The following is a 138,286-nucleotide window of genomic DNA, read 5'->3' as shown; positions in this document are numbered from 1 at the left end:
ACCAGACCGGATTAAGAAATGTCTTTCCATCAAAGAAACTGGACCAGTTCTAAATGCCTTTATATGCTGGCCAGCTAAAAATATTTTGTCTTAGAAATCACAAAACTCCTCTCTCATATTTTGGAAATCATCATTATGTCTTCAGTAAAGTATTTATTCCCAGTAATTCCATATTAATTAAGTGTACTACTAATTTTCATAGTAAAACAGTTTATAATTGGAACTAAACTATAATTACATTGTGTTCTTTAGCATTTAGTTGAACATGGACTATTTTATAAGTTTTCATTGTTCATGAGGTTAATTTAGTTTACTTTTCCCATCACATATAAAAGTATCTTTTTTTTTTTCCTTTTCTTTTTTATTCAGATGTTGAGGTCATGGTAATTAATCTACCACTGATCACATTCAAACGAGGCTTTACTCCCATTTGCAGTCATAGACAATAAAAGTGATACTAGCTATTTTCAATTCCATTCCACATGGTCTGGCCCAACCCAGCTATGGGGCTTACAGCTTCAGCAGCAGGAATGGCTGAATTAAATCTACTCCTTCAGCAGTCTGAAATAGAAAACTAATCATTTCAAAGATAAAACACGAAGGAGATCTCACATACACCCACTTGTAGCTGAAGTAGAGAACCCTACCTCCATTAAGCACTTTCTGCTCTAGGACTCTGGACTCCAAGAGAGGAAATGCATGTGAATAGGCTATCTCTTGAAAGTTTTTACAAGCAAGCTGGGGAAATTCAGACAATTGAGAAGCACCTGTAAATTAATGTCCCTTTTTGTCACAGCCGGTAAGCACCAGTAATTCAATTTATAGCCCTATCTCCAAGCCTAGGTTCCCCACATCTCCAAATTCCTGTCAGTATCAACTTAGAAATGTCTCCCTCTAATCAATGTTATGTGCTCCAGAATATTGATCCAGGCCAAGCTTTTCCTTGCTGAATGGAGCTTGCAAACTCCCTATATTACAGTAACAACTAAATCCACTTAGGACCATGAGTCAGATACAGCTCAAGCATTTCAGTATTGTCTTATGCATCAGAAACATGCCTCCTGAGTTGCAAGAGCAAAAGGCTAAACTGATCCAATTTTAATGTGGAATTACCTTTCTAATCTAACTTTCAATAGGTCATATTAAAAAAAATCAAAGTTATAAAGGTGCTATGTAATGGTGTAAGTTTGCTTCTTTCCTCTAAATAGACTTTTAATTTAACTGGAATTAGTTGCATAAAGCAAACTGGATTTAGCTCAAGTTCTCCTTTCTGATTTTTAGGTTTAAATTGGATGCTTTGTGATGTTTTCCCGTGAGTCTGAATATGCAAGATAACAAGTAAGAGCTATTGAAGATACTTCAAGAAGATCATTGAGATGGCAGGTAAACACTGGATTGAACAGAAGAACTTAACATGACATGGTAGACTGAGGAGGAATTGTTTCCCAGAGGTCTGAGCAGAGTTATGTTCCTGGGATTTCTGAAAGTAATCTCAGTTCAGGAGCATGAGATTGGAGGGGTCTCAGCAGTTATACATTTTTTAAAGTTGTAGCATATTCTGTATTTTCTATCAATTTCTATTTGCTTTCTTAGTTGTCAGCTAATTAATTTTATTTAGTAAATGAAATGTTCCATGTTGTTTTGTTTGTTTTGCCACGGTTATGTAATTGATCAGTTTGCTAAAATGGTGCTGTTCAGGTACCAGTGAGATGTGGACTGTATTGCTTCAGATTGCAGGGGTACTGTTCACCATCTCATGATATGGTTTGTGTTATGAAAAAAATGTAATTTGAGGGGGCAAGATGACCCAAGAGGCCTCTTCTCATTGTGGGAGTTTTTTTTAGTTTGTTTGGTTGGGGTTTTTTGTGTTGTTTGTTTGTTGGTTGGGTTTGGTTTTTGTCCCTTGGCAAAGGAACAATAAATAGATACTTAACTGGATTTGGACCTACATTTAGCATTCATAGACCTTATTCCCTTTACTTTCTCTGCTGTGATTCGCAGAGCTACATGGGTGTGAAAGAAGTTTGGGAGAGTTGTTCTCTCTCAGGAGGTGGAGGAAGAAAAACACTCAAATTTCTTCAGAACCCTATCAGAGCTAAGATCCAGCTTTTGGTCCTGATGGAGTTTTTTTGTCCTTTATTCCTTCAGAAAGGACTCTGTGACTTCTAGGTGGAGACATGACCTCTCCTTCACAAACTGGCAATTGCTGGAATTTGGGAAGGTACGAAGAGAAAGGGTGACTCAATACTTGCCCTGTTCTTAAGCATTTTAGGTAAGCACCTAGTAGTTTTGCTTTAGTCACTGTTCTATACTAACTATATAATAATGTTACTTGGTGCTTCTGTGACCAGCTCACTAGTTTTTATGATAACATATTTTGATACTAATCTAAAACTAGAATATAATTCAGTAATCAATATAAAATTCACAGAAGTATTTGCCAGAGGTTAGAAACCAGTGTGAAACCTGTAGGTAGGACCTTCCCCAAGTGATTTTCCAGGGCAAAGAAAAATCCAGCAGTATATAAACCAGTTAAAATCTTGCAGATATATCACACGGATCCATACAGACCAGGGGTCATAGTTTTGTGCAGAGTCCCTGTACCTGTGCACAGCACAGGCCCCAGAACTTGATTTGAACAAGTGTGTATCCGAGGCATGTGATTTGCTCAGCAAATAACAATTGAGATGCTATTTTTAAGAAAGATTTTCACCATATTGAGGATGCTACAGGAGAATCTCAGCTCTGGGCCTATCAGCATTTCTGCAGGGCTGGTGAAGGCTGCACTACTCTCCCACAGAACTGGTTAGTGGAAAGAATCACTGCTTCTGTTGGACAAAAGAATCACCAGATATCTAAGTCCTCTGTTCTACCTGCTCTGAGGCCATCTCCTTCCTTCACCATTCCCCTCAAATAATTATTTTTCTCTTCAAGGACTGAGTTATGGCACCCTGCCTGTGTCCTTGTTAAGATCTCAGCTAGAAAAATGCTTTTGCTTAAGAAAATAACATCATGGGAAAGGCCATGGCAACGCAAACACTTGTTTTGCCAGAACACATTTATGCTGGATGGGTGGGTAGTTCAGATGGCCATGAACACTTAATAAAGCTCATTTTTCTAGTAATTCCCCAAGGCAGTTTCTTCAAAAAAAAAACTATTATAGAGAGACAGGCATTTAAGTGGAAACTGCCAGACTTAAACAAATATGATTACCTTCCTTTTAATATTTTTTTTTCCTGTCACCTTAGCAATCTAGGGAAGGCAATTTCTAGTCTAAATAAATTGGATCATATTATGCCTTTTCAAGTCTTCAGTCTTTTCTGAGTTTTATTTTTGCATCCAGCAGCCTGTAACACATTTACATTCCTACATTCTTCCCTCTGTTTTGTTGGGTACACAGTATTCCTTTTTTTTTCCTTCCCCTCTCCCTTTGGTAATATAATCATTCTGCATTTTTCCAGATTTGGACAAACAGAAATGTTTTCAGTCTCCAGTTAGTGTTTAAACAACAACCAAAAAATGCTCCTCTGGCCTTCAGGCATAAATTTAAAATATTGAACTGAATGCAGAAAAAAGCAGTATGAAATCTAGGATGAGGAAGTCAAAGCTCTCTAAGAAATTTCACAGATTCAGAGAAATTAAAGCCAGGATGAACCAACAGATCTCTGACTCCTGCTTGACAAAGCCATTACATTTTACTCATGTACTAATACACAGGCATAAAACTGGATATAAACATTAGAAAGAAGGAAAAAGTTTCCATTAATTAGATAACATCCCCTCATTTAGCACAACAATAATTACATTTTTTGATCAAGGTAATGATTTATCAGTTCCTGAATTATGAAAATAAAAGAAGCAATACTTTTGTAAAATCACTTCAGCTCCCGATCCTGCAAGGCTGTGCAAAACCTGTCCATGACTTATGTGGGAAGCTGACAGTCTAGGGGCACAGCATTGCAGACAGTACCTCAAGGCAGGTCTGATAGAGATCCTGCCCTATGGGCTCTTGGTGCACAGCGTGAGTCCTTGTAATTTCACCTGTTCAATAGCTCCTGACATATGTGTGGAAATAACACACTTTTCCCTCAATCTACCAGAGTATTTAAGTCTGCTAGAAAGATAGAAGCATCTGCCACAGGGAGGGAAACTAACATTGAGTTGCTTTGTATTGTTCAAAACAGTTAGAAAAACCTGTTCTATAAAAGGTGCTCAGACTGAAATGTCACAGATTTGACCTTTGACATTTTGTGAGTAAACGAAGCAAGTAATGAAAAGATCGACTGAACAAACATAGGCATGCAATGGAGCAAATATTGTTTTGGCATTGGGACCTAAGTGAAGGAAGTGCAAAGATGGCCAAATTCCCTGTTTAATGACTGCTTGTCTAAATTTAGGACTATACAATACACTTAATCTAGAACAACATGCACACTGATAGCAGTGGGGTATTGGCATTAAGGGGATAAACTATCCTTTACTATTTCTTTACAGTTTTCCTTTTGTTGCTATTCATTCCCTTTCCATTCTCTTTTCCATCTTTTTCTCCTTTCCCTTGGAATTTTCTTCTGTGTAATAATTCCCTTCTTCTCATCCTTAAGTTTTATTGCCTCCAGCCAAATGGTTTTCCTAAGCATTCCAAGTCATGCCATTAGATTTGAAAATTAACTGTTCAAAGAAACTAACCATTCAGAATATTATTTGAAGTTGTCTATTTGTAGACTCCTGAAGAATATGCTGCAGAAGTTTACAAGGAGTTCATGTTTAGAATATTGTAATGGATTTTGTTCTCTCCAGGGAAAAGTAATGGGTGTAACCACCGTAGCATAAGCTGTTCCACAATAGTTACTCTTAAGTAAGTAGTTGCAGCTTTTAGGATAGATCAGAAATAGTTATGCCATGAGAGCTCTATCGGTCAATGTCCTTGGGCAGACAAAAGCTTTTGAAAACAGGATGGCTTGGAACATGACCTACTTTAATGTAAACTTAAGTTGTGGAGAAATTGGATATACCAGCGGTTTGTGCGGTACATCAGCTGGGGAAAATGGAAACACTCCACAGGCTCAGATAGGTCTTACTGTCTCTATTTTCTGTGAACCACACTGTTGGCTCTTCTCTGTCCCTAGTTGTTGTATTATGATCTTTCTGGACTCCAACTCTTTGTTCTAACGATTAAACAAGGGTAACATTTTTTGAGGTCATAGTGCTAATATGATAGTCCCTTTGAAGGGATTCAGTAAATGGAATAGAGCAGTAATGCACTGTGATATTACAAGAACCTTAATTTTGACTTTTGGCAATATTATCACTGAAGAAACTCTGGTTTAAAAAACTTCTAAAAATGTACCAGGCAGAAGAATCACCAATAATAAGCAAACCAGGTTTATAAAGCACAAGACTCATTGTCCTTTCTTGAGCACAGTGGGCAATTACTACAAGGAGTACAGTTGTTAAGTGAGTCCTTTAAAGACAACATTCTTACTACACAGTCTCTGCTGTCATCCAAAATAACTAAAGCAAGTCTGCCTCACTTTGAGATCCTTGGTAAGCAACTGATTTTCAGTAGTTACTGCTGGCCATGTGGTATTCAGCTCCTGAGAATTATTGACTCTAGGCACCTATGTGGAGATTAAAAGAAACTATATTTTTCACAGTGCTTGCGTCTTTTTGTGGGCTCTAAAGAATCTTAGAACATTAGTGTAGATTTAGACAACCATCTTTCACACATCTAGAATTAGGTCAGATAAGTTCCCATGGCTCAACTTGTCCTCCCTTTGAATTACACATACGCTAGATTGCTAAATAGAAACTAGAATTTAAATGAACACTGTATGCTGCCTAAGAAAAACACGCTATTGGACCAGACTTGAACTTGATAGCTGAGATTGCACTTAGATCCTGTTCTTGAACGCTGGAGTTCAGTGTACACAAACCTGTACATGTGTAGTTTGAACACTAGGTGGCTCTGCCGGCTCTTTTACGGACAGCACTTCCCAAGCCTGCACGAGCTTGGAAAAGGAGATGCAACCCAGAGACTTGCTCCCTTGACAGTCATGGCGCATGTAACTTTTTCTAGAAGAGCTTCTGTTGTGACTGATCACAAGGAAACAGAGAAACTATTTAAAATTAAAACAAAAATAAAAAAATATATTCAGCCTTTGAGCAACTTGGAACTGATATTCTCTGTTTTAATTATCTACATGTTTAGGGTTTAGATTTCTTTGATATTTCTGCTATGTAGCAAAAGGTTGTCAAAATTCAGAAACTAACTGTTAGAGGAGCCAGGCAATGACTTTAACAGCTCTTTTTTCTGCTTTTATCTAGATCTGAGCGGGCTTGCTGTTCTCCTCCTCTCTGCTTATGCCCACTGGATTGAACAGGACATGACAAGGGTAAGTCATTCAAACAGCTGACTAATCTAGCAGGTCACCTTTCATGTCATACTTTTTCTTGTCTGCTCCAGTTTCTACTGGCTACCTGAGTCTCAAAGAGGTTTGCCCACATTTGACCTACTCCCTGTGGTAATTAATTAATTAATTTGCAGCTGCATAATATAGCAGAGCTCATCACCTACATAGACTCTCCCCGCAGATCCTTTGTCTTTCCACAGCAGCACAGACTGTCTGAATGTGGTAATCTATGGCTCAACAGTGCATTGCCGTGACCTGTCCAAGCATCAGTTAGAGGATGCTTTTTCAGGGTAAATGTGACCTTACACTTCTTGGAGTCTTAACCAGCAAAAGTTGAGAGCTCAAAGAGATGTGCTATACCTGGTCATACAATATTTGGATCAAAGCTGGCTCACAGTCCCCTGGCTCAAAATGCACAATAAGGCTGTAGAATGAGTTCAATACCATAGGATGTTGTGGACACCAAAACAGACATGATTGAAAATGGAGTAGGACTCATTCTTGGAAGACAGTCACAGATAATTGATAATAATTAATTGGGATAGTCCAAATTCCACCTTCAGTTCATACAGAGGGAACCGGGTGCGGCATCAAGCACAGAAGTCCCAACAGCATCTATTACTATGTCAAAATATCCCAAATGTACACCACCTGATGATATTCTGCCTGCACATGAGGGGACAAGGGAAAGAAACAGGTGATGCTGTCTCCATGATCTGTCCTAACATCAGCTAGAGACAGACTATGGGGCTCTTTTGTCTAGTCCTGATGGCACTTAAGTGATTTGAAAATCTATCTTTTCACACAGACATTGGAATAAGGTCCTATGATGGTGGCAGCAGCTGAATCTTAAAGCCTGAAATTCATAGAATTTTATTTCCCTTTGTCCATGTTGGATTAAGTTTACTCTCTGCAAAAACTATGCAACAGTAGCCTTTTTCAGACTGCCAGAAAAGGGCATGAATATGGCTTAGGCATGTGTGCCATTTATTGGATAGAAACGGAATTTCCTCCAGGCTAAGGAAGAGATGAGAGTTTCACCAAATTGCCTGAATGAAAAGTACCACAGCAGCAAACAGGTCACCAAGTCACTTTGGAACCAGAGAGGCTACAGCTTGAACACCAACGCTGCTCGTCCCTCCTCTTAATGTATACGAACTATCTGACAGCAACGCACGCTTATGTAAGGTGAAATCTGCATCCCTTGCGTAACTGCTGTTTACATAATGCCGGCCGCCTCCAGGCGCGCTCCCGGAGCGGCCCCGTGCCCGCCGGTGCAGCCGCAGCCCGGGCTCTAACCCTGACTTGAGGGCCCCGGCCCCGGCGCCGCCCGGGCCGGAGCGCAGCGTGGAACGCTGCCGGTCAGTGCCAGGAGCGGCTGGCAGCGCGGCCCTCCTGTCAGCCGCGTGGTTTCCTACGCAGAAGTGCTGAGAGCTGTCAGCAGCTGTGAGTTCCCGTATTGACCAGTTTAGATGACCTCTGTGGGAGGAAGGCCGAGCCTTCCTCATCCGCTTTGCACACCAGCACAGGCCTGCCTACCGCATTTCTGACTGAGGCGTGTTGAAACAAGTAGTAATGCAATGCCCCCCGGTCAAACTTCCAGTTTCAACATGAGAATATGCACATTTGGGGTTGTATTTCTAGCCAACCATGCCTACTTAGCTCGGCACAAGCGATACAAGGAATGTCTATTTGAGTTGTTAATGGCCAGTGGGAAGCCTGTGTACAAGTGAGCTGTCTATGGAGGTTGCAGTTTCACTCACACCTGTAAAAGGAGAGGCTTGGAAAGTAGAGCTGTAAAACAAAGAGAAGATAGGCAATATTCTGGGGACAGGGAAGACTAAGTTCAGCAACACCCATCCCTGAGTTCATTTAAGGCTATGTAATGTTTGTGTAAGGTGATGCCTAAACCGTATCTTTCATTTTCCAGTTTCTGTGCAGTTACGTGCTCTGCCTGCATCACACAGATAGCTGTTACTTGGAAATGAAACTTCTGACTTGAGAGCCAAATAATCCAGATGCAAACCCTTATCATAGATCATTGTGAAAACCTTAACGGTTATGTCAAAGTAATACAGATGCAGAAATGAGCATTAATTAACAGAGCTATTTGCATTTCCACTGCAAACATAATATAGAAACCAATTCTAAGCCTACAGTTTAGATTCCAGTACTGATTTTTGCTGAAATGAAACAATTCAGAATATGCTTTATTTTAGGGTTTCCAAGACAGACCACAGCGTTCCCCCCTTGTGAGCTGTAATTACACTGTTTCATTATTTATCATGCACTAGCACTAATTTATTAGACTGTTGCTTGCTGAATGTTTTATTTTATGTGCATTCTGAGCAAATAGAATTCCTCTTAAAACAAAGCTGAGTAAACCAGCATTGCACATCAGAGTGATTAAAAACTATTTCATCTTCATGTCATGTAACAGATGTGAAATGGAATTTTCAGAAAATTCTCATTTTTGTAAATCTGATTAAAGGGTTTCCAGCTTGCATACAGGTTTGTCTAATACAGTCAGATCTCTCCTTGGTAGAATAGTTCCAGCATTTCAGATAAATTATGTATAATGTCAGAGCAAGGCAGCCTTCCATCAGGGATAAATACTTGCAAAGTCTAAGCTAAGTAAGTTTGAGATAAACTGGTTTTAAACCAGCATTTTAACATGGCTGTTGTGACAAAGCAACACAGTTAGTAGATGCCAGCAAAGAGTTTGCCAAATGGCTGGAAAGAAAGCCTTCCAAATACCCAAACGAGAGCTTGCAAATCCAAACACACCAAAACGTCCCATCTTGCTTGTAAACCTTTCTTGTACAATAAAGTCTTACAGTACATTCCATTTATAAACTCATGGAAAACTTCTGTTATGTTATTTCAGCCTCAGATTATTAGGAGATACTTTCCTAGTTTATTTTTAAATCAGTGACTGAACAGTCATGTCCTTTCATAATTTCTATAGTCCCCACTTCCATTTCAGTTTTTAAATAGTCAGATTTCTATTTGCATACTGTATCTTTTAATTTTATAATAATGTACTACTGTACAATTATACTTGCAAAAAGGAGAATGTAATTTGACTCAAGAAAACAAGAAACTGTATTCTAGACCTATGGAGTGGCAAGTCATTTTTAAACATTTTGCATGAGTTCTATCTTGTGTCTACATATACCAAATACCACAACTATCCAAGCTGGAGTTTATAAAACATTGGCCTAATTGAAATTTCTCCTCCTTGTTGCCTGTCTCTCATACTTACTGGAATGGCCTTGAGCAGTCTCCAAAACACAAGAAAATTTGCTGCTTGTATTCAGAGTAGGCACTAAACTTTAATATTTACAAATTCTAGTTTAACCCAATACTGAGACCAACCCTGTCATCTCTATCAAGAGCTCTTAACTGAGTCTAGTTAAAATAAAGGACTGAATACTCATATGCCAAATTTGTCCTGAAAGCTTTTTGAAAAACAGCAGGAAGAAGGAGGATGGGGTTTGATTTGACGACTTTGCAAATCAGACAGATTTTCTTTGCATAATTTCAGTCACTCTGTGGAATAATTTTCTCTGTTCTTGAATTGATACAATTTTCACCTATTGTTTTGTTTAAAACATTGAATAATTCTTTCTTTCTGTTAGAGAGTATTTGATAATGTAGTTTATATTACTGTGAACTTTTCCCATTTGCTTTCCCTCCAGCTTCAGGGGATTATTTAACTGTGGGTTTTTCTGCTGTTGGAATATCAGTAAGTAAATGCATGTGTGCCAAGCTATCATTAACTGAACTGGCCGCAGATCAGAAAAGTGAGTACTAGGTGCAATATTGTCTGGAGGCCACTAATGGGTATCTTATAGATGGAAATATTTCATTTGAGCCATTAGTTGTTTCATTGTTATCAGTATCACAGTCAGAAATACGAATTTGTTTTTTAAAAACTGAATTCAAAATCCATTAGCTTTTAAGGCACTGTGCACGTAACAAATAATGTTGTAACAACTGAAACAACTGCAAGTGAGAATGAGATACCATTTCATACCATTTCTTAATTTTGATGAATATAGATTCCAGATTTAACAGTCAAGATTTGTCAGTTTCTAAAAGTATTAATAATACTTCAGAGTTTTCTTTTATTCCAGTCCTCAGCAGATGTTGACATGCAAGCAAATCTTTAATATTTTTATTGCGTTTCCTTTTATTGAAACAGACTGACTATGAATAAGCAATCCAAATACCACATATACTGGAATACTCACTAGTTCACTACTGTCACCAGAAGAATAATCTCTCAAGCAGGGTTTAAAACAAGTTGAAAACGTAACAGAAATACAGAAATGAAAAAAAATATAGAATCATAGAATCACAGAATGGTTTGGGTTGGAAGGGGCCTCCAATAGTGATCTAGTCCAAACCCCCTGCAGTGGGCAGGGACATCCTCCCACCTTGTTGAGCCTCACCTTGATTGTCTCCACTGACAGGGCTCAACTAAACTGGCAGAAAGACTCCTTGCAACTGTTTAACATGGTGTTGACTGACAGCACTGAGGTGCTCTAAGTCTGGATGCAAAGTTTAATGCTTTATATTTTGCATCTGCTGATGGAAACACGTAATGCCTGCTGTTGAAAATAGGCTCTTTTCCCTGTTGTCACCTTAGTCTTACTTTCATTTCCAAAGATACATGTGAATTGTTCATTATGAGAGAAGAGTTGGGACATGAAACTGGACCCACTAGTCAAATGTATGTTCTGAACAGTTTGTAAAGTAACCGATCAGAGTAACTGCTTCTGCAAAATGTGAGAGGACTTTAAGTATTTTCTTGTTAATCTATTAACATTACCCTATTCCTACAATCCATCCTGACATTATTACAAATCTTGCCATACTATTATTAATGTTACGATGTATTTAATCTATTCAAATAAATGATGATCTCAGTTTGCCTTTACAAAAGTGAAACTCATTTAAATGGTCATAGTGACCTAGAACAGGTGTCCTACATCCTTATTGATTTCTACTTCAGTGTTCATAAAAGCTTTCACTATGTTAAGACGTTTCTGAAGGCTGTCTTCTCTGTGCATTCTCTCACACCACACCACACCACAATGTTTTTTTTTCACTTGGGCATACAGATCTGTCTGTTTCCAAGAAAGACAACTGTAGAAACTCAGTTATCTTTGAGACCGTCATTGTGGTTGGCAGAAAGACAGCAACAGCACAAGAGAGAACTCTTCAGGCTCTTGTGTTCCATAGTTAGAGATTAAATCAAGTGTGGAAGCAAGACCCGTTTGCCAAGCTGAGAAATTGAAGAAGCCAAGGGATATCTGTGCCTAGCAGACAGGGCACAATTATGATTAGAGGGCCACTAAGGAGCCCAAACTGCCGGGCAAACTCTGTGGTGGGGAGCGAGCAAGTTTGGGCAAGTTCAGACAGGTAGTTGGGAGAAGGACATGAAGAACAGGAGAAAGAAATCAAGAACTAACAGATAAGCAATCAGTGGGTGTACTGCATGGCCAGCAGCAACAGGTGTTTTATACTTATAGATCATGTGGGCAGGGCAACCGTGAGTCAGACTTACAGACACTTACAGTATGTAGTTTCCTGGGGTGGCAGACAGCTTGTCTGGGTGTAGCCTGGCAGCAGCTGATGAAGACATTCAGTTGCTGTGGGAGAAACATGCACACACAGCATAAGGCCTTTTTCCCAGGCTAAGAAACAACATCTATTTTTTTTAAGTAGTATTATTATTTTGAACCAAATTATTTTTTATGATTTTGGATGGCATTTTCAAATGCTCTGGATTGGTGCATGTCTTATACAACCGCTATGCCCATAATTCTTTGCTTTTTTACAAGCACATGAGGTGACCATGTTGACACTAGCATAAGAACTAAAATGTCTGTCCTTCCTTGCAACTCAAACTTTCTATGATCACCTACTTTGTTTTCACATCTGTTTCTTCATCAGCTGTGTAAAGTAAACGAATTTCTGAAGCCAGATCTCCCTGAGGTTTATGAATGGAACATTTCTTCATTTACCAAGCTGTGGGCATAACACACTTGCCACCGAACTATCATCTAATCTCTCACATTTTGGGGCATCTGTCCTCACCCTGCTTGTCTTTACACAAAGGAACTTGTTCTTCAGCCATTCCTAGTGCTTTCCTGCCCTGTAAAGATGCGTTTATGTTTAAATGTCTTCAGTTTAGACTCCAAGTACTGTAATCCAAATTAGCATAAACCAGCTTCAGTGCTCAAAATTTCTCAAAACAAGGTGAAGTTATTTTATGTATTCAGATTCCCATTCCTGCTGACTCTTGCCTGTTTTGACCTTGTTATTTGTCTTGGGCTCTTTATCTGGTAACTTTTTTTTTTTTTTTTTTAATATATGCGAGCACCTGAGCCGTGTCGCTGTACTTCAAGACGGGCATTGTTGCAGACACTGCTGATAACTAGACATCGTCAGCGAACTTACTTATTGAGTGACATGTCTAGGACGTTCCTCTCGAATCAAACTTCTCTACATTAAAGTGCTTTTTGAGGAGGAGTTTTGAAACAAGCGCTTGAGAAGGCGGCACTCGTCCCGCAGCTGAGGCGGGCAGGAGTCTGGCCGGGTGGCGCGCAGCGGGGAGCTCCCTCCCACACCGGCCAGAAGACGCGTGACAGTGCGACTTCAGTCTTGGATCTCCGACGGGGAAGGGGCCGCCGCGGCGCGAGGGAGGAAGGCTTCCCACAGATCTTCCGTCTCCCCCCGAGGCCCTGGCCCCCTGGGGGAGGCACCATCCCCGTCCTTGCCTCCTCCGCTTTCGTCGCCGCAGGTGCAGCCGCCGGAGGAGCGGCGCCGGACAGCGTCTGCCACGGCCCCGCCGCCCTAAGCGGGCGTCCCCTCAGAGAGGTACGGACAGGGCGCGCACCCCGCCCCGTCAGCACCACCGCTGACGGCCCCTCGCGCCGCTAGCCCCCCGCGCCGGGGCTGGGCGGGGCGGAGCGGGCGGGGCAGCCTCTTCTTGTCCCGTCGGACGCTGAGGCGGCGGTTGCCCCTCTACTGGCATCTTGCCCGGCTGGGGCTGCACCCCACTCCCGCCGTCCTCCTTCCGCCTGCCCGCGGCCCCACCTGCTGCGGAGCCGCCCCGGCCTGCGATGCTGCCGCCCAGGAGGCAGCTGGCCGTCCTTGCTGGGGTGTGGGCGCGGCGAGCTGGCACCTCCGACCGGGGCCCGCGGCGGCCATAAAGGGCCGGGGAAAGGGCGACACGGCACTGCAGTACTGGGGCGGCTAGCTAGCGGGTGAATGCGGCAGAGAGAAGCGGCGGCATCTGGTGGGGGTAGCTCCTCCCTTTCCCCGCCGCCGGCTTCTGACAGAGCCCTTCCAGCCGGCGAGAGGGCCGGTGGCGGGGCCTGGCCCTGCCCTAGCATGGCTTTCCCTGGGGCGCTAGGTAAGTCCCGAAGCAGGCGATAGTTCTGTCCCGGGGTGGTGCTGACCTTGGCCGCCGCCCCGGCGGGGACGGAGTGCGAGCGGCCATCCCCGTGGCTCCTGCAGCGGGAGCTGGGCCCGGCCCTGCCCCACCTGCTCACGGCGCCGGGATGCGGCTTCCGCGCTACCAGCTGAATGCCCGCGGCAGCTCGAGGCGGCGGCTGGTGTTGTTTTCTTGGCGTGTTGTCAGGCCCGCTAAATTGCTGATCAGTAACTGCTTCTTAAATCATCGTTCCGGCAGTTCATACGTGGCATGTTTCAGGAGAAAAAGCTTTCCTCCGCAAAGGTGCAGAGCTACTGAGTAACCAAAGCAGCCTTTCTGCGAGTGCGATGTTTGGGAATAGCACATTTGGTGGTGGCTGGATGGCATTCATGCCTCCTCGCCATCCCGTTCACATGTCTATCTGTCGCTCACCTTGGCTAAAGGACAGCACTTCTGTAGGAGGATAATGGATAGAAGATACTCATCTTTCTTCCAGTTCAGGATGGCTCAGCTCGCATGAATATTGCATAAAGTGCCTCACGGCTATTTCATGTTTAGTAAACTAATTGCAGGGGCACAAGCTAGCAATGATGTAGGTGAGTCTACCTTTCAGAGTATTTTGTGCCTTAGTCTCTTATTTGCTTAAGCAGAGAATTAGAGATCAGGTTCTGTAAGAAAGTAAGAACCCGTTTGGCTTCAAGTGAGGATTTTGCTTGTTTCTATACATTCTGACTCTTTGCTATCTCATTGTAATGATTTAAAACACAGTACAGTTTCTCACTCAATGTTTTTTCCTATTGCGTTTCTGTTCACAGTTCTCTGAGTTAATTTATATTGAGAAAATGCTTAGCCATTGCTAAATATACAACCAATTGCTTTTTTTTCCTGCCTTAGTCAGCTAGTACTGAAAAATCGTTTAATTAAGCAGAAGTAGAAACGGGTTTAGTCCACATTTTGCAACTGTTGCTAGCACTATTACTATAATTGAGTAACTATCAAGACTGTTCTTGCCTGGCTGAAGAGCCCAGAAGGCCCTTGTTGCTGGCAACTGTATGTATGGCAGTTACTGTTGCTGACAGCTGTGCTCACTGAGGTCAGTGGAAAGACTCCCATGACTTTATTGAGGGCTGAAATTAAGAAACTGAATCTAATTAAGTGCATTGTCATCAAATCATTCCTCGAAATGTGTATTTTTGTATTTTTTTTATGTAGTTATACATGATTTTTTGAAGACTCAGTACTAACTGCAAAACATACTCTCCAGGCAGAAAAATGGCAGAGAGTCAGTTCTTTAAAACCAGCCACATTTTTCCACTGGTCTGTAAGCTGTTCTTAGAAAATACACATGCAAAACAGTGTAGGTGATCACTAAATTAATATGTTGAGGTCCAATATATCCCTTGACACCTTTTTGTGCTTGATTTGTTCTTAGAATAAAAGCAAAAGTGTTCTCAAAGCAACTGTGGAAACAGGACATTAATTAGAATCTTTTAGGCTGAAAACAAGAGGGTCACATATCAAAAGGATCACATATCACCATGTGAAACTTGCAGCATGCTTGCAGAATTACTTTAATGAGGGCCCTGATAAGTTATGCCATGAGTAATTAAAACCAGCCATGCTTCATACTGATTTACAGCATACATTGTTATTTAATAGAATACTGTCTTACATGTTAGCATTTTTGTAACTAAAATGGATTCTGAAATGTCAGTTTTGAACCTGGACTTCCCATGCTGTCAGAGCTTGGATCTGTTTGTTGTGACATGTTCATTGCTATTTTTAACTCATGTAATACGAATTTAATCTTATTTGTTAGAAACTCCCATCATACTGAAGGCATTCAAAAAGCTTTACAGCACATAATAAATAATGCTGGTCAGTAGCTTACAAGAACTGTATTTTTTCCTCTCCAGAATGCTACCAGATATGTCAAAATTTGTATTTTGGGTTGTATGAGAGTGAAATATAAATAAAGCCATGAAACTACAGAAGAAACACTAAAGATTGTATTTTCAGTAGTGCTACTAAACCAAAATGGAAGTATTTTGTGCTGAAGGGCTACTTAAATAAAAATTTTAAACATTAAGTTTTGGGTTTTTTTGAGAAGTAATATTTATATGAAAAGTAGAAATTAAAGTACATCTTCTGTTTGCTTCCCACACACGATTCAAAGGCAGGATATTAAATACTGAAATCATTTACAAAATAAAAAGACACTGAGTTAACTAGACCATATTTACTTCAATTGTGCAACCATTTTACTTCCCAGCAGCTCTGTGACTTACTTTCTTTTTTGTGGACAGAATAGGGTGAGGTAGAAATGGGTAACATTCTTTTCTGATTTGCTCGTCTCTAAAATTGGTTTGATGTCACTGAGCAAGCAAGACGAGAGGCAACTGAGTGAATTGTGATTTCCAAGTTCAGTGCAAGTACATACAGCTAAGAGGCAATAGTTTCTTTACAGAATAATGTGTTGAATGATTCTGCAATTAAGGGGAATCTACTGACAAAGGTGTACTATATAGCTAAGGAATTTTCATAAGTATGACAAGAAGTTCCTCATTCACAAACTGGCACGACTCCACAAGTGAAGATGCTTACAGGGTACCAGTTCTAAACTGTGTTCCAGTTTAGGTTCTCTGTAGCAGTTTTACTTTATTCTGCTTTTGCTCCCAGCTCTTACTTTTGATAGGTATACCCCCAAAAACCCCATTCCTATTCTCTCATTTATTGTTCTTGTAGTTATAACTTTGTCAACTGTTTTCCTTATTAGCCGAGATGCCCAGACAGTTTCCAAAGCTGAACATCTCTGAGGTCGATGAGCACGTGCGACTTCTAGCAGAGAAGGTATTTGCTAAAGTTCTCCGAGAAGAAGACAGCAAAGATGCCTTGTCGCTATTCACTGTGCCTGAAGACTGCCCTATTGGGCAGAAAGAGGCCAAGGAAAGGGAACTGCAGAAGGAACTGGCAGAACAACAGTCTGTGGAATCGGCCAAAAGGTTTGTTCATTAGTTGTTTTCTCAGTGGAAAATTGTTTAAATTTTAAAGGTTTGATTGAAATATCTTGCAAATAACATTCTATCTCCTACTACTTCAGGAGAAAAGTCAACAGTAGGTACCAAGTGCACCTATGTGATGTCCTATACTATGCATAAGCTGTAGGGATGGGCCTAAGGAGCTTGGATTGTGGATGTTCTCAGCTGAGTTTCCAGCAATAGCATAGATAATACTTATGCAAGTTTAACAAGCAGTATAGCTGGGTAGAAGTGAACAGAACTCTAAGACTCTTTAATGTAAAAAGCCAGAAAAAGAAACACTGTCATGCCCCCCACCCCTTCCCTTTATTCTAGTTTCATTCAGAGAAATGGAAAATTTTAATGCAGCAAAAATGAGAACAGTATGATATTTCTTTTACTCTCTGTGGAAGAAAAAAAAGATGAAAGCAAAGACTTGACATTTAACATCAAGGGAGAAGGTGAATAGTGGTATTGGCATAATGAGGTTATTCACAGGTTTCTTTCCCTTGCAGAGATAAAATCTAACTACTATCAGCCATGGAAGTGCACATTCTGAGTTTTATAAAGATGATCTTTAAAAAAGTACACTCCACCTTTGCTTGATTCATGAAACTAAATTTGATTTGGTTTATGATTCTCTTTTATGAGAGAGCTTACTCTGGTGTCAGACTGTTCCAGTATCTTAATTTCAGTGGACTGGCTAGACTGTTTCCTAAAATGATGGGAGCTCAGCAGCAGTCTGGCGCCAAATGCTGTGGATGTGTATAGACTTCAAAAAGCAGGAAAGCAAGAAGCCTTTGAGAGCAATAGCTAAGGTCAGTAAAATGCTGGGCATCATGTCCCTGGAACAGAAGGAGACGACATGCTGATGATACAGGCTAAGACTTCCGGTTTTGAATTGTGCCGGTGCAAGGGTTTCCCATTTGGCATGTTCATAGACATAAACAAGCACAGAAGGAAAAACAAGGCACTTTCATTCAAACTGTTTGGTGTATCTTTTCCCCCTACACTACTAAATTTCACTTTTAATTTGGGAAATCATCTTGTGTTCTGCCAAACGTAACCTTTTCACTAGATATGTTACAATTCTTTCACTGAAAAACACAGCATTCTTTTTTAGTTGATTTGTCTCTCACAGTTCTGCTCTCAGAAAGGGCAAAAAAAAGGGGGGTTCGCCACTTAAGTGCCCTGAGGAGAGGAATAGACTTGCATAACAGAGTCATGCTATGTTATTACTCTGCCAACCGATCCTGGCTTTTTGTTCACATCTCATCAGATGTTGCCTAAGGACTAACTGTGTGCTCATCCTTTTCTTACAAGTTTAACTGACTGAAAATACATGAAATTTTGACACTAGTCTTGTGTGACAGTTAGATGAGATTTTAAATCCTGGGAAGAAGTGTTTGTAGTAGCACAGTAACTGAAAACCATCCCTGACACTTCATGAAATCTGATGTTATCAGTGTCTGTGAATCAAGTCCTACTAAACTAAGCACAGTGATCCCATTTTCCTTCTGTACAGTGACTTGCTGAAACTGAACTTGTAGGAAACAAAACAAAACCAATCTTAGGGCATCTTATGATGATTATAAATAAATGATGGCATAAGGTATTTGTGGAGGGTGAATGCAACGGAGTAATAGCTAAAATGACAAATGTTTTGTGGCTAGCGTTTTTCCTGTGGCATGAGAAATTTCATTTGTAAAATTTCTGAAGGGGTGATTTATTTTTTCTACTATATTTAATCCTTTATGCTATGGCTTATTTTATGCTTTATACCATGAATTTGTAGGAAGAAAAGTTTCAAGATGATTAGATCCCAGTCGTTGTCATTACAAATTCCATCTCAGGAATGGAAGTCACCATCAGCCAATCCTATCCTGTCTCCTGCAACGCCAGTTCTTCCAAGTGCTTTTTTGCCAGTCCAAGTGCCATATGATGTACCTGAGTTTCAGAGGGTTTCTATTAGTGGGGACTACTGTGCAGGGGTAAGAAACTTTGTTTTCCTCTTTTCTTTTTTTGCTGCTTCTTTCTCTTCTTTTTCCCCCTTTCTGTACCTAGAGGTGGGGAGAAAACCCCAACCAGAAGCAACTAATGTATACAAAGTGTGAAATGCCAGTATATTAAGGCACCTTGAAACAAAGTGTAAACTGCTTTGTGAGCACATTGATTTGTAAAACAGTTAAAGTCCAGGTCAGGTAATTTTAGACTTTTTATAATAAAAATTGCATTGAATAGCTGAAAACACATCCAGGCATTAAATAAATGAGTAATGTATGAGGGGAAAAAAAAAAAGATGTATTTTGCACATTGTATTTGGACTTTGTTTCAGCCATTGGCTTCCTGACATGTAGGGTAGGATCTTTATGGTCAAGCCACACACATGCACATTTCTAACAACTCGGTCTCCTTGTTACTGGTTAGGATTCACTTTGATGCTAAAACTGTGGTTTTATTTTTGTCAGTATTTATTTGGGCTTTCCTTTCAGGTTACAGTTGATGATTATGAACAAGCTGCCAAGAGCCTGGTGAAAGCTCTTCTCATTCGAGAGAAGTATTCACGTCTTGCCTACCATCGCTTCCCGAGAATAACATCTCAGTACTTGTGTAGCATGCAAAATGAAAAATGGAAGGTTGAAGATGAAGTGTATCCAGGTGAATAACCTTGTTCTTCTTTTTTAACTAGAGTTAAACCCATGAACTGCTGGAGTAAATGTAAGTTAGTTTATTACTTTTTTTGGGGGGGTAATGATCTCTTCTGATGTCTTTTCTACTGAAATTTATTCTGTTAGCAAGTGGTGGAAAATCACTGATGGACCTAAATTATAAATCCTGTGTCTAATCTGAAACTTCAAAGATGTCCAAAGTAAGAGGAAATGAAAAGGATTATGAGCTCATCTATATTGTAAATTGTAGGACAATACCGATAGGCCAATTAGCAAGCCCCAAATCAGTAATTTCATAGGCATAGTACACTTACTGGGTCAAGACTGGAAGTTGTATAGTCATACTTTGTTGGACATTCTGCCTGGGTTAGTAAACTGATTTCTCAGCAAGGCTTATTGGGTTGACTATATTTTCCACTATATATGTCACAAATTACATCTGTCATTTAGATGTCTTGTCTTAAACTTTGGTAGGTTAAACTGCACTGCTAGTTTTTGGATTAGCCTGTGAGAGGCAACCTCTAGTCTGCACAGATATGCTGCTGTGTATGTATCCATATTGTTGGCCATGTATTCTCAGCCATGAAGTGACATTTTAAATCAATAACCATGTAGCATAGTGGTTGAAAGAGGGTAAATTAACATGTTTTCAAGCCTTCTTTAGACAGCAAAAATGTAATATTTGACAGGAAAAATATTTTTAGAACATCTGCCAGGAAGCTATTTCCAACCTATTACTAGGTTAATAACTGCTTTACAATTACGATTTTAAACTTACAACATAAAAGTAAAATACCAGAATCACATAATCAACCAGGTTGGGAGAGACCTCCAAGATCATCAAGTCCAACCAATCACCCAACCTTGTCTAACCAACAAAACCATGGCACTAAGTGCCTCATCCAGTCTTTCCTTAAACATTCAGGTGCTCTAGGTGAATAAAAGGACTGGTTAACTACTTTGCTGTCTTGGCTTAATTGAACAGGGAAAAGAAATCTCAATGACAAGACTGTGTTGTTCAGCTGACATAAATGTAGTTGAATTATTTTATGCTACTTGCATTTTTAAGATATTGTAAAAGAAGTGACGACCACTCAGATCATGCTTGAGTGTTCACATAAGCTGAACCTCACAGAACTATGTGTGTTTACCTGATTCACAGAAAAAAATTAGCAATTTTATAAAGGAATTACAAAACCGTAGTGAACAAATCTCAACTGTGCTTCTGGTACTTTCAGATTCCAATCATGATCAGAAGGCTAAAGGGGAAAACTAGAATTGTGTTGTACTATCTCTGGCTTCTGCACTTAGCCTTTTTATTTAAAAAACCCTAAACAAATAAAAAGCAACACCCCCCCCCCCCCCCAAACCACCAAAAAACACTAAATGCAAATCACAAATGAAAAAACACCCATCTCAACATAACAAAACCAAGCAAGCAAACTCCCAGAAAACCTGCAAACCAATCACAACCTTGGGCAGAGTGAAAGGCACTAAGTTTTTAATGATTTCCTGCTCTTGCATGAGTCAATCGTATTCAGCAGTGGTTGAGAGAAAGAGGAAACAGTCCTAGTGTGTATGCACTAGCCCAGCTCATTGGGCTGTGGGAAGAGCAGAAGTGTAGTAGTAAGGCACAGCCTGTTCTTCCCTGATGTTTTACTATGAGAACAGCAGCATTATTCTGTGCTTAAGTACAACCTTCCAAAATTACTACAGTGAGTCAGAAGGCGAGAAGAAAATGAGAGGGTGTATGATGTCAACAACTGTTTTTATTGTTCAAAATTCTCAGCTGTACTCTCAACTCTCCCTAATTTAAATACTTCTGGAAACTTATTTTTAAAATTGTGCCATCATACATTAATGAAGGGATAGTATTAAATCTATTTATACATTGTTTCAGAGAACTCTAATAATATTTGAATTAAGGTAGACCTTTAGCTGAGAGAGGAAATGCAATTAAAGCCTGGCAGAATAAAGCTGTGTTGTAACATCAGATCTTTTATGGTAACTGAAAATGTGATTTTACTGAAAGTATTAAGATGTTAGAAATGAAACATTATAGCAGCAGAAGGTCCTTTTTGTAATTATCTTGTCTCTTGTGTAAGCTATTTCTTCTAAATGTAATGTAAATTTATTTCTAGATTTCCATTCGCCCCCAGAAGAAAATGAAGATCCTTACAATCTCAATGATGCTCCAGATAATTTGGATTATATTATCAAGATAAAAGGTGGCATTCCTTTTGTTTATGATAACAAGGAAATGATGGATCTCAATGAGCCTCACAGTCTGCCATATCCTGACCTGGAGACCTACACCCTTGACCTGAGCCATGTTCTTGCTCTAATTGCAGATGGTCCAACGTATGTTTCTTTCTTATTTGCCCTTTCGGGCTGCTGATTACCTTTAATTTAATACTTCTATTTTTTGTGATATTTAATTCCTCAACATACTTATTCTGCAGTTATGTTCTGTTTTGCCATTCTCAAACATTAATGCATCATGGAATGACTTAAATGGGAACACGCCTTAATCCCCTCCTTCCCAGCTATATTTAATTTCTTTAGTTTCTTTGTATCAACCATAGCAAAATGAGAAGCAGTTAACTGAAAGGCAAAAAACTAGACAGATGTTCCCATTCCAGTCAAAACTGACCCAACCTTCTTGAGGCATAGGAACTGAAACTTGAGCCTTGTCTTTTTAATTTTTTAAAATTTTATTTTTCCCAGAAACATCAAACTCCTGGTGAGTCTCCCAAAACCAGAAATACAGCAATTATGGCATGGTCACTGACACACTCCTGACAAAGCAGTGTCCTTGCCCAGTGCATAATGAAAACATGTGCATCCAGTTTTTAAATTTACTTCCCAGCTGAGGACTGGAAACATCAAGGTTTCTCATGGTTTAAACACCAGGGAAAGAAATTAATGCTCCCTAGGATGGAAGAAAGTAGAAATCTGGACAGTTGTTCTGAACCATCTGCAATGTCTGTCAGCAGTGCATTCCTAGTTGTTTTGCCTTGGAGAGAGAACTTCCAATGTGACAAGTTAGTCACACCTGATGCATTATTTCTCCTTTAAGTATGTTTCTGATACCTGCACCACAATCTGTCTCCTTGCACACTGATAGTGGCAAAGCAGATGTGTTGAATGGAACTGTCCCGATCCCTCAGCACATTTTGGAAGTGCAAAGCCCATGCTTCTACCAGAGTTACCAACACTTCTGCTCCAAATCAAAGCTAGCTTGACTATGCTTGTTTATACTATACAATGGATAAACTCATTTCAATTTCAGTCTGTTATATTCCAAGAGAGATACTGAGAAGATTAAAGGGCATGGAAGAAAAACCTGAAGAAAACTGAAGACCCTTCTTTTTCAGAGCTTCTGTTAAAAGTCTTTTTCAGGAAGCCCTAAGTAAGAAGGGCCTTTGTAGGACATATTTGAATGCACCTTTGCAAATGTAGTAGGAATCACCTGCTCCTTTCACTTCTTCAGGTTAAGTTTTCACAGGCAAATTCACACTCTGATAAATACCAAAAGGAAAAAGTCTTTTCAGTAATCCTGTTGCATAAGACATAAATGAGCATGATTACCTATCAAATGTGGGGCCACTTGGAGATCAAGACTCTATTGTTCTTTAATCTTTGCTGTTCTTAAACTGGTGAAATGTCACCCTTACTTTTCAGTCTTCAAGTCTCTTGAATACTAGTATAATCCAACAAAGACTTCCTGAAGGGGGCAAATGGGTCTTGATTAGTATCAGGTATAGTGAGCTCATGTTTGAATCAGACTTTCAAATACATGATGGGCTATGTGTCCCATTGAGGAGGGATTGTTAACAATAAAGCAGAAAAAAGAAGGCTATTATATGAATAGTGTTACAAAACTATTGTAGATACATTAGGAATTTGACAGATGGCGAAGAGAAAAACCATGTCACTGGCTAAAAATAGAATGAAAAACAACAGGAGACGAAAGGTAAGACAGGAGTAGGCAAGCAGGAACAACCCCACACAATTTGTCTAAGAAAAGCACAGGAAATTATTTTGGAAACAATGTACTTGTGCACAAAAGTAGTGTAATTTAAGGTATAAAATCCCAAGGTATATTTCATCTTATTCTGACTTCTTAAATTCACATTGAAACAGCAAATAAACTTTGGGAAAATATTCCCCCCCCCCAGTGAGTAAATATGGATTACAGGTTGTTTCTGCTGTATGTGAGGCAATTGCTCTACTGGAGGCATAGTTTCAGAGCAGTAGCAAGTTTTATGGTTTCTCTGGTCATCATTACTGGGAGAATTTTGGTTTATGGACAGATACAGTGACAGCTGTACTTGAGCAACTTAAAGGACATAATGCAGTTATGTAGACTTCTATTGGAAGTTTCACTACTAGTTTTGGTCTGAAATCATATTGGATATTGACTTACGTATTTGTTAACCAGTAGGATAGGAAGAATGGATTTGTATTGGTCTTAATTAGCATAAAAGTTTTCACAGTAAAAATAAATTGTTTCTGAACCTGAAATATAAATAGTTTTAAGTCACAGTTGTTTTTTGCTTTTTTAACAGAAAAACATATTGTCATCGGAGGCTTAACTTTTTAGAATCTAAGTTTAGTTTACATGAGATGTTAAATGAAATGTCAGAATTTAAAGAACTAAAGAGTAATCCTCATCGAGACTTTTATAATGTGAGAAAGGTAAGTGTGAAAAGGAGTAAAGGCATGACGTTGTTGCTGGTAGGAGTTCCAGCAAACTTGCTTTTCTTGTCTGAGGTGTGGATGGTATGCCTGAAGTGGCATGTGCATACCACTCAACTGAATTACATTCTTTTAAGCATATTAACATTTTTCTACATAGAAATGCTCCAGGAAAGTTAATTTGAATGTAAGTGTTTTAAATGGATTATGCTAAACTCATCTGTTTACTTATTCAGAATCAAAAGGACTTAATTGTATGTAGATTGCTTTAAAGGAGTGAAACAGAGTTAATTAAGTTCACTTGGATTAAGAATAAAAATATCCACATGGAGATGCAATTGATTTAAATTCATTTAAAGACAGTCAAGTGCAGTTTTCTCCTTTGATGTATGTAAGTCACACCAGGCTGTCTGTAGCAGGAATGGTTGTATAGACTTTGGATAAAAAATTCACTTCATGTTGAAAATAAGTGTTTAAATACATGTTGGAAGGAAAAAAGACCTCCCACAGAAACTGAACTCAGGGTTAATGCTGCCATCACTATTGGGTAAAAATGTCTGTGAAATATGAAGTAAAAAGGTTGTAATTTGACTTATTCTTATCTGCCTCTGAGATACACTGGGATGTAATTAGGAGCCAGGTAGGGGAGTAGGGGAATCAAGGAGGTGATTTCATTTCCTGGCATATTCACACCCAAGGGAGCTGCATTCACTTTAAAGTACAGAAGTAGCAGTGTTATGCTCCATCATTTGTTTCCCTTCAATTACAAATAAAGTCATTGGAGAGCTAATGCTTCCATTTGATAGGTGACTTTTCACAAAGCAGTGTTTGTTGCTGGTGGTTTGAACCACTTCAGGTCCATTTTGCCTTGTTTCATTGACCTTGTTTTGTAACTTCAGGTGTTTTAAATCTTTCTTATTGTGTTTTGGTTAGTGCTAGTACATCCAAAAATCATTTGGCTTTTCCCTATAGTGTGCTGGTTACTGAATGTTTGCTACAACTGTGTTAATAAATTGTCAAGTACAAAATGTGCTAAACAGAAGTGTTTGCTGAATGTATCCCTGTCTATCACAAGGTTAGAAGCAGATGGATTGTTAGGTAAATTGTAATGAATTTCATGCTTTTATCTGTTAAGCATATGGATGTGAGGATCTATTAGCTAATTCACTCAAGTAGGCCTCAAGCGGCAGAGACACAACTTCTAACTTGGCAGTTTTCTTGTGTAACCCTGGACAAGATATTTACTCCATGCCATATTCAGATAAAACATCTCACTAACTGACAGAAACAGGGAACTGCAATGGATTTGTTTTTCATACCTGCTGGAGGCACCTAAGAAATTGCCCATGCTTAAATCAGCAAACAACTCCCTAGATCACATCAGCTGCTGCTTTGGATTGTGTTCTAATATAGGCTGCTTAAACAGCAGCAAAAGCTTCTGAGCAGAAGAAAAGCAATTAAAAAAAAAAACCAAAATAAAAGCCCTGAAGAACTACTCTCTCAGACCTTCTGTGAAGCTTGCACTTCCTTTAGTGTGTGAAGATACCTGAAAAAATGAAAAAATCTGTCAGCATTATGAGTTGCTGCATTATAATTAAACTTGGGAAAAACAGTGACAAAATCTCTCACATGGACATTTTGCAGTTCTGATGACCTAGGATGTTTCATGTGGTTGAAATAGAAAAATTAATTATGCTTTTGGAAATAGCTGAGCATTCCCTGCCAGGCTCTTTTAGTCAGAGAGGATGGTTGTAACTACAGCCTATGGCTAGAAAGGCATCATTGAATCATGGATGAAATAAAAAGGATATTGAAGGATCAGAGTGCTCTTTAAGGAACGATTGAATTTAATCTGAACCCAGGTTCTGTGGCTGGCATTTATAATGTATTAACCTGTTGGGTATGTTCTTAGATACATAGGAAACTATTAATTTAGTGCTATTTTATATGTAGTTCAGCTTCTTGAACAATTCCTCCAAACTCAAAATCTCAGGGTTCTGAAACATTTTGACTTGCTTAGGCACTAATCCATTTGGTACTTTAGGAATATTTTAGAAGGTTTTAGTCATTGTTGTCAGTGACAAAGACAATTTGATAATTTAAGTTCATCAATATGGATGATAAGCATGATTAACCTTTTGATTTCAGGTTGATACTCATATCCATGCTGCTGCTTGCATGAACCAGAAACACTTATTGAGGTTTATTAAGCACACATATCAAACGGAGCCTGACAGGATCGTTGCAGAGAAAAAAGGCAAGAAGATTACTTTAAAGCAAGTTTTTGAAAGCCTTCATATGGATCCTTATGACCTCACTGTAGACTCTTTAGATGTCCATGCAGTAAGTCTATTAAAATGACAAAATAAACAAGAAAAAGCTATGTTCTCTAAATGTAAAATTCTGGTTTCTACAGTTTTTGTGTGCTACCTTATTAAATCAGAATTTGACCTCATGCATTACTTGTTGTGTTTGAAGTAAGTTAGCATTGGCTTTTTCTTTTCTGTGCCTGTTATTGCTAGGCAATTTAATTTATAAACTATTGTGTGTGCTTAAACTCATGGTTATTTGGGTTTTTGTCCTCCTTCAGGGTCGTCAAACATTTCATCGATTTGACAAATTCAATTCCAAGTACAATCCAGTTGGTGCCAGTGAGCTGAGGGACTTGTATTTGAAAACTGAGAACTACATTGGTGGTGAATATTTTGCACGTATGGTCAAGGTAAGTAAGTTTCAAGCTTTCCCAGCTGTGGAGAAATGAATGTTTATAAAATTTGTGGTCATAATTGTATCTGGAGCTAACACTGTGGGTAAGTGATTCCAACTATTGTGCTTACTTTAGCTATTAGTTGAAGAAGGGCCTCTGCTAATTCATCCACTGTTGCTTTCTAAATAGTTTCATGATTTAGAAACTCATACATGTAATCCGTGTGTGAGTTTAAAGCAGTGTTGTGTGTAGTTTCAAATGAATGAAGAGCAGGCAAAGGTCAATTCCCTGGCATAGTACTTTGTTAGGATGTAGCTGGTTAGTGGTAGCTGCCAGGGAAGGAGGAACTAGGGAAGCACCTCTGCTTAAATCTGTTTCTGCACAGGATTCGAATTAATTTTTTACAACAAAAGAATTAGTACTTAGACCTATAGAAGTGCTTGTCTAAAATTAATAGCCTTAACATTACTTACTGCCATGTATTCTGGGTAAGATTCTCCCTTGGTCTGCATATTTTATGTAGTCATTTACTACAGTTTAAGTACTTTGATTCGGATTCAGCAATTCTGAGCATATGTCTAACAATGTAATAACTGTACAAGAATTTTTCCTCTAAATCTAGGTGTTACAGTTAGTTATATTCAAACGATAACTGAGATGGGTTGCTAGTGGAATATTTAGATGCTTAAAATAAAATAATGGATTAATCAGACAAAAGAGTCCCTTTATCTTTCAAAAGTGGCAATACAGCAATGTCTGGTCTGAGGAAAATACAATGATAAATATATTACTAGCTGTAAATGATCTTCAGTATCCATATTAAAGCAAATATATTTATTACTCAATAGGAAGTAGCCCGTGAACTAGAAGAAAGTAAGTACCAGTATACAGAACCTCGCTTATCCATTTATGGACGGTCTCCAGATGAATGGCTGAACTTGGCAAAATGGTTCATTAAGCATAAAGTTTATTCCCCTAATATGCGCTGGATAATTCAGGTTCCCAGAATCTAGTAAGTAATCAGGAGCTCTTGGTAATTTCAAAAGTTTAAAATCATACCAGTGGTTTAACTCCTCATATATTTTAGATGGTTTATGAGCTGTCATGTAGTTCTAATTAAAAGCAATGCCCTGGGAAACTTATTGACCATTGCTGCAGTTTCCCTGACAGTCTGGGGCTGGAAGAGAGGAGATGGGGTTTGAGTCTGCTTTTTATGAAGCTACATAAAATTATTATGAATTACTTATAAGTCTGAAGATATTAAACCCAGAAATTACAAGGGGGTGAAATTAAGCTGCATTCAAGGCCAAGGTAAAATACAATTTAGTAATGAGAATAAATCCACTTTTTTTTCCATAAAGGAGTAGAAAATGCTCTGTAAAACTGTAATCAGCAAGCTTCCTCAAAATCAGTGACTAAATGACAGTGAACTAGAAAATGCAACCCAGATTGTTGATTTGCAAGCTTAAGTCAGTCTTTCTTTGTTTTTAAGCAGCCTTTGGGACTTAATTAAATGGTTCTTTCTTTCTAATGCTATATATTGTAAATACAGTCCTACATAATTTTGTCAGCCTTAAGATCTGACCTTCTTGTTTTGAAATTTCACAGCTGGAATGTGAGTAGGGAAAAGAGCTGTCATAGTTGCTCATAACCTCAGAGTGTGTTTCTCATTAGGGAAAAAGTCTCTCCTTTAATTCTTAACACAGCAATTTCTTGCATGGATGGTGGAGTCAACGCTTTCATTAAGTCCTACCTTTAAGGAAGTACTATCACACACTCAAGTACTGTCGCTCTTTTCTGCAAGGCTTGCTAAAGCAGAACTTTTTACTCTAATTTGGTGCAGTTACAACTTTAAAAATCAGAATAATTTCATAAGGGGTAATTCTTCATCTTCTCTATTAGTACTTGGATTGCTGTATGGCAAAGGGTCACTGTCTTGAGACAATCTACCCCTGCATACTGTCTCTCTTTTTGGAGCACTTGGGAGCTTCAGCAGAGCCTGGATGAAGCAGAGTGCCAGGCAGTGCAGGAAGTAGGGCACAGAGACAACCTCTACCCTAACATAAACTTCATTTTTGAATCTGGGTGGATCTGAAGTTGTAGAACATAAACAAATAAACCCCCAAACATGGAAGTAGAAGGAAAAATATAGGCTGACTAAAGAATGGTCACAACTGTGTATATTTTTTCCTTTTCAGTGACATATTTAGATCAAAAAATATTCTGCCTAGTTTTGGGAAGATGTTGGAGAACATATTTGTACCTTTGTTTGAAGCAACAATCAATCCCCAAGACCACAAAGAATTGCACCTTTTCCTGAAATATGTAAGTATGATTAGATTTTCTGTCTCTAAGGAAATTGATCCTCTCCTACTCATAAAGTTTCTTTGTCAACAGCTGTTTCCAGACACTAAAAAGCTTCCTTCTCCATAGATTACTTGTATTGTTTTCAAGCCATGACATACATTTTAATAAAAGCCTGGGTGAGGCCCTGTTGTAAATAGTTGCTGTTTATTTGTCCTCTCAGCAATAATTTCTATAAAGATTGGTCAAAAAAATGTTCACATGCTCCTGTGTAGAGGAAACATAATCTAGGGATGTGTACTTTGAACTTGTCTCTGGGACTGGCCTCCAAAATGGAGGCACTTGAAGGGAAGCATTGTATAGGTCCTCAGGAGAGTGGTGGGGATGTAGCTGCTGAGGAGTGATTAAAAGAGACAATTCTGAGTATGCCTCAGATAAGAACTCTGAGGCTTCCTGGGAGCCTCTGGCCTTCAGCTGCTCTTCAAATAACAAAACAGGTGAATGCAAAGGATTGCAATGTGGATCTGAGGGAATCTTAAAGGCATGTGTCACCCACAGGAATTTGAAGGCTTTTGTGCACCTGGGTCTCCTACTTGTCTCAGAATTTAAACAATGGTGACACTTCCTTTAAGAACACATTATTCCTGCTGCTTGCACAGCTGTAGGAGGGCAGAGCAGCAGGACTGGTGGCATAAGGAATGTGAAATGAGGACTAGGTGCTTCGTACAAGCAACTCCTAAAGTCAGAGTAAGTAACATTAAAGTTTGCTTCTTGAAAGCACTTGATTTCTGTGAATCTCTTCTCCCACCAGGTGACTGGCTTTGACAGTGTTGATGATGAATCCAAACACAGCGGCCACATGTTCTCGGACAAGAGTCTTAACCCTGACCTCTGGACCAGTGAGAAGAATCCCCCATACAGCTATTATTTGTATTATATGTATGTGAATATCATGTTGCTAAACAACCTTAGGAAGTAAGTAGTCATTTTCCTTTCATGAGCTTCCAGAAAGAAAAATCAATAATCTTGGTCTCAGTCTAGGTCAGTGTCTAGATCATGTCTCTCTTGAAGCAAAGATGATTTCAAATTATTTTGGAGTCCAAGAGGAGTACATGAGTTACTCTGAAAATGTTAACTGCAAAATGAATTCAAATTAATTACTCAGAATTTGTAAAGTCATCAGATTAATATTGTTGTTAGACTTTGGTATCTTTGTTTTGTGAATGCTGGACACCTGAATACATCAAACAAAAGAAACCCTACAGAACTGACTTGTTGATCTTTGCTTGGATTCATGGTAGATTTCCAAATATAATGTACCTGGTAGTAGCTTGTTATCTCCTGGTAATTTAGGAGATACAACATTATGTTGTGAAATATTGATTTAAGGGCTGCTGCTGTTGTTACTTGTAAACTGTACATCTAGCTACCTTAATTTAGCATGCTTCTTGACTCATTCAGTTTTACTACTCTTGAAACCAATGTCTAGGCAGGTAATGCAGGGAGTTATGACACTGAATGTGAGATCATGACTGTAAAAGCAGATTTTGTTATGGGGCTCAGTAAAGCATGGCATTCAACTTGAGTTTACATTCCTGACTCACTGAGTGATCTGCACAACTGACTCAAATTGAGGCACAGTAAAGTTGTCCATTGACAATATGGTGTCATCGCTTCCCTGGCATGGATTTGGTTCATTATTTTTTAGAGTAAGATTTTTGAGATTTTCTTATAGGAGGTGCACAGGTTTGTCATTTTAATAGGTTTTATCCAAGCTAACATTAAAAATGATATTCTCTCCCACAACTACCTCAAGCATTTCTTTCTTTACTACCCTATGTAACTGAAACTCATAATAAAAATATCCACCTTAGATTACCCTATACTCTCAATAAATAGTTGTTAGTTTCAGTTCCTTAATGGAACACAGTACAGCAGATATCAAAGTTATTCCAACTCCTGATTTCCTTTCCTTTACAATCTCTGTAGTTTATGCTTTTTTTCATTTCCAAAGACACAGATTCTGTCAGAATTTCATGTTTGTTTGTTTGTTTTTTTTTTTTTTTTTACTTTAAGAGAAAATCTCTCTAATAATTAAATATTCTTTGTGACACAATGAATCCATGAAAGCCTTCAGCCTGCTAACATACGGAGTATTTGAGGCACCACAGCCAGTGCATGACAAGAACATACTTTCGGTAGTATTAGCAAAGTCAGCAAGGACAGATTACATCTTCTCCTGAAAGTGGATGTGAAACATTACTAAATATACAAGCAGTCCTTGTTGGAGATGTTTAAAACAAAGAATTTCAAGTACTTATGGGACATCTGTTGGCACTGAGCAACAGGGTCCATTAGAACCTAAAGACCAGCATACTTTATACTATAATTTCTAGCACTATTTTTATTAAAAAGTCTAGTGTAATAACTAACACACTTGATCACTTCTGTGCCTCTGAGAGTGTGTTTTTTATGCTACACTTAACCTGGTGAGAAGGCAGGTTGTCATCAGACTAGATAGTTAGCTAACTCTTGGCAATATGTTTCATCTCTCCCTTCATTTTGAATCTGGGAATGACGCAGCCACAGGCTGCATGTGTTCACTTAACTTTCCATCTGCTATTTCCTTCAACTGAAATCAGTTCAATAACTGTTCACACAGTACCTAAATAATTGTTAAATGAGGTGTAACTGGGTAAAGAAAGAAGGAAGACACAAATGTATCAGGTGGTGGAAGGGGCCTGGGTAGAGGGACATGCCCAGAGCAGCCCATGGACAGGCCTGACTAAATGTCATGTCAAACTGTATGAGAATGTGTGACTTTGTAACTATTCCCATATTAATGATGACTATATACAAACTAGATGATGAACAGTGCAGGTTTTTGTCAGTAGAACTTGCTTTTAATCTCCTCAGGGAAAGAGGCATGTGTACTTTTCTGTTTCGACCTCACTGTGGAGAAGCTGGGTCTATCACACACCTTGTGTCAGCCTTTCTGACAGCAGACAACATTTCTCACGGATTGCTCTTGAAGAAGGTAATCTTGCTCATCTAACATTATCACAATTTGCTTAGACATCAGTCACTCATTCAAATGGCAGTCATCACACTGACATTATCTGGGCAGCCTAAAATTAATTTTCTTAGCCAGGCACAAGTAACTCTTCAATTTGATCAGAAACCCCACCTGGAGTACTGTGTTTAGCTCTGGGGCTCCCAATATAAGAAAAACATGGACCTGTTCGAGTGAGGTCAGAGGAGGTACACAAAGATTATCAAAGTTATAAAGAGTAACTGGGATCACCTCATCAAGAAAATTAATGCAGCTGTATAACACAGCAATATTTTATAGAGGGTTTTTTATGACAGGACAAACATTGGTAAGTGATAAACCAGGAATGATTAAACCCATTACTTAAGTCATCCCACGGCCACTGTTTTGTAATTAAAATAATTGGTCAGTGGGTGGCAGGCTTGCACTAAGTTTACAATAAACTTTGGTAAACAGCTCTCTGTAAGTTGAACTTTCTCAACGCTTGAAACAGTCTCTTTTTAAACAAATCCAACAAAACCAAAAAATGTTACTTAAAACCCTGTCTGATGCTATGCTCAGAACCAGCAATTCCTAAAATCAGACTGAGATAGAGAAGTACTAAGACTGTATTGGACTAAAGCATTCTCTTCTCTCCTGCTGGTGTGGTAACTTGGCACAGCAGATAATAATAATAATAATAAAGGCCCTTGTTACATTCACAGCTTTGCTAAGATAAAAATAGTAATAAAGATAAGGTGACCACAGATCATTTACATTAGCTGCAACAGCAACACAAATTCTAATAAATTAAAACTATTTCTGCTCCAAAAATTTACCTATTGGACTGCAGTTTTGAAAATAACAATTTGCTCAGCAGTTCCTACATATCTGTGGCTTTCAGGTTTTGGGGGAAGGTACACAGTGTCTTTAACAGTCATACATAGTTACTAATTTGCCATAATACTGGTCACCATATTTAGAAAAGATGACCTGTATGTTGAAGAACGTAACTTTATTAAAATAAGATTAGTAATATCTGAAATTCAGTCTTCAGAATATTTTCTGAAGAAGTAATTTTAGAGTCAACCTGCTTTTTTTTAATCTTAGTCCCTCCTCTGCAATGCTGTTTCCATTTTATCCAAGGGAAACCCTTTTTTTCATTATCTCATGGTACTATTAAAATACTGGTTGTTTTGTTTTGCAGAGCCCTGTGCTCCAGTATCTTTATTATCTTGCACAAATACCCATTGCCATGTCTCCGCTTAGTAACAACAGCCTGTTCCTGGAGTACTCAAAAAATCCACTACGGGAATTTCTACATAAGGGACTTCATGTCTCTCTCTCCACAGATGACCCTATGCAGTTCCATTATACAAAGGTAAGCCTTGCAGCAAACACTCATCTTTCCGTTTGGCAACAGTTCCACACAGGCCCAGAATGACCGGAAAGCTGGTTTATACCATTGTCTAGGATACAAAGTTTCATGTCTTTCAGTCACTTCATTCATTATTCTTCCTCATTTTCAGTCCACTACTCACTGTTAGGTTTCAGAAGGAAATGTCTGATTTCCTAATTATGTTTCTTTTGTACTCTTGCCTTTTCAGTGTTGGCTGTTGGAAGTATAGAATGAAGGATGAGGCTGAAGGGAGGTTTGAGCCTCCATAAACAATCCTCTAGAGAGCCAGGAAAGTCCAGTTTCCTTACTAACAAATCTGGGGAAGTACATTACAAACCCACAATGCGGAATCTCTGACGTATGAGCAGTTTGCTCAGCAAACTGAAACTGATTCTTGCCCTTGAGTGGCCCAGCAGGACAGAAATGCCCGGTCACTGATTTTGATGTTCACACTGCCTCTGAGACATTCTGTGCCTTAGAAATGGCCTGTACATTGCTCAATTGTGTTCTGAGGACAAGCTGAGCTCTGGTGTGCTCCACCCACGCTTGGTCCTGGACCATCACATGTCTCCTAGAAGAGACAACTTTTTTTGTGGGGGTTTTCTGTATGGATGTAATGCAGCACAAGTAGAGTTACTCACAGTGCGGTAGATATTCAGTTGTGACAGCCCACTAGAGTCAGAACCAACCTCTTTGTGTGGAAGGTCAGAAGTAAGAAACATCCATGCTATCTATGTAGGTATTCATTAAATATTTGTGACTAGATCCTCCAAAGTGTTTATATACACTGGGATCTCATTTGAAATAAATTCCTCTAAGGAACTGGATGCAGGTTGCAATCTCTTACAGTGGACACCCAGTGCCTATGAATTATTTAACAGTCATTTTAAGAAATCTGAAAAAACCCCAATTAAATCAACAATTCTGTTCATTAGTAATTGTGAAGGTCCTAAACCTCTAATTTTTCACAGCTGTTTACAGATCATATAGAAATTCCTTAATTACTAATGAGTACATATCTCCATTCATGTCTGTCTTACATATAATTTAATACTAAACATCTTTGGTGCTACAGGAAGCGCTCATGGAAGAATATGCTATTGCAGCCCAGGTGTGGAAACTAAGTACCTGTGACTTGTGTGAAATAGCAAGAAATAGCGTACTACAGAGTGGATTGTCAGATAAGGTAATTATGGTTGAAACCAAATCTCTCTTCAGAGCAAGTAGAAACTGTGTGTAGTATGAAAATTCCATATTAGCTGCTTATGTGATGTATTTGTGCACATCCCTATCCTGTTTTCCAGAAGTATTCACAATCTGCTCTGCAATTTTTAAAAAGTATTAGCATTAAATTTCTCCTCATTAGCTTTGTTTTGGAATTCCCAAAACACGTAGAGACACTAAGTGCCTGTTTATGGTCAGTTCTGCCTCCTGTCCCAGACCTTTAATTATCTGGGTGATACCCTTTCACCGTCTTGCATTGAGTAAAAAACTAGCTATTGTAAGCAAGACCTATTTTTCCTTGGAAGTACTACATAAAATATCCTGGTTTAGATAGGCAGTCAGGTTAGACTAAATTTCCCTTTGACTTCAAAATTCTATACACCATGGCTTTTTCTATGACTTACTTCAGAGCATTTGCTCTTACTTTGTCTCTTGTAAACATTCCTCTTGAGGAGCTGGTGTTCCTACCAATATTTTCTAGTGACAGCTACTCATTTTCCTCTTATGCAATGTTGACCTACAAAAGAAATCTAAGCCTCTTTTTGAACTTTCATCAAAGATGGAGGACTGAAGACTAGCACACAGGGTTTAGCAAACCAGAGTGAGCATATTAGTGAGCAATTTTATGTAGAAAACTTTGGCCGTAAAATCTCTAAAGCTGGTTAAGACTCAAAGGTAAAGTACATTGGTCAGCTGGTTGAAGCTCTTTTCACTTGCACTGGAGTTGTTCAACTAACAAAGACTCAGTTATACAATAAATCAAAGCTGCTGAACTGACTTCTTCCTTTTCATGGTTAATCCCATTCACAGGAAAAGCAGAAATTCTTAGGGGTGAATTACTGTAAAGAAGGGCCTGAGGGAAATGACATTCGAAAGACAAATGTTGCACAGATCCGGATGGCCTTCAGGTATGAGACACTGTGTAATGAACTTAGTTTCCTGTCTGATGCTATGAAAACAGAAGAGATTTCTACTCTGTCAAAGTAGTTACAGACTCAAAGAAACCAGAACATTTCAATCCTAAGCAGGATAAATTGCTAATTAACACCAAATTGTCTGTCTTTGATGCTACCAAGACAAGTGAACAGTATCCAGGAAAACAGAGAATCTATGGAAGGTAAAGAGAATTTGCTGCTATCTCTTACTGCATTATTCTCATGCAGTAAATTTCAGTTTCTACAAACATAAAGCTTTGTAAGATTGCTGTAAATAAATGCAAACTCAGAACCATGTAATATTTGCGTCATACTGTCTTAGCTGTGCACTGTATTTTAGCTTGGAAAATGGAGAATGCATCTGTGAAACACACCTTCTGCAGCTGCTGCCTGTACACATGCACCTGGATTTGTCCTGCTAGTCTCAGCAGCCATCACAGCACTTAGCAATTCCAAGTTAAATTCTTTATTCATTAGCAATTTGTATGGGGTGCCTATTTTTGAGGCTACCCTTTCATTCCGGAAGGTGTTCTGACAGAGTTTTTAATCTTTGTGTTTCAGCAGTTACACTGGAAACCAAGAAAAAACACAATCTGGTAGTCTTGTTTAGTCGCTAATTAATTACTTCCTGTTGTCATGTGGGATGTCTGAAGAACAGCAGATAAATGCTTTTTAATTTAGTAAACAGAAAACATCAAGATCATTGCTATTGTACATTTTAGGAGATTCTAATTATATCATGAGAATTTTGCCTTGGAAGTTGAGAGCACTTTTTTTAATGCTTTACAAGGGGAATATGTGGACATGCCAGTTCAAATTACTTGGCAATTTATGCAGATAACTTTGGTTGCACGTAAAGAAATTTTTTACTTGAACAAAGGAAGTGTTCTTATCAGTGGTAGAAACTCCAGACCTGGGTTCTGGTCCTACTTCTGACATCTTTTTACACATTTGTTAGTTTGTATTTTAGTCAATTACAGTTGAGTGAGATGTCAAACTGACTATTTATACAGAAGCTAGCCCACTTGTACTATGTCATTTCAAGTCATGTTCAACTTTTTAGTTATGATGGAGTGGCTAGCAAAATACAGCTACTGGAACACTTAGTGCTGTCAATCTTTTTTCCATTTGATCGTTTGTTAAGTTGCAGTACTACTCATTTGGAAAGGATTAAAGACAAAACCAAGATAGCATCTGTGTATTGCAGAAGCTGCATGTAGTTTCACACCAAAAAAAGGTTTTGAGGCTAGGGACAGCAGAGAATGTTGATGTATGCAAGTCCAACATTCCACTACTTCATTTGAAGGCCTAGTCCCTCAGCTCGGATCTTGAGTCCAGGGTCAGAGACCAGGGTATATAATAGAACACCTAAGGAGAATAGGCATCTTAGATCAGTAATTCAGAATTAGTGCATAAAAAGCAAACAGTGAATACTAGCCAAGCAAGCCTCACTAGACCTAGAACCATGCATGTTTTACTACATCAGATGTCTTGTGCCATCTGTATTTCTTAGGCCAGGCCTGTCTCCCAGGGGTTGGGCACATACATCCTTCCTTTCAAGAGCTGATCACTATCACTTCCGTTGTAAATGCAGTTAGATGTAGCAGCGTTGACATCACCAGTACCCAACAACTCATTAATGGCATGAATGTATAAACACCCTGAAGGCGCACACACTCTCCTCAGGCTGTGACAGTTCAAAGCAATACCTATAAGGACACTTTATTTAATAGTACCTGCTGTCCTGAATGGTGATTGCAGGGAAATAGCACCGAATAAAGGAAGAGGAATTAATTCCCTATTGTCTTTAATAGCTGTGCAGCCCTACAAGAGCCCTGTAGGAGAGATTAAATCTAAGGACCCTTAGGAAGCAGCCTGGCAGTAAGGCTGCTTTGAGGGAGGTCCAGGCACGGGAGCAGAGTTTGGGCCATCCAGTCAGCATTACACACAGTCAGTGTCACACAGGGAGCTGCAGCAACTGCAGACTTTCATTCAAAATAAGGCTGCAGAGAGATAGTGGGAGACTTGACTTTAGCTCTTTAGTGCCCTAGCCTAATGTCTACAGTGTTCAACTAGTGCTAGATTTTGTATTTCTTGTGTAGCTAAAAATAATGTGAAACAGTGCTGTGCTGCTCAGCTCTATGATAATAATGTTGTCCAAAGTTCTTAGTCAACAATACCTACTGGTCTCACTGTTAAAAACTTTAGCAGCTCACATAATGCATTAACAGGATTGGCAAGTGTAATTTTCTTAGGATGAAGCCCAAAACCAGTGATTCAAACAGTTTAGCTGCATAAAATGTGGCCATTTTGTTGTCATTAGTACAACTCATTAATAAATTATCAACGTAACATTTTTTACCTGAGGAAAGTGTCTGCATCCAGGTTAAATAATCAACATGCTTGAAGAATTTAAATACTTTTATCTGATAAACACTGCTTTACTGATGTCATTTCACCTGAAGATTGCTGTTGCTTTTGTTGTCACTTTAGGTTTCTTTCTTAGTTTTCTTAATGTTATACAAAATTCATGTATAATACCTTTTTAGCCTTCCTTTACCTCAAAACATCAGGTTCTATTATATCTGTAGCTTTTATCAAAGAAAAAAAAACAAACAACAAAACCAAAACTGGATTTGAATATTCAGCGTTCAGCTGATGGATAGATGGTTTTGACAATAGCACACCAGTGGCTAAGCCCACAAGTTCTGCTTTCTGTGCTTCCCTATGTGCTTCTTCTAAGGATGAATTAAGCTAATAGTGTTATATTTAGGGAAACCAATACCCTTTCAAGCTTCCACTACTACATCTGTTTTGTTAATCTTTTAACTAGGCAAAAGTTACTGATTCTCAAGCTCTGTTCTTATATTTCAGCTTATTACAGTTGCACTTTTGTTCTAACGTACAGCTGCTCAAAATAACTTGCAGTCTTAGGATATGTGTGCAATGAAGGACAGGCTCAGTGCTGAAGTGTTACTGATACCGGAATTAATGTTGTACATATTAACTCCAATGCAAGATAAAGCACCTGTTGATTTCCTGCCCCTCTGCCCTCAACAGTGCTGAGATCAGGCCTGGTTATGCCACAGCTTAGAACATCCTTGTAGCTGGTAATTGGAGTGAATGTTGCTTCAGAGCATAATCTCATTGGTGCTAAGGTTCTAACATTATTCAAGTCTTCCTCAAATCTGTTAGCTCAGAGCATTTTACACTTCCACCTAAAATGGTGAATCATGGTTATTTGATTGTTACAACATCTGAACGACTTCTAGTGATACTAGTTATGTTATTTAGCAAACTTAAGGCATTTGGTCTGCCACTGGATAATACAATTCCCCCCTCCCCCCTGGTTTACTTGTGGCTAAATCCTTTCTGTTTGCTTAGCTAGAATCTAATTCTGAAAAAGATGGGTGCAGGTAGGGATGTTTGTAAAATTGCTTTTTCTTTCTGTGCCTGGGTTAAATTTATCTTTTGCCTCTTGTGGAAGCATTAAACATTACACTAATAAATGCACTATAAAAATATGCCTGGGGGGGTTGTGTCTGTATACCTCTCAATAAAACTGTAGCTGGTCAAGGTCTCCAAATGTGAGAAGAACTGAAAACCTATGCCAATTAAACTGTTAGTACAGAAGATTAAACCAAAATTAAGGACAACCACAGCGTGAAAACTGGAAAAAGCAGTGGAGATAAGATAATAAACAACATTTAGCTGTTGGATAATACTCTTCCATCAAAGTTCCATCCAAGTTCACAAAACTGGTAATATTTTTTAATTTCAGGGTTGAATATTTTAACCTGGAGAGCGAGGTTAGTGAGATAAGCAATCATCTGCTAATTAACACCTTGCCAGCTCAGATACAAAAGTAGAATGTGTTGCCAGGTCCCTCACAGACATAACATAGTTAGTTAACAGCAAAACACATCAGCTGGTGATCATACACCGTGGTTACTGGAAAAGAAGGCTGACCTACTCAAGTTAATCTCAGCTACATGTAGCAACAGGTAAAGAATGTTTGGTCCTTAAAGAATATGTTGCCATATGATAAATTTTAGTCTGTAGAACTGGGCATCTGAATAAATCACACACACAAAAAATTCCAGTTTTGAACTTAGCAAATTTTAAGATATGTTTATGTGAAAGCAGAATTGCATTCACTCACTTAAAACATGTGAGGATAAAACCTTATGGGAAGCTATATTCAAGAATGCTTTAACAACAGAAAACAAAGAAAATAATTCTTAACTGTAATATTAAGCCACAACATAGTTACTTCCAGAACACAGCATGTGTATTTAGTGAATACAAAAATAAAAGATGCATACACAGTGTCAGGAATTAAGGCCAGACAGGTTAACACATAGCTCCCATATATGTCAAGCACCTTGAAGGCTCCCTGAGGAGGCTACTGTTCACAATTCAGTGGGACACAAAGCACAGAGAACCCTAGATAAGATGTTCCCTTCTGAAAATAATGCATTTGGGACATCCAGCCACGTAGGGGTGGAATTTAACAGTTCAGTTCAAACATCTATCACAGAGATCTTTTGTTTCCAGAACTGTAATGAGTATGGAGTAGAAAACCTTTATAATTTTCTATAAAACTACCTTCAAAGGAAAGCTCTAGAAGTTGAAAAAGCCATTTCCCACTAAAAAAATATGCACGATAAATTAATATGATGTATAAATCTGAAACCTAGTAAATATACATATTTGTCAGTTCCTCAAGTACACCTACCTCCTGCTGTGGCTGTCAACTGGTAAGTTTGCCAATTTTAATTTCCTGATCTGTTAATGAATTCCTCTCCCATTTCTCACTTGACTTCGCAAGGTCCAAACAGACAAACCAAGTAACTAGACAGAGGAGACAGTTACATTAATTATAGACTTCAATTATTTTTAAAAAAACAGGAAAAAATATGTCAAGAATACTCCAAACTTTAATATTTCAAAGCTTAAGAATGCTGTCAGAAATATGGTGAAATATCTTGGGGAAAAAAGTCAGTCACATTTCTCTGGGAAAAAAACAAACAACAAAAACTTAAAGAAAAAAAAGGAATCTTTCCCTGAAGAAGCCTGCACCTCAATACCGTCTTTTTGAGGAGCTGAATTTGTTTAATTCTTCCCACCCCTGCAGAATGTTCTGCAGAATTTGTTTTGACAAAAGGTAAACACAAGAATCAGAGTATGTACTTTTTTTTCAGAGCTGCATTTAAGCTACCTTCTTAATAGGGCACTTCAAATTTCAAGAGACATTTGACTCATAATAGATACTTATAATCACCTGTATAATGTGTTATGTGAAGTGGGGGCAAATTCAGTAAGAGATGAACCCCCTTATGTTCTAGCAGAGTCCTCAGAGATTGGGGGGCGGGTAGGGGCAGCTGGATTTCTCTCTTAATAGGGATGCCTATTATGGTGGGTTGTTACAAGTGCTACACCAGATACATAAACAGCCCAGTTTTGCTGTAGGTTCGGTTGCATTTCAGCAGTCAGATGCACTAGTTCCTCTACAGCTGTAGGAGAATGCAACTCATAATTACTCACCTGATTACCCAGGACAAAACACACTGGGTAGCACTGAGGACACACCCTTCTGGGAAGGGTGAAGAAGGCAAAATTCTGGCCCACACCTTGGGTTCCAAAAGGGCTAGCATTGATACCTCGGGGTTCTATTATGTGAAGTGTAGGGGTGTGACCATAGCTGTATCACGACGTGGGCTTTTTGGTTGCACAAACAATTCTTCACCAGCTTTCAAGATCGGTATCTTCTGCAGAGGAAAAAGTCATCCTTGCCTGGAACAGCTAACTGCTCTGATAAGCAAGACAACATTCCAGTACCACACCTAGCCTCAGCCAACATCCCTGTTTTGATCTGATCACCAAACACAGACAGCTGGGCCTTCATTCACTAGTAGTGTCTGGTTCAGATTTAGATGCTTGTCAGCAAGTTATGCATTCCTATTTCCAGCATTTGTGCTTCCACCATAATGGAAGTGTATTTAGAGTAAATTTTTTTCAGAATTTTACGGTATTAAAGCCAAGAGATTTCTTAAGTTTAAAAGAGTGCTTGCATTCCTTCCAAAGTAACTTTATTGCACAATTTATACACAAAGTTTAATATACTGGAATGTCCTTAGCTATTAATATGAATCTAGAATGTTTAAATTACAATTTCACATTAAACCTGTAAGAAATTTTCACCTAACACAACAAGGTTTAGTATTTTATAATGCCCCCCATCAACAGCTATTTGTAGTAATTCACATTTTCGAGGTCTAGCTTCTGGAATCCGTTGCTATGCCCCTGCCAATGTGATTCCCTTTCCAAAACTGTTTGCTAAATGTAGCAATTCAGACTAGGCAATACCAAACATCAGCAAATTACTAGATTTTCAGTGTTAATGTACCTATTATCCCATATAACATACAGTACATATATTTTACAAGGCACACATTACAGTATCTACAGTGTGAATTACAGCAACTTAATTAAAAAAAGCTGTACAGAATACAAAGTTTACTTTTTCACTATTTCAATAATTTTTGCATTAGTTTATATTGTAATTGCTGCAATTAACAACCTGTTTGAATCATTACAAAATTACACGTTATGAAGTTCATGTAAGTTCACAGCAAAAAGTCAACTTATAAAATCCCAGAAGTATAATTCTTGAAATACTCAAAAAATAAAGTTAGCTTGCAGCTTTAATTTAGATGCTCTTTCTGTTCTAGTGATATAAAAACTCTAAAAAATTCAGAGGTTAGTTTAAAGTTCTGAACACGGAGTAACGCAAGCTCAAACAGCAAAAAAGAAATCAAACCGGTGTGTGATCAGGAATACTTGCAAATAATTTAGTGGAAATTTCCTTAATCTTCAACCCAAATACCAACAGTCTTTTTGCAGCCAAACAGTCCATACATTTTCTAAAGAATATCTCATTGATATCGAAGGGTTAACAAAGGGAAAAATATTAGTTCAAAGCTATATACGTTCATAAGTGGATTTCTTCAACAGATAAATACAGATTTACACAATAAGCTGTACTGGCTTTTAGATGATACACACAAGAATAGTATGTTGCTTATCCATTTTGATGTCTACAACAAATTGTGTCTTAATCCAAGCTCAAATGGTTGCCATACGCTATGCACATTCTTCAAGAAATAGAAGTATATTAGAGAAATTCCCAAGGTGTTTTCCAATGTATTTGAATTATTTTGTAGCCAATTAATAAAAATATCCCACACAGGCTAATCTAAGAGTTCACATACCTTTCAGTTCTGAACCTCTCTGTGATAAAAGGCCTTAGCCTTATGGCATCCTTGAATTTTAACAAGCATGGTAATTAAAAATGCAATCTAATAGTAAGCAAGTTTTATGCTGATACTCCTTCAAATGCTACACAGGAGTATTTCTCAATAGCCTCAACTTAAAAGGGCAATACTTGTTAATATATATATATTAAAAAAAAAAAATTACCTCTCTACAATAGCAGTTGATTTCCATAACACTATTTATGCAAAAGAGGCTTAAGATGGGTTTCCTGAATGCTAACCATTTATTTAGACTGTCTAAACTCAGCTCTTTAAAGATTTTACTCTGCTAAACACAGAAATACACTGTTGAACTTCAGTTGAGACCCTTTTTTCCTCAAGCTGTCACATGCACATCTCACTGCAAGCAACATTTCCGAGTTTCTCTCTGCTACGTGAAAGCATATTGCACTTACAGATATAAAGCACAGCACCCTGACTTAGATTATCACCGTATGTAATGCTTAGTATACCTTATAACTGATTTAATCACTTCAAAAACTCAAGATAAAACCACAGCATCAGACTAAATGCATGCTTTAACTGCTAATTCAAATAAAGTCACTCTCTTCAGATATGCCTAAATGTTTAAAAATAATTGTGGCTGTTCTTGATAAAAAAAAAAAAAAAAAAATCAAGAAAATGATTTACCTTTTTTTAGACCCGTGTATGAAACTGTTAAATGTGTCTAGGCTAAGACAACTGTGCCAAATATCATACTTAAAAAAACATTCTAAGAAGTAATCTTGTTAGAAGAATAAAGGGAAGTGCACAAGTACATTTACAAAGCTGCCTACACTCTCCGAAACAGATTAAAAATAATACTAAAACTCAGATGAGACTGAAATCAGTATCTGTAAACACTAAAAGCAGCAATAACTGGCTACTAAAGTACAGGCAGTGGGACATCTTCAAGTTTCAGTAGTAAAATTAATAATCCTAAGTGCTAACCCATCATCTTTATTCACATTTGTCATGAAATTAAAAGGGAGTGGTTTTTAATGGTATGAACTGTGAGGTCAAGCCATCTGACATGGTTCATCTTCTGTAGCAGTACACTGTGATGGTCAAACAGCGGTCAGCAGCTGTAGTTGTGCTGTTATAAATTGCTTCACCTAGTAGTTGAGTTGTTAATTAATATCAAAAGTTATTGTTATAATAAACTTTGTTAATGATCAAAGAGTTTACTGGAAGCATAGGTTAATAACGAAGACTGCACACACATACACTAGCCCAATCACCCCGTGTTTTAAAAGAGCAGCATAGATTCACAGCAGCCAAGAACAGACAGACTGTGGAAAAATGGCGAGAGGTAAACAGACGTTCATGGAAAGGAAAACTTCAGGTGCTTCTGCTACCATCAACTTGTGGGCCAGTGTCAGGGTCTGTGAGGCTGTCCCGCCTCGTCTACCATGTTAAGTATGTAAGTAGCAACATCATCTTCTGTAGGTGCATCTGAGACCACCCAAGAATCACTTGCCCCAGTCACTTGCCGACGGCAAACAGGACAGCTTCTGTGACGATCACTCCTGTCAGGAAGTCAAAGAAATGTGTATTTCTCATCCATGGTGTCTTCCTGGCCAAAAAAACAGCCAAAAGAGCCTTCAAGTGAAAAAAAAAAACCCAACCAACCAACAACCCAGTGTGAACTTCAAGAACAATCAGGTTAACTGGATTAGACCACCTAAATATTTGTCTGCAAATTTTTTCCTTGTGAGGAAGAGTGGCAAATGATTTTGAATGTAGATCTATTTGAGTGATACATTTGGAGTAACATTCCCTGTAATCAAGTTTACTCAGGTTAAACAGAATGCTTCTAGCTACCAGTTCAGAAATTTTAAATAGAAATCCATGGCCTAAGATAATTCTTCCTGTCTTTAGATATTCAGTTGAGGTACTTTAGAAACCAGTCCCCATAAGCTTCCTGTACAGAGAGAAAAAGGCATCCTTCTCCTGCATCATTCAGCCCACTGAAGTTTCCAGTTGTTGACAGAAGGGGCTGGGGTCCTGAGGGACCATCTCAGTGGTTCCAATTACACTTCTGAGCTAAGAGCCTCTATTATTATGTGCCTAGGTTAATAAGAGATGCACTGTAAAAACTGAATACCAAAATAATGGTGTAACTGGAATTTAGTTCAGCTGATAGATTAGCCAAAGTAGAATATAATTTGTTCTCTACCACAGTCACTAAACTAAACCCTGTGTTGCTGATAGATGTTAATGTATTTCCCCAGAAAAGTTATTTGTTACACTTGGATCTAGTGCTTTTTACTAAGTTTTTTCCTTGTGGGAGCACTGTGCTTTGAAAGTAAGCTCCTTGGTAAGCCTTTGACAAAGCCACAAAACAAGTTCTTAGTCACAGACTTGCATGACTTAAACATAAAATCATTTTCAGTAACTAGTAAAAAAATAGCCTTAAACTGAGAGTATCTGTATCACCTCATGCTAGACTGCCAGAACAACAGCCTAATCCCTGTAGGTCTTCTGAATAGCCTCCTCCAGAAAGCAATTTTTCTGTTTTCCAACAACTGGTGTATCAGACAGTGTAGAAGCTGAAACCTGTTCAGTCCACTATGAAGCTATTTCAGGATACATGTTACACATAATATGAAGATGTTGCTGTTGAAAAGAAATCTTGTTCTGAGAGTCTCATGTATTTTGATTATTTAAATGTATGCTATCTATTTCAAGGGAAAGCATGATATGTGGGGGAAAAAAACCCCTCTTGATAGGAAGGTAAGGTGGTCTGTCATACCTCTTATTAGGGAAATAACTATTTCCACAGTCTTACAAACTATTGGGTTTTTTCCTTTAAAAAAAACAGCTTTTAATGGGATTTTGTGAAGAATGACACGCCTGCTCTACCATATACCCTGTCTTCTCTAGTTTTAAAGCAAGAAACAATCATTTCATTTTACAAAGAGCTAAGAAATTACAAAAGAAATGCTAAAAACTACTTTCAAATCTTGTCCTGGATTTGCAGGGACATAATCCTAGGCCATTCATTTGCTGCAGGTCATTTGCAGTTTTTAGTCAGCTAGTGCAGCTGATTCAAGCTGGATCAGAGGTTCCCAGACCATAAACACCATGGTCAGTATAAAGGTGAAAGCTTACTGGAAGAGGTGGAGGTTTTCTGCTTGGGTTCTTCCCTTCGTCTACTCGCAAGGACTGCATTCCTGTTTACTGTGATCACTATGCATTCATTGGCCTGAGTATGACTTGGTATACTTTATATTTGGATTAGTTTGGCTGTTTCATTAAATCTGTTTTCACTTCAGCCTGTGGGTTTTCTCTCCTTTCTAGGGTGCAGAGGGATCATCAGGTGATAGAGCAACTACTATAGTTTAGCCCCAGATATGGGCTAAAACACAGACACATCACTGTTTCCAAAGTGAAAATTTTCAGTTTTCTCTTCAGCTGCAGTCTGGTTTTACTCAAGCCTATTACCTATCATATGTGCATTAGCTAGCTAGTCTCTTCAGACATGAGTATATGGGAACTAAGGAATCTGTCCAAACCAAACTGAGGATATCAGGTGACCAGTACATACTATAAAATAAAGAAAACAATTTTATATACATTACCATTTATCAATGCATTTCTGGCAGAAACTGTGAGCACATGGCAAGATTAAATCAACACGCCCATCCATGCAGATGCAACATTCTTCTTCATCTGTCAACTGTTTAACCCTGCAGAAGAGAGTATTTTCTCCTTGATAACTAGTAAGTTTTATAATTCTGCCCTAGTAACTACAGTAGTTACTACTTTTTAATGATTAGTGATGGACAGAAAGAACACCTGTACCTATCTGCAAGGAATATGCACTACTATGAATGGCCTAGTTACATTATCCCAGCCTAGGTCAGCCTCAAGCTATCAAAAACTAGTAGTAAATGAAATAAACAAAGTTAGAATACACATTTATTTGTTGTGTCATGTGGTGCTTTTGGTGTTGCAAAGGGTTATGCAAATCCTTTTTCATACCACCAAGAAAGTGTGAGAATTTGTAACTCACATATCACGTGACTGGGCAGAAGAACAGAAACATCTGCCCTCCTTTCACATGGTGTCAGGCTGAACTACTCCATAATGACCAAATTCCTGTGTATTGGTTTATCTCCTACATAAAAACATGTATATCAAGAGGATCACTACTAGAATGTATGTTCAATAATCTTGTGTGCCATCAAAATGCCACTGAATGACAACAGAGTGCATCTCTCTCATTTTTACAGCTGGAGTGTGACAGTCTAGAAGACAGTTAACTAGCTCAGCAACTTGTCTTGCTAAAATACCTGGCTACCAGCTTTTCACTGGTTGATATAAAGAACTACATATTTACTACTTTTTCTTGTAAAACCTATCTCTACCTCACTCAAAAATTAACTGGAACTCTGAACTCATTCAGAATGTTAAAACAAAGGAGTTACTGGTAGCAACATTTCCACACAGGGAAAGGGTGACAAGTTTCTTGCTGTTACATTTGGTCTGAGCTGAAGTTATTTTGCAGGTGTTGACCTCAGCCTTGTGCTTTTCCTCTAGTTAAACAAAGCAGGATGTCAACATGTGTGAGGCAGTTCACATTTTTCCAGTCTTACAAGTTAAATTATAACTATAACGATGAGTTCCTAGTGGCAACAGATGGGAACTTTCACATGCCAAAATGTAAGAGGAAGAGAAAGTTTAAGTGGAACAATAACAAAATCTGTTTAAACACACACTGTCAACCCCCCCCCCGATTTGTAGCTGCAATTGATTCCATTTCCTCCCTTTTCCTTATTCAGAAGATTCAACACATACCATGTCTATGTAGGAACAGATCATTAAAATTACTGTTCTGATGCTGAATTATGGTAGCACCAACAGTTTTACCCAAGGACACCACAGCTCTCTTGGTACAAGGTGTGCTATTCACCTCTGTGATGATACAAATTCTGCATCTTGCCAAGAGCATGCAGTTTTGATCCTTAAGTGTTTGTAGTTCAGGTTTTACACATGGCATCCAAAACTTCAAAACTGTAACTGTGGTCAGAAGCTAGAGTATACCAAAATACCTTCCCATCCACAAGCTGGCCTGACAAGATGACACAGACATCAAGTTCTCAGCAGCTTCTTCAGAAGTACCACGCTGTGCAAGAACTCCCGATGCTTGACTCGTAATGTCTTTGTATAGTTGAATGAACTGATACAAGTTCAAGATTCTGGAAGCTTCCACAATGCCAGTTGTTTTGTTTATCTTAACACAGAAGAATTGTTTACAATTACAGATCAGATTTTTACCTGACATTGCTCAAAATCTCCACATTAAAAGACCAAACTTACTAAGTTTTGTTGTAGTCCTCCAATTAAGTTAGACATTTAACTTTTAAATTGGTTTTCTAAGGAATCAGAATATTTACACTAGCTCAACTAATAGCACTTGCAATTGGTGGCTAACTTCTACTACTATCAAATGATGTAGTTCCCAGTTTGTTGTACTAGTTGATTATCATGACTTGAGCTCAGAAATTATATGAATTTGTAATTAATGGGCTGTAAGTACTCCACTGAAAGATATTAGTCCCTTAAACTTTGCTATGAAATGTTGTTAACCTGCTTTTTGCAGAAACTTAGAATATAGACTTTAAGTCAAATAGTACCCTTGAAAAACATCGTGTAGCAAAATACACTCAAAATATATGGAGCAAGTATTTAATTTCACCAGCAAAAGCAACAGTCCTCAAATATCTGTACAACCCCCCCCAAATTAAAATTCTCCATAATCTTACTTTAGTACATATTATCCGAACGACCACCTTCCAGAAAGCAGAAGAATCGGAACCAGGCTGCACTTCAAATAAGAGATGTTTGTCTTGTCCAGAAGCCAACTTTGCAGTACTGAAATAAAGGAATATCAGTTGTACATCATCTGCCAGACATGCAAAGATCAGGAACCTCGGCCAGTGTGCTACTATTTACTGCTCACCTCTGTGATCTTTACTCTTAAAGAGATTTTAACAATATTGCCCAAAGACATGAAATTAAAGGGTAATGACCTTCTTGTCATTAAATTCAAAATCCACAGTCCACTTCAATTTAAATTGCACAGTAAATTTCAGAAAATGATGTGCAAGTCTTTTGATCCAGCATCATCAAGCTTTTTTTCTAGACATTTTCATTTATACATACTTTCACTGTTTATTGCAGTAACCATACAGTCTTGTGGTCCAATATAAAAGGGTTATTTCCTTACCATGTATGTAAAAAAAAAAGTATGCAAGTACCAGTACATGCAGATGAGGTGGATTTTTGTTAGTATATACTGATAATGAAGCAGTCAGGTGAAAGCTTCAGGTGACACTGAGGGGTTTTTTGCTTTGTATTTGTTTCTTTCAATATAACACTGACACAAAGGTCTATTCCATACCAATCAGAAGGATCACAGAATCACAGAATTGTTAGGGTCGGAAGGGACCTCAAGGACCACCTAGTTCCAATCCCCCTACCATGGGCAGGGTTGCCTCACACTAGATCAGGATGCTCAGAGCCACATGCAACCTGGCCTTAAAAACCTCCAGGGATGAGGCCTCCACCACCTCCCTGGGCAACCTGTTCCAGTGTCTCACTATGCTACATTGAGGTTGAAGCAAACACTGTAAAGAAATTTAAAAAAAGCTTTGAACAACAATATTTTGGAGTTAGTTACACTGATAAACTCTTAAGATTCTCAGGTAAAACGAAGTAATGTTCTGCAAAATCTTTTCATGCATCTACCCAGAAGAGAGCTATCTGTTCCTGAAGGTCATTCATAAAAATATGACACTCTACAGACAATTTCTGAATCAAATACAAATTCACATTAAACACTGCAAAATCCACACACTGCAAAGCTCCTTTTCAGCATGTACTTTCTCACTTCATATAATTTTGTACCATAAATACCAGGTTAAAATGACAACTTTGCTTTTTCTTCAGTTTTGGTTTACTGTTAATCTAGCAGTCAATGGACATCTAGAAAAAGTATTATTTGTGCAGTCTTTTGTTTGGGATTATCTTAATCACTGGTTTCAGATGAGGCACATTTTATTGTTAATACAGAACAGCACTGCATGTCCACAAAGGTGAGAGAGAGAGAGTCTCAAACAGTTCTGTTTCAGGCAATAGCTTCCTAGTGTAGCTATCGTCTTTATCGGGCTTGTATTGCTGCTTCTTACCAAAAGTGATGGGCACAAAGGAAGTAGCATTGCACCTTTAGAGAAACTTTAAGAACTTTAAGGAATCATTTGAAAACCAGATGACCAGCTCTGGCTTAGCCAGCACAGGAGCATATATTGCATACAAGGTCTGTGTAAAACATGAAAAAAGGAAACAAAGCAAGGCTTACACATCATTAAGTTCAGCTACTCTTCCCAGAAACTCTTCATAGGTTAGGAAACCACTTTCTTGAACCAAAGAGGCATGCTTTGCTACTTTTTCTGGTAACTTGTTAATTACAGTTTGTGTATGATTTGAAATTTGTTGACCCATGGTGAAGTTCTTCACCTCAGTTCCGTAGAAAGAAGTTCTCATTCACTTGTAGAGTCTCTGCTAAAAATATTTTAGAGAGTTACATTTGTATGTCTTATAATGGCTACTCTCTCAATTTTCTCCTGGCGTAAGAGCTTAGCTACCCACTAACCAGTGTAATCCTACAGGAACACAACTTGAACAGTCAAACCAGGAACAAAGCAGAACACTTAGAAGAGATTGGAATGTGGCATTCACACCTTATAAAAAAAAGGTATTATTTTGCTTACAGCAATACTTGATATTAGAGATAATTTTTTCACAGATTTTTCAGCAGCTCCAACACAGACACAAAAACACATCAAATGGAATGAAAAATAAAATCTTAAGATGACAATGGTAATTTATATGACAATCCTTGCTTTTTTCCTAAGTATTTGTGCATGTGAAAATCAGAATTCTACAAATAAGCATATCAATGTATGTCTGTACACAGACACTACAATAGGAACTAGCTTTCTTCCATCAGATTGTCAGATCAAAAGAACTCTCACAGCATTCTTTAACTGGTAAGCCAAGGAATCCACGTCAGAGTAAAGAGATCCAGAAATCTCCTGATCTGCATAACCCAGTCAACTCCTTCTGATTTTGAGTCTTTATTAATCTCTTCCCCTTGACCCCACTCATTTGACATTCCCTCAAAATTTCTTTTGGCTCAAATTAATTCTGTTTGTTTGTTACTCGTACCACTAACCAGCAGTTTTACACTAAGACTTCTAACACACAGAAACCTGCAATAGCAAGCTAATTGCAGAATACCAAACTTCATTTAAATATGGAATAATCGGATGCCAGGTGCATTACAAACACGTATGTATAGCTGCATTAGAGCACAGAACTGTCCAGGAACATGGTTTACAGCTATCAAAACCTTGCCGTGGTAAACACAGCACACATAAAGTGAGTTCACAGCACAGCATTCTACAAAATATTTCCGTATTTCACACAAGAGCACGAACTTTCCAATTTAGTGTTTGAATTTTACCAATTTCAATTCTCAGATGTGTTCCCACTCTAGTCCCTTTTCTCCTTCTGAGTCACCCTCCAATCATCTCCTCTTTCATTCTCTAGACACTGCAGTTGATAAGCACACACCCAGAAGGTATCACTGGAAGAACAACCTCCCAGCAGCGTAACCCTTCACCCCTGCGCCGGTCAATCTGCTGAACCAGTAACGTCACTCTGTCACAGAGAAATCTGACAGAAAATTACCCTGCATGGACATTTGCAGAAGCATTTCCTTTTGTATATTCTTCAGGCTCAAAGACAGACAAAACTACCCACGGGTAAACGGGACCTGCCACCGGCCTTCTCCCTTGCCGGCCCCTCCAAACGCAGCCAGCGGGGCGCCTCCCTCATGACCAGGCCCCAGCAGCTACTTTCCCTCCACCACCAACGGCCGCGCTCGAGCCAGGCCGCGCGCAGCGGCTCGGCTGCGTCACGGCCGCACCGCCCGACGGGGCGGGGCAGAGCCCACTCCCCCGCCCCCGGCCGTGCCCCCGGGGAGCCGCCGCTCGACCCAGCCCTTCCTGATGAACGCTGCAGCGAGGCCCGGCGCAGGGCCCCGGGCCGCCGGGCTTGGTTCAAAGCGCCCGCAAGCAGAGGCTTGCCCGGTCCCAGGCCTTGCGCTGCCCTCAGGGTGCCCGTACTCCAGGCGGCGTGCCAGCCCCTGCGGGGCCGCGGATGAAGGAATCCCGCCAGCAACCTCACCCCAACGCCCCGACATCCTGCTCCTCGCTTCCCGACGGGGACCGGAGCGAGGCCGCTCCCCCGCGCGCCCCGGCCGTCGGCGAGCGGCGCAGGCGCACGGGCAGTGGCTCTGGCTCCCGGCGCGGCTCGGTGACGCCACGCGCGGGTCGCGGCGTTGCCGGGACACGGCAGTCGCCGGGCCCGGGCTGTAGGGCGCCCTCCAGCACTGTCGCGGCGGGGCGGGGCAGAGCCGGGTGGGCGGTGCTGCACCTTCCGGCGGTTGGCTCGGCCGGGGTGGTTTCTGTTCTGCCGTGGGTGTGAGGTATGGAGTATCTCTAAGAAAACTCATGTCATAGTTCCGTAGGGCGCCTTGCTGCGCCCTTAGCAGTTGCCCACTCGATTCTGCGCCGCTCAGGGTACCCAGCTCCTGAAGAGACACAAGATTACTGTTATTACTGTTATTCTTTTCTATTAGCTGTAATAAACAGCCATTTAAACGATACTTAATGGAGTCTGGGTACCTGCCTTGCTGGGATCATCACAGGTCAGGACCTGGTAGTGCAGAACACCCCATACCCTGCCACAACGGCCGGGGGAAGAAGAGGACACCCGGGACTCTCTGGAGGATGTGGGAGCTGAATGGATGTGGCAAAGGTCAGTGCTCACTGACCTTCTTACCAAAAAAGACCATTGATAGCAAGCCATTTAGGAACAGCAATCCTAAAACGTCCTTTAGGTCATCCACACCCTGATGCTTAAAGGATTAATTCTAGAATCTCTGACTTAAAAAAAAAAAAAAAAAAAAAAAAAGAGAAGAAAAGGAGTAGTACTTCCTGCCCTCTTCTGTTCACACATAGACACACGTACTTCCCACGATAAAGGCACTTCTATATTTCAGACAGGGATTGGGCTAGACTGGGAACTTTACTGTATTTCCTGCAGGTCAACCGCCCCTTTTGCCTAAGGTCAGCAAACATCTGTAGCCTCAGTGTGGGAATCTGACTAGTGTTACTGTCAAATGATTAATACGAACTGTGATCTCCAGCTAGGTGGAATGAATTATTTGGTTAAGATACTTGAGCATAATGTAATTTCTGAGACATCAGGGAATGTTTCAGCTGTTGAGAATGCCTTGCAAAAAATAGAAAAACACTTGAGAAAAGTCAGAAACATAATGATGAATTTCTCTTCAGTCTCTGCTGCTCCTGGTTACTGGTTTGTTTTTTTGACACTTTCCGTCTAGAACTGAAATATATGTTTCCTGTTTGCTCTGTAGTGGTACATCCCTTGCAATTCTATTGAACAATAACATTTTGTACTTTCCAATTTGAATGTGAGTAGTACTCATTATATACAGACTATCAAATACAGTACTTGTTGATTAATACTTATAGCTGCTTTTATTACACAAGGCCAGTGTAACAGGCTCCTTTTAGCCTTTATTGTAGAGGCATAAATTGTGCAGTGGAATTGGGCAGATCAAACTCTGTATTGACCAGGTGTCACTGTTAAACTCAAGATGAAAGCTATCTGAGTTTTTAAGGTACATGATAAAGCATTTATCTTGTAGACATTTTAGAAAGTAAACACTTCAGGGGAAAAAAAGCACCCTTATTTAGATGTAAACCAAAAGCAACAAAATTTCATCTAGAATGGAACTAGAATGGAACTATAATGGAAATTTTCCTAATTTCTTTGGGTGTGAATGAGACAAGCTGAGAGAAAAAGAAGTTGATACCTGTGAAAGAGAGACATAGCTGTAGGACAGTAGGAGAAGTGATAGATAATTACCTCCTAGTGGAGGGCAAAATAACAGAGAAACAGGTCACTTCTAATCTCTAAGGTGCAAGGGAGATTTTAGTATATCATAAAAAAGTAAAAAAAGTCACTTGGAATCCACTAGCATCACCTGCATCCTTAAGCCCATGCGCTATTCTGACACCTCATGACAAGTTCTGTCTGTGGCACTTGCTGATGGCCTGCTGTCTACTGTCACTGCTCACATAGCAAAGAGTGCTTTCAGTCGGGGTACCAGGAAAGGCACATGGCATTACTGCAGTATTTATAAGAGGAACTACTTAACTGAATGGGAAGGCTGTATCTAGTGATTTTCTCTGTTGCACATTATTTTCTGCTGAAATTCGGCTGATGGGCATCTGAACTTAGTGCTTTTCAGAGCTGCAGTAGTGTAGATTTAAGGGCAGGGGTGGACTGAATATCAACACATTTCAAACTCTCAGAGACATGAAATACTTCTCTGCTATCAAGGAAAAAGTAAAAAGAAAACCAAAAAACAACAGAGAGAATCTCTTAAAGTATGCTATTAGCAATACCCTACAACTCCCTATCTGGTGGAATACATAAACAGTGGACAATTTTTAGATTTTTGTCAATCAAAAATATGAAAGTTTGTAACCAGTATCCTACACTGTAAAACCCACAATAGAGGTGAGCAGTTCTACTGATATTTGATTTAATGGCATGTTTTCCAAGCTGTTTGATCTAAAAGGAAAGTTCCCTTGCCGTAACAACCAGCTTCACATTCAAAAATGAGTTATCCAAACCATTTACTCAAGAAAATGTTTGATAAATTGCTAGTGCTCTTTTGTAGTCAGCTCATTAGTTCTTTAGCTTAAAGGTTACATGAGGTCTTTTTACCGTGAGACAGTTCATGAAAATAAATTTTCCAGACAACTGTGTCTACCATACTTTATTTTTATAACAACTTTTTATGATTTGTAGATGTCCCATACTACTGGAGATGTTTGTTATGAAAGCCACACTTAAATATACACAAAAGATTTTAAATATAACTGTTAAGATACAGTTCAAGGGTGTTTTTTTTTCCCTCCTGTCAAATATCTGATGCAGAAGAATGATACAGGGTTTAATAAATAAAACCATTATGGTAGGATGCAGATATCTAAGAAAATTATCAGTTGATATATATATACAACTATCAGCATCTGTGTACCCTTCCTTGGGTATCTGAATGACAGTGGATTGATCCTTTGATTTTTTTTACTTACTTGTAAACAGATTTATTTCTTTTGTTTGTAAACAAACTTTTAAAAACCAGTATACCACTGCTTAATAGAAATAAGGTAATCTACATGAGGAAGAGCTACAGTATCATAAGTTTCTTGCAGACATTAATTTAGCAGACATCCTGCAGCCACTTAAAAAATGACATTTCATTGCATACTGATCTGAATTCTGTGGACATAGTTAACACACTGCATATAATTAATAGCATATTCCTAATTCTTCATTAAAGATGAAAAAGATAATATGGCTTTTTCATTATTTCAAGTAAATAAGATACCATGTTCTTCTGCAAGAGCATTCATAGCTAAAGATGAAATTAATAAATGTAAAGATAGAGAAAATATTAATTCATGAGTATTTACAATCACCCATGTTTAAAAGCATTGCTAAGTTCTGTGTGCTTTGTTTTACATTTCTGTCAAGAAGTGTACATTCTTCCCCTTACACTTCTGCTTCTAGACATTTTACTGTGGCCTCAGGCTTGGTTTTAGACTCTTCTACATTTTTCCCATTATTCTTTGTTTCCTTCTCAGGTGTTTTGTCATTTGAATTAGCCTCTTTGAGAGCAGTAGTTTCAACCACTTCTTTTTGTTGATTCTTCTGTGAAAATGGGAAAGTTTTCTTGTACCTTTAAATAGCAAAACAGAAACACTGATATAGTTTGGTAGTATCACGCACAAGAAATAAAGTGAAAAATACCTAGAATTAACTTTCTTTGAAATGCTCAAGCAAAAATGTACACAGAGAATAGTGCCATGGCAGATCATAGTATCTTAGTATCAGTCAGGGTTGGAAGGGACCACAAGGATCATCTAGTTCCAACCCCCCTGCTATGGGCAGGGACACCCCACACTAGATCAGGCTGGCCAGAGCCTCATCCAGCCTGGTCTTAAACACCTCCAGGGATGGGGCCTCAACCACCTCCCTGGACAACCCATTCCAGGGCTTTTTCAAGCAGTGTGCTTTTAAAATTAATATTTTTGTGGGGTTTTGTTGTTTTTGTTGGTTTTTTTTTAAGCAGATAATGTATATTCAGGATCTGTGGTACACACTGATAAATCTGTCCGGGCTAGGATGTGAGAAATGCACACAACTTTTTGATTTAACGATACACTTGTTGGAGATCTTTATGCATGACAAATGAGCCCAAAGTTTTTTTTTTTTTTTTTTTAACTGGACACAATCATAGTCCAGGAATAAAAACATTTGAGTGTGTCATGGCAAAAAAAAAACAAGAATGAAACTGCACAAACAGGCTTATACACAAACGGATGCACTCTTCAGTGTTGCTGTTTTGGCACACTAGGCGTGCCTGACATATCAGAAATAGGCAATATTTGGGTTTGGTTCCTTTTCTAAAGCAGGCAATGGCAGCAGCAACGACAAATTTTGTCTGCATAATAATGGGGTTTAGTCATTAGTGCTGTTAAATCATTATCCTTACTTCTCAGCTCTTTAGCTATATATTTTAATATTCACTAGTTGTACTCTAGGAATTAACGCAGTCTAAGAGAAAAAACAAAACAAACAAACTTACTTTTTGATATAGCAGACTGATAGAACAACTGAAATAATGAAGAAGATGACTGCTAGTACAAGAAGTGCAGTGGGAATACCTACAGAAAAAAGTGATGTGAGCACAGAGTTTTTGTATGTATTTAATTCTGACTGTCTGAAGGCTCATGAGCATAACTCTGAATTCTTCTAGAAACAGCCTAGTATAAGAGGTACATACACATCAACTGAAGAGCAGAGGCATTAGGAATCTCAAAAAGTTAGTTACTTCTGCTGGATTTTTTAAAGAGAGCCTAAACTTGATATTTAGGCAATCCCTGACCTGATCTGCTCATTGGGTAGTTTTTACAGCTTGCCTGGAGAACACATTTTGTAATTAACTTCCTTACAGTAAAAATGCTTTTCCTCATATTTAGTCTATTTCTAAGTTGCTGTATGTTAGGATTCCTTATTCATACTTTGTATCTTTGAACACCTCCATATTTGGATAACAGCAAATCTCCTGGGTTTTTGTTTTTAAGAGCCTGACGAACTGTCATTGCTCTGAGCACATGGTGTTAGCTAAGACTTTCTCAGAAAGTTATTACCCCAATCACATTAATCATAATAAGCTTCAATCAATTTATATTAAAATATTATCAGAAATTATAAAACAAGATCTTAATTTTACTTGATTTTTAAATCCTCTGCTTTATTATAAGTTTGGCTTTTGCAAAACATAGCACTCCTATCCTGCCCCCAGGTTCAGCTATATCAAAATGGATGCTGGAATAGCAAACAAAAATAGCAGTAAGCAGTTTTACTACTTATATCTATGTAACTAGCCCTTCTGATTCAATAGCTGACATATGTGGCCTTTACCTCCAAAGACAACAGCATCATTTTTAAAGGCAGCATGGGAAGTGTCGTTAGGAGAGTCAGTCACTGAGTCTTCCTCTGGCATTTCTGTAGTGGTCCCCTCTGTTGGCGATATAGTTTCAGTTACACAGATTACACGAAATTTTTGGTTTCTCTTGGGCTGTTCTGACTCAGTCACATTGGGCACTGCTGTGATGTTCTCAGTCTCATCGGAGCCTGAATGTGTAGTTAAGTCCATTGTTGCACTTGGTGAAGGTAGTATGGTTGTAGTTGGATCTGGTTTACATGAATTAATCTGAACATCTGCAGAAGGGAAAAGAAATACATAAAAGTTATGTTGGATGTTACTTTTTGTACTTATAGTACACCTGTAGTTATGGTTCCTCAGACATTCCCTTTTGGAAATTGTTACTCACAAAAGCCTTACCCATACCAGGCATGCCTATTTCAAACATGTGGTATAATTGAGATTATACACCTCTAATCATTACACACACAGTTAAACAATTCTTTGCAGCAAGCGTGGCACTCATTTTATAATTGCATACCAGTGACAAGATTCTTTCTGAAATGCATATAGAAACAAAAATGGCCTCCTGCAGAGCAGGAGATTAAACTGCAGATCCAACATTCAAAAATATTTCTGTTATATTATGTATATGTTAAAACATATGCATATACTGTTGATACTTGAAACACTACTGTGATTTCCTGGAAACAGACATAGCCTATAAAACTTGAAGGTAAAGCAGGCACCAGTGTGAGCTAAAGAAGTGATACAATTCCAATGGAGGTCAGGAATACTCAGAAATGAAGCCATTTAAATGATGTGAATGTCATCTATATAAAACCATCACTGCAAGTGAACTTCTGTATGCAAATGGAAGAGTTAAGTTCTGATTCATGCTCCTGTGAAAATGGGAGAATTCTTCCTTCCAGTGAAATTCTATATTCTGTAAAGCTATAAAAATGTCACTCGAATAACAAGCAGGTTACAGCTTGTAACAGGGAAACGACGTGTATACCACTCTCCAAACGAATGCCCATGGGAAGCCTGATGACGCAGTTACATCCACAGAATAAAAAGCTAAGTGGCAGGAGCTTTACTTTTTCCGCTACAGTTTTGTATTTCTTTGGCACAAAGCAAATTGTCAGAACAAGCTTTTGCCAAATATTTTTGGCAAGAAATGCATAGAACAGACAACAATTTGACAATGAAAATAAAGAAATGCAGAATCATCCCAGTGTTAAGTATACATTCCTTCGAGTTATATTTTAAACCATTCATCAAGCTCAACTTTCTTCACATACTGTCACAGTATTATTTTTGGGGGGGGGTGTGGGTGTTAAACAAAGCAGGCAATTTGGAAGTATTTGCTAACTCTATAGCATTACCCACTATATTTCCTATTATCAAAAAAAAACCTTAGATTTTGCTGAAGTCCCCCACTCTTGGAATTTTGCAAGAAAACACACCACACACAGACACCCTGGTTAAAGATTCAATGCACCATCTTTAAAATTAACATGCCTAAATAATCAAAACACATAAAGAGCATTGTGCTGACATTACAGAACAACAAAACCAACTCTCTTTCAAATGCTTTCATGGCAGCACCAAATTAAGTTGGGCTGTCTGAACTGACGTTTGTGTTTCTTGAAAGCTTTTTTCACTCTACAAAGTAAAGTATAGTTTGACATTTAAAACTGGGGTAGAAAGGGCCAACAAATTATAAGAAGTCACTCACTTGTCATGCAGATATTAAAAAAATATCATAAAGCCCAAATCAAAACACACACACACACAAAATGTAGTTTTCATGCTTACATACCTGAGGAATTGAAGCAGTAAACCTTAAATGTTTTAAAGGGTTCAGCATACCATTGCACTAGTCCAACGTTGCCCTTACCACATTTCTTATTGGATGTTAGCCTTGGAATGACAACAAATCCATCTTTCACCCATCCATAGCTACAATAAAATGCATCAGTCTTTTAAATATTAGGTTTATCACCAGTGTCAGGTAAGTGTAAAGGCATACACTAAAGGTAATGAAACATTAACTGAGATCATATACCTGCATGTTTCAAAACCATGATTCAAAGCCTTTTCAACTTGGTCTTTACTCGCCAGTTGGAGATTCAGTTGATTACATGCATTACTTGCTTCTGAGAAATTCACTTTCTCCTCAAGATAAATTCCTACACCTGTGATCCTGCAAGGTGAAAGAATGGAACCTGTAATTTAGACATAAATATTCAAGGTTAGTGTTTGGATATTAACATTTATTCCTCATGAAGAATCCAATATTGCATTCAACTGAATTGAATCCTGTTACAGGTTTCTAGCTTGAGGGTAGTAGAAAATTAGTTTGTAGCAGAAAACACATTTTAAAAATAGAACATAATTTCTTTACACAATAATGTAGAAAGTCAATAATTTTGGCTCATAGACTAAATGTATGTACAGTTGGCATCTCAGTCATTACCTGGAGTCAGTTTCTTACTAAAGACACTGTTACTTGTCATACTAACTCACATGAAATGGGAAGACTAACCAGACAGGGTTTTTACTCAGGCACTGACTCTGTCAGTACAACACTTTTACCAATATGAGTTCTATCAAAGGTATTATATGCATTTTTTCATGGAAGTAATATTCCAGTAGGGATTTTATCATTATTAATATTCCTTTTTCCTCTTAAACTTATCTTTTTTTTCTTATACTAGCATGATGCTTCCACCCCCAAGCCATTGTCATGTGTTCAATTTACTGAGTGCTTGGCAGGCAGGAGGGTAGGAGAGGATAGGTTGGGTGAATTTATGACACTTTTCCCCATTCCTCCTCCATAGGCAGTTTATTCAGCTGTTTTAGCTAGCTAGAACTGGCACACTGGTCATGACATCTGCACCAGGAAATTAATAGTTTAGGTCTGAGTACACCTGCTCTACTTTCTTAACCAGTGTTAAGAATGTAGGACACAATTCAGAGCCTGGCACAGACAAGAGAAAAGATGTTACTCATTTGCTTCCATATTTCATTGGAAGTATAGACTGGAAAGAATATTCCTTAGTTTTTGAGTTATATGCAGTAATTGCCACATTAAATGAAGCATTTCAGCATTTCACTACAAACATTTCAGCCAACAGCCTCGGGTGTTACTTCCTTGCTTCGTATGCTTTTCAGATCATGTACTCCCCAGGTTTGTAACTAATGAATACTCCATCAGAATGGAGAGAAAACACAAACTCTCAAGGCAGAATGATGCCTGCAGACCCACTACATGACTTCTTAGCAACAGAGGTTAGATTGAATTTTATGAATGAATAGAGCTAGCAGCCAAATGACTCCTGTGATGAGAAGGGGATAAAAAGATGACTAAGCTTGTGTGGAGTGTTAAAAGAAAGGCAGGCTTTTCATTCATTTCCTCACTGGGTGTGGTGGGAAATGGTTTCTGAGAAAAGAGGTATTTCTACTCTCCTTATGTTTAGTTTAATGGGACTTAAATGTTTGGTAGAGCAATCACTGAAACAGGCCCATTTTTCTCAGCAGCAGTGGAGGCTGTGACCTGCTATTAGTACTCCCTAGTATGAGCTGGACACAGTCACATGGTGAGTGAGCCACTGAACACTTGAGTGGTCTCCATAGCCAAATTATGTCTGAATTCAGTACTGACCTGAGGATAAGAGAAACCCCAACATATTACAGGAGGATGCATCAAAGTTTAGTTGCTTGGTGAAGGTTATAGAATTGTTTCAGTTTGGAAAGACCTTTAAGATCATCAAATCCAACCATTATTTAACTCTACAAAGTTCCTTAGTACCACCACCACCATCTATGTGTCTTTTAAACACCTCCAGGGATGGTGATTCAACCACCTCCCTGAGGACCCTATTCCAGTGTTTGAGATCCCTTTCAGTGAAGAAGTTCCTTCAAACATCCAATCTAAACTTCCCCTGGTGCAACTTGAGGCCACTTCCTCTCATCCTAGTATTGGGAGTCTAAATTACATTTGCCTAATAACAACTATGACAACCTAATGGATGTAAAACACGCTAAGTGTAACTGAGGAGCACCTACCTGTAAGATCTTTCAAGATGCTTTATGTTTTAAGATCATTCCAAAGAAGCAAACAAAATGAAGACCACACCAGTGCATTTCCATATGATTCTCTAGGTCACCTTCAAATACTTAAAACATTACTAAAAGGGGGGTTTAACAAATTCAGAATGGGAAATTCAACATTTCCCCATGATGAGAAAAATGTAATGTGTATGTATACATCAAGGACCTCAAGCCTGTACAAGGTAGTCCCAGTGTGAAAATGATTCACACTGTCAAATGTCTTCTTTTCAGCCAGCTTGTCTTTCAGAATATCCTCTAAGTCTTCACTGGAACAGGCTACCTTGAGAGATAGCCAGTGTGTAACACCTGTTGGTGTTCTATGTATGTATGTATTCTATGTATAAATATATAGCATAATATAAAAATTCAGTGTCAGGAAATGACATCTTAAGTGATCTTAAGAGAAAAGTGACAAGGACATGAACCAAAGTTGTACTTTAGAATTCCTAAGCCTTTTAAGACAAAATGGTGAAGTGAAAATTATTTTGGAACAGTTATCAGCTTCAATTTAAATTCCAGATGGTTTTGCAGTGTGAGGAAGAAATCTAGAAAGAGAACAGTAGCTTCTTCAAGTCTTTTTATCAAGTCTTCTTAGATTGCCTCTGAACTCTGTTCTAAAGATGACCAATCCATTAGAAGCATATTAACCTGCAAGCTGCACATAGTTGCACTGTAAGCTTTGCTCTATTTAGATAGCCTGCTAATAATAGGACATTCACCTCAGTGTTTGGGTCTTATGTGAAAAATCTGGTTTAATGAGGAAGGTGGGAAAACCTAGAGGGAAGATTGTCACAAGACAAAGTTATCATGGGGCAGGAAGAAAACTATTCCATTTTTGTAAACTATGGGTATTGGCTTTACTATGTATTAGTTCTCTTGTTTTGCTGGGGAAGCTCTTGTTTTCATTGCTTTGCCTTCTGCCAAGACTTCAGTCTGACAGAGCTTCCTTTGACTGCTGATGTCAAGGAGCAGAAAGAATGAGGCTGTTCTGCAAGAAAAGAGGACCCAGTGACCACAGTATAGGCAGGACAGTACCCTCACTGACCAGGGTACAATCCACAGCACCTAAACAGGACCACAGTGGTGACAGCATCAGGTTTCACTGGCAGTCCCAGGTAGAGCAAGCCAGTGAGTGAGATACAGACTTCACACAGAAACTCCATTTGGGAAGAGCAGAAGATATACCTATAACACATGCCTAAACTCCATCCTGGAGACAAGGCTACCTACAACCTGCGAAGCGAGTCCACCCATGAAGCCCAGTCAGTAAGTCACTGCAGGAGGTGTGAGGACATGCTACAACACAAAGACACAGCTGGAGATCAACTGTGAACTTGACTGGAGTTCTAGGACTAATGGGCAGCAAGTGCATGAGTTGGTACTTCAAGGGAGACTTGGAGAGGAACTAAAGGGGGTCCTAACAGCTAGAAGGAATAGTCTTAAAACTCAAGCTCTCCATTTCCCTAATGAAAATTATTCAGTGGCTGGGATTGCTGGAGGAAATTACTGTTGTTAGGTACTCCAGTGCTGTGGAATTTCAATAGACTTGACTATTTAATTTGCTCAGTTTAGGTTTCCTTCATAAACCTTTCAGTAGATAAGAAAATAAGTTGTCTGCCACAATAGTGTATGTTCCTTTACATAGGTAGAACAAGTATCTACTTGCAAATTACAGCAATACATCTGGAAACATCTGATGCGCATTGAGTATCTGCAGATATCCTAGCAGCTACTGCAACTAGGATAACTTGTGTTGATTCTGGAATTTGAAGAAGACATTTGAATTTCAGTAACACAGAGAAGAAAGGGGTATTATATGACCCTGAGTTAAAAAATAGGTGCATATAACAACGGTTGAGGAAGAAGGGAGAACTGTGTGATAAGGCTGATGTTGGCACTTCCCTATGTTATTTTTTTTTCAGATAAGTTTATACAAAATAGGAACTTTTGTACACTAGTTACAAGAGACAGGCATCACTGCCTGGGAGATGAACTATGAGGTCCCTGCTACACACTTCCTTCAAAGCTGCAAATCAAGACAGCATTAGGGTATTGCCAAATCAGAGCAAAACACTTCACATTAAGGACAGCATTTGATGACAGACACACAGAACTGGTTTCACATGTGTATTACACTCTGAAGATTGTACAACGCTGTTCACTGTGGTATTTTAAATAATACAAAATAAAATCACATTTCAACAGATCTTAACTGAATGCTAAATGCAACCCCAAAGCTTTAAACAAACATTCAGACAATAATGCTGTAGTATTTAGACAGTAAGTAGATTAGACTAACAATGAAAGTTCCCCTATATGCTACAGTAGTTTTCCCTGCACTGTATTCTCAAAATCCTGTGGTTTCCTATGCTCGAAACACATTTACACACACTCCCTTACCCCATTTTTTTGGCAGTTCTAGCTAATTTTTCCCAAGTACTTTCTTTCTCTTCATTTAAGAGACTTTTAAAAATGGGATTTTACATACCTGATATATAGTAATTTTGAGCCGTGAATGTCATAACCCAGATGAAAAACACCGCTGAGGTAACTCCAAAATAAGATGCCATTGTCACCAACTAGGAAAATTAAGAAATTCAAGGTGATTTGTCTCCTGTGCTAAGAAAAGTTGATACTGGATGCTGTCAGGCCACCTTTGAGATGACTTCTTGAAAGCAACTTCAGCTGTCACTGCACAGCTTCATAGAAAGATCGTCAGAGCAAATGCATAGACTGTCCCACTCAAAGGTGAGGTCACTGCCTGGAAATCCCTAATCACCCTTTACACTTTCTTTCATGTAGGGCTCGCTGGAAAATTTAACTACTGCTGACTCAGAAAACACAGCTGAGGAAGGGAGATAAGACTGTTAGACTTGTAAGTCAGTAAATACTTTAAAAGAAGTTTTTCTTTTGCTGTTTTTTCCTGTTTTACTGATTATCAGCTCATTACTCATGTTGTCTATTCATCTGGTAAATAAAATGAATTCTCTCCTGTATCACAGCATGCCAGGCAGGGTTTTTCTTTTTCAATTGAAAGGACATACAGCCCCCACTATCCCATTTGTCTTGATTTACTACTTTCACATTCCTTTGCCTTGGAATTCCAAGGCAAAATATGTACCATAACACAGAGATAATACGATACCTATCATAACGGGATTCCCTGTGACACTGGAGGGACAGAGGTGGGAGCCAGTCCCATCACTGCTGCTTTGTGTAGAGTTCCAACAAACAGTGATTCCAACAGACTGATTCAAAACAGATGATCTTCATGGCTGTAACTTAGAAAACCTTTATTAAGTCTTAGCAAAGAAGCAGTTGTTTTTACAGAGATTTCAACAAACGCAGAGCAGGAATGGGGTTCAGGAGATCAGCTAGTTCCCTTTACTGTCAGTATGATCACCTGTGTTTATATTATTCTTGACAGATGTTTGTCTAGCCTGTTCTTAAAGGCTTCCAGTGAAAAATTCCTCACATTTCCTCATAGACTCTATTCCAGTGCAGCACTGTCCTTTACTGTTAAAAGGTACTCCCTAGTCTAAACTGACTTACCTGTACTGTGGTGTAAACCTATCGCTTCTTTTCCTGTTGGAGATGGATATGCAAAAGGAACTGCCAAGTATTTCCTACCATGAAAATTTACCAAAGCTGGGCTTCTGACATTTTTAATTGCATGCTAATTTTCCTTCCAAATTTTAACACTTTGTGCCTATTATCCTCACTTACAGCAAAGTTTCTTGAATCAAACACCATTCATACTACTGCTGTTTATTAGGAGTTTTAGCTGGAAAAATGAGATAAACACTTTTGTAACACCAAACAAAAATATAAGCTCTGTCATATGGTTTTGTGAAAGCAAACTACATACTAGGAGATGGAGAAAAAGAATTTTAGAATGATGAAGTGAGACTGAAATAAAATTTTATTTTTGTCCATTTCTTTGTTTTCCTATTTCAGCTGTTCCAAAACATTGTGGAAAATCACTTAGCTGGACTGTAACAGTACAAAAGGTCTTTAACCTGTTTATGGGTCTTCATCATAACATGTAAAGTGAAAAACCCCCAGCAGCCTTATACTGAATGTTTAATTATCATCGGACCCACACCATCTCATGCTAGCATGCTCTAAAATGCTGATGAGGACTGCTAAACAGAAAACTTTTGCTTTGGGAGAAGAGACTTAACTGTTCCCTACAATCATTTGGAAAGAAACTTTGACATCTGAACAAAAGAAAAGGAAACGAGTTTTTTAAAAAGAAGTTTCTGTGGAAAATACTTTTCCTGGTAACAGTAATTCACTTCAAGGTTGTCACTGTCCCAAAGATTTTCTCCTTGACACAGACCATCAGAAATTCAGAAAAGGCACGTTCTTTGTGGAAACTGAGTGTTGTCTCCTTCCTGATGGTCTGTCAGTTCATCTCTCCACAGAGCTCAGGTTTCCCAGATCTCCCAAGCCTACCAGAGCACAAAAAATAAAGAATCCTAACCTTTCACTTGATCTCCTTTGGGTACAGATTTCTGTTGTGGCTTTCCATGTTCAACCTCCTCAGTGACAGGCTGCCTCCCTCTGAAGCAGGAGTTAAACTCTCGCCAGGATTTGTTTCCTCTCTCATCTTGTTTCTAGTGTATGACTGTGACGACCCTGCTTACACTTTCTCTTTTGAAACATGGGTTTGCTTGCTGCTGCTACATCATTTTCCTGAAGAAGTGAAAGACTAAGAACAAAATCTTTGGTATGTGTAACATGGCACATTAAGCAGTATGTATTTCATAAGACCATAGCCATTTGTATGCAGACAAGAGTGCAAGTAAAAAACAAACCTTTAAGGTTGCAACATTGAAGACTTTGAAAACGCACTTTTATTTCAAAACTCAAGTATGTGATACTATACAGTACAATACCAGCACACTTGTGCAAAATCTTACAATATTACAAATTTAAATATGATACACAAAAATAGTGCCCTTTAAAAATTCCTTTTACTAGAAACATCTGTGCTGTGCAGGAAAAACAATAATGGTGTCTTCTTAAAGCAGAAAAATAAATATTGCACCTCAAGAAAACTATTTCAGTGTTAATAGCATAAATAATAAATCTATTTCTGGTTATCTGATGTGATCTTTGAACAGAGAGGAGGGTGGGTAGATTTGTTTGGTTTTTTTCCCAGACAAAGCAAACTAACATCCAACAGATACAATTACATTTAGAGTAGTTTCTGAGCTCAGTCTAGTGTCCTATTAAAAAAGGTGTCTTCATCAACTAACTGAAAAATATAAGCAGAAATATTTAATGTGCTGTTAGTCATTGTGGTTCATTATTTTTAGTGAACAGTTTGCTCAAAGTAGTTATAAAAAGAACAACAATTCTTTTAAAAATAAACTTTCTCTTCATCTTTCCATCCCTGTTAAAATGTTTTGCCTGTTTCAGTTAATTCTTCACAACAATTAATAACTTTATGGCTAAATAGTACTTGTCTTAGATGTGCAAGTAGTTCAGTTCAAATCAGTGCAACTGTTTGTGGAAATTCACTCTTGTGCACTAAGTTCACAAAAAGTCAGTGTGCTGAATTTCAAGAGAGGATGGAGTCCTTGTTCACTCACTGACCAAAAAACCCCAAAACTTAGCACATGAGTAACATTAAGGAGATCAAGGATTCTGTTCATATCAATAACCTTCTATACATACTTAAAGTGTTGAACCCACATAGGTGCAGACTCTAGAGCAATTTAATTAGATTATAAGCACTGTTAATCACTTTTCTCACTGCAGCTCAACATTTCCACAATCACATAATCAAATACGTGCTATAATTTTTGGCACAGAGAATTCTGAATTTTAGGCCTATTTCCTTTTGATTTTTATGGCCTTATGAAGTTACCAGCATTATTTGTAAAGAATATTAAATCATAGAAGCTGATTTTAATAAAGTATTCAAAGAAAACTGACAAGCTTCTTCAACCCTGTAAGTACATAAAATGTCCCCCTAGTTCTCCATAGTCAGATATTCTAACTGAACCATACACATACCAAGTAATTTGCAAGAAACCTTCTGCTGTCTTATACTTTACCAATTACAATTTTAGACCAAATGACACTTCCCTACTATCCTTTTTGAACTTCCTTAAGCACACTATTCCTCAACAATATATACTTCAAATTAAGAACAAATCTCACAACTGCTTATAGACCTACCACTAAGTGGTAGTGGTCAGCTTTTTATTTTCTTTTTCCATTATATAAATATCTCTTAAGAAACATGTGTTTAAAGAGGTAACAAACAAAATTCACCAGCAGTATATCTGCTACTAGTGCCAGAAATGTGAATTAAATTTCTGACCGAGTTAGAAACTTCTTTTCTTTCATAGTTAGCTTGAGGTTCAGTGTTTACACCAAAAGAAGAGAATACTAACAGCATCTGAACTGAAATTACAGTACTTCATAACATACTTAGCCCTCAGATGGTGAACAGACCTGTTAGTCACTCAGAAGTGCCAGAAGAATGCAAGACACAAGTGCAATCAAGTATCACACTGATGTTGGTATTGTGGTTAGAATTGAGCATATAACTATGGAAAGACAAACATAGTTCATCTTCAATCAGAAGTGGCATTCAGTAGGTGCATGTGGTATATCTTAAGTGACATGCATTTTGGTCTCAGCCCTGGGTGGTGTGGATTTTATTACAGATAATGGTTTAACTGTTTTGAAAATTTCAGGCTTTTACATTCTTGTCTAAGAACTCCAGCTCCCAAATAGGCACATCTGTCAAAAAATCTGGGCAAAAGATTCATCTATCATGACCTAATCATTTAGCATTGAAAGCACATCAGAACAGTTATATACATGGCATCAGGTTCTGAAAATGAACTACTAAAAACATGCAGTGACCTCTTTAAAGCCAACAATGCCTCATGTCCTGATTCATCTAGGCACTGATGGGGTTTTGGATCTATGAAGAACTGTGTTCCTGGTGCAGATCTCAAAAGATATCTATTTCCTGTGTTAGCAGGAGGGCAGAGTCTGCTTAGTGTGACCAGCTTTATACAGAGATTTGAAGGCTTCTGTTTGTTTATTTTTTTTTTTCCTTTTTTTCCCCAATAGAGAATTGAAGATTGTTTCTCCTGTCCAAATCTGCTGTATTTTTATTGCTTGAGCAAGATATCTAAATTTCCACACAGCAACTACTTTTTGCTATAACCAATACTGACTCTAAGTGGCATACACAAATTTGTTGCAAAGCATGTCCCTTTGATATAGCAGAAGTTCCCAGATTTATTTGTGATATCAGCTGTGCCACCTTGATGACATTTTAGGATTTGTTGTTTATCCCATTTGAAAAAGAGTGGTGGTCCCATTTTTAAAGTGTATCTTAAAAGATGTTTATGTAGATACTTAGTATTCCATTTAAACAATCTTCCAGATAATTTCTCTTATAAAATTACATTATCAGCAAGGTATTTGGTCTGATACTATAATTCTAACCTTCCACAGGAGAGCTTCTATTTCTGCCCAATAATCCTGAATAAAGAAATTAATTGGACTCTCAAAGCCCATATGACCTAAATGCCATTAGTTCTTCAACAATAAATTCAGGAAATGCAAAATAAAGCACTAGCTGAAATTGTAGGGGTTATGATTTTCTTCAAAACCACAGCAGAGATGTCAATGTCCTGTGCAAATCATTCTTTTAAAAGTCCTGCTGGTTGCTTATTACTGCCCCAACATTACCATGATTCAATGTTACTTTATTTGCATCAGCCATTTACAAGAGGACAGATGGGATTATTTATCAGTGTGTCATTTTGGGAAGGCATGTTCACAATGTATCCTCAAACCTGATGGTGGGGAGTAATTCACTTGTCTAAGAGATTACATGTAACAGCCTTAAGGATGAGTAAGCACTACCTTTGGGAATAGTGTTCTAATATGCATACTTGCTCAGGTACCATAAATACATGGTTGCTCCTTTTATTATTCAGCATGTTGCTCATGTTGAAATCCTGAATTCCACCAGGAATTTTGATGGGCTGCAGAACAGCTGGCCTTCCCTTCAGGTCCTTCTGATTTTTCATCACAGGAGTTGTATGAATGGTAGATTCCCAACACCATAGCAAAAATGATTATTGCAGCCACCACAAGCCATACCACATTCCAGTGTTTATACAGTTTGGGGTACAGTATATGTAAATAATTAATGATGACTTCAAGTCTGCTGTAAAATTAAAAGAAGAATGTTATATATTAATCATATGCAAATTTATTAAGTTTTTCTGTTTGAGAATGTCATGGATATATGGTGCACCATCTCCAGCATAGTGCTGTTCTACTGCATCTACACAGCTTTCAGATGCCAGTCCAAGTCAGAGCAAGTCAGGCATAGCTGAGAAGCTTGTCTTAATCTGCATTTACCTTGCATATGCACTGAAAGACTCACCAGTGAAGACCCTTCAGGAATAGCATAGGGCACATACATGGGCATCAGATTCCTGAACTACAACTTCCATGAGACAGTGCATGCCTATCAAGAGATATATTCTGACAGCTAAAGAGCTTCTGTGGAATATTTTTTACCTCAAATCACACCCAAACCCCATCAAGATGAAGCCTCTTGATGTCAACATACAATTGTAGTTGAAATACCAAAATAAGAAGTGTTGCATTTTGCAATGATGTTATCTCAGAATAGGCCTTTCTGTGGAAATATTATTTCAAATGTGCTCCCCTAGACTGAAAGAAAACATATCACCATAATACTGCAAAACACTCAGTTGGGTACCATAAGTAGAAAAAGGTGGTTCCTCTTGCATGGATGTATTATACTACTGTCTCACCTGCTTTTCAGGTTTTTTATCTCATGTTCATTATCACTTTCTTCATGTTCATCAGGACTTTCCTTTGGTGTCTCTTCATCTTCTTCCTTCAGTTCCTGAAGTTCTTTGGTTTTCTTCAAGCCTTCCTGATAGCTTTAAGGTACAAACCATCTTTCTTAGTCTAGCATGCAATATATGCTTGTTCTTATGTAATGAAAAATTAGCTTTATGTTTTGTTATATATAATAAAACACAGTTCTGCAGTGTTGCAGAACTTGGACAATAGTAAAAAATAGCTAAAACCCATAAATTGTTCCCACCCTTTGTTATATGCTTCCTCTTCTATCTTGGCTTTAGTTTCAGGATTTATCTCTTCCAATCCACTCTGTGTTAGCACAGAAGTAGAGGTTTCACAGTCAGATTCTCCATTAGTCTTTCCACTGCCCAGACAAAAAGAAATATACAAACAGAAAATAACACAATTGAAATGTATTATATTTGGAGGAAAAATAGAAGGAAAGACAGAAATGAAACTCACTTTTCTAAAAGTGCTGGCAGAACAGGAGTAGATGTTAGATTGCTCCTTCCGTTACCAGGTGATTCAGACTGTAAGAGAAAAAGAGCAAAAAAAATGTTACATCCATTAATAAATTTCAAAGGATTCTTCAGTAAAATAACAAAGTCAATGAGCTGCTTAGGTTTTCTTCCTGCACCCACAAGCAAGGCATCTTTAATATGGAGCTACTCTGTTTACTTCTTCCAGGAGAGGTCTTTCTTCTTCATATATTGAACACTGAACAGCAAAATTACTCTATTGCTTCTCTCCATATTATCTTGGGAACATGAATTTGTTAGCTGAGTTTTCAATGGAAAATTTTAAATTAAAACCAAATCATAGTAAAGTATGGTAAACAAACACACTTGGTTCCTGAAACAGCTGACTCTGAGTACATAATAACTAAACTGCACAAACAGATCGTCATCTTCTTGTCTACAAAAAGTAGAATCTTTAAAATGTGAGGTTTGCTTACCAGGGATGGCATTGAAGGTATAGGTGAAGCTGTTGGTGACTGACCAGGAATGTTTAAGGAATTAAATTTAGGAACAACAGCAACACTGACTCTCCTCCGAGGCATATTCTGTGAGAAACAAGATTTTTTTACTTCTATCATACAGCAAGATAGTCTGAAAAACAATTGTACAGTTTAATTGGTATGGTAAAGTTGTAGGTTGATCTTGCTTGAAGGGAAGGAGAGTTAGGAGCAAAATCCAAGCACTTATAGCTTCATCTGACAGCTTCATCTTAGTGCATACCCAAAACCTTCTGAGATACTGCCCTAGGTACATTTAGAGAAGAGGAGTGATCTTGGTTCCAGATAAAACCAACTATAACTAATCATTAATGGCAGAGGCTTATCTAATATGCTCCTGAAAAGCTGTGCTGGGGAGTCTGCAGTCCATTCTAGTGTTTGGGATGGGGTCTTTCTCCCCCACCTTTATTATTTGTACTTGTACTTTTCTGTACTTTCGCTTCAACTTCTCTAGTTCTCATTCCAAAATCCAGTCTTGCCCTCAGCATGCTCTGTGCTTTAATTCTTTCTATCCAGCACTCAGAAATGACAAGAATAAACTAAACAAAGAACTATGACCCAAGTAAATAAAAATGTGGAAAGAAATAGCAGACTGAATATAATGCCCCTGACCACCAAATTTCATAATGGTCACACTGGGACATGGTTCTCTCAAATCACTTGTTTTAGAAAGATTTTTAGGAAGTTTAAACTTGATCCCCAACACTGGGATTTTTTTGCAGAAATAGAACTTTGGTCATGTTGCAAGTTATTCATTGGTCAAAGGAAAACAATCTGAGACCATCTCTCACTCTGAATGCTTTGTCAGAACAAAGAAGATTTTATGATGGTAAGTGAAAAATGAGTCCCACTTAAAAATAACTGTTTACATCTAAGCCACACTCATCATGATACAATTCTTAAGATAATGAGAATGGTATAATGATGGAATTCCAAACCATATAATAAGTTTTGATCCAATGTTCAGCTTCCTCACTAAGGAACTAGAATAAAGCACAGGACCTAAGCCATTCTCTGGAGCACATGTATGAGACCTGGTATACAATTATTGTTCAATAAATAGGTCCTTCTATTATTTACAGATTCACAGTAAGCATTACCATTACTCCACAAAATCTTACCTAATCACATATCCAAAATTACAAAGCACTTGCACTAAATTCCATGAACAATACTGAAGGTTTGCCAGCACAGTGATTTGAACACAGCCTACAAAAGTGAGTGTATGTAGACAAAGAAATTTCACTACATAAAATGTTCACTCAATTTTCTTTATAATGTAGAAATACCTTTCCAACAGTAAGAGACATGGATCTAGATGAACGAGGTACTCCATCTTCTGCACAAAAACAGTAAACAAAGAACATTCTTAGATTATATGAGTATCTGTAAATTATATTAATAGAGCTCTTGCTTGTATTTCAAACACAGATATAGAATCTTTATGCAGTATCTGCAGTGACTGCATATTTGTCTGTTATGTACTTCTTGTACCTTTACTATCTTTACTGAGATCAGACAGAACCCCACTATTTGCCTGCATATACAAGTTCTTGCAAAAGAAATTAATCATATATCGGTTTCAGAAAGGGTTGAAGAAAACCCCAGTTTAAATAATTTTTTCATCATTTGTCATCCAAGTAGTTGCATTAAAAACTGTGCAAGATACCCATGTGTGCAAGAGGCCAATGAAAATATCATTTGGTCTCATCAGAATTAGGTAAATGGCAGTGATTTTAAATTACCACACCAGAGCACTAAGTATGAATTACAGGAAATATTTGAACTGTTAGATCTGTACCTTCTTGGAAGCTACTCCTGTAGATCAGAACTTTGTGAACAGGCTTCACTATACTTCACTTTTTATTGTTAATAGCACCAACAAATCTTTGTATAGAGGCAAGAAAAACCCTTAAATTTTTTTTTTTACCAGATGCACCATAGCTCCTGCTAGAATTCTGATTGGCAAGTTTCTTGAACTCCATTAGTTCAGCATGATCCTTTTCATATGTTCTTTTCAGGTTTTCCACGTACTGCATCATTACTTCTGTTGCCTTTGACATACGCTTCTCCTAAGGAAGAGGGGAATACTCAGGTAACCTCTACACTTCTCAAACAAATTGTGTGCCTCGATGTGTATCCTCTTGTCAAGGCTAGATATGGAATAATTTTTCTTCAAGAAACAGTAGTACCTTTGATTCCTAAGCTAGTCAGAACACAAATAGACATGCATCCATATATATCCACAGAATATTACAATTTGTCATATATTTATACACTATGCCTGTGTGCCTACCTTATTATTTAGATTGTGTATGAACATTGATTTTCAAACCTCCAAAGGTTTTAGTCACTGTCTTGAGTTTACTTACTTTAGTGGGCAGAGGCAACTGCCTTGAATCTGGGAGACTGTTGCTGTGTTCTCATTTCTACCACCTCTGTTCTTGTTTATAGATGTCTGACTAAGTTATTGCTAAAGGCAGGTGGCTGAACTTAATGAGCTTTGTGACTTAGAAGTTTTATTATTCATGCTGCACTGCTGTAAAATAATTTTCATCTGATGCAGCTATAGTTCTGAATAATATATATGCTCCTGCTGTACAGATGTTGAATTGATTCATGTGTAATCTCTCTGAATTATATTTCCAGGCTGAAATGCTGTCTATTCTCACACGGCAAGAAATATCTTTAATCTGTCAAAATAGCAAATAAAATTCAGAGGGCTAATACAACCTCTAGCTATGGCTGAAAAAGAGAAAAGAGTGAATGTGTGCAACCAGGATGTGCTCAACATCAGGATGTTCTTACCTGGCGAACAGCTCCAACCATCTCAGCACGACTAGAGAGCCTAGCAGCTAAACGCCGCAGAACAGCAATATCCTCCAATAGCTTCTGGTAAGCTTCCCTGTGCTCATAGTGATGCCATAAATGAGCCGAAGACTGAAGTGAAAATACATAAGCTTTATTGTCATTTCTTGTCACACTTAGTTCAAATGAAGTAGCCTGAGCCATGGAAGTGGGGTAGAAATGTCTAGGCAGAACTACACATGGATAGAAATATCCCCAGAGGAGTGTCATCGCTATCACCATAGATAACCTAGAAACTGCTCCTACTCTGTTTCAGAATAGAACATCAACTATCCAAAGCTTGATAAGAAAACAACATAAAGACTGGTAGAGCTGTTACTAAGCCATATAATGTGTCTGTCCTACAGACATGAAGATAATTTCCCACTGAGATTGGAATGAGTCTAGGTCTAATGTGATACTTGAGTTCATTCCATGGTATAGACTAAAAACTGTCATATAAATGCCAGTTTCCACAGTTGTGGGGTCTGTTGGGACAGGTTGGACTTGATGATTCTTGGGGTCTCTTCCAACCTTGGTTATACTGTGATACTGTGATACATGACAAAGCTTGTAAAAGCCAGGCTCTAGTGTGTAAACTGCATGAAGGAGGAAAAAGCTAATCTCGTCTGTCCCATGCTGGCAACATGGTCTTTGGTGTATAATTAGAGATAGTTAAATGAAATATATGTCAAATCTAACAGTTTTAAGAGCCCTTATATGCTAGTTATAAAATTGTGTATGTATGCAAAATGTTACAATAAATAATACTCTGAGATTTAACAGGTTATTTCTTCTTGCTCTTTAAACAAAGCACAAAGGCAAGAGTAGCAAAACATTAAAAACTCCTTTTTTCCCCATGAAAAATTAATCTCTAATTGCAGGTTTGATATTCCAGATGAAAAGATGTAAACACCACAACCTTTTTTTCAGTTGTATCCTTTCTTACTTGATGATTTTCTTGATAAATAGGAGAATCATATGTTCTCTTAACTATGTCTCAAAAGTATGGCAGCATCTCTGTGCAATATGCAAATTGTGTCTACAGGTATTTAATTTAGCAGCATGGTATCTAAGCATCCCTTCCTTTCTTGCACATAAATATGCACAGCACATAAATTAACACGTCTCAGAGATTTGTCATTTCTGTTACAAAATACAGAAAAAGCTGTCAAGAAGGACTGCAAGCTGCTGCTGATAAAAGAACATCAGGGACAGCTGGAATGAAAGTTTATTTGGGTCCATAACCTGATCCTGAGATAGCATCTGTTCCTTTAGTAATCCTTGCTGGTTCCTTGCCTATACCGCCTGCCATTTTCTACACTTAAGAAGTCTTTCAAGCCACAACTATCAGAGGACTCAGGCTTCAGCTAATTTCAGTTTCTCAGCTAACTGGACAATTCAAATTTATTGCTAAAGCAGCTTGTGCCCAAGAAAGCAAAACTGCCGTTATGAATGCTCTCAGCTTTGCCACAGGCTTATTCCAAAGACTGAACAGCAGTACTAGTACTAATTCCTGAAATCTGCTAGACATAGTGTAACACCCCCTAGACATTTCCAGCAACGGTGGCCCACTCTGTTCTCTCATGTAGAGTGGCAGGAGGAGTTTGAGTGGCAGGAAATGAAGTTTTGGGGCTGAATTTACAACAGGGAGTAAGCAGGCACAGCCATATATATTTCAAACGTGTGTGCACTTTCATGTACCTTATAGCTCAGAAAAAGAATTATCTGTGTCTTCTTACCGTAATGGCTGCTTTAAAGTTTTCCAGTTCCTTCTCAGCATTCTCTTCAGTAATATTTCTCTCTCTCTCTGCTTGCTTAATTCTAGATTCCAAGGTATAACTATCATTTCTAAAGGCCAAGGAAAGTTGTACAAATACATTCTGTTTGGATTAAAATAAAAGGCATTTTTAACTGTCACAGTAATTAATTTCCAACAGTAACTTAAGAATAAGGTATGTTTAACAAACTTTGGTACTTAGATATGTATTGAAACAGAAAACTGAAAATATTTTTTAAAATGAGATTGTTTCAGAACCCACTTTTCTTTACTTCCTCTAAAATATGAATGTGTTGCTGCCTCTTTTCCTGAATGTTTTTCTGAGAGATCAGTAAAGCAGAGACACAATGAAGGAAGTAGCCTACCAGAAGCATCAGAATCACAATGGATCTGTTTTCTAGCTGGACTTCCTCCAAGGGTCCCCAAGGTTTTTAAACAGATAGTCTGTGCAGAGGAAGTTCAGAGATGAGCTCATCATTAGCATTGTTTTACCTCAGGGATAAACACCTACCACTGAAGCCAGCAAAAGTGCTAATGTTTTTATTCTCTTGCACCCTGCTTTTAAAGACTGTCATTTTCTCTACCAGATGCATTATTTCTTAGGATTAATACTCTGCAAAGGACATGGCATCAATGTTTTGTTAGACTGAAGCAAAGTAAAAAAAGATCCTCTTGACTGGTATGTGAAAAAAAGATACAAAGGCAGCACTGCAAGATATCAGAAAGTGTTCCAAAGCTCCTACTGGAGCTCTCATTTTTTGAAATGAGTACATATTTTATTAAGAAGAATGCACAAAGAATTGTTTTGATTATTCCTACTATAAGTCTTTAGAATTTATATTGTCTGAGCCAACTGTTTGTATTTCATGAGTCTGTTCCTTTGATTGAGCTCAGTATGGTTTTTTTCCTGACAAATATTTTTTTTGAAAAAAGGATAAATCCTATTACCTGTTCTAATAACTATTCTTAGGCTTACAGTAACCACTTAAAATTGTGGCATATGCCTAAAAAAAGAGATTAAGGACATACATACCTCGACTTCTTTTTCAGTAAGTGGAGGGGAGCTAGAAATAAAATATTCACATTGATTACTTTTATCTCAAAACCCAAAGCTATTGTAATATTTAATTGAAAAAAACCCAAAGCAAAACCAAAAGACATCATCCCTTAAATATTTTATGGTTTCTTTTGGTGAAACCAGTATTTAATAAATTTGACTGTACTTTTTATGGCTAAACTCCATGTTTTTTTTCAAAGTAACAGCACAGTATCACATGAGCATTGGCAAAAACATACCAATGTTTCCTGCAACTATGAATAAATACAGCTATCTGCCCACTGGGACAAACTGTGAATATAAGAGCAAGACAGAAGCTATCCTTTTGGAGTTGGGTGTGACTTAGTAAGATGTACTTTGCATCATTATCTTTACCCACTTCTTTTCTATTAACAGTTGAAGCCTCATGATTATCACAGACAATCACAGATTGGCAGAATTCAAAAGCTGGCTCACTGTATACTGAACTATTCTGTTTTAGCAGCTAACTTCATTAAAAGTCAGCTAAGAACAATTCTGACAAGGATTCTGTCACTGATGAAATAATGTTTGAGTTTTCCACCACAAGAATGATTACTCACTATAGAAAACCCAAAAGTTACACAGAATACTATAAAAGAAATGAGACAGACAGCATTACATTGCAAGACCTCACTTTAAGGCACTCCGTGTGTCAATTACTCCTTGTAATTGTTCTGCTAGAGAAGTATGCAATTCTGTGCAAATGAACAGATGTGAGAAACACCTGCAAGAAATTACAGGAGCTGTACACATGAATGTTAGTGGATGCAGTGAAAGGAGTTGTGGTTGGCATAACTACCATGTATTGTGTGAACACAATACCTTCACAAAATTCAGGTATTGTAATATTCATTGCATCATGAATCCCAAGTACTGATATCAATACAATTGGCATCAATGAGCAGCAAATTACTCTTGTTGGGTAGAATGATATTGATACTTAAGAGTATTGGCTAGAAGCAGGGAGGCCAGTATGTCCACTGTGTTGGAAAAGCATTTTGTTCCTGAAGTATTAGTAGTATTGATACTACTTGTTATTCTAGGAGGAAGCTACGAGAAGGAATAGTCCTTCTAGAAGCAAATTCTGTATGTGATATATAACACAGCAGAGAATGATAAAACAGATGCCTTTCCTTTGATTTGGAACATTTTGAGAAATTTATGCTAAGAGTGAAAGGTTATGTGTATATTTATTCAACAGATTAAGCCAACAGATCAAAGAATATTACCTGAAAAGCAGATCTGTATACTCTCTGATCCTCAGTGCCAGTTCAGTACCTATTTTGTACTTTGCTATGAAACTTCCTTTCAGTATTTGATTACAAGCAAAGGTCTTTTAGAAATTCTCCAGATCATGCATTCACTTATGTAAAATGTTGTATATAACAGTTCCTTAACAATAAATACAAAATACTTATTTGTTTTATCTGCACAGAGTACACTTCTTGACTGCCTTAAATGACTGAAGGCCTCTGTTATTTATAGCATAATGCCACATAGGTGAATTTAGGAATAGTTTTGGCCAAATGTAATTGTTTTAATACCTAGTAAGTATTTTTTATACGATCTTGTTTTTCATTTCTCTCAAATAAAAGCTTATGCAGAAAGCCATGTTGCACATTTTAAGATGCAGAAATTTCACTACTTATATGGATCCTCTATGAACGGAATTCTGTAAAAGGACTTCACTGGAAACCATTAGTGTGTCTGCCCTCAGATGATGTCTTCATACTTATAATGAGCTTTTACCTCCCTGGAAGCGATTTGTGCACTCGCAGCTTTCGCAGCAATACATCAGGAATGCTGGGCATGACATCAGAGCTAGGCTTTGATTCTTCCTCTTCAGTGGGGGAAGGGAGCGGTGAAGGACCTAAAGAAATTTTCACATCAAATTATTTGAAATGTCATCCATCAACTACTAATAGTCAGCATCTCAGAGTCAAATAGCACTTTTCATCATAACTGCACTTTTTGAAGTCATTGAGGCTTTCACCTCAACTCTACTGGGAGCAAAGGTGAACAAGGGAGGTCCATCCCATGGTGCAGAATGTAACTTCCTTTATTGCTCATCTCTCTTTTATTGCTGATGCAAAGATCCTCTGTCTTCCTTTCGAGCAGTAGCAACAGAAGTAATCAGTACAATGCTTGTTTGCACTGCGTGTTCATTGAAACAGGACATGAAGGTCACAGTTACATTCTCTACTTCCGTAACTTTCACAGAGACCAGGATATGACTCAAATGTCTTTTTCTTTCCTTTTTTTATTATTTTTTATTTATTTGTGTTTCTTAACAGTTTTGTTTTAATTAAAAAAACAACCCCAAACATATGTAATAATCTCCTCATCTCTTCTGTCTTGCCAGAATCTAATGAACAACTCTCCTACAGGAAAGTCAGGTTCCCCGCTCTGACTTGGGAAGATACCTTTGTACAGCTCTCCTGTGCATTTGGTAACAGAAGGATTTTGAGATGCAAGACAAATAATGTGAAGAAGCTCAAATTTTGTAAGTGGGGAGAGTGTTAAGATGAAAGAAAGGAATGGGAGATTCTTTCTAGCTGTCTTTAGTTCTGTTAATTTCCTTCATATTTAAACTCTCCTATATTTACTTCAGGACAGTCACGTGTGTCCTCATAAAAAGCCAGCTTGACACCACAGTGTCTCCAGATTGAATATATTCCACTTAGCTACACTTCTGTAGATGCTAAGCTGTATTTATTTTGATGATTACAATAACTTGGCATTGAGAGCAAAGCATGATGGAGCCAGTATATTTGATTCATAACTGTAATAACAAAGTATTTGGCTATTGCTATTATTTAGGCAGAATTACTACTCCAGTTAAAAAGCACAAGGTGCCTTTTATGACAATATGAAAATATAAGTAAGTCTCCCTAACAAATCCAATAAAGATTTGAGCCCTCACTTGTTTTCCCCACTGAGGACAAAGAATTGACCCTTCATGTACCATGGTCTCGTAGTCATGAGGTCTGTGGTGACAGGTTGGACTTGATGATCTTTGAGGGCTTTTCCAACCTTGTTGATTCTATGATTCTATGTTCTGGCTATCATTTAGAGAAGCTGCTAGACTTTAAAAAGCTTGTGATGCTCATGAGATCTTGTTTGAAAAGCTGGATAAAACAATGCTTAGCTTTTCATAATGTTTTCCTTGAAAGTTTCTAATCTGCCAAAATCATGGAACAAGCTGGTAAAATGGGAAACATTTTACACTTTCAAACAGAGCCTGCTAAATAACTTCTGGGAAATGATATATGAGCAGAACAACAGAAATAATATTACCATATCTAAGAATCCAAATATATAATCATTAAATACAGAAAGGGGAGGGGAAGTCCCTTCTACTCTTGTTACATTCAGAATGAAAATTAGCCTGTTTCCAGACATAACATGAAACGTAACATCTCAGCCATCTCTCTGTGTACCAGAAACTTCAAGGCTTTAAGAAACAGTCCCCAAGCAAATATATGAATTAGCAAAATGAACAGTAGTAGGAAAAATGGAAATATTATTTGGATGAAATCTTAATCAATTTTACTTCCTTTCATGTTAACCATCTCCATTTCAGTTAATATGGCCTTAAAAACAGTCTGAACAAGTTCTGATTTAAGTACTTAAAAAAAATAATAAATAAAGTTCTGGTTTACATATTGTCATTTGGTAGCTCATCACTATGGCTATTTAGTTCTTCCAGTTGTTGAAGGGTTATATCTTAGCTCATTATTTCTGTTCCATATCTTTTTAGATGGGGCTTGAAGGCATCAAATCTCATTTGATTGGCTAGAGTGGGAAAAAAAAGGCAAAAACACTTGGTGCCATATTTCTGTTTCCTCATTTATGTAGAGTTTTAAGCCTTTTCCTTATTCAAATCACATAAATTCATTTAAAACACCCCTCCAGTTATTGCAAGGCATATTTCCCCAATTTTTCAATTACATTTGTCTCTTCTGTGGCCTTACTCTTACCTATTCACACTGACCAGCAGAGCTGCAGACCAGAAGTGAATGTGCCATTTCAGTATTTGCCATACACAGACTAAAATAAAAAGCAGGAATGAAGGATACCATCTCTCATTTGTACTTTCAAGGACCAAATTCACCCTTTTGGCCATAATGTCTTGCAGAGGTCCCTTCCATTCAGTCCATCACTGTTGAAACTGTTTTTCAGAATGTCACTGAATGTTACAGTATCACAGTATCACAGTATAACTACGGTTGGAAGAGACCCCAAGGATCATCAAGTCCAACCTGTCCCAACAGACCTCACAACTAGACCATGGCACCAAGTGCCACGTCCAGTCTCCCCTTGAACACCTCCAGGGAAATGTTGAGACAGTTTCCCACCTAGTGAGTACAAGCCAGACTGTTCCAGCTATACATCTTTGCATTTGGTTGTAGTAATGCCTACAGTATCTTCTTGGCTCAGATCAGCAAAACATTCAGCTCCTACTGGTTTCTCTTATTCATCATTTTCTACCCTCCTCCACGACTGCTGCATTACAACTACTACTGCAATTGAAGAAAAAGATGTTTTCCCCCTTTTGTATTGGTCAGTTATAAAAGCAGTGTATAACAAACAAATGCTCCTTCTAGCTTTAATGATACTGCACCTTTTTCCTGTTCAGCTGCTTCACTAAGTTCAGGAAGTTTAAGTCCAACCAAATTTTGATTTCTCATCAAAATATGCTCCTGTTAAGAAAAACCAGCAACATTTCTAAGTAACTTAACTAGAAATCTTAATGTAAATATCCCTGCCATGTGAACACTAAATACAATGCTTACTTTACTAAATAATCATGGAGATATTTACACTAAGTTATAGTCAGATGCTACAGTACATGGATGCATGTACATTCACATACACACTCTTAAACATTTCATACATGCATTATTAAAAATAAAGTCCTGGTCATGCAAAGTGTGCCCCTTACTCATACAGGAAAATTGAGTTTCAGTAAATGAGAGCAAAAATATAGTAACCATCTCCAAGCTTCAAAGATGTCTGTTTATACATAGGTCTCAGCCCACTCATACAGGATCAGTCAACTTGTCAATGTATTGTGAGAGCCTATGGGTCTGAAGACATTTCCAAAGGAGCAGAAAAAGCATATCACAGCGAAGCAGAGGAAGTAAAAGAGCACAAGGGATCCTTTTAAAGAGAATATTGTTACATCCTGAGGAAGGAAAGATTCTTCAGATCTAAAATTCTCTTTAGAAATCAAAACAGGTCACTTAAAGCTGAAGTACATTTTACAAATGACATTATCATTAATCAATTGCTTCCTCTCTATGGGTTACATAAATGAAGGAAAAACGAGATACTGTGTTTTAGCTCACCTTTTTGTCACGATGAGAGCAGTTAGTAATTTCTTGACACCAGTATTACTTTTTTTTTCTGGGGGGGCCAAACATGGCTGTACAAGGGCACATGCACAGGCATATGTGTGTATGATAGATACCACAGTGCAGCTGATGCATGTTTGAAGAGAACTAAAATTCCATGGAGTTTAGTTACAGGCTGCAATTTACTAAGGTTGCAAAGGAAAAACACAATCAATTCTGTATTGATCTTGCTGAACCTGTTTCCCATTATATAACTATGTTTCTTGCAATCAAAATTAATGCTTAGCTAGTTGAAAGTTTGGTAAGACATTAAAATATTTTTAAACCAGGATGCAGCTGATGACTAGGACTCACCTCTCTGAGCTTTGTCAGTTTCTGCATTCGAACTGGTTGAACTTGGATCTGAAGGTCTTTGAATGCTTTTAACTGATTGCCAGATTTATTACCAACAACAAAGCTTTTATCTTCCTCAGATGTTAATTTTAAAGGTGTTTTATCTTTCTGTCCAGGCTCCAAGCTATCCCATGATACAGCCCTTAGCAGAGGAGGTCTCAATCCACACAGTTTAAATTCTGGTTTACATGAAACTTTATGGTCCCTTATTTCTGGAACAGGAATTTTTAGATTTGAGTCTATACTTCCTATGCCTGGTCCTGGTAGATGGGATCTTAAAGGAACATCATTTTCCTTTACTTTCTTGAGGAATGATTTTCCAAGTTCATTTTCACAAGCATTCATGCAAGTGTTAAGAGACATTCTGCCACCATCACCACCTGAAGGGGAGCATTTAGGTAATGTATCCATGTATTTACGAGGATCAAAATTTTCTTTCTGTTCTGATAGCTTCTCTTTGGAGTTTTCAAAACCAGCAGAGCGAGGAACCAACCTTCCCTGAGAAATCTTTCTTTGATCATTCTGTCTTCGATCAATTAATCCTTTTGCAGCATTCTGAAAGTAGAGGGACACATATAAACCAAAGAAACAAATGCATATTTCTCTTTTCCCCTGGCTAAGGACAGATTTTCACTGTAAAAAAATCCATTTCCTTTTCAGTGACACTTGCTTTCAAACATGTTCTTTTGATGAGACAAATAATTTTTATAAGATACTTGAAAGAACACTGAATTGGGAATGCCTCATCTGAACTTCTGCGATCACCTCCTCTCATTCCATAGTTCATTACAGCAATCCTCATATAGCCAAGTTTCTCATCATCATAATAGAAGGTTTGTCTGAGTACAAGGCCTTAACCCTGTATTTTATATCACTGTTACCTTTTTTTTGATTGTTTTTGGCTAGTTCCTCACCTCCCAAGGGAGAAAAACATGGGCTTGTAAACTAAGTTAAAGCAGATACTGCAATTTCTCTCTTCTTTCTTTGTGTGTAGTACCACAGGTTATAATTTGACTACAACCACCACAGGAAAACTGGTGAAAGAATGTTTGCATATACTTTGGCTACTTTGGTACTGAAACTATGTGGTTTATGGGCACACATGACAGCAATTTAAAGCAACCAACATATAATTTAACTATGAGCTCTGCCTTAGACAGGTTGCTATTCCTCTCCTTTATAGCTACTGTTCCAAAATTCTGCTGCCATACTGTTTTTTTCTAAGTATTGCCTAATCCAATCACAGAAAAATCTCTTTAAAGGGCCATCTGGTATTACCTGAAACAAATTAGGAAGCATTCTTATAAACTGCCCCACCAATACTTGTGTGATGCAATAACATCACATCAGTGATGAGGAACATGAGGTAGAGTAACCTCTTCCACTGAAGCAAAGGGTTTTGAAAGAGGACACCTGTCTAGAACACTAGCATACATCAAACTTGCTAGAGTAGACATTTTTACTTCTAAAGGTATTTGGTATATTGACATTAACTGAGCTTGTGCAGGGTGCATGGTAGGATTTAAAGGCTCAATGTAAGGGACTCTCCTCCACTATGTTTCCAAGTGCTTCACAATTCCTTAGAGCAGGATCATATTTCTTCTCATTGAGCAAACAGACTTTTAACCTTTTTAGTCACATACAAAACAGTCCTATGTGTGCTAAGACAAACAGGCAGATTTTGTTGAACACAATGTGAAAGATTTACCTCTGCAGTTTGCCTTTCATCCTCTTTCACAGTTCTGTTACTCTAGCAAAAAAGGAGAAAGAAAAAAAAAGTTGCCGTGCAAGGTTCTTTTACAGCTATGCTACAAATATTAGATAAAGATGTTGGTGATGATAAACTTCCATTCTCTTCATTTTTGCACTGCTTGTCCCATTTATTTATGAAGTAATTTTAGAGATTAGTTTTTTTATAGATTAAGATGATATTGGATGTTTTTCCATTTTCTGCACTTAACAGATCTCTATGATCCTTCAGTATTTAGAATAGAATAGACCAGACCAGGTTGGAAGAGACCTTTGAGATCATCAAGTCCAACGTATCATCCAACACTATCTAATCAACTAAACCATGGCACCAAGTGCCCCATCCAGTCTCTTCCTAAACACCTCCATGAATTTTTGTCCTTGGGGAAAACATTTATTAGCTCCTCACACTGCAGAAAAAAACACATCAATAATCCAATATGGTATATAAAATGGTATTCAAAACATCCCATTTTCCACAGGGGCTAACAAGGCAGCATAGTGTCATTTATTATGTGTAATTAACAGGTTACTCTGCAGATTTTTCAGCTCTTTCTTACCTGCCCTGGAGACACTGACTCAATGTTAGCAGTTGTGCATGCCTCAGACCCTAGAAACATACACACATAATTAGAGCACATTCCGATGTTTTGCTCAAAACATTTACTACCACCATTAGCAAACACACCCAAGCACACTTCCACATAACATATTAATGACAAAACTTAAATGTGGAAAATACTATTTAACAGAAATATAGTAAGTGATAGAAGCATTAAAGTTTCTCAAAACTCCATTACTAAGAAAAACAAAATAAAACATGTAATCTAGGAGCAGAGGAATAAAAACATGATAATAATAATAATAATATTTTAAAAAGTAAAAATAGATATTGTGGTCATTCATGAGCTTTGTCCTGTTCAGATTTTGACATATGCTCAAAAATACTTAAAAAAAAAATTACATTTTTAAGGAGATTTTGTAAATTAAACTTTGAGCATTTTGAGATCATTTTACCTGATGGGATTGGAAGAGTGAGAGAGTTGCTCCGAGATGCTACTGGTGAAACTTTAGGGCTAAGTGTAGGGGAAACTGCTTCATTAAAACGAAGACAAAAAGACACAAAAAAAGGTAATTTTATTTTCTAGGCTTGTAGTTTCTGAATTTTTAAAATTCAGGTAAGATTAAAACACAAATCTTATAGTCAACAGTCATGTGCTTGTCCAGAACCTGACAAGCCATTTTTAACTGTCCAGTTGTACTGGCAATTAGGGACCTAAAGAAGGCTTTATGTCATATACCTGCCATAAACTAATACAGTTCTACTGATACTCAGAATACTTATTTTCCTCAGTTTTCTGATACTGTAAGCACTGCAGAGAAACAGACACAAGAGAAGGATTCACAAGCAATTTAGGGAGAAAAATATATTTAAAAATTCATAGTTAAGGGGTTTTCTTTGTTATTTGTTTTTTTCCCCTCCTTAAAGTGTCGAGCTGATTTTAAGATGGAACTTGGTTTGGAATTGATGTTTCAAAGCTAAATTTTATATGGAATTGTGAGGACAGGCAGAGGGATTCTGACCTTCAAATTAACAAAACATATGCATACAGTAGCAACCTATGCAGTACAGTTTGTGCCTGTGCAGATCCTAGAAGTAGAATAGAAAATCTAATTTTCAGAATGTGCACCTACCTGTGGGTGACTCTGGAAGGCTGCTTCTTGACTTCCTTCCTCTGCGCATCAGAAACCTCTCGCTCACTTTCTTTGCTTCTTCTAGTAACTCAAGATTCTTCTTTTTCTCTTCCTCTGATATTTTGACATCTGGTAGCTGATCATTTACCAGGTCAATCACATGACCACTGTTGTCTGGATAGAAAAATGTCAGAATTGGAGCTGTACCTCCCATCTCCAGATATGTTGTGGCATTTCAGAGTAACAAGCACTGATGGGAGCTTTGCCACTCACTTAACAGGATGCCACTTAGGTTATGGTACTCAGAAATCCCTATCTGCAGTACTAGTTCCCTTGAACAACCATTTCCTCCATAGGTAGCTATCAGAAAACTAACAGAACTAATTATGTAGTAAGTGTAAAAAGCTGAAGAAATGAAGTGAAGATATGATAGCCAGCTAAGTAAGTCAAGAGTCTGCTAAGGTCATTGCTAAGAAAAAAAATTGTTGTTCAAAAGTAACAAAAATAGTATTACTGAACAGTACTTTGCATACAACAAGAATTTTAAGCAAATATATCTCCAGCCTTCTAAAAATCTAGCAACCAACACTCTTCTAACAACTAACAATATTTCCCTAAATCTGTCTGCATGCAATCCACTTGTGAGCATAAACTCACAGTCACAATCCAGCATGCTAGCAGTATTCCTTGTGCATGCTTTACTGGAAAAAAAGCTGTAGTCAGTACAGTCAGACCCTATATTTAGGTCTTCATTGCATGTCACATTTTCTGAGTAAACATCCTAATTTATATAAATAATCACTTCTTACCAACAGAAGTCAATGACCTTGTTGGACTCCTAGTGGTACGGTTAGAATGTCTTCTATGAGGACTACGAGGCCTAGAGGGAAAAGTTAACAAAAAAGAGATAAGGGAGAAATACACTTCAAAAACACAAGCAAATTATAGTATAGATTTATGATCAATACTCTGATCATTTTTTCCCCCATATTTTAAGTCTAATGGCAGGTCAATAAATTAAAAATCCCAAGTCAAGAAGTATGCTATATCAGACAACTGAAAATAATCTTAATTCAACTCAAACCTGAAGTTTTCAAGTTCAAATATGATTATTTCCATTCAATAGCTTTATTTCACTTGTTCTTAATCTCAGGATGGTATTCTTGCCTTGTCTACTTGAAGGGGCCCAAAAATCTGCTTCAAAACTCACTGTACTATAATATTCATTTGAGTTGTCCAATTGTCTATCTCAGGAAAATTATGTTCTTGAATTTTCAACTGCTACCTATTTTATTTTGCATGATCAGGAATGTGGTCCTATCCCACAAAGCAAAAGGATGGACTTCAAAAGTTACATCTTTTAGTCCGAATTAGGCAAAACTTCACATTTTTGTTTGAGTTTCAATGTATGATATTCTGAAAGGTAAGAAAGTTGATGTCAATTTAAAGTCTACTAAGCCAGGCTGACAAGCTTAGTGTTATATGAAACTCAGCTCTTTTAGTATAAATTATGTTCCTGTCCCATTCCTTCCCTGCATTCAAAAATCACCATCAACTTACAAAGACAATATGATCAAATTACAAGTATGAGATACAGCAATATTTTAGAAGCACAGCTCCTGGAATTACTGTACAATTCTGCACAGATTGGTAATGTACCTGTTAATCAGATTTGTATCGATTCCCACATCTGCTGTAACAGCATTCTCTGGAAGAACAATAGAAGGTGTGCTGCATGTTGTCCCTCCAACAGTAGTGTCCTGAATGGTTTGTGACAAATATGGGAAAATGTATTTAAGCAGAAATTCACAACACTGAATATTGATACTCTATGTGGAACATAATGCATATTGTTTAATATATCTAAAGAAGAAAATGACTAGCTAACTGAGAATCAGCTCTTATTTTATAAAACAAATGTGAAATAGAGGCCTATACTTAAATTGCTAAAAAGGGATGATGAAGACCTGGAACATCCATTTTCTTTACAAATTTTTAATGTACTCAATCCAAATTCAATAAGCATGGAACTAAAGAGAAAGCTTTAAAATGGTAAACAAACTGATTTTTCACACAGTAAAACATTCCTACACTGAAATACAATTTGTGAACTTAGGAGCTGAATGCAAGAGTGAAAAGCAGCTGTAGCAGGGCTAAATTAGGCACATAAAGCCTCCACATGGTACTAGTGTGCAATAGAAGCTTAAATAAATGCAGTATTGAGTGTACATGCTATCCAAAATCCCCAGAAATTAACTACAAGGTTATCTTGTTAGTGGTGTACTTAGTTTTCCCTCCCATCAATTGGAAAATTATTAAAAAAGTATATACAACTGCAATATTTAATAAAATACAGTCTAGTTTTAAGTGACAAAAGAAACTGCTACTGAATATCAGTCTATATTTGCCTTCTTAAAAATATGAGCACCTGCCCCAGAAAATTATATCCCACACTTCTACCACAATAGTGCCAATCAGCTCAAGAGAAGGAATCTGTTTCCTGCGAGTTATCTCAAAATGGAGATGCATCAGGCTGGAATAAGGAATTGCAGATTTCTCATGCACCATAACAAACACAAAAGGCTTTCTGAAGGCTGCATAAACAATCTGGTGTTTACAGTCAGCAAAGAAGGTGAAAAAAAGTGATTCACGTAAAATCATGCAGAGGAGGGAAAGTTTAGGTGCCTGCCGGAAATGGCAATTTTTGCTTTTGGGTGCAACAAAGAGATAAGTAAAACATATCATGGCAGTGTGAGTGTGGAGGGAAAGCTACCCAAACGTGGCAAGGGACTGCCATCCATCAGTTTGTAAAATTTCAGTAATAATCTGTACATTTGCAGACCCTAACTGCTTCTGATAAGCACAGATATGTGCAATTATTTTATTTTATGTAGTTATTTGGAGATTAAATTTAAAGTTAAAACATGCTATTAAGGTCATTGTCCAAATGCCTCTTAAATACTGGCACATGCAACACCTTTCTAAGAAATGATGCTTATGAATTTTCCAAAAGGGTATGTTTGGTCTCTGTGCCACACAGTCAATTAGGTTCAACTGTTACAAACATCATTTTACTTTTACTTAAAAAAATATTTAAGTTTAGAAAAAATATTCTTGTAACACTGGAAGTGTTAGAATGTAAAGGCATGAGCTATTTACAGGATTCAAGTGCACAGCTGGCACTGTATGATAATTGTTTGAAAGTCCTATTCTTGAAAATGTTACTAGGTAGCAGTGTATTTGGTCTGCCAGTCAATGACAAACATTCAGGTGACTGCCCTGCTTTGTTGGGCAAAGCAGCTGAGTACACACACACATTGTTTACACTGATCTCGTGACTGCCGAAGAGCAAAAGCTTTTGAATGACAGAACATCTGCCTTAAAGTCACTGAAGTCCATTTTAGGACTCTAAAAACAGCCCATGAAAAATAAAAAAAAAAAAAAAAAAAAGAAAAGAAAAGAAGAAAAAGAGAAAAAGAGAGAGATAAAAAGGAAAAAAAGGGCTGTAGCCAAGGCCAGTTCAGGTCAGACTAATCTTGGTCAGCAGCTTAGCAGTTTGACTTCTACACAGGTGAGAACTCACGTCTCCTACTGCTCAAACCTATTGTGCATTTGTATGGGAGAAAGGCAGGAAGAGCCAGCATGAAGCTTTCTATAGGGCCAGCTGGCCTGAATCAAAAGAAATCTTTTTACTCTGAAGAGTACTCAGGCTGCTACATGCAGATCTGGAAGAGAAGCTTGAACAGGAAGCTCAAGCTGTCTCACAGTTGTACATCTGCACAAAGATGATACAGAACTTTTCCATCACCCTCCCATTGCCTGCCTGTAACTGCCCTTTCCATGTTAGCTTCCAGACAAGTCTGCTCTTCAGATGTTCTCAACAGCTGCCCAGTGACTCTAGTACTGCCTGCTACCAAGTCTTTGCTTCCTTTTTGATCCAAGCCCTCCTCCCACAAAATGTAGGCTAAAACTCACTCCACCTCTATGGCTCAGGTGGGAATTGAACCACATGCTCTATGAAGATGGTCATGTGCCATTTAGTTTTGCAGGGAGGCTTGTGCAGGGCTTAGAGGGTGGGACATACAGTTTGGTCCACAACAGGAGGCTCAGGGATACTCAGGGTGGACAGGATATGCAGACATTCAGGCTCTTAATCTGTACCAAACACCCTCTAAGCATATAGAACCTGCATTTTTAGAAGTTTATTAACCCAGCCAAATTGGGATGGTTTTGAACAGTAATGTGGAAACAAAACAAACAAAACAAACCCAAGCAAAAAACCTCCTTTGCTAAAAGAGCTACCCTGCCAGCTCAGTCAGATGATAAAGCTTTACTGTATACCATCTAAATTCTTTAATGCATTAGGAAAAAAAACCACCAAAACACAAAAGTCCTCTGCCACCTGGTCATATTCATAGAAATTGATTAAAGGCCTGAACTGAATTTCAGAACAAACTTGGCCTGAAACAGACACTTATGTGAAAAGCCTCAGAGAAGTTATACATCTCAGAGAGCAGTCTTCTCAATGAAATGGGGTTTTAAAGAAGCCTAATTTTTAGACATTTAAGTGAAGTACTGAGCTTAGAGTTTAGCAAGTAAGGTAATGAAATTCAGTTCCAACTGCATCTAGTTGAAACAGAGAGGACAAGAAAGTAAAGATGGGACATCTCCTTCAAAACAAAACAGGTAACATGCAGTGATTTGATAAAATCTTCTGCAACAGAATAAGGAAGCTGTTAGACACCAGACAGCACTTTAAATAAGATGAGATTTCAGACTTGGAAAGTTTTGTTCAATGGCAGAAAACAAACCCACCAGCTGTTAATTCCTTCTGATGCTCCCTCCTTGCTTTCAAGTCCTCACAATGATATGTTATTTTACATATTACACAGTCATGCTGTAGAGCATGGACTGCAGCAAGACCCAAGAGTAATAACAGGTATGAACATGATTAATTTCTCACAACATTCACAAACTGCAATCCTTAATTTAGGCTCATGAACAGTATGTTGGTAATGACCTTTCCACTGTTACTTTCTACCTAAAATTAACAATTGATGTAAAATGAAGCATTTTTCACAGTTAACTGATTCTGAACCATCACACAATCACAGTTCATTTAAGAGCTACTTCTAAAAGCTTGGAATAATGTATTAAAAGATTTTTATTTTTTTCTAGACTGGTGGTTAGAATTCTTCCTTTCTCCCATTTGATAAGCATGCTGAGGATTGGATTCATTGAGATCCACTAGTTTTTCATAACTTGTACTCAGTGTGTTTATGTTATGTTATGTTTTACTCGGCAAGTCTTTTGTACTAAAATGCTCTCATGAGTATCAAATACTTCGTGTGTTAAAAAAATCATATCTTCTTGACCTAATGCATATTCCCAACGAATAGCCTGATGAACTTGCTTCCATCTGGGGTGTTTATCTTAAGCCAGGAAACTAACACTCAGCACAATTTAGATGGAACGCATGACAAACCAGTGCAGGGCTCAGTGCTGACAATGTTTTCCAACAGTACTGAAGTAGCGGATGTTTTCACCCAAAGTGTAGAATACAGTGTCCTCAAATGCAGTGACAGTGATACATTTGCAAATGAGGATGTGCCAGATTATATATCCTCTCTTTCTTTACACCAGTTTGCATGAAACAGGATAATCTGGACAACCTGTGATTTTGTAATCACAGTCAGGTTCTTTATTTCAGCTAAGCTAGCAATTAACCCCACACTGTATTAGAAAATAAAATTACTTTTCATTGGTGGTATAAATTATTCAAAAGGGTGAAGTATCACCTCTTGTTGGCTTTTTTAAACCTATCTGAAAGTAAAGCATGTGCATGTAGATGTCATAAATTTAAGTAGTAATATGATGAGTATGTCTAGGGAGCATCCACCTGCTCTCTATCTAGTTCCTGTGTAAGTTCAGCTACTGCTGTGATAAATAATGCACTGAGAAAAAGCAGATTTCCATCTTTCACACAGACATGAATTGCATAGCATCTTCTATATCTGTAAAGGCAACACTAGATATTTCAAGACTACTGTGAAGTACAAAACATTGTTCTTTCTCAAAGTTTGAAGTTTTTTGCAATAACATCACAAAGAATGTTTTTGGGCAGCTTTGATAGAAATGGTTCAGAACAGACAGACATATAAGCCTCCAGATCAAACTGATAAACAAGGGCTTGAGAAGTTAAGTTCTCATACTTTAGTCTATTAAAAACTTGAAAAAAAATCTAAGAATATCAACTGAAAGATCATTCATAGCTGCATCAATTAATCAAAACACACTAATACATAGCAATTCCTAGGTTTTATCTTACAGACTCCTCAATATACACAAACAGGTTTCAGCCTCAGGTTTCCAAGAAGTGGCAGAAAACACCTATGCAAGAGTGCTTACTTTGGCTGGAGGAGAACTGTTGTGTTGTGCCTCTTTTGATTGTCCCTTGTCTTCAGGTAAGGTTGGCATGGTGGACAGCGTGAAGCACGTGGAACTGCAGTGTGGACTAACAGGATCATGCACTGCTGAGAGTATCTGTTTCAAGTTAGACAGAAGGCATAAGCGCTGAGAGGCCCTGTGATCTGCAGGCTGTGTTAGATGCCAAAAATACAAATCAAATCTGTTTAAAACTTTATGCTCTGAGATCACTTTACAATAACAAACAGTATTAAGGTTTAAAATTAAAAAGGTTGTCTTGTGTTTTGTTAACTAAAGCTTTCAAGGGCAAGTATAACTTGGTAAATGCATTCAAACCAGACAACTTTCTGTTCTCATTGCTATTTACATCTCTTCCTTCCATTTTAAAGACTTTTTTTTTTTTCTTTACTATGACTGTTTTGGCTGTGAACAAACTCCCTAAACATCCTCTAAGAAGGAAACAGCATCCTGGATACCTGTAATATGCCTTTTAGTAACCAGTAAAGTCCTAGTGCTACCAAACGTGATCTCAGATCTCAAAGAAAGGAATAAAGCTGGAAATCCAGATGATGGCACTCTTCCTTTGAGCAAGAGCAAGGCCTAGGTGAGTTGTGCAAAGGCTTGGTGTACATCTGCACAAGACAACACTGGGCAAGGCATTTATGAAGCAAAACAGCGATAATGTCCAAATGGAAAGAAAAGAAAACCACACAGCTTAGAAAATTCTTGTTATTAGTGTCAATAGGAGCTACTGCCTTCACAAGGATATTACCAGCATTAAGGCCTGCATAGTGGTCTGAAGAGGAGAAAAGCTAAGCACTAATCCTTCTAGCTACAGACCATGTATTACAAGACTTACTGTGACACCTACCGGATAGTTAAGGAACAGACCTCATAAATTAGTCATTCAAATTCCTTGGTGGTGCCTACAGATGATAGACAATGCAGTTATCAGAGACAATCGGGTACACAGTGTCTCTCTGGACTACTAAGAGTTAACTGTGTTCCCTTTACAGTTAATTCATAGCTGGGTACATAATGGAGCTATATAACAATTCAACAGCAGATAAATACACTAAGCAGCAGAGCTGTAATATTAACCTTCTACAGTTTTTTCCTTCCATTTCAGGGAAAGGAAAAGAAATGTGTTCAGGAACATATCCATTTATAGATACTGACAATTAAAATTGCGCTGATTAAAATAATCAAAAATGACAAAACCATTCACAGGAAGTCTTGAAGCAGCCTCAATAGCAACAAGTTCCTTACCTCAGCTTTCACAGAAAAAAATTCCGTTGTAAAACCTACAGAATGCGTGAAAACTTTGGACTACAGAAGCAGCTAAGACCCATGCTTTTATTAGATTTATTTAATACCATACTGGAAACTTCATTTTCTCTTTTACTAAAAGAGAACTAAAAGGTCACCTCAGATGAAATGTAATGCAGAACTAATAATCTGTAAAAAAATTATCCCTGGACAAGTAGTAGTGTGTTCAGAAGAAATAATTATTTCACTGAAGTTTGTTGATAAAGACTGTGGAAAAGATGCAGTGCATATGACATCATTATGAAGACCAAGATAAAGACTATTTTTGAACAGCATTTTTTTGAGCACATATTTTTTTCCAGAGCAGTCTATGCAGAAGGAACAGTATGTTTCAAGGCTTTGTACTTATTTGAACCTGTCATGGGTGAACTTCTAGCTTTACTGCAGTATGCAGAACCTTAGATTTATATCATGATTTTATCCAATTCAAGTAAGAGTAGAGGAAGCTTACTATGAATAAAGAGACGATTTAAAAATGTTTACTAAGCCAAAATAGCTTTAAAGTCTCTGGTATATTGGAAAACACATTTATGATCACACAGAGATTAGGCAGATAGCAATAGCATTAATCATCTCTGTGTTTCAACAGTTAAGTATTTTTGTATTGAACAACAGTCACCAACTATTAATAACACATGAAGATGAGACAGAAATGAGGTAACTAAAAACTGACATGCACTTGTTTTTCATCTCTTTAACAAAATCCTATGCATTTTCTGGGTTTGCAAGAACTCAAACAAAACCAAAGAGAAGATATAAACGTGGCTGTTTATCTAATCCCTCTTAGTGTTTCCTTATGAATTTATAATGGTTTTGTAGGCTCAACTCAACAGAATGCTGGACCTGAAAAATCAGATATGTTTCAAGTCATGGCCAAAGTATATTTGCAGTCTTACAAGGAGCTTTATAAGCTCACCAAAGTGATGCAAAGGTCTTAGCTGAGTTCCTAGTACATACTCGTTTAAAAACTAATGCAAGTGATATTGAAACAAGAAAGAATGATTAAGCACATCAAGTTTCAGTTCATTTTTCAGATCTAAAAGGCAAAAGACTTTAAACAAAAGAAAAAAACAACCAGCAAGCTTGTCTAAGAATAGAAAGGGACAAATCCTGATCTGTGTTGTCTTAGAGATGCAGCACAGGAAGTACAGCCAAGGAGACTGGAGGGTAGAAAGACAAAATTATGTCACCTTAACAACCCCCAGATTTGGAGTGGACTGAGCTCAGTCTCTGACACAATTAGAACTTTACTCTGACTTCCTTACAGTGCCCTCTTGCATATAGGAATAAGTTCCAAATCTTTGTGGTGTGTCATCAGTAGGAAAGTTTCTTCTTCTGACTTTCCATTTTTTCCTAATATCTCTCCAGGAAACCCCAGTACTGAGGGCTGTATTGGAGCAGTGAAAGCTCTTTTTGCTCCATGCTGTACAAGAGGCCATTTTCTGTATCAGTTACTGTCTTCTGAAACTAGTAGGAAAGGTGAAGGTTTAAAAATAATGGAACCTTAAGATATTAGTGAATAAATGTTCTTCCATCACTGCTGAAGTGACCTTACTCCTATTTGACTGGCCAATGAGAACAGTCCCAGTAAATATCAATGAGATTCAAACATAGAACAAGGGGACTTGGTAAGAACACTTTAATAAGAATTAGAGGAGTTTATCTGCACCTTACAAATGTGGGAAGAAAAGAAATAAATGTCACTGGAAAATTTATTTTCCTGGAAGGTACTTCAGTATTAAGCATTAAGGAGCATAGTCTTGGAACACATGGAAATTCACACCTCTGTCTACAAAAGCAGCTTACAGCCTCACTGAAAAAAAGTGCTGAGAGCATGATGATCCTGGTTCTAAGCCTGCCTCATCAGCCAGCTGAACAGGCCTTTGGAATCATCCTGCCATCAGCTTTGCCAGCTTTATTTCCTTTCCACAAGCATAAACATGTCTCAGTCAAAGAAGGAAATCATATGTTAACAATATATGAAATACAGTGAGACACCAACTGAAACAACTGTAATTACAGTCCTTGAAGAAACTGAAAGGATAGATAAAAATATATCTGCACTTTAAAACAACAGTCAAGGCACATAAGCACATTAACAACCTACTCACTAAGACAATTTCAAGATTCTGTTATTTCTTTTGCTAGGTGTTGATCAAATACTGTCTGGCCTACCTCTATCCTACCTCAGGATGTCATGGGGTTATTGTAGCATTTTACCAGAGTAAATGATTCCCCCTACACAATTATTATTTTTTTTTAATCAGAAGAGCTTAAAAGATACATTTAAAAATTAAATACTTGTAGAGATTAACTCACATGTCACAGGAAGAGTGGATGTGGGTGAAGATCTGAGTCTGCACAGGCCTTTGGCACCTACAAAATGAATTAGTAAAAAAAAAATAAATTACCTATCCTATTCACCAGATTCTGCTTATTCCCACAGCAAGCTGAGACAATGCAAAGAAAAAAAAAACTAAGAAAAAGAAAGAAGAGAGGATGGAGTGCTTTTTAACATTTTGGTCTGTTATTGTAAACTTACTGCTTAAAATAGTTAGGAAAAAAATGATCCCTTGAGCTCAAATTTGTAGTCAGATATAGATCAGTGAATGCAGAGAACTTTCTTTTACCACTGAGTCGGCTTAGAGTACAATCTCCAGGAAATGGTGATCTGGGAGCACTATTCCATAAAAGGGAAAAGTATTTAGAGGCCCTTGGCTTTCAGAGTGTTCTCTCTGCAACTCGTTTTACCATAGCAGAGAAAACTAAGTATACTCACTCAACTTACCCTTCCTGAATCACGGCTGAGTACTGTGTTGCTGAAGGCTTAGATAAAGGTGCTTTACCTCATCTTCACTGATACCCTGGCAACTGACCTCTAATGCTCTGTCACGTCACAATGTAGATATAAAAAACCACCCCCACAAAACCCACAACCAACCAACAAAACAGTTAGGAAAGCATTTTATTAATATTTTCTGACTTCATACTGCTTGCAGTGAAGGAAAGCAGCTCTTAGTTGTCAACAATGGAAACTGCATACTCATGAGTGCCAATGAACTGCACAATTCTGCTTTTTAACTTTTTTCTTTGTTGGCCTGCAAAGTGGTTGTGAAATACTACCATATTAAAAAGGTATAATTTTGTGCTCCTTTTGCACAGCTATAAAAGTATGGAATTCATTAAGCATTTTGAATTAAGTTTTGCAGCTCTGGATTACTTAGACTAATTTCATTCAAACCCAGCATGAGCAAAACAGGGTGTTTTTCTCATGTCGGTACCACAGAATAAGTTTGTAAACACAAAGCATGGTTACAGTACTTATGATACACAAACTTTGTTGGCACATCCATAAAAAATATTTAGAAAACACCACAACAAAACAAAGTAACAAAACCAGTAAAACCAGATCCAGAACATCTGAATAATAAACATTTAATATTTTTCACTATGACTTTGCATTTTAAAAAATAATATAAGTATTCACTGGAAAAGAAAAACAAAACACAACAAACAAACAAAACCCAACACACCACCAAACAAAAAACCCCAAACATCACAACCAAAGCTATTATTTTCTGTGTTGCAATTAAGAAAACGTCTTCCAGTTTCCATATAGTATCTCTTATCACACAGGGTAAAAATGTAAATTAAGTTTACTGTTTTCTGTTGCACTTAATTTTTACAAGAAGTGTCTCATATTAAATACTTAGATTTGCGTGATATTAAGATACTTCTTCAGACAGTTCACTAAAACATATAATCATAACCCCAGGACTAATATAAAGCACCTCTGTGGTAACTGTAACGATCTGAGGTTTGCCCACGTTAATATCCATACAATTGCACAAGGTAAAATCTGGAAGACAAAGTGGTGTTTCTGTTTATAAGATATAGAGCACCACCACTGGGGAATGTAAAGTGCGTGCAATTAGTAGGTGAAGTAAGAGCTTATGTTTTCACTATAAGAAGTAGTGCAGTTAATTCCTGAACTACAGAAATAATACTTCTTAACACTCAGAACACTTCCAGGTTGCAGTGTCAGAGAAAAGGGAAAAATGTGAAAATTCTGTCACAAAAATATTTTTAATGAAGAAATTAATGAAAACATAAGATGAATATAGCATATGTCCCCCAGCTTCCAAAAAACATCCATCTCAAACTCAGTGGATACAATTCTCCTCAGGAGTACAAGCTACCCATACAGGAGTTGCTTTACAGAGCAGCACAATAGGAAAGAAGCTTCTTTTCTGCTTCCTGTTTTCTTCATAGCTCAGGAACACTTAAAACTTGAGAGTTTTCATTAGTCTGCTTGACTGAAAAGTGTGGTCAGGCAGAAAGCAAAACGTTGATGCACGTCCAGCCTGGTCTGACTGGGAGCCCTCCATAAAGTATCTCTAGTAATGGCTAGGTATGACTCTGCTGAGACTGAAAACCAAGAAATCTGGGAGTAAGAGGCAATGATGGTGCATTACCAACAGGACCAGCTCCAACAAGTATTTGATTTGGTTATGCATCTAAAAGTTTATATCAGAATTTACAGAAATTTTATAACTCCCACAGAAATTAATGTACTTAGCTCCCAGCTTTAGGCTTTTTCCAGATACAGTAACAGAAAAAACAACTGAACCTGATTTCACTCCTAGACAATTCATTAAACATAGTTAAACTGTATCCAAAAGTACTTTTTTTCTGTGAAATACTAGAATTCTAGTATTTGCTTTAGCAATAGAGTTTTTGGTTTGTTACTAGTCAGTGTTTAGGTTTACCTCTCTTGCAGCAAAGCAATCAGGGGAGTGGCTTGCAAGAGTTATTTTGGCAAGTATTCTAGGTTGAACTTTATGCTTTAGACAATCATCAAACAACTGAAGTATGTACATATTTCAGAAATCCTGAGGAGCAGTATTTCAGTAAACTTTTAAAATACTAGACCCAGATAAAGCCAACAAGCAAACATGCAATCAAAACCCACTAAAACCCCAAACAAAACACCAACCAACAAAAAAGATCTTTTTTTCTTTCAAGGTAAGGGTATTTTAGGCAGTATGGAAGTTTTTTAGGGCCAGTTTTAGGAGTTAACATTGCATGAATCAACCTTTTGTAAGTTACTCTGGTTTGAATGTAAAGTCTTTGTTATCAGTTTTCATTTTTATTCAGCACTAAACAGATTTTAGGGGTATTAGTAGAATTACCTCCCTATGATTTTAAGAATTGTATACAAGTTCACAAAAAATACATTCTGGTGCATTTCTAGTTTTTATTCATTCTCTTGGTTGCTGTTAAGTTTTGGTTGGTTTGTGGGTTTTGTTTTTGTTTAATAAATTGTCTTATAACAAAACTCCAATAACATAATTTTGCCTGGTGAGGTAGGTGCCTAACATACTGAACTCAATTCTTCTATGGAAAGAAGAGTCAAAGGGAGTTCTGGGAAAAGAATTTGCAAGGCTCTTAGAGACCCCAAATCATGCCATTATGAGTATCTTGCACTCCCCACATCCCATGCTGGAGACAACAGGATGGCTTGGGCAGCAGAACCAAAGTGAGGTGGCACCTCCTCAGGGATTCCAAACCTGAAAGCTTTTACCCATCTGTTCCACTTCATTCAATGGCTTGGGTCCAGCATGAACTACAGCTACATTAATTTAACTGGCAGATATTTCCAGAGTCACTTTTAAGATACTCTCTCCAGAGTACAGAATGAATATGGCCAAGGACTCTGCAGCAAAAGAGAAAACTATGCTTAAACTTCCCTTCATTCTTTTTGTTTTGTTATCTGCACAGTCTGTTTTGTCCTTTTATTGCTCTCCAATTACTTGTGCATATTTCTTAGCCAAAGGAAAGGAAGCTTCTTCAGAAATTAGAAGAAAATGAAGTGAATATGAAGCCATATGTCCAATCTTTCACAACACAATAGTGAAAGCCACCTATATACTTCACTGAGCTTACTAAAGCCTTACACTTAAATCCTTAGAGAAAGCTCTCCTATGGTGAATCAGTTACAGATTTAAAATGTTAATTATGGTAGATCATTTACCTCACAGGAAATTATATTCCAAAGCCACATAACAAACCTTTGCTACACATGAAGAAAAGTGCACAAGCATGCCAGTGGCCAGCCTAGATCATGAAACAGTCATAACTACCTAACTGATCTTATCTTTTTTTTTTAAAGATATGCCTTTGGCACTTTAAATTTCAACTAATCATTCCTAAATAAATTGGCTTTTATAATTTCTACAATTCTTTCCCTTGTGTAAAAAAAAAAACAAAACCACACACAAGCAATTCAACTCAATTTCAGTTACAGTGACAAGAACATGACAAGAAGCAGCACAGCTCATCCAGATGGCCTATAGGGAACCACATGGACTGAACTTAGGGTACTTTAATAAATATATATAGATATAATCATTTTTTTTCGTGAAAAATATGAGGTATTAAGAAAGAGTTATGCCCTGATTTATTTGGCATTATGCACAAGTTCAAGTAGTCAGCCTGCAGTAGTGAAACTGATGAGAAGATTTAAATCTCAAGGCAGAATTGATAACATTTCTTCAATTGCAGCCTATTTTTTATAGGCTTTAAGGAAATGCAGTTTAAAGGAAGCATGTGAATGTGGAGTGGGTGGATATTTGGCAAGGATAATAAGGATTTTTAAGCCTAGGGAACAGCACATAAGAAAGTGTGAAGATGAGTGGGAGAACAACACATTAAGTGTCATTCAGGAGGGAAGTTCAAAAGGAATCTAGAGCTAGTGTCTGGAGAAAAACCTATTGTCTTACAGCATTAAGGCAGTGCCCTTAAAATAGGAGAAAATTCAAAAAAATTGAAAAATATATAAACAAGAACATTGCTGTCTTCCTACTCCTCAACAACTTACTACTTGAAATAAACATGCAAATTTGCTTAAGAGACAGCATCAATCTTTGTTCCATGGTGCCAAAAGACCCCTCTGATGCAGGACCTGTGCACTGATAAACTGCCCCAAAGAAATTACTAATGATAGTAGTATTAAGAATAACAGGAGAAAATATCAGCAAACATGCTTTTTCCTAAATGAGCATCATGTACTTGGTAACATGGACCCTTTGAGGTTTCTCTTTCTTGTACTCCTGACAGGTTTGGAGAAAGCTAGATATGTGTCTTCTGTCTGGACTACATGTATCACACATGCATCGTATTCCTTGTTACACATTTATTTCTGTTCGTGATGTAGGCAGAGTTGGGACCTTGGAATAGTATTTTCTCAAATTGCCACTTGGCTATATTCTTAGTTAGTGTAAAGAGAACAAGTTTGCCTGGGGCTGGGGGGGAAGGAAGACAGATAAGATCATAGGCGGGGAAAAAACACCACCACCAAACTGTGTCCTTAAGATTGTCACGTGAAGTAGTATCTTCAGATGCAATTTTTACATGTATATTCTCTTACACATATATATTCTATCAAGTATTTTGTTTTTCAGGAATGCTGGATATCAACTTCATATAAATATGAAAAAGATGACCCTAATTTAGAAACATAAATAAGTTGAAGAAAATTAGGGCAGAACACTATTGCTTAGTGACCCAGGACTATTGTTGCTAGTTAAGCACAAAATTTTCCACATGAAGAAATTAAACCAAATTCTTTCTTTCCCAATTACAAAGAGTAATCCCAGAGGGCATGCTTTGTTGAACAAACTGACAATAAATAACTGTCTTTGGGAAAATAAGTAGCTATTTTATGCAATAAAATACTAATTTGCATTCTTTAGAAGGGTCTTTGTTAATGCAGCCATAAAAGTCATAAACTGCATCTGGGGAGCTTTGTAAGATGAACCCGTTTTGCAAGCAGCCTACATTATGGCTTTCTCTACTTTATTTAGATTGGCAATCTGAATCTGTGCATATTCCAAACTCCCAAAGATTAAGGGCAGATGAGTTCTGACTGGAACTTCTAATAGATCAGTGCATCATATTACCATTACAACTAACTAATTAGACAGATACTTCAACTAATTAGTTAAAAGTAAATTTATGCCTACTGTCTCAAGTTTGAAAATACTACTCTTTCAGAAGGAATACTTAACCTAAGGTAGTACTTACAAACCAAGTATAATCTCTGGCTGTATCTTGACTTGAGGAGTTAAATACCATGATTTAGTCCTGCTCTTAGCTGAAAAATTCTACTAGTGGCGTGACCTATATGCACTCTGCTCAAGAATAGAAAGTTTACCAGGAGACTTCTCAGTGGCTGCAGTCTATCAATAGTCAAAATTACCGGAAAAATAATTTGGCCTTCTTTTACCCTTACTTGACAAACAGGTAGCTTCAGGAAAAAATACCCACCTGAGTCCTTTGCTTTAATCTGGTGTAAAGGGAGAAAGCATACTGCTTCATCACTTCAGAAAGAAGATATTTGCTGACTTGCAGTGAGGATGGTCCGAAAATGAAAGTAAACAGTATTTGGTGAGAAAAGAAAAGCAAGTTCCCGTTTCCTGTGTTCTCAAAGCTCTGTCTTTAGGCTTCCCCAAGATGAGGGATAAAATATTATTGCTAGTACAAAATAATAAAAACAGTATTTCAAAGCTGCCTTTGCACTGTGTCTTATCATACAAAATCTTTACATACAGAAACCCAGGACTGGGAAAACACGGGAAAAAAGTGACAATTAAACATTTTATTTTGCAGCTATCCTAAAAGTGGAGCTCTCTTAGACCATCCATTCCAACAGCAACTCAATCATATATTGCCTGATAATTAATACCGAGGACATAAAGAAGAATTTAACCATCAAGTGCTGGTTTCCTCACTGGTGTATACTGGAATATGGACTACATTAGAAGTCAGCATTTTCAAATATGCAACATCAAAGCTAAGGTCCTAAAACCAGATTTAAGTCAATGAAGTATGTAATTCCTCTTACTTTTAATTCCTTCTCAGCAGGATTTATAGGTATTCATATGGAAAAAAATGAGGCCCATATAGGTTACTGGCTATAGTTCTAGATGCAGGAGCTTTGTAGTTTGTACTTTAATTTGGAAACTATCATGACTGGCCTGCATCTGCTAGAAAGCATGTTAAGAAAAACAAGTTTTCATTTTCTTTTAGAAAGCTATCAAACACAACATTCTAACTCTTTAAGAAGAGATGCTTTGCTGACCTAATTTTCGTGTTTTTCAACAATTTCCTCCAAACACCAGAACTAAGAAAGTTAATAATAAAGATCAAAGCTATCAGAACAACAAAGGAATTTTTATGGATCAACTGGCATGTGCTGTATCAAAAAGGCACATTTTTCTGAGTAGTTATACAGTTCAGAACAAAGCTTTGAGGCAAACAACAACTCTGGTCTTCTGGAATAGCAGAAGCCTAAATGTAACAAAACGTTCCTCATGTCCAAGTTGTCAAAGTCTTTCCCTGATAAAATTATTTAGCCAACACCATTCCATCACTGATTATATCCAGGAGCTGATCCAAAAACAATGTACCAGCTTTATGCACAATCTCATCTCATCAACATGTAAAAAAACCCACACTCATTTATTATGGTTTTATCAGTGTTGTGCATAGGGAGTCCATAGCAAAGCAGTGAGATTAAACCAGAGAATTACTTCTGCAAGGAAAGAGAGTTACAGATTTTGTGGGTTACATTTTATATATTAGAGTTTTAAATTTTGGCCTCAAAATCTAAAATTAAAATGAAAGAGGTGAGGACAGAGTTCAAGGAGCAGTTACTCATAGACGAGACTTTAGAAGAAAAACAGGACATATCTGCAATAGAAATATAAGACCCCACACTTCATTTGTTTCTGTGTCTCTTTCAGAGCACACCATTTCTACAGTAACAGCAAGTGGGAAAGACATGGACTTATATTTCAGTCATCTCAGTTTACAACCAGCAGTTTAGCTCAAACTGCCAATGACTGAGATTGTAGCTGCTAAAAGCTCGGTAGCTTCTGGCAGAGGAGCAAGGTGAAAATGTGAGGGAGAAGCAGGATTCACATGTTGCTACTGAGTTAAATCTATCAGAACTCATCTTTCTTAGGCTTGTTTCAAAGCATTTGATAACTGCTACAGTTCAACACTGCTTTAATCATTACTGTCTTAAGAAATTGTGGTGTATTAAATTATACTCATGTCATAACTTTATACATAAACCAGAGAAACATGAGATGAGATTGTCAGATCAAAAACCAGTCAAGGCATTTTAAGGAATACTGAGCACCCTGAATGATAAAATGTCAGGTGAAATACACTGCTGAAAAATGAAAATCAATACAGAGAAAAATAACTATAAAACATTTACCTAAATCCAAGCCCATCATTATGTTTTACCAGTCAGGAAAAAAAAACGGAGTAATTTTGGATAGTTCTCTGAAACCAGCATTTGGCAGCAGCCAAAAAGGCAAAAATGTTAAGAATTAGGAAGAGAAAGTTAAGAACATAGATTATGAGCATATTATGCCCAAATCTTTAAAACAGTTCTAGTCATCTATGAAAGAAAATGCAGTGTAAATACAAAGGATACATAGAAGAAAGAATGATCAGAAATTGCAAGTGGTTTCTATGTAAAAAACACTAGAGCACTTCAACTTTGCAAAGAGACCTCTCTGGCAGAAACACATTAGAAACTTCTTTAGAATCACAAATAGACTGGAGAGGATGGCTTATTATTTGTTCAAAATGCTTCAGAGTACCACAAGGATGAGGGTGTCAAAAGCAGTTATTAGGCAAAGTAGCTCCTTCATGACAGCATGTAACTGAATTGGTGATGACAGAAAGTTGTAAAAGAATTAAAGCAAAAGGGATTAGATGCCTTCAGAGATGTACAGTTGCAGCTACACAGCCTCTGGATCTGGAAAGCCCTAACTTGTAGATGGTTGAAAATAGTGAGGGTTAAAGAATGTTGCTGTTTTAGTGTTACATAAACATGACCCTCGTGTGGTATTAGGTGAATGGTTTGCATGATTTGGATAAGCAGTTCAGTCATTCACTGGTAGAAGAAGTTAAATTTCTGAAAGAAAGTGATTTTGAGAAAGTGAACAAAAAGAAGCTGCCTTTAAGCCCATTATGAGTAATTAGCAATGCTGAAGGAAGGGATGGGTAGAACAGACAGAAGAAAACACTGAGAGAAGATGACTTTTTTCTTACATTTTTTCTAGTCAATACAAGACAGTGCATGCTAAGATCACATCCAGGATTAAGATCCTGCTGTCACAGGATGGTACTGGACTGGATTCCTAAGTAGCTTTCATGAAGAAGTAAACATATCTGTCTGAAGAACATCTGGCATCTCCCTGCTTTGTCACATTTTAGATTCTTGCATATGAACAAACCTCAAATGTTTTAAGAGGCTATTTGGGTGTGTCCTAGTTTAGAGTGGGACAGATTGGGCTATTGCTCCAAAAGGGGCAAAAGAATAACACACACACAATTGGAATGGAGCAGGCACTGCTTCCTTAAGCTTCCCCTCACTGCTGCTGGCTCCAGAATCCCAACAGACTCACCACTGCCACTTTGAAACAGCAAGAAGGATTTGATGCCACTTCAGGGTGGCCATTGGACCGACAGGAAAGGCATCATGCCTCCCCCTCCACTAATCCATCCTGAACACCACAGCTACTCCCACAAAGAGTGTCCCAAGGCATCCCACAAAAATTGGCAGGTATCTCCAGCCTTCTACATACCCAGCTGTCCCCTCAGGAACCCATGAAATGCCCATACACTTGCTCTAGTAAAGCCTTAAACCCAAGCACCGAAACCAACAATACCCAGAGTTCCATTTTAACTTTTCCAATTCTGTACTTCTCCAATCCAATCTGTAGGTTCCTGGACAATGCACCAATTGAATCTGTCCTAGTTTAGAGCGGGACAGATTGTTCTATTGCTCCAAATAGGGGCAAAAGAATAATGCTTACACAATTGGATTGGATAGCAACAGAAAATTTAAATGGAAAAGCCATTAACTGACTACAAACATATAATCAAATTAGAAACAGTCTCCAGATGATATGTAGCAAAGTCCAAGCAGAAGACCAGTCTTCATCCAGGCATCCTTCAGAACAGTCTCTCACTCAGGATCAGGACACAGTTCTTTCCCTCACCTGATAGGATGAAACAAGACCTCTCCAGAGACATAGAGTTCATTCCTGTGCACTGTGAACTCTTCGTAAATCCAATGAACATCCTGGTCATCTGAAAAAAACAACCCTCATAACCTTTCACTAACACAAGGAACTCTATTTCCATCTGCATCATGGACATCATACATCAAAACAACACATTGCCCATTCTCAAAGTAAGATGGCTTTGCAGTTTGTGCACCAGCCAGGAATCAAACCTGGGTCTTCCCACATAGCAGGCGGGGTGTCCTACCACCAAACAACAAGTGCAGAGACTACTGCTGACTGCAAAGTCTCTCTGGAGCTCCACTTTTACATCTTTAGAGCCTGGATTAGTTTCATCAGTCCATGATCAGTTCAAGTGGCATATTTCCACCCTTGGGGCAATTGAGTCAGAACAGTCAAGTTCACCGACTCCTTCCACCCCTCCAGGAAACAGCACGCTGTTTCTGGTCCCTGATTTTCAGCACATACTGGAGAAGAGATCCCTCTGCTATGTCAGACATGCAAAAACCCACCGCTTCCCTTCTCCCTACATGGGGTTCACCAAAAACCCTGGGGCTCTTTCTTCTCCCTGCATTGCTAGGCTGGTTTCAGGCTGGCCAGGCCTGAACTGTCCCCCCTTTTTACCCTGACATGAAGTCAAAGACAGGCAAAGCTTGTGTGGGAAAAAAGAGTTACTCAGGCCAAAGAGGCCTGTGATACTCCCCCATCATCACCAGATAAGAGAGCATCTCTCTCCCACGAGAGCAGAGAGAGACTTTGCAGCCAGATTTATAAGGGTGCAGGATTTATGGGTAGAAATACACTATTTCCCATGTCTAGCCACTGGGCTGGACACTCTAGACACTGGAGGTCTCAACTCTGTGGCTTCTTTGTTGGAGTCACCCAGCCTAAACGGCCACAGGGTGGCAGGCCACTGAAAGTATTTTGAGTTCTTCAGGATTCATCATACAAGAAGTACTGGATTTCACTGGAAAAACCATGGAAAGACAGTGGTCCAGCACTTTGCAGTGTTATGTATGCATACACACATTTGGTCACACACAGAGTAAATTACACATATAATTTCATAGCTGTATGAAGAAAATTCCATTTAACTGCAATATTATTTAGTAGAAGACACAGAGACAAACCAGTATAGAATCTTCTTCCAGCCCTTCTTTCCCCAGAAGATCAAGAAAGTGAGACTGGCAAAAAGGTTTACAAAACCCTTGGTTACAAAGGATTATTGCCATTCTCCATCTTTTTTCCTTTTTGCTGTCTTAGCCTACTGGTTTCTTCCTTTGCCGTCCCCTTAGCTATCAGACATACTCAGTTGCACAGTGCTGCCTGTGTTCTTTCTCCCAACGCCTCACATGAGGCTAAGTCAGATAAAACCATGAAAATAATCTCTTCTCAAAACAGTGGTACAAACTAGGGGAATGCTTTAAGACACTCTTGTAAATCCTGCTGTTTTTCCCCCACTGAATCTATACTGGTAGATTGCAAAGGAATCAATCAAACATTCTGAGACAGACTCGAGAAGTTATTTGATGCTGTAAGCAATAGTTCCTTTTTATATACCTAGTAAGCTAAATCTCTAAGTGAAAATCCACAATGAGATTGCGTTAACTTTTCATGTGCTACTGCTCAATTTTACATCATAAACTAACTGTACATAGACAATTAACAGTCCCTGCACAAGATCAAAGCAGGCAAACAATATCTAATTCTTGTCTACAAAACTTTGTAAGCAACCTACTTTCTTTTCCAGTAATGAAAAGCACAATCAAAGCTTTCACTCACTAGAGAAAGGTTTTGAAGAGAGACTATACATTTGGTTAGCCTCTTAATATTGAAGCTTTTTCTGGGCTGCATTGCTGCAAAACAAAGTTAAATATTATCCTGCCAACTTTAGAGGGCCATATCTTGTCCTCCTGCCGTAAGGCTTGTAGGACATGACTAAGCAAGGAAAGCTTACTAGCAACAAATCCTGAGGATACAGACAAGCAATGGAACATGATTCCAAGCAGGGAATGACTCCCATTTCTAAAGAGCTATTATACTTCATTAGTTGTCTCTAAATACCGTAATAACCTTCCCCTAGAAGGTGAGGCTCAGAAAGCAGCAAGCTTCTGTCTCTTGGGATGAGGGAAATCGAGTGTATCTTAATATAAGCACAATAATTTTATACTAAGAAAGTCAATCCATAATTTCTAAAAGTAATAAAAACAACAAAGCCAGAAGTCTTACCCACACAAGAGCTTTACTTGACTACTTAGGATAAGCAAGAGAAGAAAAAGCGCCTAGGCCTATCCCATTCTGTACATAATTTTGAATATAAGAGTTATTCTAATACCACATGCCAGCAACACATTGAGAAGCATGAGAATATGTATAAAGATGACCTTTCATGGAGACTTGCTTTAAGGCCATTTGTCTCCCAAAGTTTTCTGTTTGTTTGGGTTGGGTTTTTGTTTGTTTTTAAGTCAACTTAAGTTCTTGCCCTAAAATCAGCTACTTAATTTAGGCTCTCTGAATTGCATATGGGAGGAACCACTCTGTTCTCAGCTGATTACAGGGAAATCCAGGGAGGCAAACTTCATTAGTCTAAAATTAACTTTTTTATATATATAACACCCTTTCCTGAAGTGAATTACTTCAGATTACCTTCCAAATAAATTGCCTTGGGTGGGGGCTAAAGAGAGAGATTCTAGACTTTTTTTTTTTTTTTTTCTCTTTCTTTTCTGTTAAGAAATTAAATTAGTGATAATTAAAATCTTAATTCTCTTTATTAGTCTTCTCTTCTATCCAAATCTCAGAATCTAGCTATTAGGAAACCATCTTCCGAATAGTTTTGCCTCATAAATTGAAGGAAGTACAAAGTCTAGAACTCGAGTTACTGGGTTTTCTATAAGCACTTGATGTATGTTTCATTAGGTTTTTTTTTTCATATCCTTCCTTTGATTCTTCATTATAATATGCAACATGTGACCATGAGTAAGTAACACTTGTCAAGCAAGCTTAGCAAATAAGACACATGTCTGTGTCTATGCAAAAAAAATGAATAATCTAAAATGAAATGAATAACAATTTTACTGTTTAATCTGTGTAAATAAGATGATGCCAAATTGTGTTGAATGTGTTTCTAAGGCATGTAAAGATTTTTTTCCAATACAACCTTTTTTGTTGTTGTTCATGTTTCTGAGTCAGAACAATGTTTATTTCAATTTCCATGGCGCTTAATGGCTACCCACAAATTAATTTTCTAAGTGTTCCCTCCAAGTGTTTTGTTTTTAACCCTCCTAAAGAAAAAAAAAAAAAAAAGCTTATTTTTACAAAACAAAGGATAAAGTTACTAACAGAACATACCATTCTTGTAGGTTTTTTTAAAAGGAAACATTTAAATTTAGGATCAGAGGAGGCTATGATTTTTTTTCAAAATTCTTATTATCCAATTAATTCAGAAATTATTTTCTGAAGAAACAGCAGAATATAGGTGGTCAGGGCAACTACACTACTTTCCATAACTATTAATTTGCCAACCAGAGTGAAAGGCACCACACTTTTCAATCACACGCATGATAGGAAAATCAGTTCTAAGTGCATCTTAATTACAGCCAGTACCTTACAGAGCAATAAATTACACAGTATTAGTGTAATTATTACAAAATTACATTTTCTCTTAAATTTTTATAAGAGTTAAGTAATGAATTTTTGTCATACCCAAACCTTGCTGCACTTTCAGTTAGCAAGAAAGAAGAGTAACATACTGCGCTCTATGACATAACTTCCATACACGAACATCCATCTAGGTGGAGCGCTGCACACAGCAAGAAGTATCTTTGATAGTTACAGATAAAAGTATAGCTTTGGGATCTTAGTTAGGCAATCCAACGATTTTTATCTTTTAGTTTATTAACTGCAGTTTCTGATCTGAACTGTGAAAAATTAACATTTCCACAGACAGTAAGCTGTCACTGTTTGCCTTGACAGAAGTGGTGTATGAACACGGAAACCAGTTACATAAACATTTTCTTAGTGTTATGTATCCTTTAATCTATGATTTGTATGCTTCTTTTTATGAACAATTCCATGAAAATTGGTTTATGAAAAGCATTTCTTTAGATACTAACAAATGGTCAAGATATATGTTATTCAACCAAAAAAGAGACTGAAGTACATTTAAAAAAATGTCAGAATAGCAAGGAGCTGACCTATGTAACTCTTATATGCACTAGACTTCTATTACAGAATCACAGAATTAACCAGGTTGGAAAAGACCTTCAAGATCATCAAGTCCAACCTACCACCCACCACCATCTAATCAACTAAACCACGACACTAAGTGCCTCATTCAGTCTTCTTTTAAACGCTTCCAGGGATGGCGACTCCACTGGATGAGACCTGCAAGTGAGAAATTAGCCCAATTGTTTCAAATAACAGAAGTAAAATTTAAAATGCAACCAGAAAGCACAGTATTACCTCTCAGAGGAATTTATCAGAGGAATTTAAGGTGTGGAACTGTCCTGGTCAGCATAGCGCCCTGTAGCACAGGTGAAGAATGGATATTGAATTCAGCAGGCTGATGGGTTGGAATGCTGTAGGCAGGAGCTTCCTGTTTCACACATTAAAAGAAACAAATGTAATGTTATCTAGATAGAAAGGAATTTTTTTTGTTTGTATAAGCAAAACAAACAGCTCTTTTCAAATGCATGATCAAGCAAAGCAAGAAAACAGGATGTTACCACAGGTTAATTTATTTTAAATAATCACAGAAAAACTAATTGGTGACATCAAAATAAAGTGTGTGCTCAGTTTGCTTAAGAACAAATGAAATCTTGCTCTGCCATTTTTTACTGAATTTGCCTTCAACAGAGAGGCCTCTAGAAATTTCTTAAGTGAGCTGAAATAAGCCAGAATGGGAGTTTTTTAACAGGATCACCTGTGGTTATGAGCATCCATAAACCCAGTATTTGCATACTCCAAACAATCTTCAGAGAAAAAAATCCAATTATTTTTTTTTCCCTTTTAAAGCAAAAGGTAAGTCTACTACAGGTGATGAAAAGGGCACCTAAAACCACAGGTGGAAGTGGGCAGTGCCTGTGATGTGGAATACCTGGATTTTTGTCAACCTTAGAGCTTGCATACTGACCTCACATGCGCAAACAAATTGACATCATTAGTGGAGAAACAACTTTAGACACAAGAAAATGTTTAGGGAAATTTTGACCCTCAGCTGCCTTCATCATATGACCAGAAAGCAGATGAAGAGCTGCTGTCTCTGGATATTACTTTATTCTCCCTGGCTGAGCTTCAAAACATCTGTTGTATAAGGAAGATCTAATTGGAATGGCTGCCTCCACCTGGATGGCTGACATTTACTTGCCATGGGAAAAACCTGTCACCTGACAACATTCCCATGAGCCTGACTGACCTGCATAAAGACCAGACTGAGTAGAGTCTATAGCCTGTTCCCATTAACTGCAGAAACCTTAAGTCTTTTTCTTCAGGCATTACAGCCTTGATGGAAATACTTGCAAAATGGATGAGGATCTGTTTTACAATCTAACACTGCTTTGGAAAGAAGACAAGCACATGGACTGCCACCAACTATTAGAATTGTGTGTGAAATCACAGAAGAGTTATCAGCATGTAGTGTAGCTTTCATGATGTTTCACACATATTTGCTAAACTTTTCCAAAATTAAGTTAAGATATTGAGGCACAGACAGTTTTGTAACCTATGTTTCTCTACATTGAGAAAGAAGTTGTTTATAAGCAGCTGAGTGAATAAAACCTGTTCTTTGGGTATTTTGTTTTAATGATTTTGTATTTTATCTTCCTCATAACAAGCTCACTTGTCTCTTGGTCTCCTGACAATCTGGAGGGACACAAGACAGCATTTTCTGTTCCTAGTTTTAAGCGTCACACATGCCAGGTTGCCAGCTGGCAGATCAAGCAGAATCAGTGATAATTTCAGCTCGCAGGGGAGCCTTTCCCCCTTACCAGCACTAAGCTGGGTCTCTCCTCTCTTACCACACTGCTGATTTTCACTCATAAGAATGTAATACTTGTGAGATCCTCTCTTGCCAAATCCAACAAGTTGGAAAAGTTCAAAGGCTACCAGAAGGGAATGAAGGGGGGAAGGAGAGTTGGCTGACAACCAGAATAACAGCATAACTTTTATTCCAAGGAAAACAAGAGCAAAAATAGATTTTGGAAAGAATAAATGCATAGCTAACACTTAAAGAAGGCTAGTATCAATACATAATGAAAAATGTTTCTAACCAATATCCATATAATTCTTTTTGCCTTGAAAAAACCCACCCTTATATAGCCTCATCATCTATTCAACTCTCCCTCTGTGCCCACTTTTGAAGTGGGTGAACAGTTTCAACCAAAGTTGACTCAGGAAATAGCAGGTATCAGGCACTCCTCATTTCCATGGCAATGCAAATTCAGAGATACAGCATCTGAGATAGAGACTATACAGAATAACCTTGAAATACAGAGCAAACAATTGTGCCAAGGATAAGACATGTAGAGAACACAGTTCTGAAGTAAATTGGGTTTCTATATTTCAAATATTTGACAGTTTCATGATAGATAAAAGCTACAGTTTATAAGCTTCTCACATCTCCTCTTCCTGTTGTTTTCTCCCCATCCCCAATTAGGTTATTCATACAACCACATATTATCAACAGTAAGAGTGACAATGGAAATGAAGCATAAATGTGCTGACTTTACAGGCATATTGTGTGCAACCATGGGAACATCTCCCACTAGAGTTCTAAGAAAAATTCAATAAACAACTATCAATATAAGATTTCTAAATCAAACATGTGGACTCCCCTATGATATCTGCTAAAAAACCAAAACCAAACCAAAACTACCATCAGTACTGTTGACATTTTTGTTTAAGAATAAACCCATTTGTAAGGTGATTGCCCAGTACCCTATGCAGGAAGAGTTGAGAAGTTAACAAAGTACTCACACTGAGGTTGAGACAGACACATAATTCCAGGAACATGGAATTTTGTGCTACAAAAGCTACAAAGCTAAAGCTACAAAACATCAAATTTATCAACAGCTAAAACCAAAACCTTAAAATTAAATCCCAAAGATGCTCGCAATTCATTACTGAAGAACACTGTAACGAGGTTACAAATACCAGCTACTTCATAGTGGAAATGAGAGGGCTGCTACTATCTATGTAACATTACAACTCTTATTTTGAGAAAAACTATAAGCCATGTACATCACAGTAGTTTATTCAGACTTCTTTTTGACAGCAGGGTTCCCATAGTTGCCTCAGGAGAAAGAACATTTCAGACTGACTATTGTAATGTTACAGAGAGGAAATGTACACAGCCCAATGCACTCTGTATATCGATTTTCACACTTGTTATTATGAGACTGGAGGAATTTAGAGAAAGGCCAATATTTTCAACAACTTCTCCTGTGGAGAAGTGGGAAATTACTCCAAGTATTCAAACCTGTCCATGACTAACAAAGAAATAACTGAATTAAACAGGGATCCAACTGTTCCTTTTGACACAGTCACCTTGGGATGTAGGCGATGTTGCTTACAGATAACCACACAGGACACCTGGAACTATGTGGCAACATGGGCCCCTAACATTCTGAGCATCTTTGTCATATTCAGTCCCACAATCTCCCTGCCCCAGAAAGGGCTGGTAATGCACTATGGCAACTCGTACATCATTTTGGATAGTTTTATTGCTATAGCAACCAAGTGCAGGCATTTAAACATAGCAACAGACTTTTTATAGCACTTTCTTGGATTTTAAAACAGCATGTTGTTGTATTTTCTAAGCAGATGCTCAAAAGATAACTATACAAGATGACTGTACAGTACCCACCTTCAAAAGGAAGAAAAAACCTCCCAGCTTCACAGCCTCTGAACTGCATAAGCAGACAGATAAGTTTAAGGCATATTGTGAATTTAAAGCCTATCACTAGCCTGAGAAAGCCTATCACTAACTACTACCTGAGAACATGATTAGGTGAAAAGATTTCTCTTATGAAAAAAGGCTGAGGGATTTGAGACTTTTTAGCCTGGAGAGAAGATGGAGGGGTGAACTTACCAATGCTTATGAATACTTAAAGAGTGGATCTCAGGAGGATGGCACCAGTCTCTTTTCAGTGGTGCCCAGTGAGAGGACAAGAGGTAATGGGTACAAACCTGAACATAAGAGGTTCCATCTAAACATGAGGATAAATTCCTTTGATTTGAGGGTGGTGGAGCACTGGAATGGGCTGCCCAGAGAGGTGGTGAAGTCTCTGTCTCTGAAGTCAATCAAAACCTGCCTGGATTTTGTCCTCTGCAATCTGCTCTAGGTGAACCTGCTCCAGCAGAGGGGGTTGGACAAGATAATCTCCAGAAGTCCCTTCCAAACCCTGCCTGTGATTTGTGTCCATTTTATGAAAAGATGAACAGTAAATTTACAAGGTCGTCCTCTCAGTGGAAAAACTTTCCAGGAACAGAAAAAGTGAACCTCTTCATATTAAGTGCAGACATTCTCAGCTGGGATCAAAATCCACTGAGACAGACCTTTAGTTCATGCACATGGGCAAAGCTCCATGCCTTCCAAACACAGCAATAGTGGTTTACAAAGAGTGAGAGTTTGACCTGATATGTGATTTAAGGAAGTACAATTAATCCTTTTCATAATAAGAAAGACTAATTCTCTCTAGTATTGTATTTTTCCCTGGGTCCTTTAAGTTCTGTGTAATTTCTACAAGTGATCAGTGGAAAACACCACTTGGAGTCTAATGCAACTTCTGAACCCATTCCTAGTCATGAAAATACCAAACAGAAGTAGGACAGATTTCCTGAGGGATCTTTAGGTATTATTCACCTTTCTGTTATGGTTATATGTCAGCTTTGTATAGTGTGGGATGATTGATGTTTGCCATTTTAACAAATAAAAAAAATAAAAAAATCTTATAAACAGGAAATGTCAAAGAGTTTTTAAAAAATGAATCCAACAGGAAATGTCAAGAGCTTCTTATAAGGTTACAAGGTTGTTAATATTCCAGTGAGGCTATTCCATTAGCACACTATATAAACTATGGAAGGGATATTTTAATGCTGTGCTTTATGAAGGAGAAATTTCAAAACAGGTCCCAAAAGCTCAACACACAGAAAACCTGATTTTTACACTTTGAGGTTTTAGAATATATCACACAAATTCTTTCTCCCTGTGCTTCACAGATATTTTCACTTAATGCATTGAGCAAACATGGTTTTCATGTTTTACTCAGGAATTCTGACATAGCTGCTTGGCTTTTCTACAGCCTGTTGCACTGACTACTCCACTTACTAAATCCAGCTTTTAGAGCAATGCTGATAATGATACCTACCAAAGAACAGGAATGATATGTTTACAAAATGCAACAGATGATAGGCACAATTATACTTGCATAGGGAACTCAGCACAATATTTATCTTTTTTTCCCAGGAATTTTCCAGTCTCAGATGATGTGCAGAACATCAGCTTGACTTAGCACCTCCTCCTGAGGCAAACTCCACCCTAGGAGTGGAGTGCAACTAGGCTCCTAATTCTATCATGCTAGTTTCACAAGCCCAGAGGTCAGTCACGTCAGTTCATTATTTAAAAAGGGGCTGGAATTGCGAAGCATGTGTGCATTTTTATACACTGATCAATTATTTCCCCCACAAGCTCTCTTTCAGATTATGGTTAGACACTTTATTTTTTATTAGTTTTTCTGTTCTGCAATTCAGGACAACGTCACAAGTTTTAAAACATGATATGTCATTTAAGATGTTATTATAATCTACTACTTGCACACATACACCCCCTTCTAAAAATGCCTCTTCGGAGACATTTCAGTAAAACTGGGGAAACAATTGAAAATGAAGTACTGGATTCCTGCTGCTCCCCAACCCCCAGTTCTACAGATTTCACTGATTCTACCATTTGCTAGTGCATTTCTCTAAGTCCAAAATAAGAAGGGCAAAAGTAGACTCATCGCTCCTACACAGATTGTCCTAGATTTCAGATGCTTACCTCCCGCTAACACAGCCTTTATCTTTGTGGTAACTGCTGAAGGCCTGATGTGACATAACAGAAGTCAGTGGAAACTTTGCTGATGATTTCAAGAGACTCAAGGACAAATTCCCCATGTTTAACTTCAGCATTACAAAACATTCTGCAGAACTGTATAAACAGCAATAATTTCACTCTGAAGGCAAGCCCCTAGCCCAAATAAATAGCTGTACTTGACCCAGCAGCACAGAATTTATACCATACATCCATTTCCAGGACATAAAACATTACAATTTGTAAGAAAAAAGAGTGCAACTCCTACACAAAATGCTTCTCCCTCCCCTGCCTTGTTTGTTAGATGAATTTTTCAAGGCCTTTGCCCTTTTCAGAAATTGCATTAACTAGCCCAATAGACCCATTCTATAGTGTGCAATAGCGGTTCTGTTTGGCAGCCACCAAGGTAAGTGTATCTGCACATTAGAGAACAGCATAGCAATTCTGAACTATCATGACTCAACACATCATATGTATATGCTTCAGCATTAGTTGAGGAAAGAAACTTTCAAGTTTACATGCATACTTGATGCACATTAGCTGCCAAGTTTGCACATTTCCCTCCCTGTTCCTTTGATCCTCCCCTCTCCAAGCAATCCATATTAGAATAATAATAAAGAAACTTCTGCAGTGCTTATTGTCCAAACCCCCAGGTGATCATATCTAAAATATTACAGGTCTCTGCTGATTTGTGATACGTAAAGACTTTGAGGTTTGTACATTTTAAGGGCAGGAGCAAGTTCTAGCAGATGGTAAGGTATACTTGATTTCAGCTGTTAGCTGGGTTGGAGGGGTGATCATTTCGTTGTTTCAGTCTCTCGGATACTTAATATATCTGGTAATTACTAACTAAAACTGAACTTCTCAAATTATTTGTCAGATTATAAATGAATGACAGACACATTGAAATAAACAAAATTAAATAAAAACAAACAAACAAACAAATTAAAAACCCCTATTATATCTACTCATTGAACAGGATTAAATCCAAAGATGCTGTCAGAGCCTAAGTCTCCAACAAAACCTGAAAGTACAAGTCTACTCACTGTAAGTATCAAATCCCTCTCTACTTTTCAGAATTCTTGCAACCTGCTTTCCAGGGAGGGAAATTGAGTTATTATTTCAAAGTGCTACCACTACCCACAGTCTTAGTTCTCTATGACATACAACAACTATGTGTGTACATAAGCAATAATTCATGCCTCGAGTCACTAGTTTATAAGCTTACAAAGATCCAACATCCACTCCGATTTTCTTTGTCAGTGATAATGAGATCCAAAACATCTCTTTGACCCACTTTTCAAAGGGAGGAAATTCTTCTGCTTAGTTTACAGGAAGACTGCAAGTCAGAACAGAAAAGAAATCTCTCAGTGTCCACAAATCTCCCAGATCTTTAAACAGCCCACAAACCTTGAAGCAGCAAGGATTTTCTTTCCCTTTCCACTCACAAAGTATTTGATGCTTGACTTACTCACTTGTCTAAGAACAACAGATAGATGAGGCAAGAGAATTCCATGACATGTAAGGAACATACACATATGTTCCTTGAAACAGGAATCTTTCACATCTGTCTCTTCTCAGCACCAACTCTCTATACTTTATCCAGCTTTTCAAAAAGTGATTTGACACCTTTGTACCATTATAAACTGTCAGAAATCAGACTGATACCAGGAAGGATAGAAGAAGTTGCTGCTAAAATTGAAACTATGAACCTGGCTTTCAGAAAATTCTTAACTTGCACTGCTTTGGTCCCAGATAAACAGGACTATAGTTACTAAAAATAAATCAAACATATAAAAAGATAGGAGGTAGGGAGGTGTACAAATTTCATGCCCACAGCCAATTTAGTTTAATCGAGAGGGATGTAAAGTAGATGGATTTACAGAAGTTAAATACATCGATAATCCTAAGTACATCATAGTGCTGATGTTAATGCACTGTTTTCACTATATACAAGTACATAAGATGTTGCAGAAATAAATAAATAGTTGCTGAAATACTACAAGATGCATTATAAATACATACTTAGTTCAGACATGGAGGAGTTAGACACAGATTAGTTATTCCAGTCCATGCACAAAGTTAAAAATAAGTTCTTAAAACTTCGATGCCTTCTAAATACCATCTAAAGCTGCACAACCTTGCACAAGTTGAAGGGGTGCACAAAATGCTGCAAGTAAAGGGACACATTAAAAACCAGCAAATCATGAGAGCATTTGGAAGCTAGAAAATACAAGAGTATTAAAAAGTGAGAACTCTCCAGTATTCAGCATTTAATATACTGGGCTGTTTCTTAATGCCCACTGTTAGTTCTAATAAACCTAGATTTCTATGGGCTGTATCATTAGATTATTAAGTTTCAAGTTTGGTATGACTGTTGATTTAAAGCACAAAGGTTCACTAATGACAGTCCAGAGAAAAACAAAAGGAAAATTAATTACAAGTTTTGCTACCGGATCTGAAATGTTTTAACTAGATTCATTTATCACATTCTCTTGAAGGTGGATGAAGTGAACTTCCCTTGAAGTATACACAACACCTACTATATCAAATACAAATGCAGAAACTGTTATCACTTTCAGGAACACTGTCTATGCTCAGAACTCTAAATTCATCCAAGCTTTGCAGACCATAAACTAAAAAGTATGTCTAACCACTTTGCAAAGATGGCAATTTACTGCTGGTTGCTGAGATTTTTTGCCATCAGATGGAACCACACTATATATGATGTGAAAAATCACCAAAGTAACACAAGCTAGTAACAGAAACCCGAGTCTTCAATTTCTTTTTACTGACCTCATTCTTTCATGCTGTTTTTGTTATTGGGTTTTTTTTTCCCCAGAGAGCAGTTTCTATACAGGAGCTTAACATACACATTAGTAAAAAAAAGAAAAAAAAAAAGTTGTTAAATTTGTCATAAAATAAAATAGACTGCAATGCAGAGTAGCTGCAAAAGAGTGCAGATAAAACTGAAGACTGAAATATCAGGAGACTTAAGTGATTTTTCATTCTAAAGCACACATGCTTTAACATTTGGAAGTGGGCTGTTGGCTGGTTTTTTGTTGGTTTTTTTTTTCTTCTGTAAATCATTCCAATTAGACACAAGTTCATGGTATTACTTTACAGATAATAGGATTAAAACTAAACACATACTGTATATAGAAATGGCTTGGGAAATGCCTTTTTAAAAGACAGGTTCCAGACACAAGTAGATAATCCATCAAATTGAATAACCCGGCACGGTTAAAAGCAACCATGTGGGAAGGGAAGTAACACAGTTTAAAAATAACATAAAATCAAAAAAATCAGTGAAATGTATGTTTCCCTATAGCATGTATTACTGCTAATAAAGATTCTGTAATGGTAAGCATAATACAGAGAACAGTATCTGTGAATGAGGTTGCCTTGAATTACTGACTACGTACCTTTATTAATCAAGTCTCAGTATAATTAAAACAGCTTTTCCTTTTCATTCTTCTATATTCCCAAACAGCACATAAGAAGAACTAGGTTTTGACAACTGCACCCACTTTTAAAGCAGCTAAAATCTGAAGAAGAAGTAGAGTCTGAAGGGGTGGGAGGGAAGAGGTGGAAAGAACCAGCTACTCAGTATCATAATAACAAGATACTGTACCTTTAAGGAGGAAATATGGTTCCGTTCTGTTTCACGGCTGAAAAAGAGCTTATTCTCGGTTATAGAGATTACTTACCTAAAACTTCAGTTATTCCTCTTTTTTTTTTTCCCTCAGGCCAGCCTCTCTTTCACTCTTGGGAGCTTTTACCATTTAAGGTCAATGTTACATCTGGCTCTAGTAACTAAAGCTGAAGCAATTTTTAACTCAGAGATCCAACAGGCTGTCTAACATTAGAATGCAAGTTTAAATTTAAAGCAACTCTTCAGAATGCCTCTTTCTTGCCTTGGAGAATTACAGAATAAAGGCTTTCCTACGCTGGCATAAGTACTTGGAGTACACCACGATGCAGACATCCCATTAACATTCTTCAAGTTCACTGCATATAAGGCTCTACTTACTCACTTCTGATTAAAATGGGCAAGTAGAAAGAAGAGATGAAATAGTTTACATCGTGCTGTTAACCCTTAGAATTTTTTACTAAAACAGCTGCTACTATTTTACATTCTCCCCCCAGTTTGGTTAGAAAGAGACTAAATTAGAGAGCCAATACAAGGCATGTGAACTTTAAAAGAACGCTGGCTTCAGTCCAGTCATGGGCTCTGCTCTCCACTTGCAGAGAATGAATAATTCCCATTGAAGTCCACAGAAGTTGCTTGTATCCCATGAGAGAATGTAGCTACAAATGGGTCATGAAGAGGGAAAAGAAACTCAAAGCTATATCCAGGTACCTGCAGAGGTATGCATGTGATCCAGAGATCTTATCTCTGAAACAGACATGCACTTAGCCAGATCATATTATTTATTTGTAAGAATGACAATTACATCCACAGATCTTGACTTCTGCTAATGCCAGGTGCTATAAAGGTATTAAATATAAACAAACTAAACTCTGTCTAAAAAAAGCTTTCACGATTCAAATAGATATGAGAGAGAGCTGAGGATAGGAAATGTTAAAAAAAAGAAGTCACATCAGAATGTGCATAAAATTATTAGATAGTAAGTTTGGAGGAGACAATATTAGGGCTGCTTGAAGAGAATGGAACAAATGACAATACTAAATTAACTTCCTTTTGATAACAGCTAATAAAGGGAAAATATGCAACACATTTCCCAACATGTGAGACTCACTCATTCTGCTGAACACTGAATCCCACTTAGAGCCCAGAATACTTGAACTAAGACATATACTGGCTCAATAGGATCATAGAACTGTTAAGGTTGGAAAAGACCTCAAGGATCATCTAGTTCCAACCCCCCTGCCGTGGGCAGGGACCCCTCACACTAGATCAGGTTGCCCAGAACCACATCCAGCCTGGCCTTAAAAATCTCTAGGGATGAGGCTTCCACCACTTCCCTGGGTAACCTGTGCCAGTGTCTCACCACCCTCATGGTGAAAAACTTCTTCCTCACATCTACCCATTTCTAGTTTTGCTCCATTCCCCCTAGTCCTATCACTACCTGACACCCTAAAGAGTCCCTCCCCAGCTTTCTTGTAGGCCCCCTTAAGATACTGGAAGGTTGCAATCAGGTCTCCTCAGAGCCTTCTCTTCTCCAAACTGAATAGCCCCAACTCTCTCAATCTCTCCTCATAGGAGAGGTGCTCCAGCCCTCTAATCTTCCTCATGGCCCTTCACTGGACACACACCAGATCCTTCCTGTAATAGGGGCTCCTGAACTGGATGTAGTAATCCAGGTGGGGTCTCACCAGAGAGGAGTAGAGGGGGACAATCATCTCCCTCGACCTGCTGGTTATGTTTCTCTTGATGCAGCCCAGGATGTGATTGGCTTTCATCCACCAGCACCCCCAGGTCCTTTTCTTCAGGGCTGCTCTCAAGCCAGTCACTGCCCAGCCTATATCGGTGCCTGGGATTGCCCTGACCCAGACGCAGGACCTTGCACTTGGTCTTGTTGAACCTCATGAGGTTGTCATGGGCCCACCTCTACAGCCTGTCAAGGTCCCTCTGGATGGCATCCCTTCCCTCCAGTGTGTCTGCTGCACCATACAGCTTGGTGTCATCAGCAAACTTGCTGAGGATGGTATTAGTCAATATTTACTCTGCCAGTCAACTGAGCAGCTAGGCCAGATTATTTAAGCAAAAATATAACAAAACTTTAAGGTACTTAAAAAAAACTATTATGCAGCAACTTTTCTAGATGACTCTTCTGAAAAGGCAGGAGTTTTGCTACCAGATGTCTACAGCAAGAAGTGCTCCATATGAATCAGAAAAGTTACGTTAAAAGAATATAGAATTGCAGAATAAAGTAAGAGCCTGCAGAACAAGATAAGACACATGCTAAAGCCCAGTCATCCTAATGGAAACACTCATATTGGACAACAATGTAAATAATGCTTGCTTTGAGATCACAGATAATCCTATAAACTAGTCCATGTTACATGGAAAGATCTGAGACTTTAGAGAGTCGTACTCACAGTACTTGCAAAAACCCTACTAATTAAGCTATGATGAGTCATTTTATTTATAAACCTAACATTTTTCCTCTGCCTCAAAAGAGCCAGCTAATACTCTCTATATGAGAAACAGGCAGAATCCAAGAAACAAAGTGCCAATCTGTTTACTAGTAGTCATTGCCAGATAATCAATAAAATGATCCAAACCAACACACACAGTTTAAATACCCAAGTCTTTCTGGACATATTACACAAAATATTTGCAGAAACTATTATATTTTCATTTCCTATACTCATGCCTTCATTATTCTCCTCCCTTTAAGAAAGCGGTTTTAAAAGTGAAGTTCCAATAAAAGCACCATCTTCAGACATTTATAATATTGTCAATATCACCATATGTATATGTATATAGCTAAATGTTTGTTTGCCTCAAAGAAGCACTGCAAGGCAAAAGCTGGGATTAATAGAATCATTTATCCTACTCCTACTTTTTCCTAGCTTCACACAGAAGTTGGGCATAGGACTGGTGCCTCATTCTTTGCCAATGTCTAAAAGGATGCATCTCCAGCGAATTTTTGCCAGCTCACCCTTAAAGCACACTGCATTTCTGTCATGCCTTTGGAACTGCCTAAATCACAGGTTTATGACTTGTTGCAAAGACATACCAGTATCAACATGAGACTCCAAAACAACTTTCTCTGCCTGCTCCTTTTGATGCTCCCCTTTTCATCCTTCCCTCTAATCCGGACTGTAATTTTTTCACCATTTTTCTCCCTCCAGAAGGATTGGAATAGAGTGGAAACAGTTTTTCTATTTTTATAACAGAATCAAACAGGGCAGATTGAAAGCCACTCCACTTTTTAACTCCTATCTCACATATATTCAAAGAAATATCTGGGTTTTTACGAGAAGAATGAGAACAGCTTGACATCCAAAGCCCCCTTTTTCCATCCTGAATGGGATTCAAACACAAGCATGTGCTCAAACTCCCGGAATGATAAGTGTAGGACCCATAAAGAAAGTATAGTATATCCTTTAATGTTTTCAGACAGGTTTGTGAGGAAAGGTAACCAATCAAAATTAGAAAAAGGAAAACAAAGGTAGCCTCTAAACCCCAAGCCCTTGTTTGCCTAATTCACAAGCATGAATCCTAATTTCTTATTGAGACAAGAAAGCCAGAGAAAATAACTAATGCATAGAGGGAAATATAACCCACTGTTTTTCTTGGCAGAACCATCCACAAAGTTAACAATCCCTTCTTTTGAAATTTAGTCCTCTTGGAATACTATGCAGTTGCACTTTTGACAGGAAGTCGTTATCATTAAAAAACAATAAATAAAATAATAGAATAGAATTAACCAGGATGGAAAAGACCTCCAAGATTGAGTCCAACCTATCACCCAACACCATCTAATCAACTAAACCATGGCACCAAGTGCCTCATCCAGTCTCTTCTAAAACATCTCTAGTGATGGTGACTCCACCACCTTCCTGGGCAGCCCATTCCAATGGTCAATCACTCTTTCTGTGAAGAATTTCTTCCTAACATCCAGCCTAATCCTCCCCTGGTGCAGCTTGAGACTGTGTCCTCTTGTTCTGGTGCTGGTTGCCTGGGAGAAGAGAACAACCCCACCTGGCTACAACCTCCTTTCAGGTAGTTGTAGACAGCAATAAGGTCTCCTCTGAGCCTCCTCTTCTCCAGGCTAAGCAACCCCAGCTCCCTCAGCCTCTCCTCATAGGGCTTGTGCTCCAGACCTCTCCCCAGCTTTGTCACCCTGCTCTGGACACGTTCCAGCAACTCAACATCTTTCCTAAACTGAGGGGCCCAGAGCTGGAAATATTAAAAGAATAAGACACAATTAAATCAAGGGTATTATTAGGCATATAAGTTTTTTCCCTCTGAACAAAACAGAGCTTGGGTGAAGAAAAGCATGCAAAACACCATGGTTTATCCATCTACCTTTTAGACTGTAGGGACAGTTGTTTATGGACCTGAACTACTGATTTCAGTAAGGCAAAGTTTGGTCAAGAGGACAACAACAAAATGCATACTGAACAAGCACATTAAAATACTCATCTTCAAAGTGCTGTCTGTACATGCTACTATTTGGTCCCTCTTTGGGAGATGCACAGTTGGCTAAAATGTTCTGATAAAGCTTTTAAAATGTGCTTTTTGTCCTGCTTTAATGCCTCCTGAAAAAAACCCAAACAACTATGCTCATTCTGTTTTATTCAGACTTATACATCCTTTGGATTTCTTAGAGCTATTTGCTTCTTTTCTGGTTTTAGTCTCTAACAACCAGCAAGTCTGCTTCAGCCTGTGCTAGATTCTGGTATTTTCTTATCAAGTCCTCAAAGTCTGATCATGTCAGTTCTTATCTGTACATTCTAGAGAAAACTCCTCTCAAATCAAAATTTGACAGCTAGTTTAAACTGAGTGACCATAACCAATAATCTACACCAATTATAATACATTTTATCACTAGATAACCAAAGTATTTATCCTATACTTTTAAGTTGTATATACAAAGATTGCCACTACTTCTAGGGAGAAAGAAGCACACCATCAAACAGAAGTGGCAGCAACAGATGTTTACACAAGTTGTTTGGTGATTAAACTGTAAAACCACCTGCAATCAGGAGGGAGAAAAAATATGCGCAAGAAGTCACCTTAGGGATTTGAATTTTACATACAAATTTCTTCTGATTTGTGGTAATAAGTCTTCTTACCAGTTGGAATTCAGCTGGAGGGATATGTAAATTGTTCTTGCATCCCTGACCAGAAAAGAGATAAGAAATTAATGGCAAGCTGAAAGGATACTGAGAAAGACTTTCAAAGCTTTTCTGCTATTTTTATTTGCCACAGACCATATAGACATATGTAAATTAGGTGGAAGTCAACATGCAGGGAACTATTACATGTATCAAGGAGGAGTAACAGATTATACTCTATTATCACTATGAAAATTAACACGTACATAGAGAAGCTTTATTTCTGTTATATACAAAGCTACAAATAATGAAAAAGGCTGAAATTTCTCCACTGCTTTGACTGAAAAGTTGAATGTTAAGGACATTGACTAGAGTTAGAAAGAGCTACTACTTTCACCCTTCTCAGGAATAGGGTTTGGGAGTTGCCCTTCCTTAAACAGGAAAAAAAAAAACAGAAAAAGGGAAAAAAAGAAAAAGGAGGAGGAGTCACTTAGGAAGGAGTTATGCACTAAGTACACAGAAACAGAGAGAGTAGCTTCATCTTTGCAAAGCTTGTAAAATGAAAGATGATTGAAAAAAGGCAAGGTAAATAGCAAAAACCTAGTCAGAATAAAATGTACTAAGTTGGACAGACTTCATGGTTTAGAAGACAATAATTATGACAGAGATCCTGAATAACTTTCATCATCCCTCAGACTGTTTCAGGCAGATGAGAAGACAGAGGCAAAGGAAGAATTTTTGTTCTTGTTGAAATGGCGTATTTTCCCTGCCATTAAATAAAGCTTCATATTGTTTTGGGATTTCCTCAAAACTATTGTTTCTTGTATTTCTTCTATCATTTTTTGAAGAGTTGAACTATAGCCCTTGGACCGTATATCTATGGAGTAATGTTAGGAATCTGTGAGTCAATTACTTGCCCTCAAACAAGACAGAAATCCAAACATTCAGGATGTTTCCAAAACAGTTGGGATTTAGACTCCTACTACTGTGAAGCAGCAGCAGAGGAAAAATGCCAGAGCAAAAGGAGGAAAGCGTATCAGTGCATACCGAAATCCCTGGAAGTTTACTCCACACAAGTCCTGGGATCTCAGCACAGGAGTCTAACAAAAGCCTGGACAAGAACAGTATGGCCACACTTGTGGCACAATTTGAGAGCAGATTGTATGTTTAAAGCCTTATAAACAGTAAGTCATGAGGCACCTCATTCAAGGCTCTATTGTTTGCCGAAGCATACAGTGAATCCCAGTTTATTTCTCAGGTTTTCCAAGAATGAAAAAAATCTGAGTTTCAGCATGATTAAAATCAAACGACACTTGCACTACTCTGTTAGAAGAACAACTCTTGCAAAGAACAGGAATAAGGAGTGGGGAAGAAGGGTTGTTTGCATATGCACGGGAGAATAAAGGCACGGTACTGCAAAGAAGGAATGTTAAGCAGACATTGTTCCCAGGAAAAGACCTAAGTTATTAGAAATCCTGACCACAAATTAAAGTATTTTAAAATACAACATTATGGAAAGTTTTACTGATGAAACATTGAAGGAAAGAAAGAAAAAAATAAACCAAAAAGCCTTCATTTAGATGAGAACTGGTTATGAGCCAGAGGAAGGAAAATCTAAAATTGTTAAAATCAGATCCAAGTGTGTAGCCCCTAAACACACACTGTTGAAAAACAGTTCAACATGTTCTATCCTGAAGATGCATTTTTATGCTCTTTTTAATCATGCAGAGATGATTAAATAAATTCAAATGCTCTGCATTCAAATAATCTATATATGCAAATTTAAGAAAGGGAAGGAAGAAATACACTAAAGATGTTCTTTTTAAAGCCTATTAGCGTTTGAACACATGTACTGTCCTATCTACAATGGGATAACAGCACGTTTGTCCTGCAGGAGTAACTTTACCCTGTTCCCTACAAACTCAGTGTCATTATTTGACTTTAAAAAAAAACAGTCACCCTTTGAACTTGTACAGTGCTAATGGTCTAGGCCAAATACAGCTAAGCCGAGTTGAAGTGACATACTGAATACAATCTGGACACCGCAATAATTTTATTACCTTTGTGCTGCAATTGCTGGACTAGTACTTGGAGTAGTTTGTTTTACTGATTCAGTACCAGTATGTTGTCTTCCAGCCTACAGTTCACAGAAGCCAGCTTTATAAATTCTTGTCAGGCAAGACATCTGAAGAAGCAGGCACAATGATCCTACTTCAGTAGAATAATCCTATATTAGCCTGTAAAACTCTGAGATTCAGTGGGGTAGTATGCCCAGTTAATGATATTAATATGTTGCCTTATACAAGTATAAAATCAGGAATTAAGTGAAAATATCCATCTGAAATTTAATTTCTTACCTTGCTGAGGTCTCTCTTGTTTCTTTGAAATAAGATGTATCTTCAGATACAGAGTAATTTCTCTGTTCAGGTTAAGAAGCAGAGATAATGCCACACTTCCAAGTATACAGAGATGACTATTACACAGTATTTTTGAGCTTCATGAGAAATGCTCAAACAGAAAACTTTGCAGAGATGTTATTATCCTCATACTCTGTACAAGCAAGAATATAGCATCTGCATTTGTCTTCTCTATAGCTCGGGCAACAATATCCTGGCAACCACATTCCAGTGGAACAAATCCAGGTAATTAAAGTGACTAGATCTAGCACCCATCTCTTTTATCATCCCACTTGGTAGGCCAGATTTACTCATTTGGGAAGTGACAGTCAAAAATCTGCTACATGCAGTTAAGTAAGACATTATCTGTCTCAAAGCTACAGATTTTTTTGCAGCACTTGACCGTTTAGTTCTTTCACAGCACTCTCTGAGAACTTCAGAAAAGAACTTCACTCATTCAAATGTTATACTTTGTAGACTTATGCATATTTTGGTGGATTTCATTAATACTTTACTAATAATCCTGTCAAGATTTGTATTTTAAGTATGAAGGCTAAAAGGATTATATTCACTGCACCAATAAACCATTTGCTGCATTAAAATCCTGCGTCATCTTCACTCTCTTGAACATTTTATCAGATTTCTAATACCATTAGTCAAAATTTTGGCTTCCATACATCTGCAACTGAACAGCTTAATCCCACTTTTGAAGCCAAACTTCTACTAAATCAAATTGGGGAACAGGAGTTCAATAACAGAGCTTTTGAATTCACATTTTTCAATGGTCATGCAAACAACTACTATTATTTGTATGTTGCCATCTGGACAGCAGTTACAACATTCCCTCTGGAAAGGAAAATGAGGTGAACAGCAACTCTGCAGCAAAAAACAAATGAACTGTGGAGTTCACACCACTCATACTCACTTGATCAAAACAGACTTCAAATTTAGTGTTTTACAAAGTAAAAAGAAATCTTGCATTTTGGGTTCTGGATGCATACATTTAGTTGTAGGGATGCATTTTATCTGGAGATCTACATTCAAACTCATTATCTATAGGATTCAATTCTCAGCATCAGATCACTGTAGTACACAAGAACTATGTATTACAATTCTTTAACTACATTTAACTGAACCTACACAGCAGCCCCTGCAGCATACAAAAAGAATGACTATTTTTTAATTAACTTTTCAGCTGCTGTTGAAAAACAGGGGAATAGCAACTTCCAGTCTGGGAATGACTCTGTTTCTTAAACATTTCAATATTTACTTTCATTTAAAATATTTTATTAAAACACCTTCTTTCTCCTTAAAATATAGAGCTGAACCCTCCAAGCATAGATGCTTATTGTACATCTAGAAGGACACTTCTGCTAACTGACAGTATTTTTCCAGTGGCTTATTGTTACATTGTAGGTTTTTTAGACTTAACCCAACAATACTGAATTCCTGACTTCTATAAACTCTAGGTATTTGTGCAATTTCCATGCATGAAGAGTCTGCTAAAGACTGAAGCAAATAAATGCCATTTATGTCCCTTAGATAATGTATCTTCATACTTTTAACTATTTAAAATAGCTTTATTTAGCAAAACTGTCTGCTGGGTAAAATTATTTAGGTCAATTTCTCTCAGCTTACTCTTACTGACTTGTTTATGCTGCAAGCTCTTCATGACAGGGACAGTGTTATTTTACAGTGTCAGGAACAACAATGTTAGGATCTTTGAGTCCTACTGGTAATTAAGTAGCTCTTTTGCAGAAGACAGATGGGCAAGTATGATCAAAAGTTAGCACTCTGCCTGCTTCTCCTTCTCCCATCATTATTTATTGAAGTAGTTTCAATTTGTTTAAAAAAAAAAAAAAAGGCAGTTACAGTGAAGTTCTAAATATTTTTTTTCCTGAAAATGACTGAAGAATGAGCTTGCATAGCTTCCCTTTACCTTAAATAGAAGCAAGGATGATGAAAGTTAGTTCTGTTAAAACTTAGACCATGTAACATCATAATATATAGCTGTCCTAACAATGCGAAAGCATGATTAGGACTGTATCATATGCCAAAGCAGTAGAGGCAGAAAAGAGCAACTCTATTTTAATTAAATTGTTCCTTTTGCCACTACCATTGAAAGTAAATAAACAGTTTTCACTACTACACACTAACTTACAGATTGTATAAAATTAAGGTAATAAAAAAATTATGTGGAGAGAAGTTCAAATGGTGTAATACCTGCTGCCACGTTCATGGTGTTAATCCTACATTTAAATAAAGTCAGTGCAAATTCATGCTAGCTATACACCAACTAGATGTAGGTCTTCTGCAGCTGAAGCAGAAGAGGAAGGAAAAAAATAACGGTGCTTAGAACTTAGAAATTTCATCATTTACATTTTTTACATGTGGGTAAGACTACTCAGTCTTTACAGGGAAAAATAAAGCAAACATTATTCTCCTTTACAGAGAAAATGCACACATCTGAGGTCCCAACCTCTGTGAAGTCAGCAGTTCCCACTGATTATAGCAAGAGCTGGATAGAATTTGAAGTCACTGGCTATATGAAAATTTCTGTCCTGTTCACAGCTTTATGCACAGGTCACTAGAAGAAAAAGATGCCTTTCAAGATACTTGTTACAAGAAGCAATGCCAGCATTTCCAGTTAGATATCTCATTCTCACGCATGTACCAAGGAATGTTGCTATTAAATGTATTATTCTCAACAGCCTCATCCTAAGGCCAGCATGGTACTTTCTGTAATTATTAGCTATTGTGAGCAGCTTTTATTTGTCTTATTCTTCCCCTGCTGTAGCTATGACTCATTTTCTCCTCTCATTAAAAAAAAAAAAAAGAGTAGTTAGACAGTGGATACATTTCTCCCTTTGCTGCTTAAGTTGGTTACTATCTATCAAAAAGCCTCCTTTAGAAAAATACAAGCTTATATGTTATATTAATGAGTGTGTGATAGAACAATTAAAACATAAGCATGAAAGTGTGGTTTATGGTTTATCAGCCACAAATAAACTGGCTGCAGCACAATTAGCATTGTCATCACTATGGGGTTTTGTTTCACTGCTGTAACATGATTCTATTGCTACAAAAGATTAATCCCGTGACAGTTATGAGCAGGAGAAGCATTAGTCTGTGAAACTGCAAGAAAACAAAGGTATTATTTCCTCTTGTGAAAACAAGACCGAGGAAAATATAAATGCCAGACAAACAAAACCCAACTAAACAAACCCCTCTCGTTTCTACAAACAATACCTGATTTCCAAAATCCTACCTAATTATAATTTCTAACTTTCCCTACTGGTTTGATACACAGAAAAATCCTTACATTGCTTGAATATTCTACAGGTTTTGCAGTTCAACCTCAGGCTTGAAAGAAAGTCAACCCAACATGTCCAACCATACAAATATCCCCTCCATAAACAACTTCCCAGAAAAGGACTGTCTCAGGAAAAAAGTGTTTTACTTTAGTAGGCTTCCTTATACATCTGATGCTTCACAGCACTGTGCTATTAGCAGATTGTTGAACTCTTATGGTTCTATGTCTGGGTGTCATTACTGAAACACAAATGAAGTCAGTGAAAGTGTGCCAAGGCAAAGGTTTCCTGGCTCATTTACTAGTATCCTGCTAAGTGGTAATGTAAAGAAGACTATGCACAGGGGTGGGGACTGGGGGAGGGGGAAGATGTTGCAGTGTCAGGGAAGATAGCTAAACATTAAGTTAGTAAAATGTGTTTACTTACCCCATCATGATAGACTCCATTTGAAAATACTTTGATTACTGAAACTTAGTTACAACTCTAAACCAGTGAATTTCACATGAAAGCTATCTGAAGTGTCATGACAAAAAATAGGCAAAAAATTCTGAACTTAATTTTATTCAAATTATAGCAAAAGGAAGACAGCAATCAATACAACAGTCAGAGGATCAAATTGTATCTTAATTGTATTATGAGTTACTGTTTTTTACTTCAATAGCGCCGTGGCTAGCTCATATAATGTTAAGAGAAAAGCACAGAAGATTGTATTTGGATAAGCTGATGATACCTTTTATGTGCTCTATGGTATCTGGAGAGCAACAATCTTTGTAATTTCTCAGCTGCAGCTCTACTATTCACTTCTCTACATATTTCACTTAATTACATTGTAAGTTGCTATTGTCATAAATAGCTTACCATCTGAGCATCTGCAGCTTCTTCACTACCTACCGTCTGCAGATAATGCTGTATCTATGTTGCAAAGTATTTCAGTGTTCAGTTTCATCATCTTAAAATCCTTGTATGGCAAATACCATATTTAATGAGAATTACGGACTTTTTGCCCCACAGAGAATAGCTCTGCTGGTATTTTGGATTTGTAACTGCTTCAGTTACTCTTCAATTTTCTATATAAGAGATATCTTACTACCCTGATTGGTAAGTTAGAGGAAGACAGACGAGCCTTCAATCACACAAGTATTTCTCTTGGTCTCTTGAAAGCCTTCTCTGTTTACACATTTCAGTCCAATAGAGGATAATTGTTGTAAACACCTTTTTTTCTTAAAAAAAGCTTGAATAAGTTTGGCTGGCCTTAAGCTTTCCTAAAAGCATTACAGTCTTTCACTCTGTATTGTCATATCTTCTTGGTCTTAAAAGTCACACCTCAATCTGTTTCAAAACAGTTTCATTTATATGGAAACACCCTGAAACTGAGAACTGAATGGTCATACTATGCAGTCCTGAAAGTTTACCAGGCATGCAATATTCATCGGCAGTCATTTACACACTAGTATCTAACATTCACATGAATAGAAATGGCAGAATCAGAAGAGAAAGAAAGAAAAACAGGAAGAACAAGAAAAAAATCCAGCACAAACCCCCAAAATCAACAGCCAAACAGAGAGCTCCCAAACATACTTCTGTTGATTTTTAAGCTGTAACATAGGGTAAGGCACAATCTGTCACAAGCAGACACATTTGCATCCAGTTATTTTCATGAACAAAATGGGTATGACAGATCATATCTTAGAACAGACTTTCTAGGCCAAAGATTCTAAAGCTCAAGCCTTCAGCTTCCCAAACACATCTGGCCACTATAAAACAATACCAAAGGGAACAAATCTCCCAGAACAATGAAATCAGCTCCACCACCTCCCTGCACAGAGCACTCCTGTGGGAGGCCTTTTCTCCCTACCTCCATTACTCATATAAATAAGGCAGGATTTCCTGTCTTTTGGCCTGCCCAAATGAAACCAGGCTCACCTTCCCATCTCTCTTCAGAAAATCTGTCTATGCTTGTCTCCTTTCTCCAAGATTTCTGCATCTGGGAAACAAGGCCATTTTAAGAAGCAGTATTTCTCAAACTGGTCAGCCTCATTCCTAAGACCTGACCTGATGAGTGAGTAAACATGGTCCAGATAAAAAAAAATACAAGAGATGCCACTACTCTGCATATTCCACACTGCTGGCTCCAGCTTCGTACCTCTAGCAGTAGCTGCCTGTCACTTCCGGCTCCCATGCATGGGCACAGGCTTAAAGCCACCCTCATGCAAGAAGTTTTGCATTTTTCAAAGACAGATTTAACAAACAGGTTCACATTTAATAAGTGTAACATAATGGTGCAGCATGTAAACATTCTGATAGGATTTTGTCCATGTCCAGGTGCTTTCCCTCCCCTTCACCTGCTCAGTAGTGGGTTTGCATTTTTCAAATGAATACACTGATCACATGCAGCATTGCATATACCATTGTATGCATTAACTCCACAAAGTTGACAAAGGTTTGTGAATATGCTAATAAAGACCTTATTATTTTTTCAGTCATAGCAAGACAATATTGATGATGTTGCTCATGAGACACACAGCTTAGTTCAGGTATTTAGTTTCCAGCAGCTGAAGCAAGCTGCTGTACAGCCTATAGCACTTAACTCCCATGTAAGCCCTTTTCTCACTCAGACTGTAATGCATCTTGTGTTCCTAATCTCGCCTCCAGAATACTGATCCTTTCCATTAAACAGAATGTTTAGTTACGGAACACATATTGCATTGAACATACTAAGTGCATTAGCAGAAAATACAGTCTAATGATTTTGCAGGCTTAAGTCCTACCTGAGCATGGTCTGATCTTCTTCACAACTAAGCAGGGTTAGCATTGGCCTTTGGAGGTTTGTGGTTTTGAACTGCCAAGTCAAAATACAGCTTACTTGATATACACAGCGTATTTAAATTGCCATTTTTTTCTGAGTCTTCAAACACAGACACAAGAAAATTATAGAAAAAAAGGTAGCAATGGATTGGCTATCAGGAAACCATAAAAGTCAAGCTTACTGCCACACAGTAACGTAAAGTAGACATTGCCCACCACTCCAGTTATGCATCAGCTAGCCAGGTATCCAACCACTAAAGAATTTAAGGTTGGATTTTTCTTCCTTTCTACAGAATCTCAGGAGTAGGGAAAATAATGCAACTTAAAAAAAGAGATTACTTAATACCAACTCATCAATTATTCCTCAGTGCTGTACCATCTGCTCAGTACTAAATATCCATTCCTACTTGCAGAAGGAATGTTGCAAAAAATGCCATTGAATATCTGTGAGATGAGTTACGGGTTCAGAATTTCACTCAAAGAATATTATGGAAGCTACAAACCTTCACCAAGCTCAGAAGGCCATTAGGACAGACATTGTACATAACCAAGCACAGACATCTTCTCACTTTTGGAAATACAGCTATTAAAGTAATTTACCATATCTTAAAAACAAAAAAATAATGAATGAATGAAAGACAAAAAGCTTTCTTCTTTTCTTCACATGGATCCTCTTTCAACATTTCACTAGTAAAGGACCCCACAGAAAATCCACCTTTACCAGTGCCAATCTTTCCAAACAAATAGAAAATTCCTACCAATTTTATTTCTAAATCAGAGGTAGAGGACTCATATAAAACTTTTCTTATGAGATACACGGATCTAATCTGCTTGGTTTTATCAAGGTTATTGTAGATAATTAGCTACATGGATTTAGGAAGACATACTGCATACGGTTGTTTCCAAGCCCTGGAATTCAAGAAAGATATGTTTACAAGTGCCCTACACAGGTTTACAAGAAATCCCCCTCCCCCACACCATTTTTAAAAAGATTCAAAATAAGTTTTGGGAAAGGAAGGATTTTAAAGTCACTCAAAGTTGTTCCTTAATATAAGAAGTATTAAGGCATCCTTACAGTAAATCCCACCGATTTTATTGCAAACAAAAATTTTGGATTAAAATCCAAGTTCCCAAAACAAGACCAGCACCTTGGATATTTGTCATCCTTTTCTGTGTAATAATGAACTTAAACCTTCCTTGTAAACTACTAAGGAAACATATGGATAATTTCACAGAGAACTGTCACAAACCAAAACCCTACAAAGGAAAGTGAAAATAAACAATATCCTCTTCTCTTCACTCAACCCATTAGAATAGTCACAGAATCTAAACTAAGCAAGAGAGCAATTGGTCATCCTCATGGAGAAGTCACTAAAAGAGCCACAACTAAACTTTACAATATTAAGATAACAGAAAAGATCCCAAAACTCTCCCTATAATTTGCCATGAAGCTGAAGTAAAGTTTGTCATGTAAAACTAGAGTATACACAATAGAATCTCTTCATGTAAGTACATAACTACTTGGCAGCCATTTGTGGACAACGTGTTAAGGTCTGGGCAGGGGAAGGGAAGAGGAACAGCAAACACAGCATGTTGCATAAGGCATCTATAGTGCTACGTGCTTGAATCTACTCAGAAAAGTTTGATCTCACAAGCTCATGACTAAAATACTTTTTTTGGTTTTGGTAGACTTATTACCTACCTCTGAAAGCACTAGGGATATGCTCCCTTTGCAGTCTGCTAGGTGTAATTCAGCTGCCTCCCTGTGTAATTTCACATATCTCACCTTTTTACAGCTACCAGATGATACTATGTGTGACCTTGCATGGCTTTTCACCAAGAACATTCCAAACATTCACTGCAAGGGCTGTCAGCAGAAGTGCTAAATGTCTACTGTTACAATGGTATACACCACTGTACCCTGAGAGTTAAAAGCAGTTATTTAAACAAAGGCCATTCATAACTTCTATGTTGGTACAATTTGGTCAGTCCCTCATCATTGTCCTCAATATCCCTTTTGAGATAAAAGCTCACAGTAGAGGCCCTTCCCATATTGCCACTACTGGGATGGCCAAGTTGTAAATTTTGTGTTCCTTAAAGGCCACCCATCACACAGTCCTAAGTCAGTACTCAGAAAACCCAGTATTGTCATTGGCAGTTGTCATAAACTGAAAGTACAGAACTTTCTCACTTCCATGCCAGCATCTTCCATCACACTCAACTACCACATTACCTTCACAGATCCTCATGCCTACCTCCATTCTACAGCTAATATTACTCACCTGCATGTTTAATATAAAAATCTTTATTGTTGAAGTAAAAGAAAAAAAAATTCCCTGATGTTACTTAAACAAAAAATAAAGAGATCTTCAGCATTTTGAAACAAAGAATATTTTAGGTTTTTTTAAAACAACATGCTAACTGTGAGTACATTTTCTGCATTTATATTATTCCTGCATGACAAACATTCCCACCTATCAAAGACAAAAGCTTCTTATCAGTGACCAAAAATATATTGTCCACACATTTGGATCTCCTTCCAACTTTCACACTCGTAAGATGTTTTAACAGTGGCAGAAGGAGCAGTCTCACACTGCTTCAGGAACCAGAGATACTGGGAAGCACAGTGCTGATATGAAAGCTAGGCCTACTCAGGCTGTGGAGGCCCTGACACAGAATAGCAACCCTTATAAAACATCATACAGTTCCTGCCAAAGTTCTGATCACAACCAAAATACATACAACACTCATGCTCTGCTGGATACCAAGAAGAGACCAGTTCAGGCCTAGGCTGCATCCACCTAAGGTCTCTGCAGCACTTGACCAAATCTATATCAAGTGGTATTTTCTCTTGCAAGGACAGATACAGAGCAACACTGAAAAATGCCTATGGCCATTTGCCTGAGGTACATTAAACTAATTTGTTTGGATAGCTGCCAGGAATCCAAACTGCCAATTAACTAAACCCCACTGCTTATGTTAAAGGAGTAGCTCACTGTCTGACAAGAGCCAGAACTTCAGCTAACTGGCTTTCAAACCTAGTTGAAAGTGCTTTTAAGATGCCAACAATCACTTTATGAGTTGTTCCAGTTTGCCATCAACAATAGGCAAACACTTGTGTTACTGGCAAGAGTGACTTAACAATATTCTAAGTATTTACTTTTCTAGAAGCAAAAAGTATTTAGAAAACAGACGTTCTCCTTTTCAGCAGTGCATAGAATCAGAAATATTTAGTCTGAATAAACATTGTAACTGATAATTGGTCAAAAAAAGATTGAAAACTAGACAATGAGATGTAACAACATTGCCTCTCGGGCTGAAGACAGCAGTAAAACATTTGTCTTAAAGGCAATTACACAAACTATTAGTGCTTTTATGAGAGATGAGTGTCAATGAACTCCCTAATGGAGCATTCTGTTTAGTATTTTATGATATACATGTGTTCCATAGCTTGGAAGTCTGCAGTTTTCTCTCAAATACACTCTTGAAAAGCTCTGCAGAATTGGGTAAACTAAGGAACATGCTGTGTCCTACAAAATTCAACAGTTTACCATTTTAGCCAATAAAATATTACCTAATATATGCAAGCAGATTGGAAAGGAGACCTGCAATTAATTCAAGTACTGATGACAGGCTAGGACCATGTTTATATTTAAAAAAAGAAAGAAATCTTTTTTGTAGTAAAACTTACTGATTTGGAGAAGCCTCTGATTTCTATAAATCTCTCCACAAATTCAATACAGCACATCTTCAAAATAGTTTTTAAACCCTAAAGCAACATCCACTTTTCAAAATTCTTCCTGTCACTATCTCAGCTCTCCAACATAGGTGTAAAAAAAAAAATAATAAAATCTTACTATCTAGTGGAAAATGCCACAGAAACTATACTTAAAAACCCAACCAACAGTAACACACTGTTTCAATAGAAGCTACATAGATGTAACCATTCTGGTCAACTTTGCCTTCCAGAAATAACAGACAAAACACTATAGGACTAATTTATTTATTTTTTTAAGATGCTTTCCTATTCAAGTTGCTGAGAATCTGTAAGAGCAACTGTTAAAAAACACTGTGTCCTGACCTTGTAAACAATTTTTTTTTCTTTTTAAGTATTATTTAGACAAAATGACTACACTTCAGTACTCAATGTGCTTTGCATCCAGTCTCACAACTGCATATAAACGTGATTTGGAGAGAAATACCACACTGCAGGTTCCTAAAGAACAATGTAGACACATTATCATGCCCATTTTGATTGTATCTTGCTGAATTTGCCTCTCTGAGATGAGGACTGACACAACGACCTTCGCAGACCGTTCTCGCCATAAATTATTCTGTG

The 138,286-nt window shown here is 37.8% G+C and overlaps 4 protein-coding genes across 17 annotated transcripts; 1 reads left to right on the top strand and 3 right to left on the bottom strand.

Annotated features, from left to right (window-relative positions):
- Nucleotides 1–13,083: 13,083 nt before the first annotated feature.
- AMPD3 (adenosine monophosphate deaminase 3) lies at nucleotides 13,084–38,341 on the top strand. Of its 2 annotated transcripts, none has more exons than XM_054172051.1 (15): nucleotides 13,084–13,301; nucleotides 16,637–16,862; nucleotides 18,673–18,868; nucleotides 19,370–19,535; nucleotides 21,688–21,907; nucleotides 24,118–24,247; nucleotides 26,396–26,590; nucleotides 26,838–26,969; nucleotides 27,803–27,966; nucleotides 29,153–29,279; nucleotides 30,070–30,233; nucleotides 32,175–32,295; nucleotides 33,497–33,670; nucleotides 34,764–34,874; nucleotides 35,723–38,341. In XM_054172051.1, the coding sequence occupies exons 2-15, from the start codon at nucleotides 16,642–16,644 to the stop codon at nucleotides 35,897–35,899; spliced, it is 2,298 nt and encodes a 765-aa protein (XP_054028026.1). In that variant the 5' UTR covers nucleotides 13,084–13,301; nucleotides 16,637–16,641; the 3' UTR covers nucleotides 35,900–38,341. The 2 variants fall into 2 exon arrangements, with proteins under 2 accessions (XP_054028026.1, XP_054028025.1); XM_054172050.1 differs by lacking the exon at nucleotides 13,084–13,301 and adding an exon at nucleotides 13,453–13,839.
- A 4,978-nt stretch (nucleotides 38,342–43,319) lies between these two features.
- Nucleotides 43,320–52,532, bottom strand: RNF141 (ring finger protein 141). 3 transcript variants are annotated; one of them, XM_054172053.1, is made up of 6 exons: nucleotides 52,422–52,532; nucleotides 50,530–50,732; nucleotides 48,935–49,043; nucleotides 48,221–48,402; nucleotides 46,748–46,855; nucleotides 43,320–44,692 (listed from the first exon to the last, which is right to left on the bottom strand). In XM_054172053.1, the coding sequence occupies exons 2-6, from the start codon at nucleotides 50,712–50,714 to the stop codon at nucleotides 44,542–44,544; spliced, it is 735 nt and encodes a 244-aa protein (XP_054028028.1). In that variant the 5' UTR covers nucleotides 50,715–50,732; nucleotides 52,422–52,532; the 3' UTR covers nucleotides 43,320–44,541. The 3 variants fall into 3 exon arrangements, with proteins under 3 accessions (XP_054028028.1, XP_054028030.1, XP_054028029.1); XM_054172055.1 differs by having other exon boundaries at nucleotides 50,530–50,729; XM_054172054.1 differs by having other exon boundaries at nucleotides 52,361–52,527.
- Nucleotides 52,533–55,354: 2,822 nt separating this feature from the next.
- On the bottom strand, nucleotides 55,355–65,566 carry LYVE1 (lymphatic vessel endothelial hyaluronan receptor 1). 2 transcript variants are annotated; one of them, XM_054171876.1, is made up of 7 exons: nucleotides 65,500–65,566; nucleotides 64,436–64,526; nucleotides 59,900–60,059; nucleotides 59,654–59,793; nucleotides 57,825–58,124; nucleotides 56,986–57,064; nucleotides 55,355–56,076 (listed from the first exon to the last, which is right to left on the bottom strand). In XM_054171876.1, the coding sequence occupies exons 2-7, from the start codon at nucleotides 64,515–64,517 to the stop codon at nucleotides 55,890–55,892; spliced, it is 948 nt and encodes a 315-aa protein (XP_054027851.1). In that variant the 5' UTR covers nucleotides 64,518–64,526; nucleotides 65,500–65,566; the 3' UTR covers nucleotides 55,355–55,889. The 2 variants fall into 2 exon arrangements, with proteins under 2 accessions (XP_054027851.1, XP_009903406.1); XM_009905104.2 differs by lacking the exon at nucleotides 65,500–65,566 and having other exon boundaries at nucleotides 64,436–65,191.
- A 1,549-nt stretch (nucleotides 65,567–67,115) lies between these two features.
- IRAG1 (inositol 1,4,5-triphosphate receptor associated 1) lies at nucleotides 67,116–111,089 on the bottom strand. Of its 10 annotated transcripts, none has more exons than XM_054171617.1 (23): nucleotides 96,822–96,878; nucleotides 94,045–94,099; nucleotides 93,156–93,290; nucleotides 88,407–88,507; nucleotides 87,557–87,627; nucleotides 86,748–86,921; nucleotides 86,070–86,147; nucleotides 85,613–85,662; nucleotides 85,012–85,053; nucleotides 83,265–83,858; nucleotides 82,178–82,256; nucleotides 79,303–79,423; nucleotides 77,509–77,539; nucleotides 76,438–76,578; nucleotides 74,657–74,788; nucleotides 73,779–73,920; nucleotides 73,138–73,187; nucleotides 71,789–71,896; nucleotides 71,296–71,363; nucleotides 71,078–71,197; nucleotides 70,779–70,910; nucleotides 69,882–70,159; nucleotides 67,116–68,513 (listed from the first exon to the last, which is right to left on the bottom strand). In XM_054171617.1, exons 3-22 carry the CDS (start codon nucleotides 93,222–93,224, stop codon nucleotides 69,919–69,921), a joined length of 2,544 nt encoding a protein of 847 aa, XP_054027592.1. In that variant the 5' UTR covers nucleotides 93,225–93,290; nucleotides 94,045–94,099; nucleotides 96,822–96,878; the 3' UTR covers nucleotides 67,116–68,513; nucleotides 69,882–69,918. The 10 variants fall into 10 exon arrangements, with proteins under 10 accessions (XP_054027592.1, XP_054027593.1, XP_054027590.1 ...); XM_054171618.1 differs by having other exon boundaries at nucleotides 69,894–70,159; XM_054171615.1 differs by lacking the exons at nucleotides 67,116–68,513; nucleotides 94,045–94,099 and adding an exon at nucleotides 111,074–111,089 and having other exon boundaries at nucleotides 69,022–70,159.
- Nucleotides 111,090–138,286: the final 27,197 nt, after the last annotated feature.

The sequence above is a fragment of the Dryobates pubescens genome, chromosome 22 (assembly GCF_014839835.1).
Source record: "Dryobates pubescens isolate bDryPub1 chromosome 22, bDryPub1.pri, whole genome shotgun sequence".
NCBI classification, from domain to species: Eukaryota; Metazoa; Chordata; class Aves; order Piciformes; family Picidae; genus Dryobates; species Dryobates pubescens.
The sequence above is the reverse complement of the archived record's forward strand: the minus strand, read 5'-3'. Positions and strand labels throughout refer to the sequence as shown.

Bases quoted from the DNA above. Each gene is read 5' to 3' on its own strand.
- IRAG1 (XM_054171615.1), bottom strand. From the start codon at position 93,224: ATGCCAACCTTACCTGAAGACAAGGGACAATCAAAAGAGGCACAACAC. The intron at 76,579-77,508 runs GTATGTATGTCC...TAATCCAAACAG, and splicing joins TTACTGAAAAAGAAGTCGAG to AATGTATTTGTACAACTTTC. The intron at 71,198-71,295 runs GTGAGTTTCATT...TTGTCTGGGCAG, and splicing joins CTGCCAGCACTTTTAGAAAA to TGGAAAGACTAATGGAGAAT.
- LYVE1 (XM_054171876.1), bottom strand. From the start codon at position 64,517: ATGGCATCTTATTTTGGAGTTACCTCAGCGGTGTTTTTCATCTGGGTT. The intron at 59,794-59,899 runs GTATATGATCTC...ATTTTATTGTAG, and splicing joins CATGGTTTTGAAACATGCAG to CTATGGATGGGTGAAAGATG. The intron at 57,065-57,824 runs GTAAAGGCCACA...TTTTTTCTGTAG, and splicing joins TGATGCTGTTGTCTTTGGAG to GTATTCCCACTGCACTTCTT.
- AMPD3 (XM_054172050.1), top strand. From the start codon at position 13,695: ATGCGGCAGAGAGAAGCGGCGGCATCTGGTGGGGGTAGCTCCTCCCTT. The intron at 13,840-16,636 runs GTAAGTCCCGAA...TTTCCTTATTAG, and splicing joins GGCTTTCCCTGGGGCGCTAG to CCGAGATGCCCAGACAGTTT. The intron at 27,967-29,152 runs GTAAGTAATCAG...TTTCCTTTTCAG, and splicing joins ATTCAGGTTCCCAGAATCTA to TGACATATTTAGATCAAAAA.
- RNF141 (XM_054172053.1), bottom strand. From the start codon at position 50,714: ATGAGAACTTCTTTCTACGGAACTGAGGTGAAGAACTTCACCATGGGT. The intron at 46,856-48,220 runs GTATTTTGGTAT...TCTCTTCTGCAG, and splicing joins GCCAGCTTGTGGATGGGAAG to GGTTAAACAGTTGACAGATG. The intron at 44,693-46,747 runs GTAATGTATATA...ACTTCCTGACAG, and splicing joins CAGAAATGCATTGATAAATG to GAGTGATCGTCACAGAAGCT.